The sequence below is a fragment of the Cydia splendana genome, chromosome 3, assembly GCF_910591565.1.
Source record: "Cydia splendana chromosome 3, ilCydSple1.2, whole genome shotgun sequence".
Classification (NCBI taxonomy): Eukaryota; Metazoa; Arthropoda; class Insecta; order Lepidoptera; family Tortricidae; genus Cydia; species Cydia splendana.
In genome coordinates, this window is record NC_085962.1 from 14,975,110 (window position 1) to 15,119,288 (window position 144,179).

The 144,179-nt window shown below is 37.6% G+C and overlaps 2 protein-coding genes and 1 pseudogene across 2 annotated transcripts; all 3 read right to left on the reverse strand.

Annotated features, from left to right (window-relative positions):
* Nucleotides 1–24,852: 24,852 nt before the first annotated feature.
* Nucleotides 24,853–25,991, reverse strand: LOC134806870 (uncharacterized; annotated as a pseudogene).
* A 1,489-nt stretch (nt 25,992–27,480) lies between these two features.
* LOC134806671 (uncharacterized) lies at nt 27,481–113,221 on the reverse strand. Its single transcript, XM_063779999.1, has 3 exons — nt 113,212–113,221; nt 28,057–29,913; nt 27,481–27,484 (listed from the first exon to the last, which is right to left on the reverse strand). Exons 2-3 carry the CDS (start codon nt 29,544–29,546, stop codon nt 27,481–27,483), a joined length of 1,494 nt encoding a protein of 497 aa, XP_063636069.1. The 5' UTR covers nt 29,547–29,913; nt 113,212–113,221.
* Nucleotides 113,222–134,628: 21,407 nt separating this feature from the next.
* LOC134806281 (uncharacterized) lies at nt 134,629–137,464 on the reverse strand. Its single transcript, XM_063779503.1, has 3 exons — nt 136,665–137,464; nt 135,623–135,853; nt 134,629–135,185 (listed from the first exon to the last, which is right to left on the reverse strand). The coding sequence occupies exons 1-3, from the start codon at nt 137,424–137,426 to the stop codon at nt 135,009–135,011; spliced, it is 1,170 nt and encodes a 389-aa protein (XP_063635573.1). The 5' UTR covers nt 137,427–137,464; the 3' UTR covers nt 134,629–135,008.
* Between the last annotated feature and the right edge of the window lie 6,715 nt (nt 137,465–144,179).

Sequence of the window (144,179 nt, forward strand, 5' to 3'; positions counted from 1 at the left end):
TCATTTAAATTACATTCTAACATAATAATAAGTTAATCTTAAGCCTCACAGGCAGTAACAATTTACCTTAAATTAACCTAGATAAACCGTGGTTACGCGCGGTACCCTAAAAATTCATTTCTTTATTTACATGTACGGAATATTTAAACGTTCATTAATGTTTAACTTTCTTCCCGCGATCGCTCGGCTCGCTGGAACATAACTCATAAATATGTAAAAGTCCGCTGAAACGCCGGCTATGCAAAATTTCCGCTCTGCGTTTATAAACAGGTCAATTCCAATTTTACATTTTATGGATTCAAATCTGATTCCAATTAGGTAATCAGAGTATTGTTTACGGGTTAGGTACCAATTTTTGTTTTTAGAGACAACATGCATGTATAATAAACAAACATAAGCTCTTCGAAACAACATAGAGGTTAAATTATTGAATGACGATATTAAATTATTACCGTGAGATTATTTGTAATTTTTAGAACTAAATGATTTAGTAATAATTTTATTGTTTTCATAAGTTTGACCACCTTAATAATTAACAGCTATGAACCCTGCAAATTACAACATATTAATTAAATATGTACCTACTGCATGCTAATGTACATAATAATCTTAATATATGCAGTAATTTTACTTTTATATTTAGATCTTTTAACTTTTATTATTCATCTAATTGAACTTTAAAAATAAGTCATGCATGTTATACCTAAAATTATTATTACCTATTTATTAAATATTTAGTATATTTTTTGTTAAAGATAATGTCCTTTCTTTATTTTTAATCTATTGGAAGTTTGTTGTGAATCTATAAAGATTACATATGGCACATTAGATATGGACTAAATACAACTCTAGCAGAGCCAGGCAGACCCGCTAGGCGGGTTCTCTGATAGTATATAGGCACTGTTCGCTACATACAGTCTTTCCCGTGCTGTCGGTTACGTTCGTAGCGCGTAGCCTCACACTGGCAGTGAATGTGTTAATTTTGAAAACTAAATGGAAATTTTATTTCTAGGGTGTAGACTAGTAAGATAAATGTACTCGTATTTATTCTGTAGGTGTAGATAATTAATGTGAAAAATTTGTCACCTACTCTTCATTCAAAATAACCCTACGGGTTATACGAGTATAGCTCATTTCCAGTCTAGGGTACCTACAATACCTATTTATGTCACACAATAGCCATATTTTATTTTAGATATAGGTACGTGCCAGCAGACACTATAGAATTTGAATTTATCTACTGTGTAATGTAGTTTGTGATTTGTGTCTAAAATTCTAAAATACCTATTTGAATCAAAGTCATATTTTGTTCAATCTAGCCTCAACTTTTTAAGCCTTTAACTAATTATTAATTCAAGCGTCGTTTCACATCAAATTACGTATATAAAACTTTTCCGTCGCGTACCGAAATAAAAACACCCTTTCCGCTTGACCACCCGAGCGCTCATAACTTGACTCGTCCAATAATATCGTCATATTTTTTCTAACATTGCGAAATTGGAATAAAAGGAAGGGAAAGTTCCGCATCGAAATTGCTAGGGTCGTGGGCTGCCCATAAATAATACACGCAATCTGTGACTGCGCTATGTATGGACGTCCATACGTGCAGACGGATTGACTATAAGGTGCTGGTTGCAAACGATTTGAAAAGTCGCAACCATACGGCAAAATCCTCATTAGAGTCATGGGAACACTTTGCCTAGTAGTTTATTTTTATCTCGTTTGAATTGAAAAGTAATAGCGCGCGTCTGTGCCAATGGCAAAAGATTCGAGGCACTTGGCCAGAATGATCGCTTTGAAAGAGTAGATAGAAAATTTGACTGTCATTTACTGACAGCCACAAGCTATAAACGTTGCACACCTTCAATCGATTTTACAACTCTCCTGACCTGGACTTCCACCGATGAACAGCTGCCAGACGTCGGGATGATCCCGCCTGATCCTGATCCTAGTCGGTAGTGACCCTGCCTATGAAGCAGGAGATCCCAGGTTCAAATCCTGGTAATGGCATTTATTTTGTGTGTATATCACAAACTAGACTAGCTAGACTAGCTCGATCTGTGTAAACTTGTACTATAATATTATTTTATTTAGTATAGCATACTCGCCTAGCGGCTCCCTTGCAGCTTACCTATATATGTAGTGTAGAACCCACCAAGTAGTATAAAGAGATTAAAGATTTTTTGCGTTGAGTTCTTGGTTGTAATACTCGTATACTTTTTATTTCGATTGTTTAGAGCAGGTAATAAGTATGGCCCGTCAATTATCGTAAATAGGTAGAAGTTGGAGCGGTGACGGCGCGTCCCGCCTCTTCCCTGTCTGTGGCAAATGAGACGGTCCCTGACGCGCCCCAAGCGTCTCTCAATATCCTTGTGTATGGTGTAAGCCAGTAACGTATATAGAAGTTTAAAAAAACAAAGCTTTCGTCCACTAACTTGACCGTTTTAATTAGATACAGAAGCAATGACTGTCGCTAGACCCATTGAAGTTACCTTTACATACATTTTGTTACCACTATATTCCGCATTTTGATACTAATTTTTTTTTATACATTATTAAATAGGTGTCTAAACGATTGATATCAGTTAGATTAAAATTGCTTCTTTAATTTTTTTTCCGATTTCAAAATAGAGCACAGGGTATGTAAGTATGTTAGGTTTTTTTATGTATGTTTCCCCATTTTTCAAATACAGGAAACATTGCATTTTTTTAAGATACTTAAGAAACTCGAAACGTAATTAATTCTGTTTTAGTTAATATATGTATTATTAATTAATTACCTATTGCTATTTTTTGCAGCACAATGTTCATGAAAAGTTACAATAACCAATACTAAAATCTACTCGAACGAAGTCGTGGGCAACAGGTAGTGTGTAATAAAATTGAGTCAGTGTAGGAACTGTCATTTTCAGCTGGCCAGACTTTTTTCTTCATAAATCGCTCACTGTTCATTACTTGCACGGTTTTAAGTTTAGGGTGGCCGTAATGGCAGGGATTTTCACCTCTTTAAATAATCATCGATTGGCATACAAAGCCCATTTTACAATAAAGTCAATTGCAGTCTTTAGATTGCGTTCTTTATGCGCCGTCGTCGCCTTTAACGGATATTAGACGTAAATGTAGCACTAGCCCGTTACTATACCTACTATATATACCTCTCACGTAGAGTGATGGTCCCTATTACAGTTTATTTTCATATGAATTAGCTGTCACGTAAAATGACTGTAGACACGATTTAGAACTTTAGCAGATTAATTGATTTAAAAACGTAATTTTTTGTACTTAGTAAAAATACGGTAAATAGTTATTTGTACAACAAGAGATCAAAGTTTGATATTTCTTCGAGTGCTTATTTTGAGTCCCGTGCAAGCGAAAGATTCTATAATAGATTCACGAGCGTAGCGAGTGAATCTAATTTAGAATCTTGAGCGTAGTAAGGGATTCAAAAGCGCACGAGATGTAAATAACTTTGATCTCGTGTAGTACACAAAATTTTTCACCCTAAGCAGTGAGAACATACCTAGAGGGACAGAGATAATAGAACCCAAGTATATCGAACTCGTATTAGACCCCGCATGTTGAAATGACATTTGACTATAAAGGTCACTTGAATGTCATTTTGCTCACTGAGTGAGTCAAAATGACTCAGTGAGCAAAATCGTATTTTGCTCACTGTTTTTAAGAAGCAAAGTACCCTTGTTCGAGCTGCTGAGGTGAAAAATATATTATTTAAATTATTCTTCAAATTAAGCGCAACCAAGGAAGAATTGAAGTAATTATCATATGGACCATCATTCGGCATGAGAGATATAGGTAAGTTTGTATTATTAAGTACTTATGTGATTAGTATCATAATATTTTAGCAGGTATATGGAAATATTAATGCGATCACGATTAGTAATTTGGAAACTTTCCAGTAATTCTATGAGTAGTACCATTTTATTTTATTTCTTACGGAATAAATAATAAATAAAACGAAGCAGTTCTTAAACACAAAAAATAATGATCCACTTGTTACGATAAAATCAACAAAAATGTACCTACCTAATTCATAAGTTCATAACTCGAGGAAATATGTAAGCTGAGCATACATATGTAAGCGGCTCGTATGCAGATTTTTATGAAATCATTTACTTACGGCTCGATTCGGGAAATGAATTAGAGACTCACTAGATATGAAATAGTAAAGATATGTGACGTACCACTGCAAAAGGTACCTTATGGCGGCTGACGCCGCGATTCGGGAAATGAATTAGAGATTCACTAGATATGAAATAGTGAAGATATTTGACGTTCCACTGAAAAAGGTACCTTATGGCGGCCGGCGCTTACGTCGCATAGCGCCGCAATAATATTGGAGCGGCGTTAATAATAGTGTAAGTGCCAACCGCCATAAGCTACCTTTACCCGTGGGACGTCACATATCTTTACTATATCGTATCTAGTTAATCTCTAATTCATTTCCCGAATCGCGCCGTTAGGCCCGTTTTATTAATGCCGTTGTAATATAAGGTCTTGGGCGGTAAGATAAACATACGGCTCGATTCGGGAAATGAATTAGAGATTAACTAGATACGATATAGTAAAGGTATGTGACGTTCCACGGCAAAAGGTACCTTATGGCGCCGCAATAATATATATTTGCGGCGCTATGCGACGTAAGCGCCAGCCGCCATAAGGTACCTTTTGCCGTGAAACGTCACATATCTTTACTATTTCATATCTAGTGAATCTCTAATTCGTTTCCCGAATCGCGCCGATATTTTATTTTGCTCGGGGCAAGAGAAACAGTATGAGGATTAACTATGAGTGTTTATCTTGCCGCAATGTTTCTCTTACCACATCTAACCTTAATTAAAACTATCGATGTTTTCCTGTCATTTACTAGAACGAGAAAATTCAATGTAAGTTATACCATATAACCGCAATTTTCCGTATTAGGAACTTTTGTCTTTAGAAAGTTTTGCCAATATGAGCGTTCCTTTTCGATTAAGTGCCACAGTTTATTTGTATTGAGTTTGGAATGTTTGACAACGCTTGGAACTTTCTGTTAGATTATAATGAAATTTGTTGTGAACTCAGAATATATTTTTCCTGCAGTATTAGGGTTATCCACAACACAGTTATTATAATAAAAAGAAAAGTATTTTCTTTTAATTGCTACATAATTATAGACTATGCGCTAGCCCTGCAGGCGTATTATGGATGGTTTTATCCACATGATAAAATAATGTTTTTAACACCAGGCTGCGTAGCAAACATGCCAATCGCTTACGCTCCGTAGCGATCGAAACGCAACTGTCACTGTCGCACTAATATGGAAGAGTGATAGAGAGACACAAAGCGATTCGATGGCGAAGCGATAGCGATTGTCACATTGGCTAGGCCGGCTGGATAGAAAGTGACGGAAACCATTTTATCACGCTGCCACGTAGACAAGAACGACCATCATATCCGTGCTGCAAAAGGATCAACTATTTCAAGAGCAAGTTCAAGAATTCCTGAGAGTTCGTTTTGTTACGAGTTTCGTTACATAAACACTTCTTAGAGGCCAACACGAACAAACACTGACTACGGAATGATATTTAAATGTTGTCATTTAGTTGTCGTGCGTCTCGTTCGCGCCAATATATGTACGGACAAATACGAGTGAAATGCAAGATTACTAAATGACATCACTCTGATGTCAATGTACCTACGTTAGAATGGGCCTGAATGTTAGTCCGGAAAGTTTTAGTAGTAGTAGTAGTAATCAATTTATTGCACACTACACAGGTTTACATAATATTTACAGAAATAAAGGTACATAGGCGAACTTATCCCTGTAAGGGATCTCTTCCAGCTAACCAGCAGCAGCAGTTTTATATAAATATTCTGAGTTTTTTTACTACACGCTTAGGTATTTAATATTTAATTCTATACATTTTATTTGTATGGTAATATATATAAGACCACCTGTTATTTACCTCTTGTTTTTTATTTTTGTCTTTAGTCGTCTTTGGGGTTCCGTTGGCAATAAACTATTAAATTAAATGATAGGTAGGTAGGTAATAGATTGCTATTCCTCTTTGTACAATTTTTTTTTGTTATTATATTATTTATCATCTAAGAATCTAACTTAACACATTAAAGTGAAAGATTAAATAACACCTACTTCGTTTTCATTGACATTATGTCTGTAATTGTAATAACATTTTGTTTGTAATTGCATACTACCTACTATAAAAACATAAAATTCAGGAGATGAAAGCCCTTTCGTTAAAGCGAACAAAGTTACCAACAATAATATGCGATATTTGTCCAAAATTACCATAATTCTAACGTTCGTGAGAACGTTCACGTGGACAAATAGACAGGCATACGGCAACTTGTATTCTAAATTACCAAAACGTTCGTAGAAACTATGGAAAAATTAGAATTTGTATGAAACTAACGAATAAATCAAAAAATGGCATTTTGATTCTGAAGAAACTAACAGATTTTATTTTTGTGGTTATAGTGTGAAATAATAAAATACACTTTTAACATTGGTATAGACGGTACGTATTTAGGTATAGTCGAATACCCTATGATTTTACCCCTTTGGTTGAAGTATCTGCCCCTAGACCCTATGTTTAGAAAAATACCACTTAGTAAAAAAATAAAGACTTGCCGCGTACCAAGACTTTTTATTACTTGTAAACTTTGAATGACAGATTGAAAAATAAAAACCGGCCAAGTGCGAGTCGGACTCACGCACGAAGGGTTCCGTACCATTACGCAAAAAACGGCAAACAATCACGTTTGTTGTATGGGAGCCCCACTTAAATATTTATTTTCTGTTTTTAGTATTTGTTGTTGTGTTGTTGTTGCAACAGAAATACATCATCTGTGAAAATTTCAACCGTCTATCTATCACGGTTCATGAGATACAGACTGGTGAGAGACAGACAGACGGACAGAGGAGTCTCAGTAATAGGGTCCCGTTTTTACCCTTCGGGTACGGAACCCTAACGAAACCTAAACTTGTCGAGTCCCATAATGAACGGACGAAAACATCTTGAATTTGTAGGTAGGTACGTAAATGTTTTAATTACTTCCATCCTTATTGTCTTATAACTTCGCGCACTGCCTGGTCTAATTAAGAAGGATTTTAATTAAGCCTTTTCATACTCGCCGCTTAAAAGCCTTCGCATGCGTGTTAGGAGAGTAGGTACATACGCCTACTTGATCTTTTAAGAAATATAAGGTTCTCAAGCCGTTTTCTGTGAATTAGCTTAATTAATACCCTTTATGTCTATTATATCCATTAACTGTGTTCTTTTAAATACAATCTATAAAAATCGCGATAGATAATATCATTATTAGCCATAATGTGATATGTAGTGTTTAGTTTTTTAAGTTTAGTTTTAAAACATATTTTTATATAATATGTATGCTAGTTTTAAGGTATTTATGTGTAGGCTATTAGTTGCCTGAAATAAAGATTTTCATTCATTCATTCATTCATTATTGTATGCCGTTTCCTAATTTAATGACAATAAAAGCCAAGTCAAGAAAATACAAAAATTTTATAGTTGATGTACCGGTATCAATAAGTAGGTACCTTTGACCTAATTACGTACATAGACATAGTGTAGGTACATTAAATGTTTTCGAAAATAAGTTCTGGTTACTGTAGGTACCTGTAATAATGATATACCGGGTATGGAATAAAAAAAAATTGGTTCAATGACAGTAGGTATACGAGTTACGATAGTAGGAGGCCAATTAATTCGAACGTACAAATAATCAGAATGATATACATGTACAGACTAGCAGGAGCGAAATACGCGATAACTAAATGACATCGTTTGAAAGTTATTTTGATGTCAGTGTACGTTCGAATTGGCCTTTATGCTCACAGTACTCCCGGTAATTCAGTAGCTGGTAAATAACGAGCTATATCTCGGCTCTGACACGTTGACGTGGGTCAAAAGGAATTATAAATCATCTCAGTGCGCTTCTGGACAGTGTTTAATGTTATATTCATTGGGGTAATGTATGGTGCTCATAATGCTAAGAGTCTAAAGTAGGTCGCATTTACATGCCATATATTTCGAGTCTTTTGTGGGAGAGTTCGGCTCGATTTGCCTCGCAAAATGAGCTACGTATATATTCATGTTATTTGGCCGCGGTTGAAATGTGAGGGAAAATTGAACGGCAATAAACCTTTTGTTCCGTAATGGAACACAAGTAACTTGGGATTTTGCTCAAATTGATAACACGGCGGTTGTGGTTACCAAAATAGCTAAACGACGAGGCATGTTGTTACTTTGCTTCGATTTTAATGACAGAGGATTAGCAGTCAAAGGACGGCTCGTACGTAATGGATAGAAAAATTGCAAAATTACAGGCCAGGGAGCATTTATGCTGTGACTGTAATTGAAAAAGTGTTTTCAACGATATCGCAGAGCATGTGCAAGACTACCCACGCAACGATTTACGGGTCGACGATCCCTTCAGAAGCGAATTGTGTGTCAGTTGATTAAAAACATTGCGGCTGAGTGGAGTCTCCTGCCTGTCACTGTGGTGCCGAGGAACAGAGTATCCGACATATTTTCCAAGAGTGCCCATCTACTCGGTATACTGGAGGCCCCCCGGAAGACCTGATAAAACTGAACGACGAAGCTATCAAGTGGATTAATTCTCTGGAGTTAGATTTATGATTTCTCTGTATCTGTAAATATAATATGATGCCATACGATTAAATAAAATAAAAACAAAAGGTTTAGTCAAGTCATAATATGAGTAAAATTTCTTCTGGACTGTGCTTTATTAGATTCCTCATCCAATTTGATAAATTCTTTATTATAGGATATTAAAATCCGTTCTGGTACGACTTAATTACAAATTCTTCAGAATAATAATATATTTGTAACAATTCATTTTATGATAATTGGATGGATTCCAGAGAATTAGCTTATTATAATCTTAATTTTTTCTTCCGCCTCTAATTACGTCTTTGTCCCTCGCGAACTTCTTTTGTTTGAAGGTAAGCCTGGAATAATAACAAAAGAGCGTAGACAAGGGAAGCGAAAACAATGATGTCTACTAACTATGAAACGAAGCTGGGCTGCCGACGCCGGGTTATAAGGGTGTAAGTATGAGTGCAATTCCTAGGTTTCACCATCTTCTACTTTCAATGGGAACGGGGATTTTTCATTCGCATCATCAAGCCCGACGGGCATCTTTGTGTTATTGATTGAACAGTAAATATCTAAAGAGCTGGTAAAATGAAGAACTGAAAGTTTCAACAGGTTGGTTTGAGAGTTTACGTACTGAAAACTAGAACAAAAACTTTATTATTGTTTAGTTTCCTTTTAGAGCATCTCTTATTGAGTATTGATTGTGTTTAGATTGTATGTTATATTAAATATGTAGAGTCAAATGGCTTAAATTTTGGCCGACATACATTACAGCCTATACAAGTAGTCTATATAATGTAAAATAATAATTTGTAAAAATGCTCATGTGAGCTTTTTACCAAAAAGCTATTGCTTTCCAGGTTTACTTAGGTATTACGTTTCCGAATAGCAACATATTTAATAGTTTAAAACAAGTAGTCCGGAAGCCCAAGAGGGGATTTTTGTAGTTACTCGAGCGCGTCAAATTGATATATATATATGAATGATATCTTGCTACCCTGTGGAGTTTACCTTAACCACTTTTAGCCGTCTATGTTGAGCAGTTGGTTGGTGGGGGGTTAGTAGGGGGTTCAAAAAATCGTTAATCAAATTGTGGATTTCATCATTTTAGTCCAAATTAATGCTATAGTTGTGATATTACAAAATCTGACAATTATTTGTACGCATTTCCTTAATCTGACGGTAACAACGTGAAAATCGGTCGTCGAACTTGTGATCGTTAGATTAAGGAAATGCGTACAAATAATTTTCAGATTAAGTTATAAATAAATTATAGCATAGCATTAGCAGGACCAAAACGACCGAATCCACAATCTACTTATCGATTTTTTTTACCCTGCACCAACCCGAAATTAAAAAAATCTGTAGACGCTTTCCTGCTCGCTAAAAATAAACTTTATATAACCTTTTATTTTCCTATCATCTAATCTTTCGATTCCAATAGGTCTCTACAACACTCGAGTAACTACACATTTAGCATCGCCGCCTCCCCGACTATAGTTCGTTTTTTTTTAGCATTAGAAAAAAGGTAAACAATCTTGATGTATCTTTTAATTGAAAAACACGTTTTAAAAATAAGTCACGGCAAATATGTAACAATTATGAATCTAATACGATCATTTACATTCTTCTGCTTTCATAAGTAAGTTACTGATTTTTAAAAAGCGTTTTTCAATTAAAAGACATGTCAAGATCGCTTACCTTCTTTCTAATGCAAAAAAAAAGAACTATAAAGACAAATATGAGAATTATTTACTTATATGAATACCCCCAGTATAATTTTAGAGATAGTTTTTCATTTGTCAGACATAATGCTCGATTAACACTCCATAACGGTCAGGCGGAAGTGTGGACGCCATGTTGGCTGCGAGATAGCGGAAATATATCGCCGGAAGTCGGCGGCCATTATTCAGGAAAGGAAGTTTTCCGTTGCCACTTCATAAGTGCTCTTATTATTTGAAGATGTGTTTGGATAAAATTTGGTTTATTTATTCGATTTATGTATAACAATAAATAATTAAAAACTTGAAAATTGAAATTGTTAACAAATATTGTTGGAGTTTCTCTGAAGGATAGGATTCGTAACGAATACATCCGACAGAGAACCAAAGTTATCGACATAGCTCTAAGAATTAGCAAGCTGAAGTGGCAGTGGGCTGGCCATATCGCACGAAGAACCGACAACCGCTGGAGTAAACGTGTTCTTGAGTGGAGACTGCGACTTGGCAAACGTAGTGTAGGACGCCCTCCGACCAGGTGGGATGACGATCTGCGAAAGACTGCAGGCAGATGCTGGATGCGGCAAGCTGAGGACAGGGCGCTATGGCGCTCTTTAGGGGAGGGCTATGTCCAGCAGTGGACTACTATAGCCTGATGATGATGATGATGATGATGAACAAATATTACGTCATATATATACGTCAAATATTACAGCTAGATACGACATGGATTAGATGTCAGTGTCAAAAGTGATGTTTTTGTCTTAAGAAAGGGCAGATGAGCGGTTCGCCAAAACTTCTGTGACCTTGTACTATGATACTGCCGAAGGGCTGTCTGCGCCGGTCATGAAATTGGTAATTTTGGGCACTTTCCTTTGTAACCAGCGGGCTCAGCACGGTTCCATTTTTATCGACTATCACTATGCGCGTCCCTTTCGCACTTACATACTTGTTAGAACGTGACAGGCATGGTGACAAGGGATAAAAACGCGACCGTGCTAAGCCGCCTGGTAAGGATAAAACTATCATCGGCGGTAAAGTATAGTTTGCTTTTTTATTCACTCAATATATTTTTCTCTGTGCACCTATGGTTGGTAGAGAATTCTATTTGGCATCTTAATTCCGCCATTTATATATTGTTGTATATATTTTGTGCAATAATGTTTAAGTAAATAAATAAACGATAGTTTTAGCCTCACCGAGTTCAAAGACCGTACGTAGGTGGTTAAAGCCTGACCATTAATATATGATCATGCGCCATGTTGCGGAATTTCATTGGAACTAATTTCTTACACTGGCAATAATTTTAATGATAGGTTGTCACTGTTGTCAGTGTCATTGTGGCGGTTTACTTGAATAATACTTAAGTGTTGAATATTAAATAATAAATGACAAAAAATGGCCAAAACTATACATAATCAAGAGCGAAACATTGTAAATAATGTAAATAATAAACTGCTGGAAAAGAACCGTTCGGGAAATTAAACTATTTCGCTATGAAACATTTCCAAATTAACATCACAGGTAAACAAATCAAAATGTCATTATAGTCTGGTTATTACGACTTGGTTATTGTAGTGTTATGTTATATATAAGCGAGGAAATACTTAAGTACAGTAACAAAGATGTGTTTGAAAAATATTTACTATGGGCAAAGATATACATAACATAGATTTTCATTTTTAGTTTTAATCTTGTGTCGATAGATGGCAATAAATTTACAGTGACTACAAAATTTACTATGACAATAACTCTCTATACACTCTATTCTCTTTGCTATGGGCTTTGGAGACGATCAATTTTATTCATTGACAATGTAGCAGACCCTATGTAAGGTAATTTTGACCTATGTGTGACGCGTAAGAAAATACATGAATTTTATACGGTAAAAACCGACAATAAAAAAATGTGAACACCGAATATTTGGATACTGATTATGATTAGAGTGAGTAAAAGTATGTAAGTCAAAATAACGAGTTGCCAATCCACATTGTTCAGACTATACTGAACTGTTGCCATATAAATGAGAATAATAGCGCCCTCTTGACAATGATCATATATTACTGGTCATATAGACATACCTACCTACTGGTCAAAGTAAGTAGAAATACTTATTATAACAATGCATGGTAGGTATTAAAGTGTCATTCTATGGAACTTTGCTAACTATGTAAACAAACCGCCATATTGAAATTGTCTCTGAATGATGAATTTATTAGTGACTTTTGTTTATATAGTTAGCAAGTTCCATAGAATTACACTTTAGTAAAAGTAGCTGTTACGTAAATGCTTACAAAACATCAATGTTAACAAAATTTTATAAGTTTGTTCAAAACCGAGTTCAATACATACATAATATGCTATTTGTTGCTGATACTTATCACGTTATTTTACATAATTTTAAACACTAGGTAATCTATCTAGATACCTATTCCACTCACAATTTGTTCTCTATTTACCAAGTTATCGATAAAAAGTGGAAATCTTACAACGACTCCCACGAGACGAGTCAAGCTAATGACGTGCCCCCGTCGCCACGTGGCGGACGCGTGGCGCAACCTAGAACACTTACACACTTAGGTATGTACAGGCTGGATACTATAACTAAAGTGTCATTCTATGGAACTTGCTAACTATGTAAACAAAAGTCACTAGTAAATTCATCAGTCAGAGACCATTTCAATATGGCGGTTTGTTTACATAGTTAGCAAGTTCCATAGAATGACACTTTAGGAACGTTCATTTTATTTTTAAGAGCAATGCAAAATATACGAGTAATTCTCCGTAGAATAATGAATTCCGTGCTACGTCCATTACTGGGTCTCAAATTATCTCCATTCCAAATTTCGTATAAATCGGTTCACCTGTTTGCGTGAGAAGTTACTTAACAGACAGGCAAGCAAAGAAACCGTTAGGTACTTTCGCATTTATAATATTAGTTGGGGTACCTAGTACCTACTTTTTTTCTCTGTTCCAGCGGTGACGATTAGCAAGAAGCGAATGAAGTCAATTGTAAAAATAACTATGTGTGCACACAGATTGTCCCATAGCTGTTATATCGGCAAATTAAAATTAAATTGTTTTAGAATTAATTGCTTATTTTATTTCTTAGTTGTTAGGTATATATTTATTATTAATTGTATAATTTTTGACATTATATTTCTGTGATTTTGACCTGTGTAATTATGAATTAATAAATATATAATTAAAAACTATGTTTCATATATTGGAGCAAGTTGTATGAACCGATATTTATACATTTGACTGTACCAATGTGAGGGTATTTGTTTTCTCTAAGAACCGCTTGCCAACTATATGTTTCTTTGGTGTATGATATGTATTTAAGTTTATAACTTAGATCTACACTTACGTTTCTTGCGCGAGAAAATGATCGACCGCCTGTAGCTAAAATCTTTAATCGTCGGCTTAAATCTTAACCTGAAGTCATGAAATAACGGCAAATAACAAGAATGTTTACTTCTAGTAGGTATGAATATTTTTTTCTTTAAACAGGTATTTACACCCCGTATATAAAATAGTGGTAGCTATAAGTTAGATGCAATTGCAAAGGCTTTAAGAGCCGGCTTGTCAAATTGCTGTTCCCCTAATGGCAAATGTTGGTACGATAAAATAAATTTACATAAAGATAACTGTAGTTTGCTCTGCGATGTCGTGCTTTTTTTCTAACGTATTTGTTTTATGTGTCGACACAATATTTTGAATTGTACAATTATTTTAGTCATGGGAATTGTTTTTTTTTCTAAATGACTGTAAATGGGTGTTACAATCAAAATTTTATGCATCAGTAAAATAACTGTTTTTTAATAACTAGATTAATTTACAATAAATTCAAATACCTCTATAAGATGACTCACGCAAGACCGGTCCAGATCCGGGCCGGGGCTTCTGACACTTCGTTTCCTATGACGGGTGATCGGTGATCACTGATCCCCGGACGGATCCTTAAATCTTCCAGTAAATAATAATAAACTAGACACGTAGAAGGCAAGGAAATTATGAGATCTCATAAATCAAGAATTCACAAAGTTATATCAATACTCAATCACTTCACCTTTTTAGATTCTTTACACTGCAACATACTATAAGTCATCTTGCTTTTTAATCCTAAGTACTTTAAAAAAGGCATAACCATTCAAATAATAGTCATAATGCGTAAGATGCATAGGTACTCATAAGTTTTTATATTACCTGCAAAGACAGAAAATGTTCCCAACTCAATTTACGTCTGAAAATATGGCGAGTTAGCAAATCGTCAGCACACCTGCGTGTGAATAACGCTTTTCCATTTCCCTGTAATATCTGTAATAAATCGGGCCAAACTTGTGAACACATTCATACTTTTCTTATATTATTATCATTTGAGAAAGATTTTGCATATATCATAATGTATTCGCTTCGGTATAGGAAACTTTTGTAAACTATACTCGTTTACATAGGTTATGAATACAATTAATTTTGTAACTCGAAATGTTAAGAGCGCTTTCACAAGAAAAGTCGAAATAATGCAAAATTGATATATTATTCGATGAAATTCAGGTGTTTACGCTCATTATTAGAAACAATGAGTACTTTTTCCAGTAAAAACGTCTCCTTATCTTTAGGAATATCGTTCTACAAAACTATAATGTTACTCGTGAAAATGTTTTGATAATTTAACTAAATTTTTATTCGTTACTTGAAAATCAGACATAAACTTGCGCATTGAAATTATTTAAATGTGAATTTGTGCATCCGTGATTTAAAATTCAACATGGCGGAGGTAACCAGTGCTGATTAAAATAACTTTGTACCCAGTGATATGAGTTTATTCACAGTAAATAATTAAAATAGTTGTGTTAAGCATGTATGAGCTGACCGCTCGTTCCATGTGCGCTTGATTAAAAGCTGCGCCGTTGGAATTCATTGTAAGCACTGAATGAAGCGAATACAATTGTTTTTATTTGAATTCTGCCAAATATTTCGTTATTACACAGTTTGTTAAGGCCTTGTTCTATGAACACGATACCGAATATGCTCTTAAACGGATCACCACTATTTTTGTTACATATTGTATATCATAGACGAGACAACACAAAAAAAAAGAATAGGTATTCTCTACTTTTTCTAAAGTCAGTTAAATATAAAAGGTTTACGAAACACATTCAACGAAGTGTTTACTGCATTATTATTTCGTCCGCATAACTGTAGCACATTAATCACGAGATTTCAAGCACGTTTTTTACACAATATCAAAGGGTGCTATTCAATAGAACCCTTCCAAATATTGGTTTTTGCTCTACCGGCTAGTAAGAGCGAAACCATGTTTTTACATTTATAGCCAGCCTACGCGCGTCGGTGATATCTCACGTATAGAAGGCTTTCACTATGACGTTTTATAGTGCAACGTCATTAAGCCCCGGCACATAAAGTGAGGGAATGACAAAACATGAATTAATTTCAGATATGTCGCACGGTACGGTGCACACCCTTCTGCGATACACACGGCTTTTAAACTAGCTGAATATTGAATCTTTTTCTTTTTCAACCTAGCGTTTTCCCGGCTTAGCGCCAGGGTCCGCTTTCCTGCTCAATCTTCTCCACTTTGCCCGGTCTTCGGCATCCTCAGGTGTGAGATTGTTCTCTTCCATTTCCGCTGTCACAACGTCCAGCCAGCGCTGTAGCTGAATATTGAATAATATTGAATATTTGTAAACATTTTCGATCTATTCTACAATCATGGCCACACAATGTTAATTGACTTTAATCATTAATTTGAGATTTTCTTATATATTGTGTCATTAAAAAAATCATATGAAATTTTGTAAAGTGTAAGTACTTACTTGTAATTTTAAGTAAGTAAATATTTCACGCAAAAAGTGAAAAAGAAAAACCAATCGTCATACCTATTAATGAAAATATTATTTTCTAGTTTGTCAATCGGTCCAGCAATGTGTTTAGCTTAAATGTAGGCGCGATAACAACACCACGAGGAAATTCGCCCAATTATGTCTGCGTCTACAGCTTTTTAGCTTATTTATCAATCAATCTCTGGATCTAGGGTCGATAACGCCTGCTGCGACATGGTTGTGACTAGTTAATAGAGCTTTTAATTTATTAGGTATTACTAAGTTAATTAGTACATCATTTTTACCGTAAGTGCCATCTCATGAATTTATAGTCTTACAACATAAATGACATGATAACAAAAATATTTATAACAGCTAAGTTTTTATTTTAGTCTTTAAAGTAAGTAAAATATTTCTCCCCAAATTTTTGTCGTGTTTTTTTTCCATGCCGATGATAAAAGGTATAGGACAACATTAAGAAGAATAAAACCATATTCTCTTGTTAATAGGCAATATGCGAAGCCCAAATTGCTTTCCTAACGTTGTTTCCTCTGCAGTTAACCCTATTATCACCTAGTTCTAGTACGGGAACATTGACAACGGTTACGTTTTTCTTACACTAGACGCTCGAATTTTACTGGCTCCTATTATTCTCTACTTTATTAACTATACCTATTTACCTATATCTTCTATACATATAATAAAGCTGAAGAGGGTCGAAAGTCTGTACATGGAAGATATTCGAAAAAAAGTTGGCTGGGGATACTTAGAATCGATAACAGAACACGTTCCAACAGTTTTTAGAATTTTTGTCTGTTTGTCTGTTTATCTGTTTGTCTGTTTATTTGAACGCGCATCACGTGAAAACGGCTGAACGGGTTTTGATGAAAACTTTACTAACCTGTCGAGAACATCCCCGGCCAGGTTATAGGCTATACAAATTCAACTCCTAAAAGGGGGGGTAGCCACAGCACTCCATTGACTTAAGTTTGCCCCTGAATCTTATGGCGCTACTTAGGAAGGAGGGGCAAACTTTTTTCAAATATGTGCTACCACTATAGAGTACCCTGGTAAACTAACCGATGGCGCTGAATTTAATACGTGTTGACATGAATAAGCCACCGAGGAAGGATTTTGCCAAATTAACTCTAAGTTTAGAAGAGAGGGTACGGATATCAACAAATTTAATTGAATAATTATGTTGATTTAATAATACAACAAAATTAAAAGACAGTAAATTAATTGCCCCTCATTGCACAGTGCCATCTTTTGGGGAACTGAGTAAACATTAAGTAATCAAGAAAACTAAAAATGAGTTTACATAGTTACGTAATGGTAAAACAAACACACTTATCAACACGCGTATAATTGCATAATTATTTAAAATTATTAATTTTCTCCTTCATGAATTATACCTAATCGTAATTATATCGCATCCATATCAAATCCATATTCATACGTATACAGCACTTAGTTAATTATGGCCACGAAGGTGGGTACTTTGAAAAAAAAACATTGACCTCTGTCATTTGCAGTGCCGGATTAACCCTTTTAAGCAAAATAAACACTTGATTAGGGCACCGCGTCTAGGGGGCACCAAAACCGTAGGCAAAAAAACGCGCAGGCTGCATCAGCATTGCAGTCGTCGTGGAGCAGGTACCTACATGAAATTTTTATACTTTATACGTGTACAAGTACCCATCTAATAACGAAGGGTCGTAGGGATCATGTAAGAGAGTACGTAAGAACATCTCTAACGTAGGCTTTCGATTTGACCTTACGCGGAGGCCCTTAAAGTCATGGAAAAATATCTTGCTTTCGGGCTTGCGGCCAGCCGATTTTTTAATAGGTTATTTAATAGCGAATTTTGCTCTCTTGCACGCCAGATTTGTCGGCCAAGCCGAGTTGCTCCTTAGCCGCGATCCTGAGACCTAACTGTCAAAGTGTTATAAGGGGCCCCGTGAAAGCCGAAAACTAAAAGCATCCTATCAAGTAGCGCTTTCGAGTGAAGCCGAAGACCGAGCAGTAGAAGAGTCGTGATTACGTGCATAGATTCGATTTCAAGCCACTCTTTTGCAGTTCGGCGTTAGGTCTTATGCGAGGCCTTCTGCCTTACGGCAAAGTTGATCTTCTGCCTTAATTACACTTGGGCGTGGATCCTTTCCTCTTTCGCAGCTGGGCCTTCTGCCTTGGTCACACTTTGCCAATTCAATTCACTTGGTCAATTCCAAGCTCTGCTTTCTTGCATCTTTTCACCTCTCTTGCATCAAACAACCTCGCTGAGACCCTTAAATATCGAGTCCTATGTGAAGCTAGGCTGATATAAAACTGTCCCATACCTTCTCTGTATGAAATCCTGGATTCGCGCCTGGTTGGGACGAAAAGTAAAAATGTACAACTGTCTATCAAATTGTGTTTTTTATATCGAAAAATTTTCGCGCTCGCTTCGCTCGCGTTTTCAATAACTTTCTAAGATATGATAAAGGTGACATTCGGGTGGCGACTGCAGCAGCATTATTCTGTTGGAACGTTACTGCTGCAGCACTGTAAATTTTTGTGATAAAATGATGTGACTGATTTCCATAATAAAAGTAAAAATGTACAACTGTCTTTTAAATTGTGTTTTTTATATCGAAAAATTTTCGCGCTCGCTTCGCTCGCGTTTTCAATAACTATAACCTAATGTGACTGTTTTCCATACTAAAAGTAAAAATGTACAACTGTCTATCAAATTGCGTTTTTTATATCGAAATATGTTCGCGGTCGCTTCGCTCGCGTTTTCAATAACTTGCTAAGATATAGCAAAGGTGACATTCGGGTGGTGACTGCAGCAGCATTATTCTGTTGCAACGTTACTGCTGCAGCACTGTCAATTTTCGTGATAAAATGATGTGACTGATTTCCATAATAGAAGTAAAAATGTACAACTGTCTATCAAATAGTGTTTTTTATATCGGAACATTTTCGCGCTCGCTACGCTCGCGTTTTCAATAACTTTCTAATATATGATAAAGGTGACATTCGGGTGGCGACTGCAGCAGCATTAATATTCTGTTGCAACGATACTGCTGCAGCACTGTCAATTTTTGTGATAAAATGATGTGACTGACTTCCATAATAAAAGTAAAAATGTACAACTGTCTTTTAAATTGTGTTTTTTATATCGAAAAATATTCACGCTCGCTTTGCTCGCGTTTTCAATAACTATAAACTAATGTGACTGATTTCCATACTAAAAGTAAAAATGTACAACTGTCTAACAAATTGCGTTTTTTATATCCAAATATTTTCGCGCTCGCTTCGCTCGCGTTTTCAATAACATTCTAATATATGATAAATGTGACATTCGGGTAGCGACTGCGGCAGCATTAGGTACTCTGTAGCGACGTTACTGCTGCGGCACTGTCAATTTTCGTGATAAATTCATGTGACTGATTTCCATTCTCAGCTGTAATGCGGCAATGATCGTCAGTCAATTTACCAAACAAATTCAATGTAATCTTGATGACCCTAGGGAGAGGGAGCACCATGGTCTAGAAATGCTTAGGGCATCAAAATATCTTAATCCGGCACTGGTCGTTTGCGGAGTCAAACGATTTGGGACTCGCATTTTATACGCATTTCCATGCCTTCCCGAAAAAAATCGAATCATTCGCGAAAGTCTCGCAACTCATTGAGGTTACAATCCTCCTCCTCAGGAGTCTGAAGAAGACCACGGTGAGTGGCGCTCTAGCCAGGCAGGCCGCTTCGCCTTCGCTCGCGCGCGTATACCTTACTGTATCGTCCGATATAGACCTACTACTCTGTCGTTTAAATCACGTGTAAAATTTTAATAAGGGCGAAAAAACCTATTGATTTTGGAGTGTAGTTTTATTTAGTGGTACCTAACTGTAAAATATTTTATCTGGACTACAGTCCTCTAGCATATCCATCTGTCAACTTTACTTCAAGTTCCGCCTCCAGAGAAGAGGATTAGAAATTAGCCGCTAACTGACACATACCGAATTCCACGCGGGCGGAGCCGCGGGCACAGCTAGTACTTATATATCATCGTCTACTAAGTTACCCCTAACATAATCTTTATAGTGTTGCTAACTGTAATGCAACATGCGGTAGATTGACTGTAGATTTTGAATGATTCACGGTTAGTTTCACTAGACTTATATCTACACAACTTTGACACCCACCCGCTATCATCAGTTACCCGTGAACAAGATGCATGTAACTGCGTCAAAATATCGGGAGATCGAAAACAATAAAAAAGGTAATCACGGTTCATATCCCGGTCGATATAAAAGTCTAGTCACTGAAGATTTACCTAATAGCAGTTATAATTTAACATATAGTTATATTTACCTAATTGATATTAGGTAAATCTTCAGTCAATCTACCTCAACTAAAATAAATATCCTAACTATGCATATGTTCCGGCAATATAAATACCGATTTACTTTGTTTCGAGCGCATTGGCTGGGTGAGTTATTTTCCATAAGATTTCCCAGCAGAATATTCCAAGTGCTTATGTTCAATATTAAATTCCATGCAACGTTAATATTTCTCTAGTCGCGCTTGTAAACCTCTTCACTTCATTTTTATTTGTCTAGGGGCTATTCATAAATTACGTCATTTCAAATTAGGGGGGGGGAGGGGGGGTCTGGACATCGGATGACGGTAGCATGAAGTAGGAGGAAATGGGGCCATTTGAAGCATGATTTTTGGATGATTATAGGGGGGGGGGGGGTCAAAAATCGTCAAAAATCGATGACGTAATTTATGGACAGCCCCCTAGCTTTTTTGTTATTTACTAGTTATTTTCATTACGTACAAAGAACGTGGCTTGGCATAGTTATATTTAAGAAGGAATTTCAAAAGCGCATACTTTAAAGAGCTTCTATTACTCCAAGTCAGTAGTAAGCACAATATAGTAAGAAATCCTGAATTTGTAGAGTAAATTTACAAAAAATATTTTTTATTCAACGATTTTATGTAAAAATGTAAATGAGTTAAGTCATAGAAATTATTATATAGTAATAAATCTACTTAATAACTATCTATTTATTTACCTACTACGTATTAACTAACTAATATGATAGAACTGCCATTATCACCTGTTATGTAAGTACATTATTTATTTTAATGGGATAGGAGGTACTCCCCCGTGGCAAAAACGAATAAATATTTTCCATTTATTTCAGTGCAAAGCTTATTTCCAATATTATCAGGGTAATTCATGGTACTTAAAAACGATTAATATTTTACAGTACCTAAGTCAATATTATACTAACATTCTTAAACGGTTGGTTTTTGGTGAACACTAAAACACAGAGTTTTCTCGCCCCATTTCAAATTATATAAATAACTCGTTTATGTAAAATAGAGATTTTGATAATATGTATGTCATTTGCATAGCCATATCTGTTGGCTCCCCCTGCGTATTGCACTCCGTTTACATATGGAGAGGTATCATAATCTAAAAGAGACAACTGCGAAAGGAGAACAGTTGGTCTGAGGAATGAAGGAGGCATTTATGTTTCCAATATCTTCCAGTATTTTCAGCATTTCCAGTATATCGATTGTGACCAATATCTTCCAGTATTTTCTTTGCCACTATAAGGATTTTGAAGATAATCTTTATAAATACTTAGTGCCAGTTGCACCATCCGCATTTGACAGACTGATCAACGTCACCCGGCGCACCGCGGCAATTTAAACTGTCATTCAATAGAACTTGCTAACTGTGTAAACAAACCGCCATACTAAAATTGACACTGAATGTCAATTTACTGGTAACTTTTGTTTACATAGTTAGCAAGTTCTATTGAATGACACTTTACTATGAAACTTTCCATACAATAAAATTTATCGAACTCTTTAACGATAACAAGCAGTTTGGTGCAACCAACCCTTATACTGTAAATGTTAACCAACTGGTTATGGTTGGAAAGCATGAATCTACGTATTACCTACCACAGTCTATACAGTCGTTTGACGAGGGGAGACCAGGGAGGGGGGGGTCGATTCTTTGTAATTGTCTCAACAATCAATGGGCTCAACTAGAAAAAGAAATTTAAGTAGTTGCAGGGTCTTTAAGAGTTAATGAAATTCTAACGAAGACATTAGATAATTAAATTAAATAATTGACATTTGGGAATCTAGGTTCTAAAATGATATGAAATTGTAGTTTAAATTTGGCACAAAAGCAGGAGTAGTCAATCGCCCAATCAAACTTTCTCTTTGGTATCTGGATAATTATAAAACCAAATATTAGCCACCACTCGCAACACGTCCGAAAATGGACTCATGATAAAATTACAGGAGATTTTCTGAATTAACTGAATATATACACCTTACAATAAAAAGCTAAAATTTCAAATAAATACCTACCGTGGCTTTTTCTCTTGCAGCATCAGTTTCAAGCTGCGGTTGCCGGTGGTATAACGACGACCCGCCGCCATACCGTCTACTTAAACGGCATTTATATTCATATCACCCTGTATTTACATTTCATCCCAAAGTAATGTTCCGGGGAAAAGGTTGAGATCCGTTTCTAAGAGCTCAGTTTTTTTTTCGAAATTAAAATCTCCGTAGATTTGATAAGCCATTTATATTTACATGCGTTATTAAATATATTCAGGCTACGTATATTTACCGTTATTAGGCAGAGAAAAGATTTTTTATGGTGGTGAAAAAAATATCATACAAAACCATAATCACAAAGTAAAGTGAAATTTGTTATTTGCTAGAAACTCAGTAATATTTTTACATTGATTGTTATGGAAGAACGATACTGAGCCCTAATTGGGAATTTCTCAATTATTAATTATTACTTTAAATATAGTAAGTAAGTATGTTAGTCGATAGAGAGTAGAAGAACATTATCAGCTTCGTAACCAAAACCAATTTCCGAATCGATTTAATATGAAACAAAGTTGATATATTGGTTACCCGATTAAATAAGAGTAGTGAAGTATCTACCTAGACAAAGCTTCATAGGAACACTATTCAGGAGAGATATATGCGCTGCTGCTTATTTGAACAACGGTTTGTTTTACAAAACTACAGAACACTTAAACCCAAAATAGGTTTCTTACTCCCACAGTTGTATGCAAAGAAAGCCATTTCAGCTAGGACATACTCGTTGGGATAGCCATCACACTAGCTGGTACCCGGCATCTTCCATACGCTCTAAATTAATATCACAACTTTCCATTCTTACCACAATACCTCCCCTGTATCCTTATTCTTCCACACACGCACTCGAGGGGCGGCCGGGGTGAATATGCATATTGTCTGCGAGTCATAAGAGCTCTCGACGGAGGCAACAATGGGCCAGTGTAATTTGAAGTTTTATAGCCTCGCTTTATGCACCTGGCGACGACGAGTGATAGGAATATGAATCGAAAATTAAACTTCCAGATTTAATACCGTAAATATTTTCATATTTTTCACCAGATCACATTTTGCACCTGTAATGAAAGGTTGGACCAAGTAAGTCTTAAGAAACATGTTCGTCTTTTATTATGTAAGGGACATAATTGTTATTAATTTTCACTAATATAGATAAATACTTAATCTGTCAAATCAAACTAAAACGTGTAGAATGCATGGAACTTTAATAACATAAAAAAATGTTTAATAAGTTATTTTAAAAGTATCTTAATTACGTATACATTTCTTTTTCTAACATATACAATAAACAATTTTTACAGGCTTGAAATTTCGCCAAACTGCAGAACAGTTTGTTGGCGAATATAAACACTCGTTTCTTAACCTAACACTTACATAAATTATTACATAACATATAATACTACACTAAAACTAATTATAATTGTGTCTAACCTAACCTAACCTGACCTAAAAATATTAAAATAACGTAGGTAGGTAAACTATCTCTAGTCATTAGGAGTTAACGGGAGCGTATTTTTGCGGGTGCATCCGATTACACGTTCATTAAAGCTTTTTTCTACTAGTCGACCGTAATTCATGAATTAAGATTTCTTATACCAAACTGCAATTGGGTATTTTTAATGTATGGGCTCCCAACTCAACTATAATATTCATTTCGATACAGTTTAGTCAACTATAATGAAATTGACCAATCACAGCTCGCCGCGATCAAGAGGACGAAAAAAAACCATAGCTCAAATTAATTGTTTTAGGTTGTATAGTAGAAACAATTGGTTCATAAGTCAGAAACGCGCATGTGACACCCTTAATATAGCAACATCCATAGACTACGAAAACCACTTAGGCCCAGTTGCACCAACCACATTTGACAGACTGATCAACGTAAGCCGACGCGCCCAGGCGCTTTACTATGAAACATTCCATACATAAAAATTTAGCGAACTCTTTAACGATACGAACAGTTTGGTGCAACCGACCCTTAGTGTTGCTTGTTAGTCTCCATAGGCTACGGTGGCCAAAATCGAGAAAACAACTGTTTAAAAATTGAATTTAGCGCGGCGCAAGTACCAGGGCCTCATGAGTTACGAGAAGGTGTCGTTGACCAACCCGCCGTAGGGCGCGGGGCGCGGCGGCCGGGTCGCGTACCAGTATGAAGGTATCACGGCAGCTCGCGAAATTTAGCTGTAGGTATACTTTTGGTTTGGTTTGTTTTTTTTTTTTTTTTTATGTTATAGTCAGCAAGCGAGCAGACGAGCCGCCTGATGGGAAGCGGTCATCGTCGCCCATGGACATAAGCAACATCACAGGAGCCACTTAAGCGTTGCCGACCCTTGAGAACCCTAAATACCCGCTTCTTGAAGAATCCCATGTCGTAGCGCAAAGGAAATACCTCAGAAGGCAAGTCATTCCACATTCTGCACGTTCTGGGAAGAAACGAGCGAGATGCCCGCTTATTCTTGGTGTGCCATGTATCTAAGAAGTGGGGATGAACTTTGCTCCTTTGGCGGGAGGTGCGGTGATAGAAACGAGACGATGGCACCAAATCAAAAAGTTCTTCCGAGCACTCCCCATTGTACAGACGCGAGACGGTAGAACATGCAAAGAGAGCCAACGTCTCTCCGAAGGCTAAGAGGTTCTAAGCCGTCAGTAAGTTCGGGATCGCCGACAATACGAACTGCCCGCCGTTGGATGGAGTCAAGAGGAAGGAGCTGGTATTGTGGAGCGCCAGACCAGAGATGAGAACAGTATTCCATATGAGGTCGAACCTGCGCTTTATATAACAAAAGCCGGTGACTAGGTGTGAAGTACTGTTTGGCTCTGTTAAGCACCCCAAGCTTTTTGGAGGCCAGTTTGGCTTTATGTTCCAAATGACTCCGAAACTGGACTTCGTTCGTAATATCGACACCAAGTATCCCGATACTTTTAGCCATGGTAAGGGGAATGCCCTGAAACTTTGGCGCCGTGACAAATGGGGCTTTTTTAGCGGAAAACGCACAGACTTGTGTCTTACTGGGGTTGAACTGGACGAGGTTACGTCTACCCCACTCGGAGACCTGTTCAAGGGACGTCTCGATCTCAGACACAAGTCGCATCCTACACTCCGACACCTGCTCAGGGGGGGCGTTTACACGACCTGTATAACAGCTATCGCCAGTGCTGTCATCTGCATAGCAATGAATATTGTTAGTCAATAACATATCATTGATATGCAGAAGGAACAGGGTAGGCGATAGTACAGATCCTTGGGGTACGCCAGCGTTTATGGGCTTATAGTCCGAGCATATTCCGTCAGTGACGACTGCAATGCTACGCCCACACAGGAAGCTGGAAACCCATGTGCACAACCCCTTAGGAAGCCCGTATGAGGGAAGTTTTTAGAGAAGTGCCTTATGCCAAACCCTATCGAAGGCCTTTGCGATATCCAGGCTAACAGCCAGTGCCTCTCCCTTACTCTCTATGGCGGTGGCCCATCGGTGAGTGAGGTAAACAAGAAGGTCTCCAGCGCCTCGACCACGGCGAAACCCGTATTGCCGGTCGCTAATTAGCTGGTGGTCTTCGAGGTACTTAAGGAGCTGGTTGTTTACCACACGCTCCATCACCTTAGAGAGCAGGGAGGTGATCGCAATAGGCCGGTAGTTGGAAGGGTCGGTACGGTCACCCTTTTTGGGTATAGGGTGAACCCAGGCAATCTTTTTTTTTTTTTTTTTTTTTAATTTATTTAGAACACAAACAGTCACATAATGCAAATGGATTTTTAGTACAATGTAGTGTACTTAACATACTTAAGAAACAGACCTGGAGGTTCATTAATGAGTAGGTAATACATAATGTTAACATACATAATAACCGCAGAAAGAAAAAGAAATTTGAAATTATGAGCCATACCTACTATTACTACATACTACTATAAATTATATTTACCAGTCTTCCAAACAAAATCAGTATTGTGTGAAATTATATAGAGGGTAGGTAAGTTGAAGATTGGTAAATAGGTTTAACATCAATATCTATTTTAGTATTATCGGATAAGTAGTCATCAATTTATTTTACTATTTGGTAGGTAGGACAATCGGAAAGTTACATTTATACATTTTGTTATTTAAAACGATGTTTAATACTTAAAACTAAAACAATTTACGTTTAAGTTCAATTTTGAGACTAAACAAGGAAGAGTGAAAAGGATCAATATCATGTAAATGCTTATTAACATAACTAGGGACTCGTCTGAAAAAAGTGTGCCGAGAGTAATTCTTACGAGCAAAGCTGATGTGAAATAGAGATCTGGAACGTAGGGGGAGGTGCGGACAACTGAAAGTGACTAATTCAAAGAGATTCGGACATTTAATTATTCCATTAAGAATTTTGAATAAGAACATTACATCTAAATAGTGTCTTCGGTTATAAAGGGAAGGAACACAAAAATGCTTCGCTGCTAACGAAGTACGTTCGAAATAATTGCCCGTTCTGTAACAGAGAGATTTTAGAAAAATATTTTGGATCCTTTCCAGGCGATCAATATGAACTTGATACTGAGGTGTCCACACAACACAACCAAATTCAAGTATACTCCTAACAAAGGAATAGAACAATAGTTTATAAGTATTGGGGCGCCTGAAGGGCTGTCCGATCCTGAGAATCATCCCTAACTTCTTATAAGCTCGCTTACATATATTATCAATATGTAAACTAAAATTTAATTGTGAGTCTAAAGTAACACCTAAGTCCCTAATGGAAGATACCCGGGCTATATTTTTCCCAGCTAAGGTTTAATTGAAAATTAACGGATCATTTTTACGATTAAAGCTGATTATGAAACATTTTTCATTATTCAAGAAAAGATGATTATCTGAACAATAGCGGGAAAAGTTATCCAAATCATGCTGTAATGCACGGCAATCTGCTTCCGATGACACAGCTTTGTAGATTTTTGTGTCATCTGCATAGACGAGGTGCTCAGAGTTTCGAAAACAGGTTGCCATGTCATTGACATATAAGATAAATAGTAAGGGACCAAGATGCGATCCTTGGGGTACTCCGGAAGGTATAGGAAGAAAGCAAGAAGTATAACCCTTCAAGGCAACCGCCTGACTGCGATTGGACAGGTAAGACTTTATCCATCTAAGGAGGTCGCCGTGTATACCGAGCTCAAAGAGTTTCTTGATTAAGTTATTATGGTTAATTTTGTCAAAACATTTCGAAAAATCAGTATACACGACGTCCACCTGACAGCCAGAAGAAATCCTATTGATAATAAAATCGGTAAAGGTCAGCAGATTTGTATCCACGCTACGACCTTGACAAAAACCGTGTTGGCTAGGGGCAATGTGCTGAGAGAAAGCAGAAGCAATCTTCCAGGAAGACGGGAATTTCCCTGAGCGGTATGAGAGCGAGAATAGTCGCGTCAGAACCGGAGCTAACTCTGGGGCGCACGTTTTTAATACAACAGCAGGAATACCGTCTGGCCCACTGGACTTCTTGACGTCGAGGGCAAAGAGAGCACGCCTTACTGCGCTTTGAGTAAAGCGGACCTCGGGCATACGAGTAGAGTACTCGCATTGCGGAATAGTGGGAGGTGTATTGCCCCCGTCGTCCAGTGTAGAATTCGACGCAAATAGAGAGCAAAGTAGGTCTGCTTTCTCTTTTGCGGAATGAGCCAGTGAGTCATCGGGTTTGTGCAAGGATGGTAAGGAGACCCTGCAAAAGTTCCCCTGAACAGCTTTGGCGAGAGACCAGAAAGTTCGGGACCCAGAGGGCTGACTGACTAGTATCTCACCAATTCTGCGGGTATGTTCAAACTTGGCTGCAACAATTCGCTTCTTACAAGACCTAGTAGCAGCATTAAGTCGCTTCTTCAATTCGGAACAGTTACGATCATTGACCTGACGCGCAGCAGCCCAGGCTTGGTAAGCTTCTTCCTTTGATTTACGGGCTTCAGCGCACGCTCGACCAAACCAGGGCTGAGAACGATTGCCAACACGAACTAATGTGCTAGGAACGAAGCATTCCATACCTAGCAGGATCGTGTCAGCTACGAATTTCGCACAGTTGTCAAGATCATCCGAGGAGAAGCAGAGCTGCCCCCAAGGGTAGGACGCATAAAACTCCCGCAGTCCATCCCAATCTGCTGATCCATAGTGCCAGACACGGCGCAACCCAGAAGGTCGAGATTGCCCTGTCCGCTCCGTGGTAACAACAGAACGCACCAGGCAATGGTCTGACGAACCCAAGGGTGCAAGACGGGATACCTGGTGGCGTTCTGGATGCGAGGTCAGCAGTAGGTCTAAGAGAGCAGGGGTATGACCTTCGATGTCCGGAATTCTAGTGGGACCATCGACTATTTGCGAGAGATCATACGCTGCAGCAAAGCTGTGTACAGCTCTCCCGGCGTAGTCAGTGCGCAATGATCCCAACCACTCGCTGTGGTGCGCGTTGAAGTCACCAAGGATCACTAACTCCGCCGAGGGAAGCCGCTCGAGAACTTCGCTGAGTCCCACTTGGATACGCTCCAGCAGGCGATTGGTTTCCGAGTCTCCGCTGTGAGACCTGTATAAGCACACATAGATACGGACGTGGCCACCGTAATCTACGCGCGCCCAAATAAGTGACAGATCTCTATCTTCAAGACTGCCCAAACGACGACAGCAGATATCATCCCGGACAAATATGCACACTCCAGCCCGTGACACGAACTTGTGTTCGAGGCTGTATCCAGGGTACATAAGGTAAGAGATGTCGGCCGGGGTAGATATCTGTGTCTCCGTCAAGAAAAGCAAGGCCGGCTTGTCTGTCTCAAGGTGGTGGTGGACGGAATTGAGGTTGGAGTGGAGTCCTCTGATGTTACAAAAATCCACAGTGAGTGTGGAAAACGAAGCCGCTGTATTACGGTTTTTCTTGTTTCGTTTATTCATATTTGGAATGAGCGGGTAATAAAGGGAAAAAAGTGGATCAACCAAAATACCCACAGTCACAAGGTCACAGGCAAGGCCAATCCTCACCTAGACGCAACAGGTAGAGTGATTCCCTGGCACGGGGGACGGAAGGGCCCCCGGTCCGACCCGTGGCCAGGCGCTACGTTCCACTCCGGTTTCCCATTCCGGCGCAGCGACCAACACACAGGCTTTTTTCACTGGCGGCAGGACAGCCTCCCCAGCAGGGACGGCCGGGGTTCGGGTCCTCTACGAACCAGCGGGCGGCCAGCGGACAACCGTTTCACCGGGTCTCCCTGGCCCCCGTGCCAAGGAAGCACGCCTGAAGCAGCAGTGCGAGGTAACAGGCCTCAGCAGACCAAGGACTGCCGGAACTTTAGTTGATCGGATAAGGGGGGCTGGATTTCGCGCACTCAACCGGAACACATCAACAGGGAAGGATGCTTTGCGGCCAACTACAACGCGAAGGTGGTTGCTATCCAGACGAACCCTTTGGACTGAAATGATCGTCCTCTTTAGGACTCTACCACCGGTGATTTGAAATTACGTGGGACCACTGACAAACCCCACTACCCTAAGGAATTGTGTTGACCATTTAGCACTACCCGGGGGTCACGTGTAGGGTATCTAGAGTCAAGAAGCACAAGTGCTTCGCCTACGGACGCGGTCAACAATAACCCCCAAAATTTGTTGTTTGTATGATTCTACTAGTTTAAAGTATTATTTTTGTTGACTAGTAGAAAAAGTATTGTATACAATAGTGATATAATCAAGCTTTTCAATCTCGTACCTTACTTAGGCAACTCAGCAAGCTTCGTTGCCTAAACACGGTACTCGACTGAAAAACTCTCTATTATATCACGATTGTATAAAATACTATTAAAATACGAGTAGGTACATCTAAAAAAATGTAACGGTTCCTTACTGGAAGTATGAACCTTTTTATTTTAATTAGAAGATTATGGAACCAAAACTTTAATTTAACAGAAATCCTTAGGGTACTTCGGAGACTTCAGCAAAAGTCGTGTAGCCTCTAATTTAAAATGGGGAGGCCTGCGTTTGGCTGTGAGGTGTTGGTAGGTATATAGGCGGATGATGGTAAATAAATATAAACACATTGAATACATAATTATGTAGCCACCCTCTAAGAGGAAAGCTAAGTATTTTTTATATGAATAAGATGCCTGATGAATACAAAATACTAGGACTTGGATTTGATAAACAAAGAATCGTTATTGTGGCTAGTTGTATGTTTCGTAAACAATTGTGCATTTCCAGCTAGTTAAATAACAAAGTTTCAAAACAGGTTTAAAATTCCAACGCTTCATTTTTATCTGTTAGGAAGTTGAAATTCACAGAACAGAAACTAAGCGAGGCCAATGGGTGCACTAGATATGTATCAGCTTGTCTGGGGAAATGGTGCTGCATTTTCGTGACCCCGCACAGCCGTGTTCGCGGCTTTGGTAGAGCTCCAAACACACGGATGAATTTCGCACGCTGACACGAACGAGAATGGGATTAATTACGTATAGATCACTGCTCTGGCTAACACGAAACAGTTGTTTTGAAAGGTTATTGGTATAGTCAGTAGCACAAGTGGCTAAGCAGGTGAGGTGGTTAAAATGAGCCGCACACGCTTTTACTTTCTTGTGGTAGGGGAGCCCAAGAGGGGATTTTGGGATTTATTCGAGCGTGGCAGATTAACATAAAAGGGGATAACTTGCATCCTGTTGGATACCTCCTCCATATATGAGTTCTCGAAAACATGATCGAGCCAGGATAGTAGCCTATCAGAATAGTAAAATAAATCGTAAATTTTCGAGCGCAACAGATTAAGGTATAGTAGAATGTAAGATGTTTTTTAAAAGTTCGAATAGACCTCAAGCCTGATTCAAACTTACAAATTCATGTCAATATGATTCACGCGCTCATGTGTCTGCCCCGTACTAATTTATCGGTGTCAGCGATCATTGCGAGTATTAAACTAACAAATCAACAAAAGTTTTATAAAGCTCAAATGCTGCTACACAGGTCCGGCTGTTCGTAGCGGCAAGTCTTTGCTACGGGTTACGGCGTAGTGGTTCTTGACGATGAAAATATTTGATTCTGTAAATGTCAATATAACATTCATCTAGCGGTTACTATATCACCATAAAAACATCTTACTTTTTTCTTTAAATAATATAGGTAATAATATTTCAATGAATTTCGTTTTCCAACCATTCGACGTAGTTATTTGAAGTATATTTTAATTTCTACATAATTATTTTTCATACAAGTCTCTCGAAAGTTCAAAAACGTAATTCATGTAGCAATTATGACCATGCTACTAGCCCTCCGGCCTCCGGTGTTGCAGGTAACTATGGGCGAAGGTAGTTAATTGCTTACCATCAGCCGATTCATCTGCTCGTTTATCCCCTATATCAGGGGTCTCCAAACCCCGGCCCGCGGGCCACATCCGGCCCGCGATGCGTTCCAATGCGGCCCGCCGACACCCAAAGCGAGTGCCCGCGGGAGCCAGGCTCCAGGGGTTCAGCCCTAACAGTAGCAACAGACACCCCCCGGAGCCGACGGTGGCCTGCGCGAAAGTTTCTGAGGCGCAATATGGCAGGTAAAAAAGTTTGGAGACCCCTGCCCTATATCATAATTTTTTTTTATCATAATAAGATTATTCTCCTTGAATGTCCTTGATGCTTTCGTAGAATATCCGTAAAGACCAAGCGCTAACTCAGTCAAACCCGCAGCATTCGGCCGTATCACCACAAACTAAAATTGATTACGTGGCGAATTAATTGCAAAGGCTTCTAGCACACAACGTGACATGATTACCTTAATCCCGGAGACTCGTTAACGAATAAAACATTTACAAGGGCCGGGACAGGCCGCCCCATGAATATTAATAACTTTCTCCGTTCTACCTGAAAGTTTATTTCATTAGCGTATACCTGACGATACGAAACGATATGAAACGATATTGTCAGAGATTTTGGTAATAAAGGATGAGGTTTTAATGAATGGTATTTGAAATATGTCCAGGGTTTCTGAGGGAAATCGACGAGATGTTTCATCTGTACAAATTTAGCTGATCGCTAAGACATTGTATTATTTAAACCGTTTTATACATAAACGCATCTGGTTATTTGATGTTTATACCTACAGTCAAACCTGCTATATTGGCTAACACTGTATAGTTGTAGATAGCATAAAGTATATTAAGTAAAACTTCGTTTTTTTTTTTTCAATATTAACTATAACGATTACCTACCAGAAATCCGAGTTGCACCATATTTTAGAACTCATATGCAACACAATCTAATTTTTAACTAGATAAGTATATGTAGTATATACATATATGTTCCAAACACACACAAAGCATTTTTTGCAAGTGCATTTTCTTTGATTTTATTTAACAACCAATTAAAAAATTTCATTGAAATAACAAATTAAAGTAAAATAAACACTTATAAAATTTGTAAATTGCGCTGCGCGCGTAGCATAGCAAACAACGCGCGGCTGAAGTTTCATTATAGTTAATAAGCAGTAATTAGGATTGTAGCGAGCGTGTTGGGAGTAACAATATAGAGGCTGTATTCGAGACGCGAAAAGTAACATGGCTATCGAGAATTTTGATTTTTACTTTCTACTGACATACTGGAAGGAGAGGGGGAGGCCTTTGCCCAGCAGTGGGATACAGTGGGCTCTGTATAATAATAATATAATAACTGACATATAAATAAAAAGGGGAAATATAACCCCGTTTATCGGTTTGCTATTGGAAATGTAAGCAGAAAGTTAATCGAAATTCTCGATAGCCATGTTACTTTTCTCATCTGTTTTATATGTACTCGTACTTATACCTAAACTAAAATCTATTCGCATCCTTTGCTTCTACAATATGTAAGGAAACGTACTACGCGCGAAAGTAACTATATACCTACCTACGTTTGAAATTGGGGCCCTGGCCCTATAATTCTAACGTTTTCAGAGCGCAGTCAATTGTTGGCCAGTATTCATTAACTCAGCCTCGAGATCCGTAACAAGTATGCGTGCCAGGAATTCACATTTATTTTATACATACTCTATTGCCTGCTCTCGGTAAGCGAGTCGAATAACTGCCTGCACGCCGAAGTAATTAACAGGATGCCGATTAGAGGTATTTTAAAACGCCGTCTCCGATGTTACTATTTTTGGAAGCACAGGGCAGGCTTTTTCAAAATATTTTAGGACAGCTCGTGACATTGCCGATTTGTGAATTTCATTGATGGTATAGGATAGGATAATATTCAGATATTAACACTGGATGAATGAGCCTTTGTCTAATTTGAGATTATACTCAGACTCCATTCAGCGATTACCTGCAGTGCATTGTCAGCGTCTGTAGGCTTAAATTTTCATTTTGTTTATTGGATAATTCGCATCAGGGGCCGCGTGAATTTCAGAGATAGAAGGGATTGTCTATGCAACACTGAACACTTAAGCCGCGTTGTCACTACCCCAACCTTTTCCTTGAAAATAGACGACAGACTAAAATTTTACTTAACACAGTTAGCTTCCAGACATTCAGTATCTGAAGAAACTGGTCCTTAATATTTTATCCAAACTTTAATGTATTTCCAGAAATGTTAAAGTGATTTATGTATGAATACTATTCAGTCATCCATATACTTAGTCATCCATGGAAGTCTTTTATTGAAGAACTGATTCACATTTGACTGTCGTTTAGATCCGGATAATATTTATTTATTATTTAAAAGCGGATTTAATGAAAATATTTGTTGTAGCTAAATAAAATTATAAATTATATTTTAAATAAAATGTCACTGTTTTAGGGTTCTGTATCAAAAGGGTAAGAAGGAATCCTTCTTAATACGATGTTTATAGTCGGCGCTGTGTATTTAAGAAACAATATTTGACAGTTATGAATTATTATAAATTATAAGTATATGAAGCTAATGCTTTCAGCTAAACCGTAGGTGTTAGATTCATATTTAGGCCTACAAGGCCTTTATAGTAAAGTAGGTGCTAACTATTTTACTAGCCCGGCTCGGGTCTATAAGATTATGTTAAGGTTGTCGTGGACTTTTAGAATTAAGAGGATAGGGGAAATTCCGGGATCTGGAGCCGATACTGCGGTGCGGTGCTAAAAGACATTTATACTCGCAGATGACTACTTACCCCGTTCGTCCGTAGTGCGCGCTTCATGTTATATTGTGGTGGAGCGATATGTATTTAACTTTGTAGAATTCTTCTTATTGAATACTTAATATGCGGTAAAACTGATACGATGCGGCAATTTTCAACACTGAAGTCTGTTTGTCAGTATGTCAATATGTCAGCGTCATATCTAGGTGGCCAGCAGTCACCGTAGAGTTTTTATTTTAAAAAAGGTCGAATGGGAATTTTGGCGCAGTAGCGCCACCATGCTCCCGGCCTTGAAATGCGGAGAATTTCAAAAATGAAATTATGTGATGCGGCAAATGAATTATTAATACCTTTAAACGAGCAATTCTTGTTTATTCGGGGATATCGGAAACGGCTCTAACGATTTCGATGAAATTTGGTATATGGGGGTTTTCGGGGGCGAAAAATTGATCTAGCTAGGTCTTATCTCTGCGAAAACGCGCATTTTTGAGTTTTTATATATTTTCCGAGCAAAGCTCGGTCTCCCAGATATTTATAATTTAACTGACACAAATAGGAAGAGGAAGGAACAGATTATTGCGGAGGCAGCGGATATAGTTTTACACTAGGGCGTTTAAATAGCCCACCAGCGGTTTTAACAGTAGCGATCCGAACTACACCATCTAGTCCAGAATGTATGGCAGTAATAATGCCTAGCGGCCAATGTAAGGGCGATATGTCATCATCCTGGACTAGATGGTGTAGTTCGGGTCGCTACTCTTAAAACCGCTGGTGGGCTATGGGCTACTCCGTTTAATCTGCTAAGTAAAGTTGAAATGCAATATATTGAAATACAATATGTAAAGAATGTATATTAGTTATTAGTAGTTTGGCAGCAGCTTACTTTTGATGCTTTAAAAAAAGTACATATATCTAAAAAGTCTAATAATGATGTGAGGAGAAGATGAAACAACCACTAAGTCAGAAGTGTTAAAATATTTATTTACGTGCGAATAGGTAATTCGCAACAAGTGGCGAATTTTAAAACACGACCAAAGTGGAGGATTTCCTATTTTTGATACTTGTATCGTACAGTCGACGTCAAAGATGTTTACATTTTTCGCCCTATTACAAAGGAATAATGTACAAAAGTGTAAACATATCTTTGACGTCGACTGTACAACGTTTTACAGTAGGTACATTTGAATTTTCGACGTAGTTACGTAATGTGCTTATTATAGCACCTGGTGGTTATGTAGCACCAGATGTACTGTAAATATAATTATATATTACCTCATCTACTGTTTCCTGCATCAGGATAAGCGCCTGGCCATCTGTCACAGCCGAGCAGACCCGTAGTAATTCAACGCCTTCATCATCCCTCGGGACGCTGAGCCGAATCCTCGTTCAAGCCTCTTTTGATTCACAGTTTCATTTAAACTGGAAGTAATAAATAAAACGCATTTAATAGCTCAGATGCTTACGCGTCAGTGCCTTCAGACTTCAAACAAGAAAGGGAGACTGACCGGAAAACTTGGCTAGGTGACTTACATTACAACCATTAACCAACCAATAAAACTCGCGTTATCCCGGTATTTTGCCACGACTCATGAAAGCCTGGGGTCCGCTTGACAACTAATCCCAAGAATTGACGTAGGCACTAGTTTTTACGAAAGCGACTGCCATCTGACCTTCTAACCCAGAGGGGAAACTAGGTCTTAATGGGATTAATCCTGTTTCCTCACTATGTTTTCCTTCACCGAAAAGCGACTGGTCAAATCAAATGACATTTCGTACATAAGTTCCGAAAAACTCATTGGTACGAGCCGGGGTTTGAACCCGCGACCTCCGGATTGCAAGTCACACGCTCTTACCGTTAGGCCACCAGCGCTTCCTGGCATCCTGACATAACGAAATCATAACGGATTACAATGTTTACGGCGGCAAAGTAGCATATTTTACTATACCGAGCTACTACTACTTTGGCTAGTAATCAAAACAATATATGTAGGTAAATAAACAGCCAATAAAGGAAATAAAACCAATTTGACTACTTGGTCAACACCCTAACTAATTTTCATAGCACTTTGCCGGGTGTGTTAGACTCATTCATAATTTTCTGGCCGACAGCCAAATACCGTCCAACAGGCTGCTTAATAACTAATAACTTTCGACGGGTACCCCGACCCGATCCGTTGTATTGTATGTATGTATGTGTTTATTGTATAAAACACAAATTTATGGCACAGGATAGGCAGTACAAAGTAAAAAGTGAAGCAAAGAAAAGAGTAGTAAGTGGAAAGTATTATGACTGGTACCAGTCAGAACGCCTATTACGTATTTTATCATCTACGGTGAAACGAAAATTATTTACAGTGAAACGAGTTTATATTACCACAGTTGGTTAGAGTATTAATCAACTGTACGTCATTCGAAGCCTAATACTTAAGTAAAATGAGAGTGGCAACACTGTAATCCGTGACTATTTTGGTTAAAGTGTCGTATTTCAGTACTGGTTACGCCATTTGTTTTCATTTAAAACCCCACCATGGATGGCAGCCATGATGGATATCATTATTTTTAAATATGTCAGTACAGTATCAGTCAATAACTAAACATCTGACAAAAAAAATATATGTGAAATGTTTGGTAGATACGAATTTCCAATTTTCTGAAAGAACAGGCTATATATTTTGTAGCAATATCTTTCGCTTTTACAAATAAAACAATATCATATCTACTACATGTAGGTAATCGAAGTGCCAGGTTGCCGAAACCGTGTTTGCATGTGGCTCTCAAGTGTAATCTCGAACGTGGAGTTTTATGTTTATTTTCTCTTCCAATTTCGACGGAGTGCCTGCCAAGGTGTTGTCTGACGGCTTACGAACTGCCACGGGACGCAGGTGCCGCAAACATTTTGGCTAGGTGCGGCACCTAGTAGTAGATTTATTATTATGATATTTTTTGCCAACCGCGACACCTTAAGAGAATAATCGACGACCGCTTCCCTATACTGACGTAGCGAAGTCCCCATTTTGGACATTGTAGAAAATGTTTTTTAATTATTACTAGCGACCCGCCCCGTCTTCGCACGGGTTAATAAATACACCAAAACCTTCCTCAAGAATCACTCTATTGATACGTGAAAACCGCATAAAAATCCGTTCAGTAGTTTTTAAGTTTATCGCGAACATACAAAGACACAAGTAGACAGACGCGGCGGGGGACTTTGTTTTATAAGGTGTAGTGATTATAGGAACTTATCAAAATTTGTATGGATTTGATTTACGGTCCTAACTCTTATAACAATCAGTAAATCAAAAAAAAATATAATTCAGTGACATTTTGAGCCCTTTAAAACGTTCGAGGTCAACGGGTAGACAGAAAAAAATTATAGGTATTCTCTGTCAAAATAATATTCTGCAAAATTACCCACCAGCTCATCTTGTAAATTTCATTCAACGCTACTTATTGCTTGACATGTGAATATGCCTAGAATTTTTAATGTCCGGTAATTGGTATAGTGCGTAGTTCGGCGTATTCAGTCTCCGTGTATTTCAAAATCTATCTTTTTAGTTTCGCAGGTCTTCCACGCCAATGTTTGTTGTAAAACTTTGTTTTGAAAATCTTTGAAGTTTGGCGAAGCCATTTCTTTTTCGCCCGAGATGATAAACACTGGTCATATTGTAATTGTTGTTTCTAATACTTTATATACAGTCCGCAGTGGTTTAATGGAAGTAGGTCGAGTTAGATTCTGAACTCTGTGTGCCACTAAAACGACCATATATGTATAAGATGTGAGTAACCTTAATCTAATAACCTTAATTAAAGGAATAGAGACACAGAGTTAGGGAGCGGCCTTCCGATGATCGCACGGGTGCAAAGATTGGGAATCGTCATCAAAAGTTGTACAGTCAAGTGTAAAAATATGGGTGCACACATCTAACTCTTATATCGGCGAATGAAGAACTACAGGACATATTTTTGAGAAGTTGTATGCAACCATTTCTATACTTGACTGTACCTAAAGCGGCAAGTGGGGTTTGGGCAGTTTTGCGCCGAAGTACGGTTACTTAAAAAAATTAATTAAAATGAATTATCCTTTATTTTTAGGCAACTGGTTCATAAATATATACCTTACAAACTAACATACATATAATAATAAAAATCTTAAAAGCTACATACAAATAATTTCGGCGACACAGTTTTCTGTTGCGACGCCTATTCCGGTGTAGGGTAGAGATCGGCAGATTCCTGCGGAAGCGCCGAAATACCACATCCTTCTGCCAGAAGTCCGCGATCGCGATGGTTCCCAGCAGCGGCCCCGACACGCGCACCATATACGAGTTAAATAAGGGAGGCAGTGTTTTACACATTACCTATATATAAATACTAGATCCTTATCCTGAGCTCAATCTACATAGTTCCTGATAACAATATTCTTGTTTATAAAACTAAGATTACTCTGAGATACAATATATCGGTCATGTGATATGGATATGCAGACCACGCCATTAATATTGTGCATATAAATCCTTTCACTATTATAATATTATATGAATACCTCAAAATATCCATTCTCTGGAGCCTTTAGCCATTGAAATTGAGTCCCTATTTTCATTATCATAAGATGCAAGTGTATTGGATTGAAAAAGGTAGCCCGGGTCAGAAAGCCGATTACAGGTCGCCTTAGGAACGGAGAGCTTTCACTTGTAATCCAGAAATGTGAGTGGCTTATGAAGGATACTTAAGTTATTATAACAGGATTCGTCGATAGTAGAGGGTGGTGTTGGGATTAAAAGTATATTTTAGTATTGGTTATTCATATGAAGACCCATAACGTTATATCGATGTGTAAAATTTTTTAGCTTTATTGTATTCTCCTAATTGACTTAAGCAGCTTGTTAAATACCTATACTAAGTGGACGATCGCGCGCGACCGTTTTTCCATACAAACACATTTAGCCCCTATTTTTCACTCTGGATATTACTATTATTGAAAATACTTTTACACCGTTTAGTGTTATTAACCACAGCTATTTATTCCTGTTTATGCCTGTTTGACTTTTTCCGATATTAAAAGCCCAGCTCAGTCACTTTTTCTTTTTCTTTGCAAATAAATACTTACTTAAAAACGGAAAGCTAAAGATAACTAGTTATCTATGTACATAGGTAATTTAGTAGTAGAGTTTGAAAACCTAACTGATCATCTTCTTTATTTGGATTAACATTTGAATTTTACTGATAATATTTATATTTGTGTAAAGCATAATAATACGATCTAAGGCATTAAAGTCTCTTAAAAATCCAAAATCTCGGTTTTAATTAATATTTAAAAGCGAGATTTCCACAACATAATTACGCCTCAAGGCATGGAAATGTCTTATGCATTATCATGTCTCACACGCTTGCTGATTACATTGCATGTTAACATACTGCAGCTGTTGTACAGTCGCTTCCAGATATATCGGAGCGGCCAAGGTGCTCACAACTATCAGAACACGCCTCTATTGTCAAGGCGTTAGATTGCGTGTTCAGATATTTGTGAGCACCTTATCCGCTACGATATATCTGATGGCGACTGTACCTGACTTAAATCGACACAAGCTACTAAGCACTTTACTTTAGACACACGTGATATACAAGACGGTCTTAACTTAAGCTGCCTATTCATCTACAAGGCATTTGGGTATAGGGTGTGCCTAATTAAGCTACACGTGATTTGATTCTGGGTGTAATTTAAAGGCGTATTTATTTAACACTAGCTTTGCTTACGACATGGTCCGCGTAGATCGAGAGTAATTTCAACCCAATTTTTACCGCTTTCGAGACTGAATTAAAAAAAACTGGAGCTCTACATTTCAAGATGTACATGTTTCTAATTTCAAAGTCATCGTTTAAGGCTGCACGTTGTCTCTGAGTATCTAAGAAACGGAACTGTTTTATATACTCTTTGTACTAATATGGTAAAAGAGAAAGAGTTGCTACAATAAACCCACCACGTGTATCTCCAATCTCACAATAATTTAAATAAAGATTTTAATGTAGAAGGAAATTCGATGTAAAACCCTCTTAAGATGTCTGTAGGTATTAAGATAGTTAACAACACACGAATCCCCTTGTTTGTGGAACTCTCCACGCATTATCTGGAATGCCGACTACCCTCGTGTGTGCGTGTTTTTGTTCTCTTGTGCGGTAACTCGTAGTTTAATCATGTTCTATTTGACAGTTGATTAATGTTGCCTAGGTAACTAGCGGATGATATTATATGAATGTGTGTATTTAGAATCCCACCAAAAACATAAATGTGAAAACGGGACCCAAGTTCAATATTATAATATTAACGTTATCGTGGCTGTCCACTTAGCTAACAAAAGATTTGAGAATGGTTCGTGTAATATTACACTTGGTTGCTGCGTCACCAGTTCATTTTTTTAACTTTGCTGGACACGCTACCGCGTGTCTCGGTCTATATATATTCTTGCCAGACGTTGCTTAACCTTGAATATTAATGACAACATTTAATCTACCTACTTGTAAAGATGCTTAATTGCTTAATACCAACGAAACGCATGATGACCACCCAAAATTAGTAATAGAAAAAAAAGACAAATATTTTTTTCGTTTGTTTTTATAATGGCCTTGGGAAGCTGAAATCAAAATTACAAATATTGTTTAAAACCCGGGATAAAGTGCCAGCATACACAATTAACCGCCTATTCCACTTATCCCTACCGCGATATCCCCCCCAGTGGGGATACGTGGAATATTTTTCCATCTATTTCTACTAGTAGGGATACTTTTCCATCTATCCCTACTAATTGATGCCAAATGGATTTTTTTCCGCATATCCCTACCATTTTCCCCCTGGTATGGATAAATGGATTTTTATCCACCCGTACCTACTGTTTTCCCCCCTGGGGGGGGACAGGTGGAATTATTTCTATGTATACTCATTGGTTTCCCCCCCGGTGGGGATAGGTGGATTTTTTTTCACTTATCCCTACAACCTCGCTATTTGGTAGGGATCCATGGAAACTTTTCCAATCATCTTAACCCGATTGTATTTTGGTAGGGATACATGGAAACTTTTCCAATCATCTTAACCTGATTGTATTTTGGTAGGGATACATGGAAACTTTTCCAATCATCTTAACCTGATTGTATTTTGGTAGGGATACATGGAAACTTTTCCAATCATCTTAACCCGATTGTATTTTGGTAGGGATACATGGAAACTTTTCCAATCATCTTAACCTGATTGTATTTTGGTAGGGATACATGGAAACTTTTCCAATCATCTTAACCTGATTGTATTTTGGTAGGGATACATGGAAACTTTTCCAATCATCTTAACCTGATTGTATTTTGGTAGGGATACATGGAAACTTTTCCAATTATCTTTACCTGATTCTTATTTTGGTTGAAATACATGGAAACTTTCCAATCATCTTTACCTGATTGTATTTTGGTAGGGATACATGGAAACTTTTCCAATCATCTTAACCTGATTGTATTTTGGTAGGGATACATGGAAACTTTTCCAATTATCTTTACCTGATTCTTATTTTGGTTGAAATACATGGAAACTTTCCAATCATCTTTACCTGATTCTTATTTTAGTTGAAATACATGGAAACTTTTCTAATCATCTTTACCTGATTGTATTTTGGTAGGGATACATGGAAGTTTTAGCTCAGATCACTTTAAATTTATCAATGTGTATTCTTCCCTATTTCAATTTCATTCAGGCATAAATTTGAATGCTCTGAGACCGATCTCGGAGCATCACGGAGGATTGTTACTCCGCGGCATCGAGGAGCACGTTAATCCTTCTGGGTGATCTGCGCTGCGTTCCGGCGGTTTGCGCAGGCCTTAAACAGCTAATAGGTAGCAGGGCGAGTGGATTAAATTCTATATATATCCCTACTAGACGACTAGGTAGCAGGGACGGGACGACTGGAAAAAAATCCATAATATCCCTACTAAACGACAAGGTAGCAGGGACGAGTGGAAGAAATTCCATATATCCCTACCAAACAGCAAGGTAGCAGGGATAGGTAACAAAAAATCCACCTGTCCCCACCTGGGGAGGAAAAAAGAGGTTAATATGGAAAAAAAGTTATCTATCCCCACCAGGGGGGAAATCAATAGGTACACGTGGAAAAAAATCCACCGATTTCTACCAGGAGGGCCCATCCATCTGGCCCTATCATTCAAAAATAGGGGGGATAGATGGACGACTTGATTCCATGTATCCCTACCAGTAGAAATAGATAGAAAAATATTCCACATAACCCCACTGGGGGGGATATCGCGGTAGGGATAGGTGGAATAGGCGCAATTAACATAGTTATAAACCTTGAAAACACGTTGAAACATTTAAAAATCCCGCACATGTATAAACCAGGGCTCATCATGCCGTCCCCCTTGAGTCGTTACGCGGACGCGCGTATCTCGGGAAGTTTACGAATGGGCAATAGTACCCGGTTCATTGCACCCGGGAGCCCACTGTCCCTGCATAGATCTCGCTAAAAACTGCGTTATCTCTGTTTTGTTTGTTATCATGGAACTTTGATATTACGGTTTTTTAGCAATTCAGTACTTAGGTGCTGCCGTGAATCATTCGGAGCGATTCGGGATATGAATTAGAGATTCACTAGATATGAAATAGTAACGATATGTGACGTTCCACTGCAAAAGGTACCATTGCCCCGGCTGAATATTGGAGCGGCGTTAATAATAGCGTAATCGCCAGGCGCCATAATGTACCTTTTGCCGTGGAACGTCACATATCTTTACTATTTCATATCTAGTGAATCTCTAATTCATTTCCCGAATCGCGCCAATTGTCGGTCCTTACCTAATGAATCTAATGATGATTCCAGTACATAAAAAACCGGGCAAGTGCGAGTCGGACTCGCGCACGAAGGGTTCCGTACCATAATGCAAAAAAAAAAAAACCGGGCAAGTGCGAGTCGGACTCGCGCACGAAGGGTTCCGTACCATAATGCAAAAAAAAAAACAAAAAAAAAAAGCAAAAAAAAACGGTCACCCATCCAAGTACTGACCACTCCCGACGTTGCTTAACTTTGGTCAAAAATCACGTTTGTTGTATGGGAGCCCCATTTAAATCTTTATTTTATTCTGTTTTTAGTATTTGTTGTTATAGCGGCAACAGAAATACATCATCTGTGAAAATTTCAACTGTCTAGCTATCACGGTTCGTGAGATACAGCCTGGTGACAGACGGACGGACGGACGGACGGACGGACGGACGGACGGACAGCGAAGTCTTAGTAATAGGGTCCCGTTTTACCCTTTGGGTACGGAACCCTAAAAACGAAAAAAAAAAGCAAAAAAAAAACGGTCACCCATCCAAGTACTGACCACTCCCGACGTTGCTTAACTTTGGTCAAAAATCACGTTTGTTGTATGGGAGCCCCATTTAAATCTTTATTTTATTCTGTTTTTAGTATTTGTTGTTATAGCGGCAACAGAAATACATCATCTGTGAAAATTTCAACTGTCTAGCTATCACGGTTCGTGAGATACAGCCTGGTGACAGACGGACGGACGGACGGACGGACGGACGGACAGCGAAGTCTTAGTAATAGGGTCCCGTTTTACCCTTTGGGTACGGAACCCTAAAAACAGTTAACCATATTAATGTATAAACTAGTTATTTGTTTATAATTAATAATTTAGGAGATAGCAGCAAAATGCGAGGTTTAAATTAGGGTTAATTAAAACCGATAGATTAATCAATGGACATTATAACCAGTTTATCGCGTATTTATTACGCTCGGAAATAAGTACTCACGTAAATTGTGGATAAGCATAGATTGTACGAATTATTAAGTAGGTAATACTTGAGCTTTTTATAGAACTAGCCAATTGCACATTTTACCAAGTTACCCAGAACAAATTACTTATTTTATATTTTATTTGAAGTTTTAGTTTAGTTTTTATTTTACATCGTAATGTTATTTAAAATATTATATATTAAAAATTATATTGTATATTAAAAAACGATATTGTTGGTCTTGGTTGTAACTGTGAAACTATGAGTGGAATAAATGACATGCGCAATTATTAAATAAGTATTTTGGTTTCCGTTTTCGGGTGATGTAATAGTTATTCTAAAGCCATCTAGATAAAAAAAAACAAGCCAGCGAAGCTCTCTTTCTACAATCCCCTATTCAGAACGTCACGCGCCCATTTAGTCACGTGGCGGCTAAATATTCGCCACGACTCGCGTCCCACGTCCCGCGCTATACGCGGCACGATGTGAAGCGATGTAAATTCCGCGCTGAAACATTTACACCACGTAGTAGACCCCGACTGGGGCTTTGCCGTGATGCGTTCGGAATCGATGATGGAAGGCTTTGGTTTTGTCGGTGGAACTATGTAAAAATTGCGTTACATATGTATGTCAAAGCCGAGCCGTACCAATGTAGAAAAGTTGATGATAGTCAAATGTGAGTCTAAAAGAGCACTGTGTTGTGTTAATATTTTCCCATTTTTTACAATTGAAAAGGGATTTAAAAAATAATAATAATACCTAAGTGCATTAAGTTTTATTCAGGTACACTTGCTCTGCAAATTTCACGTCATTTACAAAAACCGAGATTGATAAAAGTACGTTAAGTAAAAAGACGAAAAACGAACATTCAAATAAACAGGTGCCTATTCTGCGAGCATTCTCTAATCTCGTTCGATTTATTTGCACGACATTCACGACAGTCGGATAATCGCAATGATGTTGACAAATCGAGCGACGGTACTCCCGCCTTTTTGGTGTTCGATCTTTTCACAGAGAATCAAGCGATACAATAACTCACTCGATAACAAAATGTGGGTTGCGCCTGTGGTAAATTAGTAGCAAATTCTAACAATAAATAACATTTAAAATAAGCGTCAGTATTCAGAGTAAATACATAATGATATGGTAAACCATTGTGGGCTTTTTTTAGAATTTTTAATTAGATACGTTTTAGGGGTCATTTTTTTGTAAAAATTGTTTACAAGAAAAGAAAACCGACTTCAAAAAGGATGAAATATTTTTATCCTATTTAAGTATTGCGTTACCAACAGATATATTTAAAGTCGGTGCCAAGGCACATATTAACAATACCTGTCAATAATATCTGCTTTATGTCTAAAAATCACAATACATCTTCTACTAATATTATAAACGTGAATGTGAAGTGTGAGAAGAAAGATTTTGACTGATAAAATATAATACAAACTTTAAAAAAAATGTAACGATGATTTGAATGCATATTTTGTACTAATCAAAACGTAATATAATTAGTTGATAATTTAGATTGGAACTTCATTTATTACTTGTTTAACGAACGCGGCTGGATAGTGAACAAAATCAAAAATCTGTGTCACATGAATAAAATAGTTACGATTATTTATATGTATTACCCCGAACAAGCCGGTTTCCGAAAAGGCTATAGTACCATAGACCACATCCATACGCTGCGGCAAGTTATACAGAAGACCGAAGAGTATAACTTGCCATTATGCTTAGCGTTTGTGGACTATGAGAAAGCCTTCGATTCGGTGGAAACATGGGCGGTGCTTGAGTCTCTTCAGCGATGCCATGTTGACTATCGGTACATCGAAGTGTTGAAGTGTTTGTATAGTAACGCCACCATGTCGGTCCGAGTACAGGAGCAGAGCACGAAGCCGATTCCATTGCAAAGAGGCGTAAGGCAGGGAGATGTTATCTCTCCGAAACTGTTTACTGCCGTAATGGAAGACGCCTTCAAGCTCCTGGAATGGCAAGGACTTGGCATCAACATCAACGGCGAATACATCACTCACCTTCGGTTTGCCGACGATATCGTAGTCATGGCAAAGTCGATGGAGGAACTCAGCATGATGCTCGATGACCTCAACCGAGTTTCACAACGGGTGGGCTTGAGAATGAACATGGACAAGACGAAACTTATGTCAAATGCCAATGTTGTGCCCATCCCAGTCTCTGTTGGGAACTCGGTACTCGAAGTTGTAGACTCGTACATCTACCTAGGACAAGTAGTCCAATTAGGTAGGTCCAACTTCGAGAAAGAGGTCAACCGCCGAATCCAACTCGGTTCGGGAAACTACGTAATGTCTTTTCGTCCGACATACCTCAGTGCCTCAAGACGAAAGTCTTGAATCAATGTGTGTTACCAGTGATGACTTACGGCTCCGAAACGTGGTCTTTCACTATCGGCCTCATCTCAAAACTCAAAGTCGCTCAACGAGCTATGGAGAGGGCTATGCTCGGAGTTTCTCTGCGTCATCGAATCAGAAATGAGGAGATCCGTAGACGAACTAAAGTCACCGACATAGCCCACCGGATTAGCAAGCTGAAGTGGCAATGGGCAGGCCATATTGCACGCAGAGAAGATGGCCAATGGGGTCGAAAAGTGCTCGAGTGGAGACCACGGACTAGCAAGCGCAGCGTAGGACGTCCACCCACAAGATGGACAGACGACCTTGTTAAGGCCGCCGGAAGTCGCTGGATGCGGGTCGCTTCCAACCGGTACGAATGGAGGTCCAAGGGGGAGGCCTATGTTCAGCAGTGGACGTCTTACGGCTGAGATGATGATGATGATGATATGTATTAAACCTTCTTTATTAGAGCATAATTTCAGCACCAGCATTTAGTTTCTCTGACAAGTCTGTACTTCAGCTAATACCCTACAGGTAGATTTGGTAGCACTTTTGTCTGTCCAGTTCACATGAACTATATGTATGTATATATCAAAATAAAAACCCAGCTTTTGCGTTATGTATAATTTAAGGATGTTAAAGTATTTAAAAAAATAGGGATCAATATCACGTTGAATAGGGAGCATATTTTTTGACGTGTTTTTTATCACCCTTTCTGAATATTACACAGAAATATGCAAAACTGAGACAGAAAATTACGTTAAATTATACTGTAAGTTATTCACTAAGCTTTTAAACCATAATATATGAATTGTAAGGTATGTACCTACAACTTTTTTATCTGTAAAAACCTTTGTGACAGAACTTATTATCCCATTTAAGTACATAGTCAGGTCATATTATATTTTATCCTTTTTGAAGACGGATTTCTTTTTTTGTAAAACATTCCTATTCACAAACGTTTTAGGAACAGAACGTGCGGCACCGCTAAATCGATACTTAGAAACCCTAAAACATGATAATATAAAAACGCCAGTATGAATATTTGTCAACATAAATCGCTATACTTATTTCATATTGTGATTCAAAACGAAACAGTACGAGTAAACAAGATCGCAACTCAATGCGCTTGGTTATTCGCGGTGCGGCGCAAACATCGCATTTCCATTAGACCACGGCAAGGAACCAAGTTTTTCTTTACCCATTCTGATTCTCAACAATCTCATCAAATCACGGCTGCGGAAGGTACCAAGGGAGCTGATTGAATTGAATCCCCTACCTGACGCCATATTTCTTTCCCGGTTTCCCCAAATTGAACTTTTACCAACACTTTAATGTACTTTAATCTGATTGAAGTTACGACTCGGATAAATCGTTGGGAGTCCGGCACATTTGAATTTTTGCTCAACTCCTGAAAAATGTCAGGATTATTTATCGGGTGACTAATGCAAGCACTTAAGAGTGGCTTCATTAGCGTCCGTACAAAAATAAGTCATTTATTACCTTTTCAAAAACTTTTTTCTTTGCATTAATTCAACCTTTTTACATTTATCACCCGTTAGTCCCAGTGTTATCCAATAAAAGGTGTAAATTTGTTTTCTTTTACGAACACTTCTCAATCTGTTATGATTCTGAAAACAAACTCATCATAAATCATAACAATGAAGGTAAATCGATAGTTTTTGTAACCCTCTCACGGCGCGGCTAACTTCTCATAAGAAATGCATGCTCCACTTTATTTATTTACATGGGGTTAGTCCGATAAATCCGGGACTTCCTATCGCATGGGGACTTTATTGGAAGTTTATGTTCAGTACACACCCAGTGGATCAATAAAGGATAGACGTAAAGTTGCATCGAGTCTATGAAGCATTGATTGTTATTTGATTGTCGTGCAGGTCGCAAGGCTGTTATTACGGCGCTAAAATAATTTGTATTCGCTGCATGCACTTGGAATGTTTATTTGTAAACAATAGCTGATAAATTGAAAACAGTGGCCGCAATTAAATTGAATAATTGCATAATTTGAATAAATATACCTTGTTAAGAAATTTACTAAGTAGAGTCTGTGCGGAAAAAGAAAAGTCGTGAAATGTATGGGATCCAATACATTCTACAACTCTTCTCTTTCCGCACAGACTCTACATTAAACTGAAAATATGCTATATATATATGAACCATAATAAGGAGCTGGTATTAAGATCAAGCCTACTTATCTCAAGTAACGCCAACAATAAAAACTACAACAGAAAACCTGCAAAACTCTAAATGTAGAATTTTATAAAACGGTAATTGCAACAATGTACGAAAAGAAACTAAAGTAAACCTCGTGAAAATGAAACCAATCGACTAATCGCAAATAGCGGCAAACGGCACAAATTACACCTGCCAGTAATCGCGGCACCACCGCACTAATGTGACATCTCATTAAACAATTGGTGCAACAATTTACGGCGAGCAATTAACGGCGCGGCGCAGGAGACGCGTGCAATTTGTCACGGACGCGACCCGCGGCGCGCACCCCGTCGGTCCGCTCACACTGCATAATTATAGGTAGGGCGCAAATAGGTACTTGGGCGCCGTATACACATATATTTTAAAATTTGTATGTATACCTATGTTTATTCTGTTATGATACGACCTTGAAGCGATCCGTAGTGCATCTAGCGTGCACCAAAAAGTGGGAGCGAACAAGCTGCCTTGTGACATTATTTTCGGTGTAAAAGCGAGCCATCTTATCGTTTTATTAAATTCCGTAACTGAATGTTTAATAATCTAAAAATATATTATATACCTACTTAATAATCTTCTACATTCGTACCTTGTATACTTAAGGTATAAAAAGGCCCCTTCAACTAATGTAGTCATCAACAGTTTTTTTATCACTTATCAGCACTCATTTGATATTGAATATATTGCTTAGCGTTGGTAACATTCATTGCAGTGTACCGTTACCTCGTAGCACTGCTACGCAGCAAAATGGAAATATAGCGAGGTCGAATTTTATGCTCGTCGCACACTACACCACATGTTAAAGGACTGGTAAACGTTAAGTTTAGCCAGTAATAGTAACAGAATTTGGTTGACAGGACAGATTGCTTTTGTCTGATTTGACGACTTTGACACTGACATATTCGCTGGTAATTTATTTATATTAGGTCCTACTCTTAGAGCATTTAGAAAGGAGATGTCATCGCTGTCATTTTCTTTACGAAACTGCCGATTTTTGCGGGGGAGGGGACGTCAAATGTATTGTACGTAACGTACAAATAGCCATGTCAGTCCATACAAAAGTTTGCACAATTGTGCAAGTTTTTCGGCAGAGGGGTAAGCTCTTAATGGCCACTCCAGTTATTAAATGCTCTAAGGTCCTACTCATGCTCATGTCAGTACATAAAAATATGTTATTTATCTGGACTATATCTCTTATCTTTCATAAAGATCAGTAAACATAAGGTACTAAACTTATCGCGGAACAAAGTATCATGAACTATAAAACTTCGAAATGTACCTACGGACGTGCCACTTGCTGGCAAATAAATGTGTTTCAAGTTGAATGTAAGAACGCTCGTTTGTTCGATAGCAAAGTCACCGTTTATTTTAAATCTTAATTAGATTTTGAACAATTTTTATTCTAGCAAACTGCTATATTATTAATCTTCTTACCGTACATACTACACCAAAAGAGCGAGCTGCAACTTTTCCAAGCGCAAAAAGAGGATTTATGTGTTCATGCGACGGATTTACTTCGTACCCGTGCACATGGCTAGATTACCTACATAGGACTCCCTATGTGGGATTATACAAATTATAGCATGAAAATTTTAAATAAAGTGAATTCCGGCAGAGAGCCGGTTTAGACTAGCGTAATTTACAACGTGCAAAGGATCGTTTCGACATATATGAGCTTGACTTCCATGCTCTTTAGAGGGCGTCATTTTGCGGTTCACGCTAATAGGATAATTCACCAGTAACTGGCCACCGGCCAATAACTGGCCAGCCTTCAATAACTAGCCACCTTATACTAAAATTAATTCTGTTTATAGGTGAATATAATTCATTTTTAGTTTAGGGTGGCCAGTTACTAAGAGGTGGCCAGTTACTGGCGAATTACCCTATGTCTACCAAAAGCAAAATGACGCATCTACTTGGGGACATTTATAGATACTTTGCTCTTAAATCGCTTTTAGATTTCCCAAAAATCTAGTTATTCAATGTAGAACTTTTTACATCACGTGAAAGAAAATTTTACACACGAGTTAGATTCAAAGTACGATAAATCCACATTCCTTTTTAAGTATCATTGGAATCCTTTATTTTGCACCTACTCAATATTCTTCACTAAACCTCACGTTCAAACTTAAAATGAAAGGCATCTTAGCTCTGGGGACCACTAAATCAGACCCCGCTGCCATGTCGTGTGGTCACCATCTGAGACCAAGTTCACTTAGTTGTTGTTCTTGTCACGCCGTCGGCTCGTTACGCAGGGTATCCCAAATGTACCAAATGGTGGAGACATTAGTCCTGCAAGATGAGGTACGGCTTTACTGAAATATTGTTCGTCGCAAGCGGTTTGATGTGTGCGGGTTTCGTTTGTTTAACAGTGTTCGTGTGTTTGTTTAGGGAAGGAAATAAACTGTACACTCTAATTGTTACAAAATATTGCTAAGATATCTGACGTCAGTAGAAAGAAGGACGTATTTAACATGAAGTTGAAACCGAAAATATAAATATTGAAACGCCAAAACTAAAACTTCTGCTGTAATCAGATAAAATGACGTAAAAACATTGTGTAAAAAGTGTTAGAAAGTTATTTGCTATACATACATGTAATAAAGCATAAAATATTTCAGAATTCAAGCTTAAAATTATTAATTTAATCATAATCATAATCATAATATCTTTATTGCGTTCATGTTGGTACAAATAAATACAGGTGGAAACTTACAAAATTATGGCGCAACATGAGACCCTGTTAGGGTATTGCAAAACTATAACTAAAAACTTACACATAAAAAATCTATACAATAATAAATAATACAATTATTTTTGAAATTTATATAGGTCAAAATACTCTTGTATGGAATAAAAACAGTTCTCAATTAAATATTTTTTCAAATTGTTAACAAATTTACCATATTTTTCCTCTTTGGTTATCTCTTTAGGTAGGTTATTGTAAACTCGTATGGTTGTCATGTGAGGGCTCTTACTACTCATTTGCAAGTTACTACTTGGTAGCGCTAATCTGTCTTTATGACGCAGGTTCATGTGATAGGTGCAATGATCTTTGGCCTTAGAATATAGGGTTGGGTGCTTTCGGATGAATTTACAGGCTTCTAAAATATATAAAGATGGTAGAGTCAATATACCGAATTTCTTGAAGAACGGTCTGCAACTATCGGGGGTTCTTATATTGGCGAGGATCCTGACGCATTCCTTTTGTAGAACAAACAGGTCTGAAACCTCGGTGCTGTTACCCCATAGAATAATCCCATACAGGAGCCAAGATTGTGTGAACGCGTAAAAAGCACTCATGGCCGTCTTTAAATCTGTTGCTTTTTTTATGTTTCTAAGAGCATAGGTGAAACTAGAGAGTTTTAAAGCAACTTTTTCTACATGCGCTTTCCAATTAATGTTTTCATCAACAGTTATACCCAGCAGACTACAATTGTTTATTTGTTCAAATTGGAAATTTAAATATTTGTAATTTAATTCTAGTGGTTCTCGCTGATAAGGTCGAAAATGAATTAAATTTGTTTTTGTTAAGTTTAATTCAAGGTTATGATCGCCAAGCCAATTTATTATGATATCGAGCGTAGTATTTAATTGGGAAACTGCGGCATTTTTATCCTGGCTAGATAATACAATGGAGATATCATCTGCGTACATAAAACACTTAATATTATTTGTATTCAATATTTTTGGTAGGTCGTTCACGTAAATCAAAAATAAAATGCACCCCAATACGCATTTAGTTTCGCCTTTTTATCTTAGAAAAAAAAATTGAATAATACTCATCTCTCTTTTTCATTCATTCATTCAATACTAGCTAGATAATACCTACAAAGTAGAATAAGCAGTAAATTACTAATAATGGCCATTTACGTCTTTTCTACTTGGTTATTATGGCAGATGCCTCCGTTTGCGTAAAGGATGACTAACGCTAGACCGGGCCGTGCCCGGGGGTGCCCGGGCCGAGGCTTTCGACATGACATTTTCTATGACGGCTGATCGGTGATCAGGTGGTGCTTTCCATAGAAAACAAAGCTCCGGAAGCTCCGACCCGGCCACGGCCCGGTCTAACGTGAGTCATCCTTGAATTGGAATGTCTACGTCAAGTGTGGAGCTCTCGTACATTGCAACTGTAAAGTGGGTGCAAACTAAGAGTGGACGGATAGCTAGCCCTTTGATGGTTGTGAATGTCGTTAAATTCCGTTCAGGAAATAAACATCTGAAATTTCTTGCATTCTGAAAAAAGCCTTTTTACAAAGTGACTCTCTTATTGAAATATCCGCTCCCGGAACAACCCCCTCTCATTAATCGTACTTTTATCCGCTTTTAATCCCTTATAGCTTATAGGATTATTTTTAAACACCATCAGTTTATTACTGTTTTGTGTTTTGTTTCGACGAAAGTTGTCATACATGACGTTTCTTCTTTCTTCAGTCTTTCACAAAAAATGTTTAATTTCAGATAAGTATAATAATATACAATTTCATCTTCTTTCAACCCCTCTAATAAAAGAATTTGCAAAAACCTTGAAATCTCTTTTAATTTATTTATTTATTCGAACTAAATTCCTCTGTAAAAGGTTTCAATTCACTCCTTTATAAAAAAATCCTGATGCATTTTGAATGTCCTGGATGCATACAACAAACAACAAAATAACTAAATACTCGTTCTAGATGTTTTGCTGGCTAGGTGTGAAATAATGCAGCGTTGCATTTTGGCACAATAATTATGGAGGCTGTACGAAAAGCGACCGCTGGCTGTTTGTCATGGACAACAGACGTTGCTGTTTTGATTTGATTTCCGCGAAATAAATCACGAGTTAAGTACAGGTCGAGTCACAAAGCTGGCACGAATGGAATGAACGAAACGGAATATATCTGTCATTGCGTGACTGACACAAGTGTCGGTATACAGACAGAGTCACAATTTTATTGGCTAACCTGATACATACATCATACATCTATGTATGTATCAGGTTAGCCAATAAAATTGCTTTCCATTCATTCATTCCATTCGTGCCAGCTTTCGTAAACGTGAAAGCCTGCAACTCCAGACGTGTTACATGGTTATGTTTTATACCTAAACTAAACTTATTGAAGAATGGTCATATCTTACAAAGTCTCATGCACCTTGTCACCTTTAAAATAAATACTGGTATCAGTTTTAACGTAATTATTTAAATTATTATTTTATTTTGTAAGATATGATCATTCTTCAATAAGTTTAGTCTTCATATAACCAATGTATCGCCTCTGGGGTTGCAGGCGCCCATAGGCTACGGTGACTGCTTACATGAGGCGGGCCGTAAGCTTGTTTGCCACCAACGTGATTTAAAAAAATCTATTTCGATCGAGCTGGTTCTAGTTATTTGGTACGTAGTCCTAAACAGCATATCGACTGCTCACGCTCCGCGGCTCTATCCATCCGGAAATAATTCGATTGACTATCCAATTTCCAAGACCGCACCATGTCAGTCCTAGCTGAGCTAACAGTACACAGTCTGCATTAGCCCATAATTTTCACAAGCATTTAGAGCTTGAGTTCAGAAAAAGTTGGTTTATCACTGCATATTAGGACCAACTAAACTGTCCCCGGTCTCAAGGGGTTGTCGGCTGAAACTTTCACCCTTCTGGGCTCCCCTATTTTTAGGGATGCTGTCCCGGATGCGTTTGAGGTGCGAAGGCAACTTCTTCTTTCTGCTAGAGACAGATTGAGGAAGTTGTCGGCGCACGTTGCCCTTGTCCTGCTTCGGCTCTGCTTCGCTGTCCCCAAGCTCACATACTTTTTGCGCACCGTGCCGGCTTGGCTTCATCCTGACGAGTTGGATTCTTTTGACAGCGTGTTAAAGGAGACTGTGGAGTTCTTAATTAACGTCTCCCTCAATCCTGACCATTGGGACCTGGCCTCTTTGCCAATTCGGAGTGGCGGACTGGGTATCCGGCGCGCGCGAGACGTGAGTCTTCCTGCCTTCCTGGCATCGGCGAGTGGGGTTGTGGAACTGGTTACTCAAATTTTGGGTTCAGATGGTAATAGGGTAGCCATACCGTACTCTGCCGATGCGTTGGAGGCCTGGATGGCTCTCAATCCGGGTAATTCAGTGCCTGAGAGGCTGGAATCTCAACGGTCGTGGGACGATGTTGGGGTGAAGCGGGTGTTTGAGGGCCTGTTGGAGCGGTCTTCGGGAGTGGATCGAGCAAGACTTCTTGCAGGGTCGAGGCCGGAGTCGGGGGCGTGGTTGCATGCGCTTCCGTCCCCGCATATAGGCACCCTCCTCGACAACGATTCGTTGCGGGTGGCTGTTGCTCTTCGCTTGGGCTGCGATGTGTGCGTACCTCATTTATGCATTTGCGGCACCATGGTGGAGAGCAACGGTCACCACGCTTTGAGTTGTTGCCGATGTGCGGGAAGGTTCCCACGCCATCATGCTCTAAACGATATTATTCGCAGAGCGCTCGTCTCGGCTAATGTCCCTTGCGTGCTTGAGCCCCCGGGCCTTAGCCGGTCTGATGGCAAAAGGCCGGATGGCATGACTTTAGTGCCTTGGCAGAAAGGGAAGTGCTTGCTGTGGGACGCTACATGCGTCAGCACTTTTGCTGCTTCGCACATAAGTCGCACAGTAGGTATAGCAGGGGCAGCTGCCGAGATAGCCGCTCTTAGAAAGCGGGAAAAGTATGCGTGCTTGGGTGGTTATTTGTTTGTTCCGCTCGCGGTGGAGACCGCTGGGTGTTGGTGCTTGGAGGCACTGTCCTTCTTTAGGGAGCTCGGGAGTCGCTTGCGCGAGAGGGGTCTTGATCCCCGCTCCGGATCATTCCTGGTCCAGAGGTTATCTATTGCGATTCAGCGCGGAAACGCAGCGAGCATGGTGGGGACTTTTGCGCCTGGAGTGACTCCAGGTGGGTTATTTGATTAGTTTGGTTTTTTGTGTTTTTTTTTTTTTTAATGATTGTTGGTGTTTTTGTATTTTATGCCTATTTGTGTGGAATGTGTATTTATAGTTTTGTTGTGTATTAGTTTTATGATAAGTGATGGAGGTTAGATTAAGTACCTAATATTGTTTTAGTTATTGTATTTTTTGGACTAGTTGTAGATATATGTACCTATTTATACTAAACTGTATATCACAAGTTAACTATAAGATACACAAATATTAACGTTATTAATAATTATGTTGTCTGCGCAAGTCCTATATTTAAATAAAATAAAATAACTCATAATAAATGTCACTTTGTCACTTTTGACACTGATAAATCTAATCCATATCGTTTCTAGATCTATTAATTGACGTAAGTATCTTTAAGTTCGAATCGGGCAGACTGTCAATTTACTAAGTGAAATGAGTGACGTTTGTGGCCCTAGTGCTGCGGCAATTAGAACGTTCAATCCGTCACCTATTTCTCAAGGAAATTGACATTGACAGCGCCCACGTCAAGGCCGCCGCAGTAATATCGCAACAGTAATGCAGTGAATTATAAAGGATTCTTGTTTTTCAAGGGCAGGTAAGAAAGAGTAAGTACTTTTAGATCCAAACTGTGGACTGTGTCCGCACGCAAACGGTGCATTACACCGGAAACACTCCGATTGTTGCGGCGCCTCCGTAATGGGCTTAATTCTGTGGCTTTCGGCTTTTAGCTATTGTTTACCTGCGTGCTCCAAGCCGATGTGGGCTATAAATCTGCATGTTTCATGCTTTTTACGCATGTTGTATGATCCTAGTGGACGTGCAAAAAGCCAGTTTCAGTGGGAAACGGATGAAAAAGTACTTGCGTTGCTGCCTATGGGTAATAAATCTCATTTTGAATGAGTTTGCACATTTTTATTGGTAAGTGCGTGCTATAAAATCTGTTAAGTAGTTTACAAATTCAACTCATAAATTCCTTAACAACAACCGAGTTGACAGTATCATCCTACTGTAATTAACCTTAAAACAGTTTTTTCCAGAATTTACATACCTACATCGCCAGTTTAACGCTGCCCATGGTCTAATAAAACATGGTCTTCTATTCCCAGAGTGACACAGGCCTACGTCACAATAACATGGCCGCTATATATAGCGCTATCGCATATTATCATATAGCGCTGTCGCATGATCACGTAGGCTTGTGTCAGTTAGGGGACCTAGAAAAGACGGGAATAGAGTACCAGGCGGAGTATATTATTATACCATGACGCTGCCAACAAATCTTGGAGAAAATTTCCACTCTTTACGACGCCACGGCACGCATCTTGTAAAGTTAAATTGAAACTTGTACGGAAACCACACTATGATTTATGTGTGTTCGTATGTTTGGATGCTCTGACGCTGCGTACAAACTAGAGCTACTAGACGGGTATCCATATAAATGCGGCGCTCGCACATTAATAGTTACGATTTTCTGCTAACAGATTTGTTAGTGCACACGTAAGTGGCTAGTCTAATATCTATGAAAATACAAGTTAAAAATAAAAATATTATTACCTACAAACCACCCGTTCTTGTTACTACAAAAACTTTAATATTAATAATTAAGTAAATAAATTATGTGACACCTGAGATGATAGTAGATCAGTTTCATTGTACTTAGAATAGAGGCCTCATTCCAACAATTAATCTTCTTGCACAAAATCGTACTGAATGAAAATGGATTGGATATATATTGAAACAGAAGAATAACTGATCAAAAACTGTATGAAGCTCTTAATTTGTACCTACAAAACGAATTTTACTCTTAATAAATGCGGTTACCTATTCGTATATTATCTGGAGCCCATTGATTACCAGTTCGCCGGACGATATCAGCGTGTCAGTTAAATACAAAATTTAACAGCTCCGAACAGCTAGCTGACAGGCTGATATCGTCCGGCGAACTGGTAATCTGTGGGCCCATTAACGTCGAATGTGTTAGTTAGTAGTATAGTGGAGATACTATATTTCAAATAATTATGTAGGTATACTGAAAATATTGTACACGATACGTGTACGCTCACACTGTAAACCTATGCGATGTTAGCGCCCCTGGGAGACCCCGGTCACATATTCAGTGAACGAATAAACCTGCCTGAATTATGTCGAGCAGAGAGCAATTAAGCGAAACGCGGAAGAAGGGACATGATCTCTGAAATTACAGTGTAAATATTGTGTGTTGTAAGAATTTCATTTAACGAGCACTTACCGTGCTGGTCATTAACATTAAGTTTACGTATCCCAAAGTTGCACGTATTTTATAATGACGTTAAAAAATAAATATTACCTGGGTACCTAAAAGTAAAGGAAATCCCTAAATATGTAAAGAGAAAGTGGCATGAAGGAGCTAGCTTTTAAAAAAGCCACTTTTTGCATTACTTCGGTATTTTCAGATCGATTTTGTACGAATATTTATTGATTCTAGCAAAAAATAAATCCCAACAAAAACATAAATGTGAAATGAGAGCCAAGTTCAATAGGTATTAGGAATATATTATGTCGTTGTTGACTTTCCGACAAAAAAATGGAGATCTATATAGGTAGAATTTGACTTGCTATATAAAAATATTAAAATATTTTTTCTTGATTTCATAGAGTTCAACTGAATATGTAGGCAACATACAACACCAATAGAATAACGCATATAAACAGATTATAAAGGGTTAACTACCGCGAGTTTGCCTTCATCTGACCTTTACAGTGACTGCCTTAGTGAAACGGACAAAAAGGGTCTTATCACAGTCACAGACGGATTGTAAATTATTTAGGCAAGGGAACTACTCGGTCAAAGGTGAGCGATAAGTTAGCCGTAGATAGGAACGGTTAATCCGTGGAACAAAGACGGACCCATGTCCTGAGGCAGTCATGGGCCTTTTGGGCGTACCTATTCTTAAATCGTGCGATAAACATGAGACAGTGACAGTAATAACATTACTCTACATTCTCTACAACGTCGTTTGTAAATTTTACTTATGTTTGACTAACTTATTTATGAATATAACATGCGTTTTTTAACATTTAACATACTTATATTATCAAAAAATAATTAGTAAAATAATAATAGTAATATATATAATTCATGAGGATAATCATAAAGAACAGTAAACTAACTCAACGAGACAAGAAAGAACAGCATAGAAATTTCAAATCTGTTCTTAATTGGATGTTTAAGTACGTTTCGCTCAATACTGTCCACTAATGCATTTGCAAGAGTAAGATGCATTGAGATTCATATGAAACCACAAAACAAAAACACATTAAAAAAGTTTAAATGTAAAGTAACAGCAACTGTGGCTGGTTAGTGGTTACTCAAAATAAAGTAACAACATGAAAACAAAGAAGTAAAATTAAATGTAAAAAAATAGTACCGATCACCGGCAAACCATATTCAGAGTGTAAAATATCTGCTCATAACTTTCCATTGTATTAAAAGAGATAATATATGTTAAGAAAGATATGAGTACCTAGTACATCAAAAATATTCTAATTATCTAAATATCTATCAGTTTCGAAATAGCCACTGCCGTTTATCCTGTCCGTGACGTGGCGTCTGCGCTTGAAGCGATATTATGTCTCAAAAGGCCTTCTGCCTCACTGATTGCAAAACGTTTCTTTTCTACGCATCCGCAAATGATCAAACAACTTAAATCTGATGTGCATCTTTTAAATGTCCGTTACCTACAAGAGTTTCTGATGAAATATCTAAAGATGACATTCCGAATTCAATTGCTGCATTACTGCTGAGACATCAACGCTGTATACCGTAGTGATTATGGCGTTTGTTCAATCCATCACTCATTTGAACTATCAAGGAAATTGACGAATACGACGCTACCTCGACCCCACCACCATTGCAACAGTAATGCGGCTTCAGTTGACATCCGAATGTCACTTCAAAGCTCACAAATAATAACAATTTTATATGAAGTATACAATATACGTATGTAAAATCCAGTTGCTGAGGTTTCATTTAATAAACACTAATGACTATAAAATATCCTTTAAGTCCTTTTAACTGCCGATGTAATCAACTTTCGCACATTAATGCCCCAATTTCCATTTTAAAGATGCAAAATAACTAATTTCGGCCACAAATTCCTCTTGTTTCAACGTTCTATACAAAGACATTAAAGTTATATTTGTATTTTAACTTTCACACTTGGCGGTTGTAGTTTAATGCGCTCTTTGAGGACTTAGTGCACTTCGGTCTTTGTCCAGAATCTTAGCACGATACTAAAACTTGTCCGGAACTTTGACGGAAATCCCCCGGAATATTTTATCCGGGCGCTGCGCCAAGTCGAAATTATTTATCAGTGCAATTTTTCGATGCATAAAATATAAAGGTAGAATTCATATTTAAAGTGTAAAACGTGCCAATGTTGTAGTTTTATTTTGTAATTTTTGTTTGCGCTGTTTTGTCTACTACTTAGACATTAACAATGAATGATGTATAACTTTTTCTAAATCGAGCTTTTGCTTGTGATAGACCTGACAATAACATAGTATTTTTAGCCTATTAAAGTAACATAAGAGGTGGTACACGTCAAGTGATATGATTTTTAACGTGTAATATGTCTAGGATGCTTAAAAACATAATTATGAGCTACGGAAAAACAACAAATAGTAACACCAGAATCAGACAGAAAATAAATTAAACTTTGCTAGAAACTGTGTATTTGTAAGACCTACAGAACCTGATCCAAGTAGGACTCGCACGAAGTAGATAGTAGTGTTATATTTAGATTTACTTTTCCAATCAATAATCAAAAGCACCCGCTTTTATTTACACACTTAATTGCACAAAATATAACTTTTTATCCTGAAAGTACCATTTTATCGGGATTAAAGCAGGACTATTCCTATAATACTGCCGTCATGTTTTGTTCAAACCCATTACAATATTGCTTTCTTGATCGACACGCCTTCAAGGGATGCACGGATTTGCTTGGATTTTATCTTTCATTTAAAGGGGGCAAGAATAATGCAGTCTATAGGTAGTTATCTCACTTCTTTGAACGGGAAACATCCATAAAATGTACGTATTGTTAGTTAGAAATAGGTATAGTATAATTCTGATGTGATGAGAAAACGTAAGAGTAGGGGAGATTCAACGGAGATACTGACGAGTGGATACATTCATTCACAAAATTAGTTTTGGCTTTTATTTTCAATTCTAATTAATATTGATGGCGATATTGAATATGCTGAAAATGAACTTATAGTGCTCGCCAGTGTCTCCCAGTACCTAATGGTTGCTATGTGGTGGATTCAGAATCACTCTCGAAATTTCCTTTTTCGGACAGGTAACATTACGAAAATCATTATTTTATGTATGAGGTAAAGTAGGTACTAATTAGCGAGGTCAAACTTTACCAACTAACTAAACGGTGACCCAACAACAAGAAACTTCTTTCGGGGCAAATAAGAACCCTCGTCCGGAACCATGGCTAAGCCTAATTAATCTGAAAATCCTCTTTATTTTTCTACACGTTTATTGCCTGCAGCTAATCTGTTACTCAAACCAGTATATTTATTTATCCTTATCCTTCCACTCCATTTTATTCCAATTTATTCCTTTAATTCGTCTTTGATTGCGGTATCACTTTTGCTTAAACATTTATTGAGGAGCTTTGATGTATTTTGTGAAAAATGTTTTTGATTTGATTGAATCATAATATTTTTTAATTATATATCGCTCCTTGAGAAACATAACGTCATTATCCAAAAAATGGGGTTTTTGAGTTAATAACGCCATCTAGCTCGTATGATCGTAACGCACGCAATACGAAGACACGTATCGCCCTAGCTCTATTAGAACCGCCAGAGGGCGCTAATGTCGTTATGGCGAATAGAGGGAATAGGTGCCTGTCTCATAGGAACAATGCCATTAAAGGGAAGTAAATTGTATTTTTTTGCTTAGTGACGGTTTTCTATGAGATTCAATGGTAAGTACGTCAATTTACATAAGAAATAGTGTATCTATACGTACTATGTCACTTTAAACTTATAATATGGTATCAAAATCAAAACCCAATTTAAAGCAATATCGTACTTTTCCCTTTAAGGACACTTGTATTTTTGAATTTAATAGAATAGAATAACGTTTTGAAATAAGTAAAGTGACATTATACCTATAATGACGGTTTTGCTTAAAACTTAAAGCCATAATGCTGACTAAAAATAAAAACGTACTGTTCTTTTACTTTAAGTGACATTGTGATTTTAAGAAGCTGACAGAAGTTTTAGCAGGTCGATCGTCATTATCTGTGTAGTGTCAATATGCTAGCTTAGTTTACCATAGCGACAGTTGGCATGCTTAAGTGAAAAATGTCGTTTTAAGCTTAAAGCCAGTACAACTGGTACAGAACGCTTATAACGGTGTGGTTAATGAATGTCACTCGTTGTTTAATGTCACTGTGTTGTATTTTTTCTATAAGGTTCATAATAGAGTTGTATTATGGGTACCTACTAGACGATTATTTATAATTAGATAGATATAGCCACATTACGAGCCCTATTGATCTAACTGTGGAACTAGGTTGTATGTGTAAGATTCCCATATTTATTAATTATAATATAATATTATTTATGTGTTGTGTGATACTTTTTCATTCATCAAAATTAGCAAGTTATTTTTGTGATGTCTGTTATGTTCCAATTTTATTTCTGACAAGGTGACACAAAACACACATTAATTATTATTATCACTAGGTAGGTACTTACCTATTAATTACCCATAAAACTATTGTTCTCTTACAGTAGAAAATGTCTCAATGTGTCTTGAATGACAAAAAAGTTTAAAGCTATTTTAATAAAGTTAATACTACTGTTTTAGTTGAAACTGTTAATAAAGTTAATACTTATGATGATGAAGAATTCGTACCTCCTTCAGAAGAGCTAGTTCTAATAACGTAATGTGTCGCTTGTGAGTTTTTTGTTGTTTTTCCGGGTTGGTTTAATTTTGCTACTGGCTGTTTCTAAAGTATTTATAATGTTGTTATTTTGAATTTGAACTTCTGAATGTGTATTTGTGGTATCTCTTCTTGTAAGGTGTCAAAATTACTTCGTAATTCTAAGTTAAACTGATCGTGGTTACAAATAAGAGTGTGTTTCTGTTTAGGTGTTTTGCCTATTTATGAATTAATTGCTTGCGGTGGATTTAAGTCTTAAACTTTATTTTTGCTCTCACGGGTCTGTGATCGGAACTAAATTTAAACCTATTGATGTACCTAATACCTACATAAATAAATATCTAATTAAACTTTTGTCAGATGAAAATATTATTATATAAGTAGTCAATTTCGTGTGTGATATTCCGCCAGGCGAAGTCCAGGTCCAGCGACTTAGAAGTTTTTTTGAGAAAGAAGGAATTACTTATCTACGTTCATGTTTCGACCAAAGGCAAATGGAATAGACCTAGAACTACGGTCGTTTCTGCTGCCAAGGCCATATGTGGTCCAACTATGTATGTGTGCTTGATCTGACTTCACCAAGGACAATGGTCCATGTTTTCTGCTTTTCATCAGTAGATTTATTTAGAGGGTCATAATCTCGTAATACTCTTCAATCTTATCATCGCAATGTGTAGATGTTGATGCGTAGGCTTTGATTGCGGTTAAGGTAGGATATAGCTTTGGGATTTGGGATATGCTTAACGTCAACACAGCCACCTTGTCGGAGTAATTTGATAATCCGACAATGTTGTCCTGCCACTTCTTTTTGACGACAAATCGTGTGGGTATCTTCCGCCGGGTAGTTTCAAAGTAGCGCCAATAACAGAAAATCTAACGGAAAAACGTCTGAGGTGGTACGGTCATGTACAGAAGCGCCCTGTAGACTACATGGTTAAGGTAGCGCTCGATATTTCAACGACGAAGCGAGGACGTCGAAGACCACCTGCCACCTGGCTGACGATGGTTCAGCGAAGCCTGAAAGACCTCAATATAGACGCCGACGTTGCACTCAATCGTGCAGAATGGAGGAAAAGAACAGGGAAGGCCGACCCCAAGTAAATGAGAACAAGGCCTAGCAGGATGATGATGACGTGGGTATCTTCCGCCCGGGGATTCTTAGCACCACTTTTACAGGGTACTTAGCGCCGTAACGAGGAGTCGTACATGTCAAATGAGATTGGGCCATAAGCCCACCATGCTGGTTCAGTGCGGGTTGGTGGATCGCCAGAGGCTTGTTTGGTATTCCACAGGGTGACCACGTGCAGGAGAGGCTGGTCTGGGGTCCGTTACATGACATTCGGGCCCCTTACATCGCATCCCCCAATTATTATCCTCCCAATTTTTGATCGTAAAAATATAGCCAAACAAAACAAGCTAAGAATACTCTAGTTTTAAAGAAAAACTAGTCTTATTTGCTAATTTTTTAAGACTGAAAGCCGCTTACTTTAGTAAATATTAATTAACATCCATGTAAAATGATTCTATTTGCGCTTTTTCTTTGAAATAAACGTTAAGTTATATCAAATAACTGGATATAGTGTCACTGTTCCATAAATTGAATCAATATTGCGAAGTCGTCATGTGACATTAAGCAAAACTAAACGGAATAGTGACATTACAATTTTCTTTTAATTGAATTATCTTAGAAATTAAACAAAAAAAACACAGTTTACTCAAATGACTCACAAGATTAGTTTAAAATCTAACAAAATATAGCAAAAAACTCTTTCTTTTATCTCTAGTACGGCAGTTTTAGACGTTTGAAGATTTCGAAAATTTTAAAGCTCTGTACCCAAAAAACACGTTTTTCGCTTAATGACACTGTGTTTCTCAAGGAGCGATATAATAACAGTCAATTTATCAAGGACATTGCTTACCGTTTCTTGTAACAATGTAATGTTTTTTTATTAATTAATTAACACTGAAAACTGTTTTACGACTCGCGACAGCCCCATCAGATTGTTTTTGTTTTACCGTACATTTTCTTATCAATTGTGTTCAAAAAATGAACCGCTTTTTTTTACGGTTAGTTTGCTTCATTCGTCCGTCACGAGGTCAACTAGACCTTCTTTCCTAATAGTCTGTCCCGCCGTGTAGTTGCAATGTAACATCTCATTACCAGTGTTTCGTTCCCGGGCAAATAGGGGTTAATTTCATTAGCAGGGACCAACGAAACGTGTGATAACTTTAGTGATGTTATGTGAAAGGGCGCCCTAGGGAGCGGCATACGTTCCCAATTCTGTTTATTTGCGAGTTTTGGTTTCAATTTAAAATAAAGGCTGAAGAGTTTTTGAGAAAGGCTTGATAATAATATTAAGTCATGTAGGCCGTTGTTTAAACAGTATGGAATCCTGACAGTTCCGAGCTTATACATCTTAGAGATATGTAAATTCGTTAAATGTAATTTAGAATTATTTGATCAGAAATGTAACATTGGAAAGCGCACAGTCACACATAAAGCTTTAGTAGTCGCAAAATGTAAATTAGAAGTGAGTAAGAAAAATTGCTTCTACATGGCTGTTCGTATTTATAATGCACTTCCTATGTCATGGACAGAGTTGCCAAACAACAAATTTTTCTCCAAGTTAAGATCCTTTCTCCCAACTGAATGTTTTTACAATATCAATGATTTTTTTCTCAAGATAGAACAATTCTAACGCTTGACATGTGAATGATACCTATCTTATGAATATTGACCTTAATAACAATGTAAATTATAATAATATTTAATTGACATAGTAATTAATAATATAGCTAGTAGGTAATAAACAATAATGTTGCTTTATAATATTATGATTGTAGGGTTGAATAGTTTTTTTTTTAATATTATATGTATTTTGTACCTTAGACATTTTTTAGTTTAATCTTAAGGTTATTTGAACTGTACTATATGTATTTTAGGAATAAGGACATTGTATACCGTCACAGATCATATCATATAATACTAGTACAGATACCCAATCCCATACTAAAAAAGCGCACCGTCCTAAGTATCTTATACTTGTAGCTAATTTTTTAGTTCACAGTGACAAACTAGATGGCGCATGGAGCTAACAAAACTCTTACAACAAACATGAGTTGAAATAGCGTCGAAACACCTCTCTTGCGACATCTGTTGTAGCTTTCACGCACTAAACCTACATATCACATTCATTTTAAGGTTCATTGTTACTAGATGGCGTTTCAGACATCGGCGACAAAATTAAAATCTATTTACATACTTTAAGTCAATTTACGATTATGAAATCAATTTGACATTTTTGTTTTTTTGGTTACATTTTTTGTATTGTAAATAGAAGTTTGATTGGGTACTTTAGTAAGGGGTCAAAGTTTCCTTACAAATCACAGGTCATGTTCTTATCGCTTACCTTGCTTCGGCACGACGAGCGTTCGAGTAAACCAGCATAACTGTGACTTTGAGATACACAATAATGCATAATCAAAGCTCAAAGAGCGACTCTTATGCTGGATTGAAGTTATCTAGTAGGTACCTACGCATCACGTTAGGGCAAAAAGAACAAGGCATTGCGGTACGATCAGTTTTAATAAATAATTCTGGGCGCTAAGCGTTGCATTGGTTGCCGTGCACATGGCCTTGAGAGGCCCAAGGTTGCGCCGATACAAACTATTTGAAACGTTCGTTAAATAAAATCGTAAGTAAAAAGTATGCGCATATTAAATTAAAAAATTATATTGGTACCTAGATATATAATTATAACGCGGTATTGTCTTAGATTTATTATCAAATAGAAAAGACCATGACCATTTTGTGTCAAAAAGGAAAGGCCAACACTTACAACAAATACCTAAATACCTATGGCAGTGTCTCCTTAGACAGTTTACACACTCTTGCGGTTTCAGTATGTGGGTATAGTGTCATAAGCGCTTAATACCTAATCCCAATTTCAAGTGAAATAATCAGTTATCAGGCAAGTCGGTGCCACACGGGGTTAATGACCTCAATCATTCTGCTGATACGGATATGCAGTGGGCATTCCGGGATTCGTGTTATATTTTATATTAGGTACTTCCTACTACAATGTTTCTGATTTTATTAAATTAATGAAATATTTTTATATTACAGTACCCATAATAAATATATTAATGAACGTGGGTGAAGGTTCTAAAATAAACACTAAGCAAATAAATTTAAAATCACAACATGCGAACGTAATGGTCCGAGGAATATAAATAAACATATTTTCTAATAGAAATGGGTTAACCACGAATTCCTTATCATTAAACTCGAAAAGGATACACGACTCAAACAATAGAAAATCTCACAGTGACCTTCGACAAGCCAGGTAGTCGGGTAAATGGTTATTTATCACTTTAGATAAATATATTTTGAACAACACTATACTTATTTAAACTTTCACAATTTATTCATGTACCGTAAAACGGGGTGAAAAGACACGATTTTCAACTTCAAGGACGATTTTCGCCAATAATCCAAATGAGAAAAGTAATAATTTTGATATCATTTTTTGAGTCTTTGTTAGTTCTTCAATTTTGCATTTGTGAAAAAAATGTTTACCAACCTAATTCAGAGAAAATCAAAGAAAACTACCTGTTTTCTCCATATCCTTAAAACGGGGTCGATAGACACAAGAAAGGGGTGAATACAAATATTAAGTTTTAGTTGTCATAGGCATCGAATTTGGTCATTATTATGTGGATACTCTATTGGCAAATGGTATATATATCTGTTAAACAGCTATTTGACAGAAAATTATTTTCTCGTGTCTTTTAACCCCCAAGGCGTGTCTTTACACCCCTTTGTTGTATCTAATCACCCCCTATGGCGTAACTGTTCACCCCATATGCGTGTCCACTGACCCCTTTATCACGTAAATTTGCTTGTTATTGGTTTTTTGCAAAAAAATGCTTTATTATAGAGAAAATTAGTGATATTATTTATTATTTAGGTACTAGGTACAGATACTATATTACCAGGTTAGCTAACTTTTACTTAGTTAATGTCAAAACATTTACCGCTAGAACAAAGTTCAGACAGGCTTCATTTCTTACCTCGGCGAGACCTTACTTTAGAGTCAAAAAAATCTAACTTTTAGGCAGTTTGATTAAGTTCTTTTGGTATCAATGTAGAGAATAAATAGTCAACTATATACGCATTCCAAAAAATCTAATTTTAGAGATGTATGTTTTTAAATATAACAACTTGAAAGAAAAAGTTCAAAATTTCTCTATTCACCCCGCGATTTCTGTTGACCCCGTTTTACGGTATTTAAGTTTTAAGATTTACTTACCTCCGAAGTCCGAAGAGGACGGCGTTGACGGCGGCGATGGGGCAACGCCGTCCTCGAAACGTCGGAGGTAAATCTTGAATGACTTATAATTTATACGGAAAATTGAAACAATACGGTTAAAGTGTATCAATGATTTAGGAAAGTTAGGTAAGGTAGGTACCTATTTAATTTGTTATGATATCAAACATCAGAGGGACTACCATAACGAGCGAAATTTAAAGAAATTTCGATGTCGATGATAGGGCCTCCCGAATCAGAAATTAGGTTAGTTTAATTTGTATACCTACCTACTTATTATATGTTTAGTAAGAGGACGTTCAAAAAAGTAACCTTGACCTTCTTGAGGGGTCGATTTTTTAGGGTTCCGTACCCAAAGGGTAAAACGGGACCCTATTACTAAGACTTCGCTGTCCGTCCGTCCGTCCGTCCGTCCGTCCGTCCGTCCGTCCGTCCGTCCGTCTGTCACCAGGCTGTATCTCACGAACCGTGATAGCTAGACAGTTGAAATTTTCACAGATGATGTATTTCTGTTGCTGCTATAACAACAAATACTAAAAACAGAATAAAATAAAGATTTAAATGGGGCTCCCATACAACAAACGTGATTTTTGACCAAAGTTAAGCAACGTCGGGAGTGGTCAGTATTTGGATGGGTGACCGTTTTTTTTTTGCTTTTTTTTTGTTTTTTTTTTGCATTATGGTACCAAAGATGGTACGGAACCCTTCGTGCGCGAGTCCGACCCGCACTTGCCCGGTTTTTTTATATTGAAAATTAAAAATCAAAATAGGTTTACTACGCCGTAGCCTGTAGCGCGGAAAAATATGTTTATGGCAAAAAATGCTTCCTAAGTATATGTTTTTTTTACTCTTTAATTATTTGTTTACTTTTCCTATTTTACACAACTTTTTGTTGGCGCCTTTTTTGTAACTTTACGGGATCAAATTTTTCTTCCATGAATGTGTTCTGGTATTCGTAGATATAATTTATATTTACAGGTGTAATAGTCATCTGATGCTTTAGATTGGGTTTAATTAGCAATAAATGATGATTTCTGATGCATTACATGTTTTATTTTTATTAAAACCCACATTTTTCTTCTAAATAGTATGTCGAGGGATTGGCATTGTATCAAATATGATACATATGATTTTCCGAAACTGGAAAATATTGGATTTTTTCTTTATTTTTGAATAGTCTAGTATGCTCAATAGGTGACCAAAACTAAAAAAAAATACATATTTAAGATATTTTGATCCCTGCAAAGATAAAGGTTAACGATCTGTCTGGCCTAGTGGGTAGTGAGTAGTGACGCTGCCTATGAAGCCGAAGGTCCTGGGTTCGAATCCCGGTAAGGGCATTTATTTGTATAATAAGCACAGATATTTGTTCCTGAGTCATGTATGTTTTCTATGTATTTAAGTATTTGTATATTATATGTATCGTTGTCTGAGTAGGTACCCACAAAACAAGCTTTCTTGAGCTTACCGTGGGACTTAGTCAATTTGTGTAAGAATGTCCCTATAATATTTATTTATTAAAAATTTACTTCATGTTAAAAATTTGCATTTTCGTACAAAAGGCAATAACACAATTTATTTCATAGTATTTTAAAATTCAAAAACACTATACTCCTATTTGCTCTAAAAACAAATATTTACAGGCATATAACGTGCTTAATAATTTTCCGAATGAATATACAACGTATGTACCTACTTAATAGTTAGTTAATGTTTTAAATTTGACGTATGTCGCAGGTATCAATAAAGCCTAAGATACAATTGTTTAACTTAGGTAAGTAGGGACAAAGGTATTTGGTAGAATGCGATAACAATATTTATATCTCATTCTGTAGTATAGCTGTGTCCCTATTTACGTAAGTAAAACTTACAAGTGTATCATAAGCCTAAGGATCGGTCTTTCGCGGTGCACCACTAACCGACTCCAGTTTCATTTCAAACCGTGCATGCTGTTCCTGTCGCCCCTATTAGAAAGAAGTCTGGTTAGAATAGGAGGGCACATGACGGCACCACAGAATAACTAATAGTACTACCGTACAGAAAATTCACTCGTTCACAAAAGTCACATTTAGGTATAAAATTATACCTATACTCGCCGCCTGCAAGCAAAATTGAAACTTATATACCTACGTAACCGCGCACGAACCGTGAATCTTCCTTGCGCGTCGCAGTTTTATGACCGAGCTGTGAGCGTCGGCACAGGGTTGAAACTTGACAAGTTTTTGTACCTATACCTACCGATTTATTATTTTTAAGATTAATATGTACGAATACTACGAATTACAAACGTTGATTCTGTAAACATATTTTTTTTATCCGGAGAGAGTATGTCTGATTCTTACGGAAGTAGGTAGGTAGGTATGCGTACTTGCCCCCGGACATGATCAAAACTTTGGTGGTGCCTATTATCAAGTGCAAGTCGGGAGATGTATCGGATAAGTCTAACTACAGACCTATCTCCTTGGCCACGATAATAGCAAAGGTACTTGATAGTGTGCTCAACTCGCATTTAAAAAGGTATGTGAAGCTCCATGATGCTCAGTTCGGTTTCGTACCGGGGCTATCTACGGAAGCTGCCATTCTTAGTTTGAAGCACACTGTCAGGTATTACACCGACCGGGATACGCCAATTTATGCTTGTTTTATGGATCTTTCGAAAGCTTTCGACACGATTTCGTATGACATACTTTGGCGTAAACTGGAAGGAATAGGGCTACCGCCGGAGTTAATTTCACTATTTAAGTACTGGTACTTACACCAGGAAAATCGAGTGAGATGGGCAGGAGAGCTGTCGGACCCATGTGGGATGGACTGCGGAGTAAGGCAAGGGGGGTTGAGCTCGCCTTTACTCTTCAGTTTATACATGAATGCACTGATTGAGGAGCTCAGTAGCACTCAAGTCGGCTGTTTTGTTGACGGTGTCTGCGTCAATAACCTAAGTTACGCAGATGACATGGTGCTGCTGGCCCCCTCAGTCAGTGCATTGCGTCAGCTAATCAAGGTGTGTGAGGCGTACGCGACAGCGCATGGTTTGACTTACAATGTAAGTAAAACAAAGATCATGGTCTTTAAGGCGGGAAGTAAATGTCCTTTCTTTATACCACCTATCATCCTTAATAGTGTTCCACTCGAAAGAGTGACACAGTTCAAATATTTGGGACATTTGCTGACCGAAGACTTGAAGGATGATTTAGATATGGAGAGGGAGCGCAGGGCATTGTCAGTTAGAGCGAACATGCTAGCCCGCAGATTTGCTCGGTGTACAGATGAAGTCAAAATCACTCTATTTAATTATTGTACATCATTGTACACGTCAAGTCTGTGGGTTAGATATACTCAGCGAGCTTACAATGCCTTGCGCATTCAATACAATAATGCGTTTAGGATGCTGTTGAGACTGCCGCGTTTCTGCAGCGCATCGTCCATGTTCGTCGAGGCGCGCACAGACGGTTTCAATGCCGTGTGGCGCAAGAAAACGGCCTCACTGCTTGACAGAGTGCGCGGGAGTACCAACAGCATTCTAAACATGATAGCTAATAAGCTAGATTGTCCTCTGTTATGGGCAATGGGTCAGCGGACAAAGTCACTTTTGTTTATAAATTATTAAATATTTTATTAGGTTACTATTGTTACTAACATAAATTATAAGCAATAACTAACAAATGTATGGACCATATGTTGTCTTTAATAAAGAAATTTGAATTTAATTTAATTTAATTTAATTTAATTTAATTTAATTTAATTTAATTTAATTTAATTTAATTTAATTTAATTTAATTTAATTTAATTTAATTTAATTTAATTTAATTTAATTTAATTTAATTTAATTTAATTTAATTTAATTTAATTTAATTTAATTTAATTTAATTTAATTTAATTTAATTTAATTTAATTTAATTTAATTTAATTTAATTTAATTTAATTTAATTTAATTTAATTTAATTTAATTTAATTTAATTTAATTTAATTTAATTTAATTTAATTTAATTTAATTTAATTTAATTTAATTTAATTTAATTTAATTTAATTTAATTTAATTTAATTTAATTTAATTTAATTTAATTTAATTTAATTTAATTTAATTTAATTTAATTTAATTTAATTTAATTTAATTTAATTTAATTTAATTTAATTTAATTTAATTTAATTTAATTTAATTTAATTTAATTTAATTTAATTTAATTTATGCCACAGCCGTATTCCTTTGAAAATATGTTGGTCAGTTCCTAATATTGTTTTGGGCAACCAATAATCATTTTAAATTGGTCTAAAGCGCTTTAGTTTTATGCAAACAAAACGAATTAGTTATCGAATCGAATTTGATTAAGTACTTAGTATTTATGTTATGTTTTAAAGTTTAAATTCACCTTTCAATATCGTCCGGAATTTAATAAAATGTTATTTCTACTTCCTTCTTCTTCAGACATCCGTAAACAGTACAATAACAACAATATCTTTTATACGGATTAGATCGAGATATAGGTTTCGAAGCCATTGTGTATTTTCAATTTTGCGCGAGCGCCACATCGTGCGAGCCGAGCGGCAGCCCACTGCCATACGCCGGCCCGCGCGGCGCGCCGGCCAAATGTACCTAAACTGCGTAGTGACACCCCCCTGACGGCACGCATGACTGGCGTTCTCGCCTATGTATGTACCTAGTTGTATAGTAGTTTACTTACGCACACAGACGCACCTTATAAATCTGAGTGTGCAGTTTTGGTCGCTGTGCAGACGCGGCCTTGAGAGGCTGCGCAAGGTTGCGCAGGCGGCGATACGAACAATTTGAAATCGAAAATAAGTACATATTAAATTAAATATAAATACAAACCTATAGACATAATACGCCGTATTGTCAGTTCAATACTATTACCACTAAAGGACTAATACTATAATCATATAATCGAGTGATATTGATCACTCGTAATATTCGTATCACTTAAGATTCTTAATTTCGCTCATCTATTTCATAAATAGCATGTCATCGTTTTGAGAACCGGTCTGGTATAGTAGGTAACCCTGCCTATGAAGCCGATGGTCCGGGTTCAAATCCTGTAAGGGCATCTATTTGTGTGACGAGCACAAATATTTGTTCCTAATTTTTGGGTGTTACGTACGTATATGTATTTTAGTATTTATAAAAACATATTTATATATTAAATACTGAGGTCTTATTGCTGTACTGTGGGATTTGACTTGGTCAATTTGTTAAATGGTGTTCTATCTAAGATATATCATTTTCAACAGACTATCGAGTAACAAAATCATGCGCCATAAATGTGCTCAAAATTAATAAATCGGCCCGTACTCCCCGTCGCGTCGTAGTCATGAGTGCAGTAAGTAATTGTCGGAATCCGTCCGTCAAAAAAGTTCGTCTGAATACCAGCGGGCCCAGCGGTAGGCAGGCCCCGCGACCCGCGAACACCGAATATTGCATGGGCATCTTTCTATTTTACTCATCGTAATTAGAGTGGCATCAGTCCTACCAAGCTATTTTATTAGTGTTATTTAAACGTCAAACTTCTATTAAATTATGAATTAAAAAAAACTCTTGCACAGTCTGTGCTATCAAAATCACAGATTAATTAATAGTTACTACGTAACAGATACTTCATTCCCAAAGAAAAGCGAAAATACCTACGCTATAATAGCCTACAAAACCTTAATAATAATACCTGCTGCTCAGGACAAGAAGAAATGTACCATAAGGACGCGCACAAAGAGTCGAGACTGTGTTGCCCGCCGTGCGAGTCACGTGCTAACGCGTCATCGTAAGAATGCGCTAGGGTTGTAGGCATCTACCTATGATGATTATTGTAATAAAACGAATGTTGCGGATCAACCATATTTTTTATTAGTCAATCAAATATGTTTTATTTTTATATAATGATTTATAATATTTTCCGTTCTCGGAATTCTCTGTTATTAAATTTTATAGTTGTAAATATCCTAAATCGCGTAAATAATTTTAATAAGCAACATGTTGGCGCGTCGGTTTGCTCACTGTTCTGACCAAGCCAAAATTACTCTGTTCAAGGCATACTGTCAGGCGTTCTACACTAGTCAGCTGTGGTACCATTTCACGAAACGATCGTTCAACAGACTCCGAGTACAGTACAACAACGCGTTTCGTGCAATGTTACATCTACCGTGGCGGTGTAGTGCGTCTGGTATGTTCGCTGAGAACAGAGTAGATGACTTTTACGCTATAATGCGTAAAAGGCACTGGTCGTTTGTCGGGAGTGTGAGCGAATCGACGAACAGCATTGTAAATGTAGTATACACAACTTGCTACGTACTGTGTGAGCGAGATTTCCGCTGCACCTATTTAATTTAATTAGTACCTACTTTTTAAGTTATAGCTTTAATTTATAAATAATATTTAGCATGTAATTATTATTGTAATGTAATGGGTTCATACCTAAATAAATAACATTTTTATTTATTTATTTATTTATTTAATAAATACTCAGGAGCAAAGCAACGGAAAATCAACGGTTTTTTAAATTTGTAATACGGTGCTACCAGGCCGGTTAATTATTACGTCGTCAAAATTATTTAAAAATACTTTTTCTAACCCTTCAATATAATTATTAAACGTTTCAGGTGGGACCTTTAGCCCGCCATAAAAAGATGAATCTTTATTATAGGCTTTTTCCTTTGTTTTTTGACTTTTACACCCATTTACTGCACAATAATTACGTGGTTTCGGCATTTCGAAGCGTAAGCGCGGGAAACGTGCGGTGCGAGCGTTCAGGCGGGCGTTCGGCGGCCCTCTGTCGGTTGTATCGTCGACGATACGACGAGCGGTAGGCATATAGAGCATGGCCTTCAGCGTGTGACGGAGGCCTGATCAAAATCCCTGTCAATTTAGCTTGGTCTAACTCTCGAAGTCTTACAAACTTCGATTTTCGCGGTTAAAGCCGATCGTTGTTTACAACTTAAGGAAATTAATAAACTAGTGGCGCTGTGAGCAACGTGGTTTCCGTTAGGCCCTCTGTAGACCTCGAGAGCATATAATTTGGAAAAACTAAATTAACAAAAAATTAAATAAAATATTGTATGCTTTGCACTCGCTTGATCAATCAACAATACAAAATTTACGGTTGGGAATGTCTTTAGGCATTAAGTCCGCCATTTGTACTTTATTTCTGCAATAAAGATTTAAAAAATAAATAAAAATAAAATAATATAAAATTTAAGTGTAAAAAATTACAAAAAGTTCACACACTTTACTGGGGATCTAAATAGGTACCTCTATGCATCAAAGCAATTGTTTGCCAACTGCGCCAATATAGCACTTAGCTAAAGTTACGAAATTTGGCTACTTATTCTCGAGTACTACATATCTACTTATCTAAATACCACCTACACGCGTTACTAATTTTTACATTTTTGCCAAACACTGTAAATATCTCTCAAAAAGAAAAAAAAAACTCTTATTATATTGATACGACTATTTGTTTCCGCCATTATGAAAAAAAATTCAATAATCGAATCGAAAAAGAACTATTTTATTCTAGATTTTGGTCACAAAATTTGATAAGAATCAGTTGAGAATTGAACCGAGGAGAACGTCCGAACATACGAAATTTGGCCCGAGTTAAAACGGAGACCTTAGCAAACGCTTCGGTCAATAAAGGAGTAAAATGCGCGTTTGACTTGGACACCAAGCGAAATAAAAACTTGCATTATGTTTAAAAACAAAGCATTCATGTGTTTTGAAAGACATCGCCCTGTGATGTGTTTATTAATTTGTATTTTAACGTCAGGCAGGCCTACTTTAAAATAAGTAGGTACTCATTTAAATTAGGTATGTTTATTCACCGATCCATTTTTTTGACATTTAATACTAAGTACTTAAATTCCGAAATTTATAACTCAAATGTAATTATTCTAATCTAAATCAAACTTCACATCATGTCTTAAAACGAAAATCAAAACGTAGGAAAAGAAACCCACACTCGTTTCGTTTTGGAATGATTAGGTACTAGAATCGTAGGTCTTACTAGAATCGTGGTGGCTCCATCTAGTGACATTATTCAATATTACTTCGACAGCTCGACATAATTGTCCTGCGCTGTTGCTCATAACGTAGCCAGTCGCAATATAATTGTGGTTTCAAATTTTGTAAATTATTGCATTGAATTCGTGTTGTTATTAATGTTTGTATTTCATTTATAATGATTTTAATTTATGACACTTTAAATATCTCTTAATCCATCTTAATATATAGTATAAAAATTTCATAATGGCTGATTGTGACATTTAGCGCCATCTATGATATCGATTTGAGAATAATTATAACGCCTTCGGGATGGGAGGGCATGATACCGTAAACCGGTTGATTGTGACACTCTCTAATCAAATAATATTGTAACATCTGTATACTGACATTGCACAATCTGACAATAAATGATTACTTACTTACTTACTTACTAAACTTAATAGGTACCTAATGTAGTTACTTTCTAGGCGTGAATGTGCTTTTGCAGAATATTCACAGTCAATTGGCCTTTAATTATTGAACTTAAACTATAATAAACCATTTCTAAATGAACGCCTTCAAATAATCGACACATACATATTTAGTTAGATGTTCAATTTATTATTTAATATTCGGCCTTTTTGTATTGTACTATTTTTGTCTTCTTTCGATTGCATTGTTTTGGCCAAGCCGCCACAATCATAACCAAACATTTTAACTGAGATTATCTTAAAGCCACAGCATTTACCTCTGAAGTTCATGTGTTACATAACGTGAATGAATATGTATTGCGCCGTGTTTGCAATGAAAACTCAAACCTCCTGGTACCTACAACCTGATACTCACATTATTACCATAGCTGATTGGACAGGGGCATTGTCTGAAAATTCTCGCAATAACGACCCGACGGCGTGTTGATTCCAGTTCCAAAACTCCAGTAAAACTTTACCTCATTATAATATAACAATAATTATCAAAATCAAAGATGATTCCCGACTCGACTCATAATTTGAAAGAATCTGCTGTTTTCTTTAATAAGAGAAAAAAATGTAAAATATAAGTTAAATCCGGACAGAGTACTGCGACGTAACACGTCAATATCAGGCATGTCAATGTTACCGTAAAACCCCGTTTTAAGTGAAAACACGTTTTCCCTAGTTAAAAATAGTTTTTCTTATCACATAGGGATAAGTTCGCCTTTGTACTTACTACACATTTGTTTTATCTGATGTAACCATTATTCCTTTGTTTTCGTACAATAAAGTGTTTACTCAACTTACACATTGGTGAAAACGCGTTGTCACTACGGTAAAACTAGTTTTATTAAAGTGCCTTGGTGAAAACTAGTTTTTATTTGGATTTTTCAGTCAAAACTAGTTTTAGGAAAGTACCTTGGTAAAAACTTGTTTTGACTAATTGTCCAAATATTTTATTTCAATGAAAATTAGTTTTGACTATAGGGGTTTTCAAAGTAGGTATGTACTGTTTAACGAAATACATTTTTTTGTTCTTGAATATTTCATTATTAAAACATCTCATAGCTCTTCTTAAGCATTGTAATGTTAAAATCGCTTAAAATTCTGAAACATTCAGCCTTGTCGTATCTTTGTGTATGTTTGGTGACGTTCGATCGTTCCAACGTCTGCTGTATAGATAGGTAATGCTAAAACTCCGCAACAGTGCGAAAAGGTCTTAATGAACGTCGGGCTATAATAATGGTATTATGTTCCATATTATTTATAACATTTTAACGGCTTATTGGTAACGCAGTGCATTCAATTACCTACCTTAAATAATAGTTTTACTTTAATGTGTTAATTTTCGAATTAACCAGACGCCACAACCCGACTAGCAGCTCAGTGCACAAAATAATTGTTGCGCTGGGACCAATTTCACTATAAAACAGTACCAAACCCTATGGACCGCGCAAATTAAAATACCCAATGAAACTCTGACAGATTTTAACACGCCTCCCTAATTGGCTCTTTCGAATCTCGTAGCGTAACCGCTTGATTCCGATTCCTAAAGTAATATTTTTAATTTGAAAGAGTAATCAAGAACTTCAGTAAGTTTAAAAATTAGTAACCGGATCACGTTTGCGACCCTTAATTAAAAAGTTAATGAGATCGGGACCTGACCTCCATTGCGGCTATCAATATTGGTCACTAAATTACAATATAATATGCCGTCCAAAGTTTTTGAAGATAAGTGGGGTTACCTTGTTAGCGAGGACGAAAATCAATTAATTTTGCTGAACACTTTTGAGAGCAACCAGGTGAAGGATACTGGATAAGCGTATGTTAGGTTGTATATGGCTTTCGTCGAATTTTCACGTTCACAACCTTTTGAACTCAGGTGTTTCATTTAGGTATTCTTTTAAGCCCCTTTTAGTAGTTGTTTTTCATTAACGAATATTTCGAAATTTAATCGGATGAAATTAGATTTCAATGGATCCCTAACAAAGATTTTACCCCACGTTCAAATTTCAAGTAAACCAAATGGCACTTCATAGCTGGCGAACTAAATTAGCCTCAGTGCCTAAATATTTCCAGCGATTTCTCCTTTATTAGCGGAAATAGCGGCGTCTGCATTTCTAAATTATTCCAATACGGTATAAGCTGAAAATATGCCCAGATCGGGGCTACATGAATATCGAGAAGGCATTACCTACCCGTGCGCTAATAGCCAATATCTGACGCCAAAATTGCCTTCCTAACGATATTTCTGCTGCAAGTAATAAAACCCTAATCCTGTTACGAACCTGAAAATGCGTTGGTGTGGACCTGATACAAGCCGACGTGGGATTAAAAACTTATTTGTCTAACGTTTTTATATGATAGATATTAAAATTCCCTCCTGTTAAAATCCTTTTACAGAAACAGACCGCGGAATATATGTGACTTTACAACAGAGAAGGGTCCTTATGCTTCATCTGAAATAAGAATTTTTTTATCTAAATTTCTAATGGAATTTCAGATGGAAACGTCCTTATTGCACTTGAAGCATAAGGACCCTTCTGTAATGGAAAGCCACATATGAGCCGTTGTCTAGAATTACGGATTTTAGCTTTATGTACCTATAACCATGCTTTTTGGATAATAATATTATAAAAGCGTATCAAAATATACAAAAAACATATACCTAACTACCATTCGGTATCCTATTAAATTTATTTTTAACCACACGGAAAATTTGGCTACATTCAGTGTAGCCATTAAAGCGTAATCAAACGGTATTGCTTTCCTAACGATGTTTCCATGATAAACAAAAGCCTTAATTTTATTAGTTGTGTCGGCACAGGCTTAACACGATATATTCACCACGCAGCTGACCATAGCGTCTAATTATATAACATTTTTTTATTGTAAATGATGATGAGCATGCAGTTCTCCAAGAAATACATTATTATCACGAAGTTACGAAATACATTTATGATATTGAAATGGCAACACAGTTACAAAAAGGCTTTAAAAGATCGTTAAGTGTACATAATTAGTACAGTAAGCAGAAGTTGCTAAGCGGGCAAGGTGTTCAAAATTACCTTGACACGCTCTTATTCTCTTAACAATAAAGTCGCGTCAACATCATTTTGAACACCTCGCTCGCTTAGCAACTTCTGCTGCTGACACTGACTGTACAACATAATACAAAAACCTTTCTTCATACAAATTTCTAACCGTAGCAACCTTTAGGGCCACCCCACATCTGGCATCTTTCGGGCGTCGGCGTCGGTCAGCGCTATAGAAAATGACGTCGCTGCGCAGTTGCGTCGACGTTGCGTCGACGTTGCGTCGAGCAGGGCCATAGAGTTGTAGACGCCGACGAGACGCCGACGCTCGAAAGACGCTAGATGTGGGGTGGCCCTTAGATACCTGCCTACTCAGTAAAATTACATTGATATCTGGGCCCCGGCAAGTAGTAAACTAGTGGCTCTGTGAGCTGTAGACCTCGCGAGCAGAGCTTGAAATAACATGGTGCTAAGAGCTTTAAATACACCGTGTTTTTTTTGATTTCCGTTAATTTCAAGGGTGCATTCCTGAGCTTAAATCAAGTAACTTTCTCAAAGACACCGATGTTCTAATTAAGTCCATTTCGGAGATAATCCATAATTTATTTTTTTACTATAAGGCCTCTACTAGCGTGTACACTTGCCTTAGGGCCGGCTTACATATTGATTAGTGTTTAGAATGAGTTCATACATTTGCTACTAAACTTAAGTACAATCTCGGTCGATTGATGTACGAAATGACATTGATATGTCACAGATTTCAATTGTTTGGTTGAGTTAAATGTAATGCCCGTGTTACAACAACGCTATATGCTACATTTAATTACTTTTTAAACAAAAAAAAAACAAAAAAGAAAACAAAAAAAATTTTTTTTTTGAAAATTAACTATGCCATTTAGTTCTTATAAACGTACTTAACTATACCCCGAAGTTAACGGAATTCAATAAAAACACGGTGTATAGTAAATTAAAGAAAAACAATACGAAATTTATGTGTAAAAAAATACAAAAAGTTATAATATCCCAGCATACAATTACTGGGGATCGAACCCAGACCCTCTGTGCAAACAGAAAAAGCGAACGTTTACAAACTGAGCCAAATAGTTCTTAGATGGGTTGACGAAATTTAGCTACTCCTTCTCAAATTAAAATTAGTTAAAATTAAATATCTAAATACCGCCTAAACCAGCGATAATTTTTTTCTGCATTTTTTGCTATTAACTCTGTAAACATGTTTCAAAAAGAAAAAAGTCTTATGATATCGATACGACTATTTGTTTAGGCGCCAGGTATCACGACTCCGCCATTTTTAAAAATTTCAAAAAACCGGATTGACAAAAAAATTTTATTTAGTCATAAAATTCGGTCACAAAATTTCACGAGAATCGGTTAAGAATTGCGACCTGTAGAGGAGAACATCCGGACATACGAAAGCAAAATGCCCGAGTCAAAACGTAGACCTTCGCTTCGCTTCGGTCAATAAATAAATAAATAAATAAATATTAGGCGACATCTTACACAGATCAACCTAACCCCAAACTAAGCAAAGCTTGTACTATGGGTGCTAGGCGACGATATACATACTTATATAGATAAATACATACTTATATACATAGAAAACACCCATGACTCAGGAACAAATATTAGTGTTCATCACACAAATAAATGCCCTTACTGGGATATTAGTATGGATAAAGCTCAAGAGCTCGATAGCGATTGTTTTGAAACTGTTATGCATTTGCTTAGTCAGTTGCTACAAGTAACATTTCTGAACTGAAAATTACTCTTGACAGCTGACAAATTAAATCCATCAGGATAAGAATAAATAATTAAAATCAGTATCGGGCTCCTGTAAGACTCATATGTTCCACTGTAATGTTTGTTTCTGTATATTTCACGAGATAGATAGGTAATCGTGACTACGTTAAAAAAACTCGTATCTTGTTCTGTCAATAAAAATAAAAATGTGGTAACTATGTATGGTATGCATACAGAGAAACTGCGTTCCGTAAAACGGGGTCAACAGAAATCGCGGGGTGAATAGATAAATTTTGAACTTTTTCTTTCAAGTTGTTATATTTAAAAACGTACATCTCTAAAATTAGATTTTTTGGAATGCGTATATAGTAGACTATTTATTCTCTACATTGATACCAAAAGAACTTAATCAAACTGCCTAAAAGTTAGATTTTTTTTACTCTAAAGTAAGGTCTCGCCGAGATAAGAAATGAAGCCTGTCTGAACTTTGTTCTAATAGCGGTAAATGTTTTAACATTAACTAGGTAAAAGTTATCTAACATGGTAATATAGTATCTGTAGTACCTAAATAATAAATAATATCACTAATTTTCTCTATAAAGAAGCATTTTTTTGCAAAAAACTATTAACAAGCAATTTTACGTGATAAAGGGGTCAGTGGACACGCATATGGGGTGAATAGTTACGCCATAGGGGGTGATTAGATACAACAAAAAGGTGTGTAAAGACACGCCTTGGGGGTTAAAAGACACGAAAAAAAAAATGGTGTGAAATAGCTGTTTAACAGATATATATACCATTTGCCAATAGAGTATCAGCATAATAACGACCAAATTCGATGCCTATGACAACTAAAACTTAATATTTCTATTCACCCCTTTCTTGTGTCTATCGACCCCGTTTTAAGGATATGGAGAAAACAGGTAGTTTTTGTTTGATTTTCTCTGAATTGGGTAGGTAAAAATTTATTTCACAAACATGCAAAATTGAAGAACTAACCAAAACTCAAAAAATGATATCAAAATTTTTACTTTTATCATTTGGATTATTGGCGAAAATCGTCCTTGAAGTTGAAAATCGTGTCTTTTTACCTCGTTTTACGGTTTTAACTTTGAGTAGCAGTGCGAGATACGAGATTTTTTCAAAGTAGTGACGTATAATGTTAACTTATCATCATTAGTTGGTTTTGTGACTGTCCAATTCCAAAGAGCTTTACGAACAGTAGGTAAAACGTGATAATATTAAATATTTATGCACACTAACCCACGCATATTCTATGTCTTGCTTGTTACAACAACTACAAGTTAGAAGTAAGTATGTCAAAAAAAGAAAGCTTTCGATAATAAATCTTTAGTGTTTTTTTACTGATATAACTTACATTTTATTCGTTACACACAAGACAACGTAAGCTTTACGCCAAAAATATAACATGAAATACAAAATTAGGTGGAGAAAATTGGGAGTCAAGGAAAATGATGTATGAACCGCCGTAAAAATATTTTTCGAACGCTGACCCAGTTATAAAACTGTTTTGATAAATGACCACTAACTCTTTTTAATTTCGTTACTCTGTAAATGTGAAATGTATTTTTTGTTACTAGATAATAATATTATGTAGGATTTTGGTAAGGTAAGGTAAGGAATGTAGGAATACTAACACAGACACAAAGTAAGAAATTACGAAGATTTTCGTATGGGCACGGTGCCGATTAATTTTATTACATACCTATTAAGGGTAATTCTCCAGTAACTGGCCGGACTTAGTAACTGGCCGCCCTAAACTAAAAATGAATGCTGTTCACCTATAAACATAATTCATTTTAGTATAAGGCGGCTAGTTATTGAAGGCTGGCCAGTTATTGATACCTTATACTAAAATGAACTCTGTTTATAGGTGAATAGAATTCATTTGGTGGCCAATTACTAAAACCGGCCAGTTACTGGCGAATTACCTTTTCACGCCACTGTTCGGAAATGTGGCAATAGATGGTCTAAAACCAAGCTGGAAAGTAGGCAATAGCTACAGCACCTGAACCACCACTACTACAATGTTTCATTGTTATCATCATCTGTCATTGGAGACGGTTCGCTACAGCAATGAGTATCATTTAAAACAGCGGTCGGCAACCTTTTAGCAGCCAAGGGCCACATAGTAGTTAACGGAGGTGACGCGGGCCGTACTTTGTTAATATTTATGACTTTATGAGACATTGTCGTTTGTCACTATTACATACAAAATAGCCAAGGCGCCTCTCGGGTCGCAAGTGACAGATTCGCGAGCCGCATGCGGCCCGCGGGCCGCAGGTTGCCGACCGCTGATTTAAAACATAAAATCAATAAAAAATCTTCTTTGGCGCAACTTTTTCCTTCAAAAAAAAATTTGGTTATTTATAGGACCAATTTCTTGTTTAAAAAAAAGAAATGTCAAAACCATTCAGTTAATTTTTTTTTACTATTATCCATTCAGTTCACGCTTAAGGCGTTTTTTACTTTTGTAGCTTGGTGTTTTTTTTAGCAAAAACGCTTCTAAGTTTAGAGTCGGTTTGAAGCAAATAACAGAAAAACGCCTCTTAAAAGTGATAAAAAAAGTAAAAAAGGCGGGATCTGAAAATACTTACTGAATTGGATAGTGTAAATTGTGTTTGACTAAAAAATACAAGAAACACGTATCTACGCTCGCTATAAAAATGAGTTCTTCTAGTGAAGAAAATGATATTCTTACGCTGACGCCTACCGAAATTCAAGAGACAGCACAGGCAGTGGCTAGTAATTTGCTACCAGAGAAATCGCGGGCTAGTACTTATAGTTATGCAAATGTTTTCTTATTTCCTCGCAGTAGTCGTGAAAAACACTATGTAATGCCTCGGCCGGAAACGCTAAAGATGGACTCGTATTATTTGAGGGCCTCCACTAACGTGTCGGCCCTCAAACGCACTCGTCCATCTTTTAGCGGTTTTCCGTCCTCTCCTACAATGTACTATTGTATTTTAATATTTTTTTATAATTGTAATTTTTTCACAGTTCTTGGCAGCGAAAGTTCAATACTTGGTTTCGCTGGTTACCCTCCAGGTACGCACTCCTTGAAAGAATTCTGCTAATAGTGTTATAAAACGACAATAGTTCCCGCAATATCATGCAAAAAATTAGTAAAATGGTTCTTAGAATTGTGTTAACCCTATAAATAAGTATTTACAACTTTATATATAACTTAAGCTCTGCGTGTGTTATATTAAATTAACTTAAATGATTATCACATCTTTTGCGTTAAATGTGATAATCATTTAAGGCATCTAAAAAATAATTGTTTGTTTTTACTAATAGCTCATTAATATACCTCGATTAGTGTCCCTTTTTAACGGGATGGAACTTATGAAATCCTAGTAAATTCAGGAAACTACCTTTTATCGTGACAGTAAAATTTACGGCTCTCTAAAAATTTTGTTTACTAATAGCTCATATCGAGGTCTATTAGTGAGCTAATCGAGGTATATTATAGTGTCCCTTTTTAACGGGATGGATATTATGAAATCCTAATAGGTACAGGAAACTACCTTTTATCGTGACAGTAAAATTTACGGCTCTCTAAAAACTTTAAAGCCACTTTATTACCGGCTCCGTCCGTAGTCAGTTGGCAGACATTTTTCATAAAGATAACGTCATCGTTTCACACTTAAATCTAACGTCGTGTTCATAATTTTAGAGTTACCACCGGATTTGAGCACCCAAAACTTTCTCAATTTATATTCATATTTTAGCAAACCACGACTCAACTCATGTTTACATCAAACTTGAAATTAAGGGCAAACATTATTTTTAAGGATAACTCACGCCAGACCGAGCCGGGGCCGGGCCGGAGCTTCCGGCGCTTCGTTTTCTATGGAAAGCACCACGTGATCACGAACAGCCGTTATAGAAAATGACATGTCGGACGCCTCGGCCCGGGCCGAGGTCTAGCGTGAGTCATCCTTAAGTTCCCATTTCGTATCTTTAAAAGATCAGACCATCGGCACTTAAATAATAGTATTTAGCAGATGACTGCGCTAAGGCTAAAGCTCTGGTTTCCTAGGATAGCGGTGCCGTCATATCTATAGCTGCCGTCTCTATACAAACTACTACTCATCCTAATTTAGCCGTATTATTTTGTATGGACATGGATCTCCATATCCAGATCCGTCATATAGCAGCCAGATGGCTGCTATATGACGGCACCGCTATCCTAGGAGAACCGAGCTTAAGCGTATGCTGAGACGCAGGCTTGTGTTGTTGATAAATACTAGAGAATGTATGAAGCACGGAACATGGAACATTTTCGCGATTTCGGGGTTTGTCCCATAGTAAAAGTTGCTCAGTATAATCCCAAAACCTCCCTGGCAACGGGAATGCAGTTATTTTTTAGCCACCCTGTATATTTAATAACTTATGGTTAATGCTATTTATTAGCCCTAGAATATCTTAAAATAGACAAGCCTTCACTAATTACCGATAGTAGTAGCTCGGTTCTAGAGAAAATTACCATCTATTTCTCACAAGCACCAGCTTGAGAATTGCAGTAAGCGAGCCAATCTGCATTGATTCCGCAAGTTTTATTTGCATTTAACTAGATAAAGGCGGATTGGATAGTGCTACCAACATTTGGAACTCGTTATTTGCTTTGATATTAGGTATACTGCTAAGTTGTAACAAGGTAGGTTAGGTAGGTTGTAATACTGTGGCATAGTCAAAAATACTGACTATAAGTACTTACTTATACTAAAACTAGGTTATGTATATTGTTTTAGCACAACTGCTCGGACACATACCTACTTACCTACACGAAAACCGGTGAGAATTATAAAGTAGAACCCATCATACAAACATACGCATCCCCCGAAGCGAATGACAACAACAATGAATGGAAGAAATATGTTTCTCGAAAACGCAGGAGCATAAGGAAAAATAATATAGTGGTAGGTACGGGCTCCAATCATGCCAAAATTAAAGGGGTGGAACAACTAAAATACGTACAAGCCTGGTCGTTTAGACCTGAGACGACACGTGAAGACGTATTGAGTTTTCTAAGAGAACAGGTGAGCTCTGACGAATATTATGTTGAAAAAAGAGTTATAAAAACAGAAAGACATGCTTCATTTTTAATTGGCATCCCCGAAAATATTTATAACACCTTCAACTCGCCTACTGCGTGGCCCGCTCGCGTACGATTCACAGAGTGGTTTCAAAGCGGCCCCCGCGCTGCGCGGGGTCACTAACGACGTCATCACTCCGGCGCAAAGCTACCGACCGCCGCTACCGGCGCCCAGTCATAGCGATAGCAATGCACCCGCACTAAATGCAATTCGACAACCCAATGCACCGCGCAAACTAGTTGTATGTCATCAAAACATTCGCGCACTTGACAACAAGACTCAGAAGATAGAAATACTGCTGCGTAATGAACTAAAATGCGATGTGCTTGCAATTACAGAACATTGGTTAACTGTCGACAAATTAAAATGTGTCTGTATAGATGACTTTAGATTAATTTCAAGTTTCTGCCGCTCGAGTTACGAACACGGCGGCTCTTGTATATATGTACGTAAAGACGTTAAAGCTGTTGAAAATGTTTACATAACTGCATTGGCTGAGGAAAGATATTGTGAAATATCTGCAGTTGATTTAATAGATTTTAAAATTACTATTGTGTGTATTTACAGGTCTAATTGTGGAATTAGTAGTAACGATTTTATCTGGTACCTAGAACGCCTGCTCGATAAAATAAGTACTGTCGATCGAGACTGTATAATATTAGGCGATACTAACATAGACGATACAGAAACCAATGTGAAACCAGAATTAAAAAAATTGTATGATTTACTTGCGACTCATGACTTTAGGAATGTGGTAAACTTTCCGACTAGGGTGACAGCCACCACATCCACCAGCCTAGACCATGTCTACTGGAATGGCGATCGCTCGGTGCTGCGCGCGGCGCCCGTCGTCACGCACCTGAGCGACCACCTCGCCGTGCGCGCCGAGCTGCTGCGCCCGCGCGCGCCTCCCGCCCCCCGCACCCGCCGCGCAAGAGTAATCTCGGCGCGATCGTACCTCGAATTTAAAGTTGCGATCCAAAGCGTAGATTGGGATGAAATTTTACACCGTAACAATGTATCCGTAAGCCGACAAATAATGTCCGTAATTAATGTTCTCAAAAATAAATTTGAAATTTGCTTCCCTTTTAAAACTATTAATTACAGAAAATCTGATTCATGGGTAACGAATGATATTTACAACCTTAAAACATTAATGTTCGAAATTATTGACTTAGCAAACCGTATACCCGACAATGTACACGTAACTAATCTTATAGCTAGTATGAGTTTGAAATATAACAGTCTCCTTAATTCAAGAAAGGCCATGTTTTACGGGAATAAAATTGTTAACAGCGCGAACACAACCAAAACTATGTGGGCGGTAATCAACAGAGAAAAAGGTAAGCTACCCCATGACCCAATGGATTTTACCGACATAATTTTGGACTCAAACGGACTAAATTTTAAAACAAAAAAAGGGGCAGCAGACGCCATGAACAATAGACTCGCGAGTGCAGCCGCTGCATGTGGAGTGCCACCCGCGGACGTACCACGAGCGTGTATTCTGCTTCGCGCCGCCCGCCCGCCCTCGGATCGATGCATTAGACTGAAACCATTTACACCGGACGAAGTATACCGCATTATAACCTGTAGTTTAGCTAAAAAACCAACACGGGATATTTATGACCTCTCTGTGACGCTGATCAACTCCGCTGCAGCTGAACTGACTCCAATACTTACCGTCATCTACAATAGATGCCTCCACGAAGGCGTTTTTCCCGACCCACTAAAGGAAAGCCGCATCTCTCCGCTTTACAAGGGTAAGGGAAGGAGGGACGACCTCGACGGCTACAGACCGGTCGCGATCATTCCCGTAATGGCAAAAATCTTTGAACACGGTCTAAGCACGAGGTTAACAGACTTTTTAAAATCCACTGAAGCTCTGTCTGATAAGCAATTCGCATATCGGAAAGGGCGTTCGACTACCACATTAACGCGAGCTGTGTTTCGGCAAATAATGGAGGCACGCGAGCGCAAGAGCCAGGTCGCTGTACTGTGTTGCGACTTGTCGAAAGCATTCGACGTCGCAGATCATGAAGTCCTGATCAACAAGTTGCAGCACTACGGCTTTGAGGGCTCTGCACTTGCAATAATGGCTGACCTATTACGCAACCGTTCGCAAGTTGTAGTCGCTGGGAGTGGTCAAGTGCGATCAGACGCAGTCACCACGAATATGGGCGTAGCACAGGGTTCGTCCGTATCCAATATCCTCTTTACGCTACTGCTAAACGACCTTCCGAACGCCATCGATACCGGACAAACCTTCATGTACGCTGATGATGTGGCTGTGGTGGTGGACGCCTCGACCTATGATGAGCTTGAACACAAATTAAATTTAACCGCCGCATCACTGTCAAAGTGGTTTATGGCTAACGGACTTATCTTGAACACCAAAAAAACTCAGTTCATCCACTTCGACCTCTCTAGCCGTCAAACGAGACCGCTGTCAGTATTGGCTAACGGTAAGCTCATCGACCAAGTCATGAATACCACGTTTCTTGGGTTCGAGTTGAATAGCAATCTAACATGGAGCTGTCACATAGACAGAGTATGCAGTAAACTAGCTACGGCATGTTTTGCGCTTAAACGACTGGCAAGACTACTTCCGACGGAAATGGTTCGAACGTGTTATTTTGCGTCCATACATTCGCACCTTCAGTATGGAGTCGACCTGTGGGCGGGAGCCGCTGATTGGGAGAGGGTCTTTCGCCTACAAAAACGGGCAGTAAGAGCTATAGTGCGAATCCCTCAAACCGAAACTGCCAAGCCACACTTTAAGTCACTTGGCATTTTGACGATACCATCTCTCTCTATTTTTCATATGGCAGTAGCTACACGGGAAGAAATAGACGCAACGCCTAACTGTAACGTAGCCCCGCGCAGGTATGACACATGCAGCGCGCGCGCTGGAAAGTTACCTTGCGTGTCACACCGACTCGCAAAGTCAGGAAAACTCACACACGTCATGGGTCGCAAGATCTATAACCACCTCCCGGGTGAAATTATCGCTACACATAGTTTAGCAACATTTAAAACTAAACTTAAGAAATGGCTTATAGAGCAGGCGTTCTATGATCATAAAGAATTATTCTTTAGCAATAAGAGTGAATTCCTAGTCTTAAACTAGTAAATAACTAAATTTACAATTGTATATGATTGACATGTAAGTTATTTATTACCAATAAAATGATTATGATTATGATTATGATTATTACGTACTACATACATAATAAGTACCTACTCGTAACTAGTCTAATCTCTAATAAATTATTGAATAGCTGGAAGAAAAATAAAAATGTTTTCCTTATATGTAGAAATATTTCCTATATTTCTCCGACATCGACAACCTCATTCTTGACTTTCATGAGCCTCTCTCAATAATAGGAATCAATCGATAAAAGTGATTCAATTCATTATCCGAATCACACCAGAACGAAGCCAATTCAATAAGAAGAGGTCATAAGAAAAAAATCTCATTTCGCGGCGATCCCTTAACCAATCAAATATTTTCGTAGCCGAGATGTTATCTTTTAATATCTCGTCTTTGCTCACGATAACCTTGGGAGTATTTTTGCCGAGGAATGAATTGTTTTTTATATGAAGTGGTCAACATATTATGTACTAACTTATCTATAAAATAAAACGAAATTAAAACTAATAATTAATACTAAATAAAATTAAAACATATATAAGAAATTGGGCCCATTTGGCATGGTGCCGAGGACGCTGGCATCATTTCCCCGCTGTATTGCTATGCTAATACGTTGTGCGAGCTGCCAGCTCTTCGGTCACCAGTGAAGTCGATTAGTCTTTTTTATAGCTCTTTAAAAAGTTGTATAGCTTTAGGACCCCACGGGTATAGGTACATAGATATAAAATATCGCTTTATGTCCAAATGCACATGGGAGGCAAGCCTAAAACAAGCAATCTAATGAAGAGGGCCAGAAGTTTTTAGGTTTTATTTGATTTTACAAACGGATTTAATTCCCTTATGATCGAACTTCAATATACCTAATACGAAAATAATGTGACACTTTGTACGTAATAATTATTTATAAAAAAAAGACTCCCCAATAACTCTCTTTACCCTACCCCCTAACCTAAAGCGAGTAATCACTACAAACGAGAGAATACACACAAAACAAAACTAATGTGGATACTTGCAAATTATAATTATATTTCCATTAGCAGAAATTTATCAAAGTGGCCATGTGTGTCAAAACAAGCCGAAATTCTCCTATTCATATTCATAGTTTTACCAGACGCCATATTAAAATAGCTTTTCTGCACAATCTTTCCAATATCATGTCAGGTTATACAGCGTGTTCTGTTTAGCGCCGCATTAACGCGGCGCTTTTTTCTTCCCCTGAAACTGACGGATGCCCGCGGCAATTAGTGTCCGGAAATTACACAAGAAAACACCCGCAATCCATCACCTGCCCAGAAAAAATAAAGCACAAATCTGCCGCAGTCGTGCACGGCTTATACAAAACGTCATTCAGGCGGTGGCCGAGATGACGATGCTGAATTTCCTTGGCTTATTTTACGAGGAACCGGCAACGTTTTACTGTTGATGTACAAAATACTGAGACAATGATGTACGTTTGAACATAGATTTTTTTATCGGACATTTTTTCTTCAAATCTTTAAAAACTGTTTTTTAAAACGCATGTTTGGTGCAAAAAAATATCCTAAACCTACCTGGCGTAATTAATACTAACATTTCACAGTAAATGGCTCCCGTAAAATTGGTCTTAAGTATGATTGGAAATTACGAATGAAAATAACAATGTGTTCAATCCCCCGCATGTATGTAAAATTTATAAAATCCAATCACGTTAACACAAAAACTCACAAACACCCATCCACCACACTCCAAGCTGACTCCTACTAAAGCGCCATAAGCTCCCAACGGCACATTTTACCAATCAAAACTGGATCAAACTGTTAATTTTCGGGCGTTAAGGAGATATACGGTGCGTAAAAAATAATACCAGACAATTGATCCCATTAAAGCGTTCGTTAACAGGTAAGGACGACGGGTTCAGGAAATCACGTGTAAAATCTCCATTAGGACGGCTCACCGATTGATCGCGGATGAGCTGCCATCTATCGGGCACGGAACATGGCCGGAACTCATGACCTGAATCCCGAATAGCCTAAAAGGTTTTTAGGGTATGGCGCAAGGGAAAATATGGAACAGAGACTCACTTTATCTTGTTAGTTACTTTGTGATTAAACTGCTATGCTAACTAAAATACCTAATTACCTACTAAATTAATTCTAACGAACTAAAATAAATGGTACCTATAACAGTAAACTTACCTACAAAGGGAGCACCCCGTCCAACAGGCGCACCAACGGCAAAAAAAAAAACTTTAGTTCTAATTTCAAAGCACTTTTATTTTATACCCAAGTGTTGTTTTCATTCAACGTTTACTTACTGCACTATGAGAAAAAGTGAAATCCATTACCCGCTGCTTGTTCGTCGTTAAAGTTCAAGAGAAAATTACTTCTTTGTGAGGGTAAATATTTTTTTTTAATCTGGAGTTTTTCCATTAACCTGTCTAACCACTTAAACTTAAATGTTTCACTGTTTAATTCACCCTAATATTAAAAGATCAAAGAGTTAAGGTGTTACTAAAACTAAAAAATCGTTTAAAATCATTTTCTCTCGGCACGGATCAAAATACTAGTAGGAACCTAACCTGACTAAACCCGGTATAATACCAAACAGAATTACGGGCTCAAAATGGCCAATTAGACAATTCAGGTAACTAATAGAGATAATTTATTTTAAGGTTATGACAATGCTAGTTGGTTATTTAATCCTGACAAAGAAAGGGCGGCCTATTCATACTTCACATGCAGATTTGACCCTTTCTTACAAGGAACTAAAATGTTGATTGAGCTGGAAACGTCTTTACAATTTGGCAAAGTTTTAAAGTGTTATGATACGAACTTGTGCTGTTTCCTGGTGGTGTGAAAAATATCACCTGATACTTATATAACAACAGGCGTATTAGGTATGGATGGCTTTATCCACATGATAAAGACAGTGTCAGGTTTAATACTACATAATAGAAAGGGATAGAAAATGTCACTATCACGATGTCGCGTAGACAAATAAGGGAAATCATATTCGTTGGTGCTTAGCCAAGGTGGCAATCGTTTGCGTTACGATAACGAAATGCTTTGTGTCTCTCTATCGCTCTTCCATATTAGTGCGACAGTAGGTAACAGTTGCGTTTCGTTCGCTACGGAGCGTAAAATGATTGGCATGTTGGCTACGCACCCAGGTTACTTACAATGTTCATTTTAGAACAATTATAATTGTGAATAATTATTACCCACATTTTCATAACCAGTAACTGTAGTATTTTTAGTTTTGTTTCATTAGAAAGTTAACCTTTGTTTACACAAGTGGTATGGCATTTCGCATAAATTCCACTATGTATATCCGTGATTTCATCATGTCTTTCAAATTTCGTGTCCATTATATTAAACTAATTCAGATGTCCAGAACAGCCAAAGAAGTTTATGATTTAGTGAATTATTTGACTATGACATCTATTTAAGTTAATAGTTTTGTCACAGTGATGCTAGCGAGTCTGTTATCTCTGTTGAATGAATCAAAATATATACCAGAATGTCGCTTAACAAAATACAAACTTCATTTAGTAATGTAGTAGGTTTGCCTTTAAAAAAATGTATTGGTATTGATTTTCTACACTAGAAAGGTGGACCCTGCGGTAGCTTAGTTGGTTAAAGCGACTGCTGGACCATACAGAGTCTCAGGTCGTTCGTTTGAATCATGCAAAGGACTATATGTTTTAATGTAATAAAAAAAAAACATATTAGCAGACTAATCTTGCTTTGTATCAAATAATCGTCTTAATGCAATCGGTTAATATCTAGTTAGTGGTAGTAGTAGTATTTTAACTATAGCAACTATGAGATAAAATAGGAAAATTACTCCGATATTATAGCGACACAAAAGTCGTTAACAACAATCCATCACATAATCGAATTTCAAGTACATTAAGCTTTTATAAACGATTAATTTTAAAACATAATTGACCTTTAGTGCTCTCTGAACATTCCCGTAAGTGCCCCAGGCTCATCCGCTGAGTGAGCATAGCGCTGATCAAAACCCGGTACACTTAGGATATTAAACTTTTTTGTTATGATCTTATTAATGAAAATTTTCAGTATCTTAACCTTATTGTTCATAATACTTGGGAGCGTTGGATGACAACAGTCTACCTATCTTAGAGATACCTACTCTCGTTGCGGAGACCTTTTGGGGAATCAATTTTATCCAACAGTAGTCAGTGTCAGCAGGTCTCTTTATTATCTGATAATATGAAGCCGAATGAGGCAAAACATGGTAGGTACATACATTTTTCACGACTGACAAATATAGTGAAACGAACTCAACTGAAGTTATTACAGGTATACTTGCGGCGACTTATGAGACTTAAACGTACCTACTTCAATTTTTTGTATCAAGCAGAATCAGACGTTTCTGCTCTGCGTTTAATAGCATCGTTCGCGTCTGCGTCATTAAGCTTAGAAACAAATTAAAAGTTTATAAATTCACTGTTTTGGGTGGGACTTGAACCCACGACCACTGGAACGCTAGCCCAGTGCGCTGCCATCTAAGCTACCAAGACCTTACCCAATATAGCGAATATTTCCACCATATATGAGTCCTAGTATAGGGAGGCTCTAGAGACATCTAAGAGTGTTACACTTCTTTCTTTATTTCCATTTAATTTGTTTCTAAGCTAAGTTTTTTTTATTGAGAAGGTAGTATTAATTTGTTGTTAATCTAAGTTTTTTTTAATCCAAAAAAAGTAGATGTGCAAGACTGCACAGCCTTTTTTATAATTTTATCTTTTTTTATACCTATATTTTGTTTATGGTTTTTGCTACTATTTGGCTATTTAAAATTACTGACAGATTACATTTTGTTTTCTCCAAAACCAGTGCCTTTTAATTATTACAGTCGTTTATAAAAGTAGTGGTCTAAAAACGCCATTTACTACATGTTCGATACCATTTCTTGATTCAACACAGCCGAACATGTCAATCGTGAACATTTCACCGTCGCACATCAAAAGGTTTATTTTACAGTGGCATATTTTTTGTACGCCACGTAATTGAATTGGCAAAGTTTCCGATAGCGAAAATATTTATTGTGGTAGCGAAAATAAATAGTTTGTGCGCTGCCGCTTTATTTTGGAAACGAAACTCGATTTATGGAACTTGTTTTTATAGAAGGTTAATTTATTATAAGGGTAATCCAACCAGTTTAAATGGATTTAGATAATTGTTATGTTGCTTTTGAATTTATTTAGCTAATACGAGTATAAACGTTTAATTACCTAACGGCCCGATTTGAACTATGCTTTTTTTTTCAACCAAGAACGTCACTTTTGACACTGACAGATCAGTCTCGTATCGCTATGACATCTTATAAACATTGTACGAATCGGGTCGTAAGTCTTTTAAGTGAAAATGACTAAACCTTTGCGAATTTCATGTCTACATGTCCGTGTACGGAACAATGATGTCTAGGAAATTTGGGACGCGTGTGCGGAGCCGAGGCCAACATGTAGAGACCCTTTCGACAATTGACAACTTATTGTTATAAATATACCTAAAATCACGATTATTTTTTGTCATCTTCACTTATAAATTATACGTACAATTGTACAGGTGTCAATCACAATTAAAAAATCAACGATGATCAACTCTGGTCAACGTGAGACTCGAATTTATAAATTTATAATGTGGTCCTTATGTCCCACAATGAAAAAGGAAAAATATTGTAACATTTAATCTTCAGTTGTTTAATAAACCAGAGAAACAATTTTAATAACGAGCATTGGTTCTTTAGGGTTGTGGTCTTCTATTCGATGAAGTATGTCAATGTTAAACATCTCATTAATTCGCTAATACCTCGCGTTTCGAATCTACAAACTTCCGTAATCTCGCTCTATTCTTAGTTTTCTCATCAACTGAGAAACACCACGCGCTAACTCCTCCATTAGGTTGGAACAAAACAGACATTTGGAGCTTTAGGTAATGGTCTCGGCGCAAGTGTTTAAAGAAACATTAGGGCAACGGGTAAGTTTGGTCATTAGAGGATACCTTTCGGCGAGTCCGCGAAAAACGGCCGGAGTGAGGATTTTTCTTTCTTGTGCGGGAAATAAATGGATCTCTGGTCTGTTTGTTTGTTATTCTTGTAATTGCTTGTACATGTACATTTATTACAACAGAAAAACTTGGCGCGTTAAGATGACAAAGATTAAGGTCGAACAACAACTTTTGTTTAGATACCTACCTATTTTCATGGTAATTTTTATATCTTCAGTTGTACGAATGTACGTTTGACAAACATAACTTCTTACCGAGTCTTTATATGTGACACCATGTGACGGTGCAAATATAATATTGACAATGTTGTTTGTCCTAGTTTAACAGTAACGAATTATTTGGGAAACATATTAGTGCTTTTATAGTTTTTGTTCGGGTTTATAGTCCGTATTAAATACAACATTTTAAAGCAAGTAAAATCCAAGTACAAATGTGTATTGCTCTAACAGAAGCCGCGGGTTCACTAAATGACAAAAACAAAAACTTTTCGCAGTTTGGGAGCTCGTTCGCCAGTTTGAATACTTTTTTTAAGTGTCATCGTTATAATGTTTCAAGTTTTTTAAGCGGCTTAGGCGATTCGGGTTTTAACGCAAAAAAAACGGTACGAGTGTACTTAAAAATTTGAAGCAGTTATTCATAAAATCGGTATGTTAGATAATTAAAATATTAGCAGCTCACCCTCATTAGTGCAATGCAATCAGAGTCGTCTTTGCAATGCAGCCTTAACAAATTGTCAAAACAGAATCAGTCACCAAATGTCAATGTACTAAAACTGCGAGAGTAAAACCGTAGTAGGTATTAACTTTATTGATTTATAAGTACCATGTAAGAAAGCCGTAATATTTTTGAAGACTACTTTGGTCATAAGAATATTTTTATCCAAGTTCAAATTCCCGTTTCCTTGTGACGCGTCGTGATCCTCCGGGATCTTTTACTTTCCACGAGCGATTTATCAATCTGTCGGACAGCTCATTTTGGCAAACAATAACTTTTCGCACCTTCGCTCATTTTCAGATCTTCTTTGTTCAGTCCACAAAAGGGAAATGGCGTGTAATATTTTTATGGCTGGTTTTATTAACGCTGTAACGGTGATGCGAGGCATGAAAGTAATATTGAACAATTGAGCGCTTAAAGGTCCTGTCATGTGGTTATAAAGCGACGACATAAATAACAGAAGCTAAGTAAAGAATTTTAGTCAGTTTGGGTCACCAGTCAATATAATCTGACTTATCAAAATCGATACATGAGTTTACTGTCTACCTATACTTCATCATTTGGGCGGAGGCGGGTCCATATGCGAGGAATAATTTGCGGCCGGTCGCTGCTTGCGATGGGTCTGTCTCTATGGTAGCTACCTGTCCGGTAGTTGGCATGGTGAATGGTCTCGGGGGGAGCACAAGTTGCGGAGATCCTCGAGGCAAAACTGGTTGTGCTCCTTCCCGAGGTTACTGCCTGTTAACTGCCTGGTTCTACCGTAGAAACAGGCAGAACGGAAACAACCAGTTGAACTATCTCAGGGTGAGTTTTGCAACGGATCGAACGCCGGGCTCGGAAGTCGATGATGTCATCCGTATGACTTCATCTATAACGGGGCCAGGTAAGTGAACCAGTGCAAAGAACACCCTTCACGCAATCCCAACCCATCCCTATCCCTCAGATGGATCTGTATTTGTGTGCCAACATCGAAAAGCCACTGTAGGTTCGTCTCCTTTGACGGAGGCGAGCATGCAGGGGCGGGAAGATTGGTGGCCGCAAATAACGATCCATATCCCACGTAATCAGCCGTAAGCGATGATGTGGCATGTCGCAGCGGGCTTTTCATCCACAAAGAAGGATGATTAGCGGTAGAATGCCACCCGCGTGTTTGTGCCGTGCGCGGGGACCCGTACGGGTGGAGAAGGAGATCCTGGGAGCGGGCGCGAAGCGGGGGTTTGTTGTCGTTATCCCCGTTAGAAGAAGTTCCTTTGGCTCTAGATTCATCTCACACGGGAGGTCTAGACCTAGCCAGTCAAGATCAATCGGCTGTTGTGTCCACTCAGATGGCCGCATGGCGAGTGTCCTGGGGTGTAGGGGTCTGTAATCGGCGGAGCACGACTCCCATGTCGGCTGTGGAGCTGACTAGGGTTTTGGCACCGTGCGGATTCATGGGCAACGCACTTTGGGACGCTATATCAGCTTGGTATCCCTGATGCGTCAAAGCATCCCAAATGTGAGGCTCCGAGGAGGGTGGGGAGCCAAGCTGCTGAAAATTTCACTGGTGGTTTATGGACAACATAATACCAAAAACGACGGAAGGAGGAAAAGCCGGACCCGTACGGGATGAGGCAAAGGCGCATAGCGCAAAGGTTGCTGCACCAGCACTTAGTGGGCCTGTCCCTGACAGGAACGCGAGAGTAGGTAGCGGTAAGGTTTGGCGGTCCGCGAGGACGGAGGACGCGCACGGCGCGAAAGGCAGAGGCCATGGTGGAGCAGGCCACTCCAAAGGTACCACTCGCGCCGAGCAAGTTCCCCCAGGGGGACCGACTAGCGCAGGTGCCGGAGGAGTAGGCAGCGGAACGATGGCCTACTGCAAGAGGCAAACGGGAGCACCGCTTCCAAATCCTGCTGGCGTTGCTCCGGGCGCCCTCGACAGCGCGGCCATGCCTAAGGGCGTGGACGTGCAGTCGGGTGGAGGAGCCGCTAAATCCAGGAGGCAGAAGAGGCGTGCGAAGGCGCGACTTAGAACGGACGCGGAATCGGTGGCCGGACCCTCCACAAGTGGAGCGGGAAGGCCACAGAATAAGAGGCCACTGGGGGCCAGTGGCGACTCATCTCTGCTCGCTGGTGACTCCAAGAGAGCGAAGGTAGGGGGATCGTTCGCGGAAGTCACGGCGAGCGAGAAGATGGCCATCGTCCCAGTGGCCTTTCCTGCCGAGAAAGTGGTGCAGGAGCATATGCCGGCCATCGTAGGAGCTCTGCTACGATCTCTTGACGAGGCCGAAGAACCAATGCCCGACATCACACTCGGCAATCTCGTGGGGGGCGCGCTCAACGTCACCTGCAAGGGGAGGGAATCCGCGGCATGGCTCAGCACGGTAATCGGAGGTGGAGAGATTGCCGGGCTGCGCCTGAAGGTCGTGAGTGCCAAAGATCTGCCGAAACCGGTCAAGATGGCCTGGAGAACGGTGGTCGATGGCACTCAGGACATGGCGAGAGCCCTCAGGGTGCTGCAGAGGAGGAACCCTAGGCTGCGCACGAGCGAGTGGAAGGTAGTCGACACCGTGGGGTCGGGGCCGAGCACCAGGCGAATCGTACTGATGGACCGGGTGTCGGCCGCCGTCATCAAGGAGGCCGACTACGTTCTGCACACAGGGCTCGACACCAGCCACTTCAAGCTTCTGGAGGAAGCGCGGGAGCAGGGGCCTGGGGGGGCTGAGGTCGAGCCGTGTAGGGAGGGGGGAGAGGGGGGGGAGGTAGCCCAGAAGGCTACGGTCGCTGTGGCGACAGGGGGGGCCCCGGAACGGGAGGCGCCACCAACCGGTGACGCACCTGTGGAGGTGGCGGAGGATCAGTCGGAGGAGGCCGGGGGCATGGTGCAGCTAGGAGAGGACCATGCTGGACCGCGCATGTCTCGAGCATCGTCACCGATTTCATCGATGGCGGGCTCAGAGGATCTGCGTGGTCTGGCGGAACTCTACCTGGAGGGTACCATGTCACCCATGTCCTTCGACGACACGGTCCAGGAGGTGGCTGCTGATCTCAGCACCACCAAACAATAAACGCCGCAATGGAGGGCTTAAGGTGCGTACAGATTAATCTCCAGCACAATAAAGCAGCCACTGCCCTTCTGGCTAAGCTGTTAAAAAGCGATAAATTCGATATTGCTCTTATTCAAGAACCATACATTTACAAAGGCGAGATAAGAGGCTTAAACGGTACTGGCGGGACATTGTTATATGTTTGTCCTGAGAGTACTATGAGGACATGTATCTATGTTAAAAATGGCATTGACGCTCTGCTTCTACATGCTTTCTGTTCCAGGGATCTGACTACGGTCAAGATCCAAAACAAGGGGGGGGGTAAGGCACTAATCATCTCATCAGCCTACCTTCCCTACGAGGCAGCGGATCCAATCACTGGGCAACTGAGGGATCTCGCTGCTTACGGCAGCCAGGCGAACACCGACCTGATCATCGGCTGCGATGCAAATGCTCACCACGTCATCTGGGGGAGCTCGGATGTCAACAGAAGAGGAGAGAAGGTACTGGATTTTCTGGTAAGCTCTACTTTACAACTATTAAATAAAGGCAATGAACCGACATTCGTCAATGCAAGGCGGGGGGAGGTTATTGATATAACGCTAGCGTCCAACAACGCGAGTAATAAGATTAGCTCATGGCATGTCTCTGGGGAGATTTCTTTATCGGACCACAGATATATATGCTTCAGGTATAAGACTAAAATCCAATTAGAAATTATACGCAAACGGAATCCCAGGAACACCGACTGGTTAGCGTTCAAAAGCGACCTGGAGGTGGAACTGGGAGACCCTAAAGGCAAGTTAAACTCTATTATTGACATAGAACTTGAAACAGACAGAATAGCACAAGCTGTCTATACAGCTTGGACAAACAACTGCCCGGAAAAGAAAATCCTGGCGAAGAAGGTGCCCTGGTGGAACCCGGAGATTGCAAAACTCCGGAAGGAAACCAGGGCTGTCTTCAATGATGCTAAAAGGACCAACGACTTCGAGCATTACGCGCGAAAACTCACGGAATACAGCAAAGCTGTGAGGAAAGCAAAAAGGAAAGCATGGATGAACCATTGCGATCAAATCAGGTCCATACCGGAAGGCATGAGACTTACAAAGGCACTAGCTGCAACGAAGTCAGTTCCACTCACTTCCATTAGAAGAAATGACGGAAGAATGACTGAAACGGGGCTAGAAACCCTCAAAGTTATGTGTGACACACACTTCCCAGGCTCGATAATACATCAGAGCGTAACGGACGATGGAACCGGTGCAATGGAACAATCCATCAGCACGACCAGATACAACTGGGACACGTCTAAAAAGGTAGTAGATCACGATAAGATACAATGGGCACTATCCACATTTCAACCATACAAAGCCCCGGGGCCAGATGGAATCTACCCCATACTACTACAAGAGGGCGCCAATGTACTAATACCGCACTTAGGTAGACTGTACAGAGCGTGCATAGCCTTCGGACACGTACCGCGTGTGTGGAGGATGGTAAAGGTAACGTATTTGCCTAAACCGGGCAAAGCAGATTACACAGAAGCCAAATCATACAGGCCGATAACCCAAGTAGCATTGCAAGCTGTATATAAGCTGTATTTAAGATTATTTGTATACTATAAGCTGTACAGTTAGGCTGTACAAAGGCTGTATAAGCGCTTATACAGCCCTTATAAGTTAAAAAAGGGCCCAAATTATACAGCCTTTCGCGTTATTAGAGCTGTAGAGTAGCTGTATAAGCAATACATAAGCTGCATTACAGCTATATTTCGGTGTAACAGGAAACCTTAACACTGCAGATAATCTCTTATAAGTACGATATAAGAATATAAGTTTTAAATGAATTTTAAAAAAGAATTACAAGAGAATAATAATCATTTAAGAAACTAAAATGTCTTAATCTTGTTCATTCGTAATATAGTAATGGCGACAATATAGTGGATGGTAAAAGTAAAAGTAAATATTAGTCCTGTAGACTTGAGTGGAATATTATATCATTGGTAAGTGCCGATTATTATTTATTGTGAACCTGTGTATCTTTTCTGGCAAAATATTCACGCGCCTGCAAAATAACAAAGAGAAACCATAAGGAAAATATCAAAAATCGGTAAAGTTAGTGTTTGTTTTTAAGGTTAGAATATCAAAAATATTTATAATATTAATTCTAAGGCTAAAGTCAATTTATTTTAGCTGGTAATCATAACACGGCGTTAGTCTGCTAAATATTTGCAAGTATTTCTTTAATTATATTTACAAATACGTCTTTTTTTTTGTTGTAAAATGGCGACAATTGTTAAACAGCCTACAGGATAGTTGGAGAGCATTATAATCTTAGTAGCTGTGCTGTGTAATAAATGGAGTGTCTTTTACAGCTTTTGTAGTTAAAACAGCTTTATAATAGAATATTTGTATTCATTTGGCTGTATTTCGGTTCTCCGTACATAAGTTATAATTCTCTTTAGAGATCCGTATAATAAATAAAAAACACGTAAGTACTGTAACTGTCATATATTCCTTTAGTTTTATAATACACTTATTTTCAAAAATTATTATACTACTATACTTATACGAGTGTAAAATTACGCCAAAAGATTGTTATAAGCGACTCTGTCAGTAATACAGAAAAAGCTGTACAATAGCTGCCATTTATTCGTTTAGTTTTATAATACCCTTACAGACAGAAGTTATACAACTACTATTCTTATAGGAGAGTAAAATTACGCCATAAGAAATAGCTTTAAAACGGAGTTGACAGATACATTTGTACAGCTACAAGTGCCAAGTGATACTACAATACAGCCTGTATACAGCTTTTACGATAAAATTAGCTTGTTGTATTTCACAACACTTAAAGTTTTAAAACGGAGTTGACAGATACTTTTGTACAGCTAAAAGTGCCAAGTGTTACTACAATACAGCCTGTATACAGCTTTTACGATAGAATTAGCTTGTAGTGTCTCACAACACTTTTAGTTTTATAGTAGATTTTTTATATTCTGATAAAGCACCCCATGCTTCCGCAGAACCCTTTATAATGATTTTATACAGCTTGAGCTGTATAATGTTTGTAAAATACCTTTTATACAGCTTAAATCTTTTCTGACACTCTTATACGTCCCTTAAATCACTCTAAGTTCTAAATTGGCTGGTATATTGAGGTTGCCGACACTTCCATGCTACTTGGGAAGTCTGTCATCGTTTTTCCTCAAAACACTGGAGAAACTGGTAGACAGACACATAAGGGATGGTCCTCTTAAGAGGCATCCGCTGCACCAATTGCAGTGTGCGTATCAGCCGGGTAAATCGACTGAAACGGCACTACACCTGGTGACAACCAGAGCGGAACAGGCGATAGAGAACAAAGAACTATGTCTGGCCACTTTTATAGACGTGGAGGGGGCATTTGACCGCACCACGTATCAGGCAATCAATATTGCAGCATCTAAACACGGCATAGAACCAACAATCTGTAGATGGATTGGTACTATGCTAAATAGCCGACTAATAAAATCCTCCCTTATGGGAGATGAAATATTAGCTACGGCCACGAAGGGTTGTCCACAGGGTGGGGTTCTCTCACCAACTCTCTGGAGTCTGGTAGTTAACTCACTGTTGGAAGAACTAAACAAAGGCCCAATACATACGGTAGGGTACGCAGATGATTTAGTGATTCTTGTAAACGGGAAATTCCCGGGAACAGTATCGGAAATCATGAATAAAGCACTGAAGCAAGTGGAGAGATGGTGCAACTGTCATCAACTCTCCATAAACCCAGGCAAAACAGTGGTAATACCGTTTACCAGGAAAAAGACCCTTAATGGCATGAAGCAGCTGAAGCTTTATGGAAGGGTACTGGAAATGTCCAATGAAGTGAAATATCTAGGCGTTACACTAGATAAAGAGCTGAACTGGAGAAAGCATGTCGAACTAACAACCACCAAGGCACTTAGAGTGTTTGGAATGTGTAGATCGGCTTATGGCAAAACGTGGGGTCTAAACCCAAAGGTACTAAGATGGATCTATACCATGATGGTAAGACCAATCATCTTGTACGGATGCCTGGCATGGTGGCCAAGGACACTAAAGAGCACATGCAGGGATGCCCTTATGAAAATACAAAGAACGGCATGCATGGCTATTACTGGCGCGTTTAGAACGACGCCAACAGCGGCGATGGAGGTACTGCTAGACCTCTCGCCGCTACACCTAGTGATACAATCTGAGGCCCGGAAATCGCTACACAGGTTGACCCTAACAGGCCTCTGGAGCGATAGCAAGCCAAAGACCAAACACACAAACATGGAATGTGACAATTTCATGAAAAGGATTACGAACATGGGCTGCGATAAGATGCAACCCAAGTTTGTGTTCCATAAGAATTTTAACGTTAAAATTCCAACAAGGGCTGAGTGGACCGAAGGTCTTGAAGCACCAATCTCTGATGAAAACGACATCATATGGTACACAGATGGGTCTAAGACAGAATCTGGTACGGGGGCAGGCATTTATGCAAATGACTTTAGTAGTAGTATAAGCATGGGCAATTACGCCACTGTCTTCCAAGCCGAGACATTCGCTATAATTGCCTGTGTGCATGAGAATATAGTTAGGCGAACCCAAGGGAAGAATATCTATATACTCAGCGACAGTCAGGCCGCTCTCAAAGCGCTCGAAGCTCCCAGAGTGGACTCTAGACTGGTATATAATGGCGTCCAAGCCCTGAACCAGCTTGGAAGGCAAAACAGAGTGCAACTGGTATGGATCCCAGGGCACGAGGGATTCATAGGCAATGAAAATGCAGATGAACTCGCCAGAGCCGGATCTGTAAGTAACCTTATAGGTCCGGAACCATTCGTGGGGCTCTCACAGGGAACCATCACAACGGCTATTAAAGACCATACCAAGACCAAACACCAGGAAGAATGGGATAGTCTGACGGGTCTAAAGCATGCAAAGCTCTTTATGCAAGGAATAGACTCCGGCTGGAGCAAAAAGCTTTGGAAACTTAGCAAAAGACAGCTCCAAATCATAACGGGGGTGTTTACTGGCCATTACGGGGTCAAAGGATTTCTGGCCAAGATGGGACACTCTGACAACACCGATTGTCGTATGTGTGGCGAAGAGGAAGAGACAGTAAGACACTTAATGTGTGAATGTCACGCCCTCGCCAGACAAAGAATGAAGGACTTTGGAGCAGGATACCTGGAACCAAAGGACTTTAAAACGCTACCCATGAGCTCCATCATCCGACACATGGATATGGTGGGAAAAGCTCTTGAGTAGTTGACGGATCTCTTCTAGGGGGTAACTGCACAAAAGATCCCTATGGGTCGAAGTGTATCCGCAAGGGCCCCCGAAAACAATAAGATAAGATAAGATAAGATACTTCATTATAGTCCGACAAGAAAGAGTAGAAATCAAATAAATTGGAACAAAAAGTGAACCACAGTGGACACACCAGTTCATCCACTACCATTATTTGCGAGATTTTTATGAACATTGTTTATTATATAAAAATATTACAGTATTAATTGAGTTTGGGTTTCGAAGGAAATAATACGGTTAATTACTTGTACATTTTAATAATAATAATAATAAAGAAGAACAGACAAAGTTTACCACAAATAAAAATAAGTTTACAACATAAACAATAAATCAATCTGTAAAGCGATCGGGCGGACGTGTGGGATGGAGGCCCTTTTACAGCACCGATCGGTTGTTCTGATTGAGGCTGCTTAGAAGGCATGCATATCCTTTCCTCCAACGCTCTTTTGGACTATATGTATCTTCGCTGAACTCTATAATGATATTCTTCTCTCGCGCGAACAACAGAGCCCGGACGTTGTACGATCGGACCCGGATACGTTGTAGAACGAGTGAACCACAGCCTCCTTGCCGCCGCCCGCGGTGCTCCAGTGCCGCAATCGCACCGCTCATCTCACCAATATCATCACAGCCACACGATGAGCCTTGCCGAACCGCAGCCCGCTCGCCGCCGGTTCCGGTTTGGTGCGTCGTCCCGCACCGCATATATTCTGTAGTATCCTTGCACGACGATTCATGCCCTGCGCCGGGTCTTCATACGACGAGTCGCACCGGGCCGCAGCCTCCACGCCGCGCCGCCGGCGCCGGAACCCCGGAGGGGAACTCCGGTACCCCTCGTCGCGCTGTCCGCGCCACTCACTCGCATGCTGCAGCTACACTACCGATACCGCTGCTACCGCCGCCGCCGCCCGACGTACCTCTGCGTCTAGTCAACTGAGAGAATGAGCCAAGTCAACCGTGTTCTAATCTTCGGGACATACGCCGGTGTACATAAAAATACACATTGTATTTCTGACTGTAATTGAATTGCCAGATTTATTCGACGCATATTTTGAGGTTACTTGAAAATAGCCGTCATAATATGTCAAAATAAAACGTTACATCTCAAACAGCACCCTCATTTCCGTTCACTGCACCCATATGAATTCATTTCTACACTTGTAAAAGGTGCCTTGTCGGGTATACAGGGTGACCTAAGCCATTGGACAAACCCTGAAATCCCACGTAGGGTTACTTCTCAGAAATGCTCTAATTAATAAGATTCTGACTTTTGACTCTTGTCAAAAGTCAGAATCTTATTAATGTCATAAATAAAAAAGATAATCAAAACGGTCGAAGAAGGTTTCATACTATTTATTACCTCAGGAGCTACTTACACATACAGGTTGCTCCAAAGTAAAAAAAATCGTAATTTGTTAATTTCTTCGTAACCGCTACACCGATTGTTATGATACTTTGTATACTGGTTCTAAATACCCTAATGCATATGTACATTTCGGCTTTGTCCAATGCCTAGAGACACCCTGTATAAAGGATGTACTCATAAAATTATAATTATAATTAAATGTGTTGTAGCTAAATGAAAAACTAACATTTCCCTTTTGCTATTATTTACTCAAGGTACCTATTTACATAAATAGTAAATACACAATCAAATAAAAACATGGACTTACCAAGAAACATTACATACCTAAATAGAAACGTAGTTAGGTCCTAGATCTACTTATCTAGATCTAGTAATCATACTAAGCTTTTACGACCGAAAAACGAACATAAAAATTCAGACAAAAAACACGTTAACACAAATTCAATAGAAAAGAAAGCAAGTATGTAGACAACAAAGAAGTAACATTAAATCTCAATGGATCCGATCGGTGTTTGCAAACGAAAAAAACACAAAGAAAGAATCCAATTAAACAAATTGATAGATCGCAGAACGTGGAGGTCTGGGGTGCTAAGATATAACGTTATAACTTAGTGTGAGTCTCTATGGTAAAAATCTGAGATTGGCCGCATTCTTTCTCTCTTTGTGATGGCAGATCTTCGACTATCAACCCACAGTCTTAAAACACAAAAGGGTTTCTGCCTTTAAGTACTTACATGCATTTGTGGACGCTTTTTGTGAATGATTTTTTAAGCCACTTCTTTTTTAATTTGCTTAGTTAAATTAAATACGTAGAAGATACTTGAAGTTAAAAATAAATAAAAATACATAAAACAAGTGCGAGTCAGACTCGCGTATGAAGGGTTCCGTACCATTACGCAAAAAACGGCAAAAAAATAAAGTTTGTTGTATGGGAGCCCCACTTAAATATTTATTATATTCTGTTTTTAGTATTTGTTGTTATAGCGGCAACAGAAATACATCATCTGTGAAAATTTCAACTGCCTAGCTATCACGGTTCATGAGATACAGCCTGGTGACAGGCAGACGGACAGACGGACAGCGGAGTCTTAGTAATAGGGTCCCGCTTTTACCCTATAGGTACGGAACCCTAAAAGACATGGCAAAAATCGAAATACATTATTGAGTCCAATCAAAAGAAATTAAATTTATGGTCACATGACTCAACAAAATAAAATATCAATTCCTTCAGTTTTATACACTCCGTAAAATTATATAATTTTCGGAGTGCTTCTAAAACCCACGTACTAGTACACAACAAGATTGCTACGCAAAAAAGGAAACTACAACGAAGGCAGGATTGAAAAATACACATCAGAAGCACTACCACCAGTTTTAACATTGACATATTCACTCACGTTTTAGTAACTTACTTTCTATGCATCTCGCTCGTACTCGCATATTAGTGCAAGCGAGATGTATAGAAAGTAATTTACGTAAACGCGAGTTAATCTGTCAATGTCAAAACTGGTGGTAGCCGTATAGAACATGTGTCGCGTAATATCACCAAATTACACGGACGCGGCGATACGTGATCTCGACGAGATGAAAGAAACTGAGAAAACGTCGACTATTAGTAGGACGCATGAGTCAGCTGCTGGCTTCCTGAGCTTTATTTTCCGTGATAACACCCTATTCACGTATGTTTATTTACGTTGTTACAAATCACATGAAACAAACTTAACATTTTATCTAGAAATTGGCAGCAAATTAAAATTAAAAGTACTTACTTAATTAAAAAAAATTGCATGCTAGATTTATATTAAGAAGGGAATACTCACGAGTTAAAAAATGCTTGGTCGAAACCAGTTACGTACGAAGCCAGTTAGGTAGAAGCTGGTAGAAGTAAAAGAAAGGCTTGATCAAAACTAGGTTACGAAACTCCGGTTTCGTAAGCGGCCGAAAAATAAGTGTTGTTTTACTACGGACTCCTATTTATTTTACAAATGTTAATGGATCGTAAAAAATTAACGAACATCAATCTTACTCTAAAGAAAACTTAGTTCACGGGGTCAAATGGTTTTCCGCGAAATGCTGTTGCCGGAATTTTTAACATTCTTTCCTTCGACACGCTAGGAATGTCAAAAAACTTTTCCAAAGTGGGCAAACTCCGTCCAGGCAAACGGTTTGAACGAGGAAAAAAAGAAAAGATTTCGTTTTGACAAAATATTATAATAAAGGTCGTCCGTGTCGCATCAGTAAATTGTCTCTTCGCTCATTCCTTCTTAAACAACCACCCGCGTGCAAAAATATTAGGGTCATATATTGCCGAAATGTGTCTTCAGACAGATGTGCTGAGCCCAGGCGTGATGGAGAAATGGGCAATACCTTGCGATAAACGCAGCCGGCGCGCAAGACCAATAGACGTATTTTAAAACTGCAAAACATTAAGTATTTGCAAAGAAAAAGGGAACAATTTTTTGTATGTCAAATACCTACCTAAGTCGTACCTATTGCCTATAGATGTACCTATCAGTATGTACATTAGCATTATGTAGGTTAGCTGGAAGAGATCCCTTATAGGGATAAGTTCGCCTTTGTACTTCCATTACTGTAATGTATTTTTGTAAACCTGTGTTGTGTACAATAAAGTGATTGTTACTACTACTACTGTATTGTACTTTACAAAACGAAATCTATATTGATTTATCCTTCGAGTTATGATGCATTAGAAGTTATTTCAACGAATTAAGGATGACTCACGCTAGACCGGGCCGTGCCCGGGCCGAGGCGTCCGACATATGTCATTTTTGGCAACCGGGTTTTTTTAAGTAAGTTTTCAGAACCTTTACGGAATTTTCATAAAATTAGGCTTCAAAATAATTATTGCCTCTCGGCACGGCAAGGCCGTCATGTCTCTAAAAACGGGATATGTTATCCTGGCGCCGTCGGGTGAAACCAGATGACAGGTAAAGATCATGTTCGCCTTTGTGTATACGTAGGTATGTACTCGTTACCAATGTTGTTGTCTCCGGATTATTATTAACGTGTTATCCTTCCTTTCATAAAATAATATTTATTTTGTTTAGTCTGTCTGAAAATATAAAAACCATTTTAGAATTTCACTGTGTTAACTGTTGATTTTGAGTTTATATTTGGCATTTATCAAACATTATGCGTATAAACAACGAGAGATTCGGCGATATACGACATTCAGTAGGCATGAAAAACCTACCTACGAAAAATGTTACTTAGAAACCGCTAACAGTGAACTACATAAGTATAAGTACACAATAAACATCGGATATACTAAAGATGCTGCGGTTGTGGCTTTACTTCGCGTGTACCCTGGTTGCATGACGAATACTAACGGTGCAGGCAAAAATCAATTCTAAAGGAACTATGTAAAAGGACTACGTATACTTTCTCTAAGATTACGCAACATTTGTAACGAGCGCATCGTGTGGCTAAGTGTGCGTGACGCGCTGTATTACCTCAAATGAACCGGTAGTGTACCCACGATTCACAGAAAGAAAAATAAAATTATAGAATTTGAAAAGATGGCAAATAGTGATTGAAATTGATTTACATTTTTATATTTTTTATGAGGCATTTTTCTTTTCGTACTTACTTTATATATTAATAAAATATCTCGCATTGATTATATCATTCGCGCTGCATCTCACTCCTATTTATATAATATGTGAGATGCGCTGTGATTGACATCAAATGGAGTTCAATTTGTAAAAAATAGATATGAGTGCGATTCGAACTGTACAAATTATAATTGGGTATCAAACAAAACAATATAAATAAATAAATATTTGAAGACAATCTTATACGGATCAACTTAGCCCCAAACTAAGCAAAGTTTGTACTATGGGTACTAGGCGACGATGTCGTACTTAGATACATAAAATAAGTAACACTCATAACTCAGTAACAAATATTCGCGATAAGCACACTAATAAATTCCCGTACCGAGATTCGAACCCGGGACCTCCTGCTTCGTAGGCAGGGTCACTACCGACTAAGCTAGAAGGTATTTAATATTATACATAAGAACCGTTTTCTTTTGCGGTGACATGCGGTGACTTTTATTCATAGTGCTCATTTGCAGTTTGCAGTTGCTTGTATAAATATACAAGCCTACTTTTAATTATTCTTCTTTTCCTCTTGAGCCTTAATCAAAACTTTCAATCCTCACCCCGTCTAACGAACTAACCCTATTTGTTTCTTTAACGCAAACCACATCACTCTGTCTTTTCGGAAGTGAACCCAGAAAACGTGGTGTTACAAGTTTATAGCCGGCGGCGTGACGTGCCGTGAAACTCGAGAGCTTTGCTAGTTAATTAACCACACAACTTTCTGTACGAGATAAAACATCATCCTGTACTGCCCAACTTGGGCCAAGTACAAACATTATTCAAGATATTTATATACGGATGTAAGCGTTAAATATTTTGCTATTAGTGCGTTTTTATTTTAAAAATACGGTATAGATTTGATCTTTGTTAGTTCTGTCTGGCGAAATGTACGAAAATGAATTCAGCTGTTTTTGCGTAAAGAACGACCATACATTCAAACATCCAAAATAAATTATCCAAACAAGCTAAACTTTCACATTCATATAATAAGCTTTTGCCCGCGACTTCGTCTGCGTGGAATTAGTAATTATGGGTAGGTACCATAATTTATAAACAAATCTGCTTTTTATTACATCCTTCTTTTCACCCAAGTTTGGCTTCGCAAGTCATATCAGAGCGTTCCATGTTCCTAATTAAAAACATTTGGTGGAGTCGCCATCGTCGGACACGGCGAGGAGGACTATATGTTTCTGCTACGCCGTAGCTCGTAGCAGCTACTTCAACTTCTTTTAAAATAATGTATCCCATCAAATTTATGAAATTTCACCAATGTAAAAAATGTGCCCGTAGAGCGTGACGTTGTTCGGTAGTTTTTTTTCCTAGAAGTAAAGTGATAACTTTAAAAATAACCACGACGGATAGCCGGGTGTGGATTCAATAATTGTTAAAAGCGTTTCACACGAATTTTTTATTACCTAGGTGCACACTTCGATGACTTCTTGGTCTCACTATTAAATCACATCACTAAATTTCCCAGGCTGAAAATCAAAATAACTAAGTAAACGTAGGTAATTCTCGTAAACCTGTAGCCGCTACCTGCACTCGCAATAATTTCATGCCGCCACGCTATTTCAAATTCCCTGCTCTAATGCACTTCACAATGCTACTGACCGTGTCAGCTGACCGCGGATTCCCAAGCCTAATTACGTCGAACAATTTATGGCGCAAGTGAAACCACGGTTTTGCAATTACAACTAAGTGTTCTGGATAGTTAATGAACATCTTTTTTGCAGTTATTAGCGCATAAAATTACTGTAAGAACTTGTTAAAAGTTGAATGAGTGTGTAGGTTAATAAATAGGTAAATATATGTATTATCAGCCGGGCTAGCACATGATTGGCGCGACAGTATCTTGCAGCAATATAGACTACCCGTCCCTCTTTTATTAACATAGGTAGTTAGAAAAAGACGGGTAGTCTATCTCGCCGCGAGATACTGTCGCGCCAATCATGTGCCAAGCCTAAAGGGACATAGTAAGTTGTAGTCGTGGAAAGTAAAGGATGACTCACGTTAGACCGGGCCATCGTTTTCTATGACTGAATACTATCTTAAGTAATACTATACCATTTACGGCCATATTTAGTACCTATAACAGTAATCGCCTTACTGTTTCTTAGTGTTCGAACCGAAAGCTCAAAGAGCAGCTACAGGAGCGAGCGGCGACGCGACGGAACGTCGACTCGACAATCACGCGGCTCGTTGGCTTCAGCTTAATTAAATGCACTGGAGTAGCTTCCAGTATTACAGCATAAACTATGATATGTGATTATGTTATTACTTAGGTGTTAGGCCTATAGCTTTACAGATTTGCTCGAGAGATTTAGTCGACGTTAAAGTTAAAGATTTGCATGCATGCGACTTGTGTAACTGGTCTGGTCAGTTAATATAGGTAGATAATATAAGTAGGTTTAAAGGGTTTACCACTGCCTCAAAAACGTTAAAACCTACTTAGCAGAAGTTTACCATCTACATTTGCAAAAAACTATAAAACTTTTTTATTTTTAGTAATATAATAAAAGTATCCAATAAAAGGTACCGTCGCTTGTTTTTAGATATTTTCAATTTAGTAAATCACTGCTCGGAAATGTCAGCGATAAAGCAATTAAAATATTTAGTATGCCACTGTAAAATCTGTTGTAAGCCCTTAATCGGTTAATAAAATAAATCGTCCTCCCGGCGGCAATTGCAACCGCGCGGTACAGAATGTCAATTTTAATTTCATACCATAACGATCAACAATATGTTTGCGAGGTTGCAAGGAAAAGCCCTAACGATTCGTATACAGAGTGTAAATCCAATACGGGCAAATATTTTAAACGGTGGTTAGCATAGGACCTAAATAGTATTGAGATAGATTTTGCTTAGAATTTTTTTTCCTAGCCTATTTTGGTGTCCCACTGCTGGGCAAAGGCCTTAGAAATACAATGAAAATTTTAACAATATAAAAATTATTAGGCCCGCAATGTAATAACAACACGCTTGTTGGCAGTTACTATTAAAAAGCTCGTATCTCGTAATGTCATGTCATCTTATGACTCTTAATGTTTGCAGTACATTGCTGTTCGGTAAATTTTCAAAAATTAAACGGGATCATATTATTATTACTTAACTTAAAAAAAACAACGGGTTGCACTCCGGGAGTGCCGACAGAAGTGAAAACTCAATGACTAGTCCAAAATGTCGGCAGCACTATGTATAATTGACCCATCCTCCTTTCTATTGAAAAACTTAGTTCCGAAATTGCTGGTTTGTGAAAGCTGAAAGTAAGTTTGTTTAAAATTCGAAATTCAAATTTGTAGCGTTAATTGTTTAAAATTCGAATAGAAATTGTAAAGTTACCTTGCAGACCTCGCATCTAAATATATTTGGTCATGATATTTTGAGTTTTATTCACCAGTACTAGATCACCTAGTCAAGATGTAGCTTTATTGAATTATATTTGAGTGATATAAAGTTAAAATGTTACTGTGAGGTCCTTGTATTTCAACCCGTACAAGATTAGAACCTTTTATGTCATTGAGTTTTTCTTTATTGATTTAAATGCCATTTAAATGAGTGGCCATCTAAACGTTACGGTCACGTGATCGCGTTACGTTGTCTCGAGTTTATAATTTTTTCCCCACCTCAAAAAGTGCCCAGCGCCGCTAAAGAAGTTTTCACTTCAAAAAATAATGATAAGACGGGGAACACCCAAATATTCCGAAATATGTTTTTCCGACTTTCATAATCTCGATTTTCATAATCACGATTTTTTATACGTCCGAAATATCCAAATCACGACTTTGAAAACCCCGAAAGAAGAAAATCACGACTGCGCTATTTCCGAATACTTAAAATCCGATTGTCATATGAACGAAAGCTTAAAGTTCAGATTTTTAAAAAATCCGATTTTTTTTTTCCGAATTTGTCTATTCCGAAAAATCATTGACCGATCGGAAATAAAATAATTCGGAATTCAGAAATTCGATCTTTTGTAAACTCGGAATAATGAAATTCGTGATTTTCAAAAGGGAAGTAATTAAAGGGTCAGCCGTTTTTAAAATTGATCTGCAAAAACAAAATGCATTTAAATCATTTGGACATGCTAGAACTGCTACCTTTACAGAAACCAACTGCTACTAGAAAAGTGGGTTAGGATAGAACTGCAACCTTCACAGAAGCCAACTGCTACTAGAAAAGTGGCTTAGGTTAGAACTGCGACCTTTACGGAAACCAACTGCTACTAGAAAAGTGGGTTAAGTTAGGTTAGAACTGCGACCTTCACAGAAACCAACTCCTATTAGAAAAATGGGTTAGGTTAGGTTAGAACTGCGACCTTCACAGAAACCAACTGCTACCAGAAAATTGGGTTAGGTTAGAACTGCGTCCTTTACAGAAACCAACTGCTACTAGAAAAGTGGGTTAGGTTAGGTTAGAACTGCGACCTTCACAGAAGCCAACTGCTACTAAAAAAGTAGGTTAGGTTAGAACTGCGACCTTTACAGAAACCAACTGCTACTAGCGAAGTGGGTTAGGTTAGGTTAGAACTGCGACCTTCACAGAAACCAACTGCTGCCAGAAAAGTGGGTTAGGTTAGGTTAGAACTGCGACCTTTACAGAAACCAACTGCTACTAGAAAACTGGGTTAGGTTAGGTTAGAACTGTGACCTTCACAAAAGCCAACTGCTACTAGAAAAGTAGGTTAGGTTAGGCGAGAACTGCGACCTTTACAGAAACCAACTGCTACTAGAAAAGTGGGTTAGGTTAGAACTGCGACCTTCACAGAAACCAACTGCTACTAGAAAAGTGGGTTAGGTTAGGTTAGAACTGCGACCTTTACAGAAACCAACTGCTACTAGAAAAGTAGGTGTAGGTTAGGTTAGTACTGCGACCCTCCCTCCCTAGAAACTTACTACTTACAGAAAAGTAGGTATAGGTTAGGTTAGAACTGCGACCCCTTCAGTAAATAACTGTTTTTAAAAAAGTAGGTTTAGGTTACGTTAGAACTGCTACCCCCCGTAGAAACGTAGGTACCTTTATTTATTAACAACAAATTCGGAATATCGTTATTCGGAATTTAAAAAATAGGAATCAAGTCAAATCGGAATTCAAAATTTCGGAATTATGACAATTCGGAATTCGTGATATCAAAAATCGTAAATGTTAAATTCGGTGTTTCTCCCTATCGGAATTGTTATATTCGGAATTATGTGGTTCGGAATTTAAATAATCGTCGGTTTTACTATTCGGAAATATAAAACTTCGTTATTTTCATCGTTCGGTAATTACGACAATCGGAATTTTGATGGGTCGAGCATTCAAAAATCGGAATAATAAAATTCGATATTTTAAAATTCGGCATAAAATATTTCGGAATTATGTAGTGTACCCGATAAGACGGATAAATTCTATAGGTATCTAGTTTAATTTATTGCCCGTATTGGATTTACACACTGTATAGAATTATATAGCGATAATTTAGTAATGTGCTGGTGTAGTATTCGTAAAACACCATCGTGGGTATACTAAAGTCGTTTTATTCATTTTAATTCGTTTAATGATATTTATGAAAAGGCTTGTTTGTAACAAGGTGATTTGGGTTACCCTTTACTGAAAATATCACCAGTTACCGTAAAATAAAAAAAATGGACGTAGGTAAATAAACGTGGGTATAAGAAAAAATACATATTTAGTAGTAGTAGTAAACTCTTTATTGTACAAAAACAACATATTAAAAATAACATAAAATTTGTAAGAAGTACTAAGTCGAACTTATCCCTTTGAGGGATCTCTTCCAGCCCTTCTCCTCCTTTCTCTTTCTTTTTTCTTTTTTTTCATATTTATGCGGATATTGCCTAAATAGTCTCCTAACAGCCATATCTTTTACACTATAATTCTTTTTAGGTATCGCCATAATATGTCTATTACTCGTATATCAATACTGCCTTGGAATATAATAAAAATAAAGCAGGGTAGTGTTTAAGGCTCAAGATAGCGGGACATTAATTTTACGTACGCAATTATATTTATGAACCCTCTCTGAATAATCTATTTTAATGACATAATGTTTCCCTTGTGTGGGAACTAGACAATTAATTTATACAAATACAGAACCCGTAGACAACATGCCAATCGTTATCGCTCCGTAGCGAACGAAACGCAACTGTCACTGTCACGCTAATATGGAAAAGCGATAGAGAGACAATAAGCGATTCGATGGCAAAGCGCAAGCGATTGTCACCTTGGTTAGGCCGCCAGTTTATAAAAGACTTATCGATTCTATGTACATATATAGGTTATAACATGTGACGCAATTTCACAGGTTATGTTAATTTTAAAGAAACGCTTTTTTCGTAACTATAAGGTATACGTACTGGTGCTCGACGCGGTCCCAGTACATGTCATCTTGAAACTTAAGTCATTGTCAATAGATGTCACAGCAAGGTGTCATCTATTGGGCATTAGCATATCGAGCACTCGTACGTTTACCTTATACTCCAGTAAAGATACGGTTACGTTAAACATTAATTAGTAATAGGCAAGTTTTTTTTATTCCTGTTCTTTAGATCATTTTAAGATACTTTATTTTCGAATCCAACAAACTTTCTGTCCGGAAGTAGGTAAAAAAAATAGTTTAAAAAAAGAGCCGTTCTTGTTTGTTAAAAATAGTAATAGTATTTTTAGTTCGTAAACGTGACGAAAATAATATTTATAATGAGTCGACAATGGAATCAGTCAAAATATTAACACGGAAAATAACTAATTCAATAAATGGCGGGGCCTCACGGATATACGTCGTAACTTGATATAAAAAAAAAGTAATAATTAGGTCTTTGATTGAATTACCTTAAAACTACCTCATTAAGCTATTTATCCGAGAATCCGACATCAATATTATTTGTATCACTTGTATATATATTTACGCCTTAAACATGCTAGAAAAAATGGTTATAGATATAATTTCTTGCAGACTTTGTTCTGATAACGTTCAGAGTGATATTCAATGCATAATCACACAAAAATATGGTCAATGTAATAAATATGTGCATTTTAACAAATTCGCTAAATGAAACTACCAAATTTGAACTCTTTGCGCTAATGCTAAGGATTACATTTGCTTGCGGCGCGCGGGGACAGTTTCAATGCGGGCGGTGGCGGGAGTTCGTGCCAAGGACGCGTGGATAGTATGTAGGTAAGTATGTACTTACCTACAAGTTGCTACAAGTGACAGGCTAATTCGAACGTGCGCGGGCGTCTCGCTCACACCAAATATTTGTGCGGCCAAGTCTGAGCAAAATGAACGCGCGCGTGAATGATAGCTGATTAAAAATAACTGATATCATTTCCAATATTATTTTAATATTGGTTGATGTTCAAATTATATTCGTAATTATATACATCAATTATGACCCACTACTAAAATAAAAATTGCGCATGACTATCTATCGTTCTTATTTAATTTCAGAATGGCATAGTGTGGAGTGGTATTATACAAGGAATACTTATTATCGTAGTCATTTGACAGTTTTGGTGACACTTTCACATTCTGTCACAGCGAAGTGTGTAGGCCCACTCTTTAATTTGATATTAACGTCTATCCAACAACTTTGTCAGTAGAAAAAGGCGCGAAATTCAAATTTTCTATGAGACAATAACCCTTCGCACCTAAGCGTCTGTAGACTTTTTTTTTCAACAAACGTATTATATTGACTATTTCGTGCTCTTTCTATTCATAGTTTACGTTCCTAAGTTCCATAATAAGTATAACATAGTATAATAAGAGCCGACGTCAAATATATGTTTACACTTTTGCACCTTACTCCTTTGCAATAAGGCCAAAAGTACGGCTTTAAAATGACAGCATTTTACACAAAAATAAAACGCTAATTAAATAACTTACCATATTCGGAACCTAAGAATAAATAATATTGAGAGTGGCAACACTGTCGTAGGGGGCTATTCATAAATTTAAGTTATTTCAAATTTGGGGGGGGGGGGGCGGGTCTGGACATCGGATGATGGTAGCATGACGCAGGAGGAAACGGTGTCATTCGAAGCATGATTTTTGGATGATTTTAGGGGGGGACAAAAATCGTCAAAAATAGATGACGTCATGTATGGACAGCCCCTAGGTCGTATTGTCTTTTTCTATCATATACGTCCCTCTCTCCCCCACACTCCTACCACACAGGCAGGTTGCTTTGTCAGTTATACAAGACAAATTTTCAAGTCATTGTCTCAAAATTATACATATTTGCACCATGCAGGATTAAAACTTTAGGTTCCGAATAGAGATGCACCGGATATTCGGTTACTATCCGGTATCCTATCTCGCCCTTATTTTAATATCCGGCCGGATACCGGATAGTAACTATGCTTGATATCGGAATATAATCGTACTCGATTATTATTTTAAAACAATTTAAACGTTCCATTCACTAGCTCGCGCACTAATTTCGTACCTAGTGATAGACCTATATAAGTCCGCGCGAAAGTTCATTACGAAACAGGCCAAAACTTCCACAATGCGCACCTGAAAAACCAGAATGTAGGTATATTTCCGCCGGCCGAATATTCGGCGGCTGAATACCGAATATTCGGCCTATGGTCAGGCCGTACATCCGGTATCCTGTATGCGGCCAAACAACTATCCGTTGCATCTGTAGTTCCGAATATGATAAGTTATTAAATTAGCGTTTTATTTTTGTGTAAATGCTGTCATTAAACAGCTGTACCGATATTCAGAACCTAAGAATAATATTGAAACATGTTAGTTATCGCCTGGTGGTGGGAAGACGCCAAACCAATGTGATTATACATATCCTATGATATACTTATTATGTGTATGTAATATAATTATATTATGAGTGTTTAATTAATTATGTAGTACGTACACCCTTTATTGTAACACCTGTGAGGAGAGAGATATTTAGTAAAGTATACAATTTGATAGGTACATTTTGTAAAATTAACATTTATTGTATTTATTTCAAATAACAAATTGCACCTTACAGCTAATGCCAAAGCGGCACAATTTGGAACACATTAACAGCATAAAGCATTTTTAACATTATTTATAACATTACAATATACAGCTAAGACACATGTATTCATTATGGTATGGTACTCTTAGGCATCTCTCTTTCTAATATCCTCTTGCACTTTCACATCACTATTCCGGATCGTTTTTATTTGCTAGATAATTTAACGGACAACTATAGTACATTGTAGGAGAGGACGGAAAACCGCTAAAAGATAGACGAGTGAGTTTGAGGGCCGACACGTTGGTGGAGGCCCTCGAATAATACGACTCCATCTTTAGCGTTTCCGGCCGAGGCATTACATAGTGCTTTTCACGACTACTGCGAGGAAATAAGGAAACATTTGCATAACTATAAGTACTAGCCTGCGATTTCTCTGGTAGCAAATTACTAGCCACTGCCTGTGCTGTCTCTTGAATTTCGGTAGGCGTCAGCGTAAGAATATCATTTTCTTCACTAGAAGAACTCATTTTTATAGCGAGCGTAGATACGTGTTTCTTATATTTTATAGTACTATCCAATTCAGTGAGAATTTTCCGATCCCGCCTTTTTTCTTTTTTATCACATTTAAGAGGCGTTTTTATGTTGTTTGCTTCAAATCGACTCTAAACTTAGAAGCGTTTTTGCTAAAAAACCACAAACAGCTACAAAAGTAAAAAACGCCTTAAGCGTGAATCGAATGAACTGACTGAATGAATGAATAGTTTGACATTTCGTTTTTTTTTTAAACAAGAAAATGGTCCTATAAATAATCTAAATTTATTTTTGAAGAAAAAAGTTGCGCCAAAAAAGACCTTTTATTGATTTTTATGTTTTAAATTATACTCATTGCTGTAGCGAACTGTCACCAATGACAGATGATGATAACAATGAAACATTGTAGTAGTGGTGGTTCAGGTGCTACAGCTATTGCCTACTTTCCAGCTTGGTTTTAGACCATCTATTGCCACATTTCCGAACAGTGGCGTGAAAAACTTAATTATTTATTTCGAACGGCATAAGCCGTTAGAAACTGTTTTTCACCACACCAGCTCGGAAAGGCTTACTTTGCACATCAAAAACTGAGAGCAAAGTTTCATTTTATTTACAAGTGAGGCAAAGGAATCAAATGCAAATTTCGAGTTGTTTTCTTATGTTTGCTGGTAGAATTGACTTTTAAATCATAAATATTTAATAAAATTCATTTGTATTTGATTTTGTATGATATTTTTACATTTAATATTTGCTTCGGGTTGGTGTGGAGAAACATTTTGTGTTTCACTTGGAGAAAATTTTGTTTAACCCTCGTGCTTTGAAACCCTCGCAACGCTCAAGATTCCATGTTTCGAATGTTTTACTTGCTCAAGTATCAATATTAGCATGAGCGGTTAAACAACAACTTTGCCCCCTTGTAAAATAAATAACTATTTCAATATAGTCAGCTAAACTGAGGTACAAATTCAAAAACTCACCAGCAGTTTAGCTTCACGACCTTCCAGATGGAAAAACAGCAAGCCAATGACTTGAAAATTTGCCTTGTATAACTGACAAAGCAACCTGCCTGTGTGGTGGGAGTGTAGGAGCGAGGGACGTATATGCTAGAAAAGGGCAATACGACCTACGACAGTGTTGCCACTCTCAATTAGAGATGCAATGGATAGTTGTTTGGTCGGATACCGGATATTCGGCCTGACCGTCGGCCAAATATTCGGTATCCGACCGCCGAATCTTCGGCCGGCGGAACAATAAAAAAAATAAAAAACATTTATTTCAGACCTTGGTTCATACACTTACACCAAAAAACTAATTAACTACAAACTAAATTTAACAATACCTACATTTCGGTTTTTAGGTGCACATTATGAAGGTTTTAACCTGTTTCGTGGTGAACGTTGGCGCGGACTCATTTCTATGTTCGAAATGAGTAGGTACCTACCCGTGCAAGTGAGTGGATGTTTAAATTGTTTTGAAATAATAAACGAGTAATGTACAATATGACCTTGACTGTTTCTTAAATCCAATTTGTTTACTCTGAAATCAAGCAAAGTTACTATCCGGTATACGGCGGGGTATATTATTCTGAGGTTCCAAATATCGGTACAGTTGTTTAATTGTTGCTTAATTTGGAGATTGACCCCAATTTCATTTCTGATCAAATCGGTCGATTTAATCATCCCGTCTGGACTTCACTTAACAGCCGTAACACATTACCGCGCCGTTCAGGGTCACGGTGCGCCAAACCATAGCCTGATGTCATGTAGGTATGTATAATGTACTTAGTCCAAAATTATGTTATTTACTAATTATATTATTTATATGCATTAAACGTTAATTCTGAACCAATTCGATTTCTATTCTATAGTGAAACGCATTCAGCTTGAGTAGAAAAATCGCGGCAAATTTAAAACATGTATGTATAAGTAAAAAGCATTTAAGGTTTCAATAGCGCTCAGACACCTGACTTTTATCTCGATATCGTAATTTTCTAGCGACAAATCCATTATCTATACAAAACTGTCGCAAAAATGTTATCGCTTGTATATCGTGGTACAGGATAGGATGGAGCCATATACTTTACTACTTGCTTGCAAGTATCGTAATTAAACAGTGCTAAGTAGTTAAATACCCGCAATGTATTTTTATGTGATAAATAATGTATTTATTTAATGTTAATTTAGTATTAATTATAGTATGTATATTGTTTTATCCACAAACATGAATAATTGTAGTTAATTTACCAATAAAACATAATTTATACGGCCACAAATAAAATATTAAATGCTTCTAAACTCTGTTTGGTTATTTCTACATGGAAACGAAGTCATTTCAAATTATAAAAACATTAACTGAACACCTTATTGCCGCCTGCAGTCACCGCTCGCCGCTCAGCTATCCGCTGACGTTAATACCACGGCCTTACGTTTTATGACACTGAGTCGCGTCAGGGGAGCGACACGGTTCGGTGCGCTTGCGTTCAGTCGAGTTTTGGAATATTACTGCAAATTTTTGTTGTTTGTTAGTTTGTTGGTTATTGTTGTTTGTTAATTTGTTGATTATGGTGTCGACTTTTATTGCCCTAGTCGCCAAATGATATTACTAGTGAAATTTTAACCGACACCACACGGTAAAAATAAGTTTAACAATAATTACTTAATTAAAAATCGAATAAAAACGGTATTTCTAATACATAACTTATATTTTTTGCTATTCAATTAAAGAGTACTAACAAAATCCTAACTCAATTAATTAGTGCAAATATTTTAAGGTTTGCGATTCCTGCTCGGCCTTGCGTCGCAAGGTGCCCGGTACCACTGTATTGCAGCAATAACTAGAAATGCTTACTTTGGGGAACATTAGCAACTGTCGTTTTTGATAATTACATTTTAGTGGTGAGGGGTGGTACTTAAATGACCGCTATTGGAACCTTAAATGGTTTAAACTTATAGGCGCGAAGATTTGATTTCCCTAAGAAAATTTTAAATTCGCGTCTTTTTCTGCTATCAAATTGGGTGTGTGTCAGTATAATAGCCCTATATAATTGGCCTATTATTGTATTAAATTTAACGCGCACGCAAAGACGGAAAGCCTGCAATTACGTAAAATTTACTTTCTTATTTACAGCACTCTTGCCCAGATTAAAGCTGATAATTAGTTCGAATCTAGTCTCCCATATTTTTTACGTTCACTGGTACATATGTTTTGACCGAGTAAATAGTAAATATACTAAATACTTTTTTAAATATTCGCGCTCGGGGCGATGGAAGTTTCATCGTTCCGTCGCCCCGCTCCATGCAACGACCAATCGCGTTAGCTCGCTGGCTCGTGCGCGGCAACTTTAAAGCAACGATAACGTTTTTGATGGTTTTTTGTGTTATGAATCATATTTCAAGCCGATTTTTACAGTATTCGACGAAAGAGAACTCATAATGAAAATCCCATATGATATTGATCTATTACCATTTTTAACCAGGCAATTAATGCACAACCCCATAAAACCCACCATACGGTATTATTTAGTGTACGATTAAATTGCAACGCTTGTACTTATTGTAATTTGGAAATAATGAGAGAAAAAATAGCCTATTACCATTTTTGAGGACGGAAATATACTGAATTTAATAATAACCGTAGGTTACTTACTTTAAATGTAGGATACAGAATTATTTTTTGTGTGATTCATGCTTAATGTCATAAAGCAAATATTTCTCTATGAGTATAAATTTAAAAAATGTTATTAATATTTTTTACAAATTTTCTGTGATTTTTTATATTTTTACTTTTTTTTTTAATTACCTAAATGTAATATATTTATTTGGATTATGTGTCGACGTAATCACTAGATTTATTATCTGTCCCATACACCGAAAATTTCAGCTATTACTAATTATTTCCATTCCGCCATACTAGCCGAGCGTACCTTTCTTGGCCTATTAATACTTCCCACAAAGTTGTAATACTTCATTCGAATCTATCAGCCAGCTAACGGTGAAGTAAGTAAATAATAAGTGCTTCATTCAATGCGTTTAGTGTTAGTTAGTAGTTAGAGTAGAATAATTCATATTAACTACAAACAAATGCTTCATTCGTTTGAAAACTTCTCATGCATTAGAAAGTAGAAACCCGACATGCATCACATGCATTAAGTATAATTTTTCATTTTTCTTGTCATCAACTTTTCTTTCTAACATGTTGTTAGTGCTCATGGATGTAAATATTTAAAATAAGCGATGTCTCTCTCATTTTCCTTGAGAAACTGCGTTTGTTTAATCCATCTCTCAATTAAGAATTGACATCACCGTTTTCCCACAGCTGCAATGCTGCTGCAGCGTTTGCCTCACGCTAGACCGGCGGCGGCGGCTATGCCCGGGCCGAGGCGTTCGACATGCCATTTTCTATGAAGGCTGATCGGTGATCACGTGGTGCTTAGAAAACGAAGCGCCGGAAGCTCCGGCCCGGCCCCGGACCGGTCTAGTGTGAGTCATCCGTTATGTCCAAATCGATGTCGATGTCTTTTATAATTAAAAATTTCTACAACAATAATGTTGTCTTTTCTTTAACTAAAACGACTCAAAATTCTCCACACTTATACCAAATAGTGGATGTTTCATCTTCTGAAGCCAGCGTTTCTCTCGTTAAACCAATTTCGCAAAGTCTGATTATGGCAATGTAAATAAATTAAACAGCCTTTACGCCCCATGTCTTGCTTTTCGTTAAACTCGTAACGGCCGTGACGCTACCCCACAGACCACCCAACTACTAGACGGAGCACATGAGTCAATCGTGGTCACCACAAAAATGCTTTCCCGTACAAATTTAGTATGGCAGAGCGACCGCTTACTTCAGTTGCGCCCACAATTAGGACCACTACTAGGGTATTTTAAAAATGTTTTTAATTATTAAGCTTTAGGGGTATTCTTGGGTTATTATAGTATGAAATAGCGTAGAATACAAATCTATTGTACTGCCGGATTCGTAGCATTTTACAGGTAAAATTGTACATTATGTGTAGTGACCTCGTGCTCTTTGTAAACGCTTCATAATGCGGTGTCTGTGTAGTCTGTGCGCTACCCCCACCACTTTCACCCCCCAGCCGCCATAAATCCAAGCGTATTTAATGAGTTTCCTCAGTCGTTAACCGTTCGTCCCCCGGCTGTAATGCACCGCTATCATCACATGACATTATCTGAAATGTCGCTGAAACATGTGTGTCTCCATCCGTAGCAACATATGCAAAGTTTTTACCTAGTTACGTGTACATATAGAATGCATGTAACTGCTACGTCGTTTAACTTATGTTAATAAATTGTGTTTTCCATTTCCAAATATAGTGCCTTTAATTTAATACTTTAATGTACATTGTGATACTTATACAATACATTATTGATTCATAGTGCAAAAACGAATCTCCCATATTACTAACTATGTATAGTATTTGTATTCAACTTAAGACAGTTTGTTTTTAATTTTCGAAACATTAATTAGCTCGATTTTCGTACCGAGTTACGTTTATGTTACTTGTAACAAATTTTCAAAGCGAGCTTTCACCTCATTATTTGATCATAATCAACCCCTCACTTTAAAAGCTTAATTAATAATTCATTATATCCATGCGTTTGTAGAAGAGGGAAGTTTTAATCTGGTTTAAGAATTCTCGGGGTAATTTCAGTTAATTCCAAAAATTTGCCACTAAACGTTTTTTTTTTACATTTTAAGCTGGTAAATTATCTTTTGTATTTACCTTATGGCAATTACTAATATGTAACTAAATAGGTACCGTAGACCGGGGTGACTTTGTAAAATTTGGGGTTACTTGGATAGATTTAAAACGGCCATAGAATTACGATTATTCATTATTTACTGAAAATGTTCCTGTAACTAGTTAGATTACTATATATTCATATTCACCTACTGTAAAAAACTCGCATAAATATATATTATGGCTTAATAACTAGAATTTTAAATTCGCCCCTGAATTTGAAGTCACACCGGTCAATGGTACCTACCTAAGCACTAAGCATAAAGAGATAAATAAAATAAATATTTTCGGGCAAAACTGGTTTCTGCCGATTAAAACCTTTTTAACTATATATGTATTGATAAGTAGAAATAAATACATAGAAGACATCCAACTCAGGAAGTCATAAATAATATAAAAATATAAATATTACTTAATAATATAATACATTTAAACTTTTGTACTTACAAATTCACTTACTACTCGTAAAGAAGAGACTTAAAAAAGTTATACATATATTACATACCTACATATTTATGTAAGTTATTTAGTATAAAACTAATGGCAAAAGAACAACTAAGGAATTAATTAAATGAATTGATCTGCAATGTTACTAACAACAGAAGGCCAGTAAAACCCAGACACTTTAACAAAGGAACTAATTAATGAAGGTCCTTCATTAAATAAAGACAAAAGTCTCGGTCGAAGTTGAAACGTTAAATCTGAAAAATCCAGAGCTGTCTGTGAACTTCAACAAAAATCGAATTAAGTCCACAATCCACTTTGAATTTGAATTGCGTAACAGAGAAGTTTAAAATTGCCATTGTGTACCCAAATTAAACTTTCTTTGCCGCTGCGATTCAAGTTTTCAATGATAACATTTTATATCTGAGCTCTTTCTTGAGGTAAATTGAAAAGTTTGGCCTCTGAGCTACTTACATATATTAATGTAATCTTCATAATCGGTCGATAAATGACGGAGTTCTGAAGTAACAAACATTTAAAAAATACAAAAAAAAACATGCAACCATTAAGAACCACCTCCTGTCCTCCTTCGCTCCTTTTAAAATTTTGGAGTACTATAAAAGCAAAAACATAGCTTTCAGTATAATTTTTGGGAGTAGAGCCAACTTGTTTGTTCACAAATTGGCTTATTCTGTCATTAATGATACAGTTTATGCATTTATAAATAAATAACACTCAATATTCTAATACTCAAATTACTTTTTCGACCAAGATCGCGGCATTTGAGTCATGTTCATATGAAGGTTTCTAGTAGGAATCCCGCGGCGTGGCACCAAGTTTGCCGAACACTGGTCATAATGCATACAGTGCTAATATCAGATGAACTTTATATATTGATTAAAACTAACACGATTTTCACTCATACTTTTGTAAGTAACACGGGACTTAATCGTCTAAAACTTACGTTTATTTATGGCCTGACGTTTAGAACGTGTCAAATAATCGTAAGTTTTATGCGATGGGTAACATTCCATTTCTGACCGCAGCTGCACTGCTAGTACGAACGCGTCGGTGTTATTGTTAATTTCCATAGTGAAATTAATGGTAGTGCTGCTGTCGTTGGAAATGGACTGTCACCTTTAGTCCCGTGTTAGTTATAAAAGTACAGGTGAACTTTGTTCACTCCATGAGCCCAACCCGACACAACAATTAACCGATAGGTAATATTCATACATTGAAACTAGCAGTAAGTATGATTATATATGTAGTGGTATACATTAATACTACTTACTGCTAATATAACTTAATGAAGATGCAAAAAATTACATTTGATTGAATGTATTTACATACATATTGGTCTCATTTTTGTCAAGTCCAGTTGTGATGATGAAATTCATAAGGAATCTCCTCAAAGAGAATCCTGACTCAAGATAAAAAGGTTACGATCGCACTAAGCATGGAGGTAAAGGACTATTTAAAAGATACCATTTACCTTCGAGTAACCAGATAAACATATTTTTATAACTTTTTTTCGTAACATTTCCTGTTCCATTGAATAAAAAATTAAGGAAAATTACAAGAATAATTTCCTTTCGCTCGTAATAAAGGCCAAAGTAAATGAGTTCGTAATTTTCTTCCGACGATAGCCGAGCGAAGATAAAATGTTTTATCCTTCGATGAATGGGATATTTGTTTGTACCATAATTCCAAAGATTTTTTTACATAATTACCGACAATTTTGCCCGGGGCTGGAAACCCGCTGCGCTGTAAAAGATGAAACGAATCAGTTTGCGTGGAAGAGGAACATTATTGATTTTACCCGGTTAGGAATTTGTAATTTATATAAAACGGTAGGTAATTAGATGTTTGAAGAGGTTTACCAGAAAATGGGAAAACATCTTTAATAACGTTTAGTTCCTATCCGTAATGTACATTGGTTGCTTTAAAAATATTAGGATAATTATATAAAGTACTATGAAGTATTTGAACAAATTAAATTATTTTTCAGAAAATATTTTAATTTGTTTTTATCAAGTAGAAACACTACTATATAAATTATAAACTGAAATAAATGTCATATACTAAGAAAAAGTGACCAAGGCCTCCAGTGCCCCAGGCTGGAATCGAACCAGCGTCCTCTGCTATCGCGGCAGGTGCCTGAACCACTCGGCCACCGGGCCACAGCGACATTAGTCAAATTTTCCAAGTATATGCACTTCCTACTGAAGGCTTGTGGCGCCCCCTGGCCATCTCTAAGGTAGAACAGTATGGTTCGAACCTTCTATCTGGATCATTCTCATGATGATACCGAGCTAGCGAGAGAGATGGCGCTGCCAATCAATACTATGAAGTATTTGAACAAATTAAATGATTTTTCAGAAAATATTTTAATTTGTTTTTATCAAGTAGAAACACTACTATATAAATTATAAACTGAAATAAATGTCATATACTAAGAAAAAGTGACCAAGGCCTCCAGTGCCCCAGGCTGGAATCGAACCAGCGTCCTCTGCTATCGCGGCAGGTGCCTGAACCACTCGGCCACCGGGCCACAGCGACATTAGTCAAATTTTCCAAGTATATGCACTTCCTACTGAAGGCTTGTGGCGCCCCCTGGCCATCTCTAAGGTAGAACAGTATGGTTCGAACCTTCTATCTGGATCATTCTCATGATGATACCGAGCTAGCGAGAGAGATGGCGCTGCCAATCAATACTATGAAGTATTTGAACAAATTAAATTATTTTTCAGAAAATATTTTAATTTGTTTTTATCAAGTAGAAACACTACTATATAAATTATAAACTGAAATAAATGTCATATACTAAGAAAAAGTGACCAAGGCCTCCAGTGCCCCAGGCTGGAATCGAACCAGCGTCCTCTGCTATCGCGGCAGGTGCCTGAACCACTCGGCCACCGGGCCACAGCGACATTAGTCAAATTTTCCAAGTATATGCACTTCCTACTGAAGGCTTGTGGCGCCCCCTGGCCATCTCTAAGGTAGAACAGTATGGTTCGAACCTTCTATCTGGATCATTCTCATGATGATACCGAGCTAGCGAGAGAGATGGCGCTGCCAATCAATACTATGAAGTATTTGAACAAATTAAATTATTTTTCAGAAAATATTTTAATTTGTTTTTATCAAGTAGAAACACTACTATATAAATTATAAACTGAAATAAATGTCATATACTAAGAAAAAGTGACCAAGGCCTCCAGTGCCCCAGGCTGGAATCGAACCAGCGTCCTCTGCTATCGCGGCAGGTGCCTGAACCACTCGGCCACCGGGCCACAGCGACATTAGTCAAATTTTCCAAGTATATGCACTTCCTACTGAAGGCTTGTGGCGCCCCCTGGCCATCTCTAAGGTAGAACAGTATGGTTCGAACCTTCTATCTGGATCATTCTCATGATGATACCGAGCTAGCGAGAGAGATGGCGCTGCCAATCAATACTATGAAGTATTTGAACAAATTAAATTATTTTTCAGAAAATATTTTAATTTGTTTTTATCAAGTAGAAACACTACTATATAAATTATAAACTGAAATAAATGTCATATACTAAGAAAAAGTGACCAAGGCCTCCAGTGCCCCAGGCTGGAATCGAACCAGCGTCCTCTGCTATCGCGGCAGGTGCCTGAACCATCATCATGAGAATGATCCAGATAGAAGGTTCGAACCATACTGTTCTACCTTAGAGATGGCCAGGGGGCGCCACAAGCCTTCAGTAGGAAGTGCATATACTTGGAAAATTTGACTAATGTCGCTGTGGCCCGGTGGCCGAGTGGTTCAGGCACCTGCCGCGATAGCAGAGGACGCTGGTTCGATTCCAGCCTGGGGCACTGGAGGCCTTGGTCACTTTTTCTTAGTATATGACATTTATTTCAGTTTATAATTTATATAGTAGTGTTTCTACTTGATAAAAACAAATTAAAATATTTTCTGAAAAATAATTTAATTTGTTCAAATACTTCATAGTATTGATTGGCAGCGCCATCTCTCTCGCTAGCTCGGTATCATCATGAGAATGATCCAGATAGAAGGTTCGAACCATACTGTTCTACCTTAGAGATGGCCAGGGGGCGCCACAAGCCTTCAGTAGGAAGTGCATATACTTGGAAAATTTGACTAATGTCGCTGTGGCCCGGTGGCCGAGTGGTTCAGGCACCTGCCGCGATAGCAGAGGACGCTGGTTCGATTCCAGCCTGGGGCACTGGAGGCCTTGGTCACTTTTTCTTAGTATATGACATTTATTTCAGTTTATTATATAAAGTATTTACAAAAAAGGAGAAACCAAAATTATATCTCTATAGTAACGATCTTCTTTTTGATTCACTTAGTCAGAGGTTGGTCAGAGGTTAACACAATCATTGCCACTAAGTGCTACGGGTTACGCTCGTAGCGCGTAGCACCGTTTCGCCGTATGTGCCGCGTAGTCTCTACGAACAGTGTACCCGACAGTCGGGTTCTTGGCCCTGAATGTGTTAATGGGCACTTGTGTGGAGACATAATGTAATTTTTAAGCTCTAATTATTATAGTATTATTTTATTGCATAATAGCACCAACCAACTAAAAGGAACCCCATATGCATATTGTGATACACGAAATAAAATGTGTACGGGACAGCCCATGGAATGCTTCAAAAATAAATATTGAAATCCGTTTCAGCACCATTTACCGCTAAATGACATAATCGGCCAATAGAATGATGGTTAATGCATTCAACATACCTATCCATTCACCCATTTCATTCGGTCAAAGGCTTTCAATTGAATACCCAGTCAAAGGCCGTTGGCTTGATATAATCACAATTTGAATGAACTGGTGTTGCGATCTATGAGACCCATTGAACGATATAATACCTCGTTAGTGAACCTAATTGAATAGAATCAACAAGTAGAAATTAACCTAATAGTTTCAATAAGACCTGTCAATGAAAAAAGAAGTTCCTAAACTACAAATAACATCATTAATGAAGTTAATTAAACAGTGTTATTCAAGTAGTGTAGTAGTGTAGTATATGGAGCGGTGGTGGCCGAGTGGATATGACGTCCGACTTTCAATCCGGAGGTCGCGGGTTCAAATCCTGGCTCGTACCAATCAGTTTTTCGGAACTTATGTACGAAATATCATTTGATATTTACCACTAGCTTTTCGGTGAAGGAAAACATCGTGAGGAAACCTGCATACATCTGCGAAGAAATTCAAAGGTGTATGTGAAGTCCCCAATCCGCACGTATATAGGCTGAAATGATGATGATGATGATGATGATGATGATGATGATGATGATGATGATGATGATGATGATGATTCAAATAATCGCATTTGTTACGAAAGATTAATTATGTAGGTAGAGTCAGACCGTGAAAAGTCTGCAGCGATTTTGATAGCCCTCGCAGTGTAAGTGTCATTTTAAACGTCAAACTTCTATAAAATTATGACGTATAAATAACACTTGCATTGCGTGGGCTATCAAAATCGCTGCAGACTTTTCTTGGTGTAACTCTACCTTATAAAAAAATGTTTCAATTATATTTCTACAACTTGCAGGAAATTTCGTACCTATATCATTTGATCACCAACTCACAGTAGTGCTAGTAGACCCCCGAGTAAAATTATGTCGTTGAAAAGCTTCCTAATCGAGCCAACTAGCCTTTTGAATTGCAAAATTTGCTTCCTCGAAATGCCTACGACGATCCACCAACACGTCCTAAAGTTAAATTGCACTAATTTGTGCACCTTATTGCCTGGCCACTTCGTTTGAAAGCCATGGCACAGCGTTTTAGTGATGCGGCCCTATCGAGAAATTTGGTTAATTATAAAACTTTGTCGACTACGCTATTGGTATCATTTTACTACTTCTTTATTTTATCTACGTTCTAGTTATAAAAGGTTTGTTGCTAGTTTTACTCATGTCAAACGCATATTCGTGACGATCAACGGATAAAGGTACCTGGCGGCTGGCGCTTACGCTATTATTAACGCCGCTCAAAATACTATTCCGGGGCTATGATTCTGATTTAAAAATTCGCTTAAGTTTTGTTTTTGCTTAGAAAACCTTTGACACGACTTAGAGTGCATCTTACACTCCTCCCAGTGCATTTTACGCGCACCTTACAGTGTGAGCGATGTAATGGTCAAGGTCGAGTGTACAATTTTCACACATAAAAGCACCATTCTGAAGCTGTTTTTGAAGTTGATGTTTAAAACTGAAGGTCGAAGTACCTTGTTCAGAATGCCAATTCGAACGTTGAAAATTATTATTATTTATTCGTTACTCGATTTAGATTGACATTCAAATTGATTGGTTAAGTTCGAGTAGGCCTCCAGGATGAGACAGAATAGATGAATTGACAACTAAACATTTTGATAGTTAATTTTATCTCATATAATAAGAATGGGTTACTAATGGATTACCGAATTTTTTTTGCCAGATTTTCATATCCCAAACAATTTATCCCAAAAATATAAAAGCATATAAATATTATCCAAGAGAACGATATGCAAAAAAATATTTTGACATTTCCATACTTTGGCAACATTTATTTTACCATATTTTAATTACTCGAAATTATTAGTTGCCAAAGAATACAAAAACCATAACAAAACATGACAAATGTAACAGTTATCAAAAAAAGAATTTGCCAATATTTATTTGAACAAATTTTAATTACTCCAAATGAGTACTTACCAAAGAATACAAAAACCAAATCAAAACGTACTTTCTATTTTTTCAAACTTTCTATTTTCTGCTCTGAGGAATACAAGGTGACTAACGAACCTATCTAGGTAAAAATATAGGTAGTCTTGTAGTGTTTTTTTTTCAATGCGGGGGGCTCCGATAACAATCCCTTTTTTAAAGCAAGTGAGACCCGGCAGCCGGTCGACGAAGCCCCGCTTCGCGGGGCTTCTATTTTCTGCTCTGAGGGTCACAAGGTAACTAACGAACCTATCTGGGTAAAAATATAGGTAATACTGTAGTGTTTTTTCAATGCGACCCCGAGCCCTCCTCTTGGTAGATTTCGTGTGGTTTAGACTAACGCAACATATTCAAAAGTATGACTTAATTGATAAAAAAATGGTGGCATATAACAATCCCTTTTTTTAAAACAAGTGAGACCCGGCAACCGGTCGACGAAGCCCCGCTTCGCAGGGCTTCTATTTCTGCTCTGAGGAACACAAGGTAACTAACGAACCTATCTCGGTAAAAATATAGGTAGTCCTGTAGTGTTTGTTTTTCAATGTGGGGGAGCTCCGATAATAATCCCTTTTTTTAAAGAAAGTGAGACCCTTACACCTAACCTAGCCGTAACACATTTTTAATAACATAATGTTTTGGATAGACATTATTTGTCAAGTCGTGGTTTTGCAATACATTTATTTGAACAAACATTTTTTTAAGTAAATATACTAAATATATTTTTGGACAAAATAATTTTGTCCAGTGATTTATTTGACAAAAATAAATTTGAGCGAACATTTATAGTCCAAGTAAAACATTTGGGAAAAAAACAGTTGGTCTTATAAAAGTTGTAAAGTAACAGTTTGAGAAATGATCACTTGTCGGATTTTAAGTTTGTCAAATGTTTATATGGGAAAGATTGAGTTGACAAACGTGCAGTTGGTAAAATTTGGTTGGGAAACGAAATTTGGTCAAAAAAGTTTCGGTAAATTAAAAGGATCCCAATATAACTATTTCGTGTCCATTATGTAGTAGAACAGCAGAAGGGCTGCAGGGTGAAGCAAAAAACTATCGATACTACCTTATCCAAGGTTCACCTTCTCTAACAACCACATAGAAGCGAATGCATTTTTTTCTCCCTCGTTTCAATCGCTATGTTATTTGCTTCGTTTGGCTCGTAAAAGCGCATCTCCTTTGAACTTGCTTGAATTATTTAATCGTTTAATAGAATTACGGTGCCTTCGAACACAGCCCCTATCTATTGCGCAGTTAGCCCCGCTCTCCCCTTAATTGGCTGGCTATGAAAATATTTACCATAAACTAGTCTCCGCCCGCGACTTTGTCCGCGTAAAAGTTGTTAATCTTTCAACCCAATTTTCAACCCCTTGGGGTGGAATTTCAAATAATCATTGCTTAGAGGAGCTCTACAAATATTTGAAGAATGTACACCTAGCTGCGAAATTGCATGGACACTTTGCATTGTTTGCGATGGTCCCTATGACAGTGCCTTGAAGATTATTTTGGTTTGACTTATTAAAAAAAATATGCATAAATCGTCTGCAATAGACGGAAATGCCTGTGATGATTCGATGCGTGTGTAGGTATAATGGAACTTTTTATATTATTTACATATCTAATCCATATTGTACTACCTAGACGTAATATTTGACGTATCTTAAAGTTCGAATCGGGCCGTCAGTCCCGGAACCGGACATTCCCGGTTTTCGTCATACAAATTAAGTCCTCGGACCATTCCTTACTTGTACCTATCAAACGTTTAGAGCGACGAATTAAATGGTTTATACAGACCAGCTACAAGTTGGCCTGCAGATAGATAGCTAGTTATAGGTAAGTATACTGCCACACAAAAGCGATAGAGACATAAAAGCACATTGACGCACCACTAATTGGGAGGAGGGTAGGTGGTAAGGGTTAAATTGGCTGTTTTAGGATGACAATAAATTGATATGGGCCGAGAAATTACCATACGGCACGGACGTATCTCACAATTGCCTTAATTATCGATACTCATGCCCGTAAGGTCGCAAGTGACGATACAGCGTTCTTGTACGTAGGTGGGCATTTTCACTTAATTGAACACCTTTAACGGCCGGTTAGCAATCGTTACAAAACTGACGGTCAATGTCAAATCCTATACATTTTGTCAGGAATGAACGTTACTGAAACACGACTTAAGTCGCGCTTTAAAGTACAAGTTAAATGAAAATGCCCAGGTACATGACAAAAACATTTGGATGTAAAAAAAGTCGCTTAATGGCTATGATTTCCATTTAGCTTACTTTTTTAATACTAAACATGACAATAAAGTTATCAATGTATTGGTAAAAAATTAAGTTACTAAATCAGCTTAAACCTAAAATAGTCCCAGGGGACTATTAAAAAAAAATAATAAAATTGGTAAAATGCGTCAGGAGGCATTGTACCAAGAATGCTGGCAGTATATCCTCGCTGTATCGCAATGCTGATACGTTGTGCGAGGTAAATATATTTGAAAATAATGACTTATGGAAGTTATATTAAATACTCTAATTTTGATAATTTACAAATACAAATACAAATACAAATGCGTTTATATCATTACTTTTTTCATACTTTTTACATTTTTTTTTCTTTTTTAATTTTATTATTAAACATCGAATATTAGGTAGGTCTTCCGTTTTCCTTGGACCATTTTTTTTACAACTTATAATGTAACTTTTCATTCGTATGTACTATTAATATTTACTCCTTATAAAATACCCCATTGTATAAAATCTTTTACTATCCCACTGATTCTCTCCTGCGCCAGTTGGTTGGGCTTGACGTGCATGCTGGATAAATCTCCGTTTATCTTTGGCGCGTCTTCTGGTGCCACTGTCACCATCCCCGCCATCATTAGACCAAACATTACTCCCAGAGGCCTCATCTGAAAAAAAGTGGGATTTTAGAGCCATTCGTCCATCCCTCTTTTGGACTGTTGCAAGATCACATGCCCAGCTGCGAATCGAAGCTAAATAACACTATAAAATAAATAAATATTAAACACTAGGGAAGGAAAATCATCAATACCAGTACCAGCCATTGCATAGATCAGTATGTCATCCGCGTGAAGACAAAAGGTAGACGTAAGAGGAACTTAGAGACTAAGTGATACCCTGGATAAAAATAGTGTGGGAAAGTACTCCGCCAGCAGTAAGATTAAAAATCTGCTTATTATTTTAAATCAAACACTTATTTTGACAATATTTAGTAATAAACAAGGTATACATTTAAATCAGCCAACCGATACCTACTAAAAGATACTCAGTTAAGCAGCGAAGTTTTTGGTTATCATTAGTATAGTTAGTTGAACCTTAGGCTTACTTTAATAACATTAGTGTCAAAACTCTTCCTTGGATAAACATTTTCCACGTCAATGTTAAGGTGTCGCAGCGCAATAGTCAGCTCCGTGAAGTAGCGGTCCAGAAGTCGCTGATAGTGCAGGCGCCGAAACTCCGCGTCGGAACCAGAGAAGATGAAATAAATCAGGTCTATCACTGGGTTTCCCATCCTGATAGTTTGGTAGTCTAGGAGGACTATTTCCAATCGCCCGTTCTGAAAAAGAGTTTTAACTAGTTTGTGACGCTATACACGTTCGTAGATGTTACACAAGGTTTGTTTTTCTAGCTAATCTGTCACAAAATAACAGCGTTTGCTAGGTTGTTTGAGGTACACAGTTAGTCAAAAGCTATGTTAATAATTCACTATAAGTAATCTGTAAATGTTTACAGGTATACTCTTTCGGTATCGTCTTGGGTCGTCCCATTCGTTTTTCGTCAAGTTCTGAAATTAGTCCTATTCTGCTTTCGTCACTCATTCTACATTCGTCACAATCGTCGGTGGCTTTCAATGTAGAATGAGTGACGAAAGCAGAATAGGACTAATTTTTAAGAACTTGACGAAAAACGAATGGGACGACCCAAGACGATGCCACTCTTTCTCTCAATGTTTGTTATCCTAATTTCGATAATTTGACACAGTTTGTCGCCAATAAATCATTGAAGCGTAAATGTGCGCTTTACCAGTATACGCCGCCCGCGCGGTCGCTAGAGACAGCACAGTCGGTGCTCGGTGCTCCTATCGAGGATCCTCAAAACGGATCGGAACAGGTCGAGTTATTAAATACTTTAAATAAATATAATACTCTTTATCGCACACCTCAGTAAAAGATACAACTTTAGGAAAAACTATTAATTAAATATAGAGGCATATCAGGCGGTCTTATCGTTAGAGAGTGATCTCTTCCAGACAACCTTTGGGTAGCAGAAACAGATAATTAGTGTAAACAATACCTACGTGAGTAACCCGTTTAAAATAATCATAGTTATCACATTCATTTCACTTTTAGTAATAAAATAAAACTTACTCGACGTCTGTGCATTAAATTACTTGGCCTAAAGTCTCCATGAATCAGCATTGTCTTATCTTCCATCATCTGTGTTGTCATATTTGTCACTATTTCCTTTGAAGAAAAAAAGTTTTTCAATCGTTGCTTATAATCGTCATTTAATCCCTCACAAGCGTTTTGTAATGCCTGTTGTGTAAATATATCCATTTCTTCTTGGTTCTTGGAAAAATCTACAATAAGATTACTGTATGCATTTTCGAATTCCTCAGGATACTCTTCACGGTACGATAATCCTAGCGCGTGAAATTTAGCCATCTGAGTCACGGCGACAGCTGCATATTCCCAATCAAAAGTCTTCATTCTATCAAATGTTTTGAAACCTCTTTCTTCGAGGTTTTCCAAAACAAGTATTTCCTGGTTAGGGATCAAAACATGCCCGTAATATTTAGATATAATCAGCCTATTTTCGACTGAAACTTGGTGTTTGTTGTATATCCTACCAAAGATGAATGCCATTTCAGAGTAGAACAATGCTTCTATTTTATACACTCTGAACAGAAATTCATTATTTTTCCTTGCATCTTCATTGAGATTTGCAACCTTGGCAAAAATATGAATATCTGGATTCAGCGGTTCGGAAATTGTTCCTATATACAAATCTGCTGTGTAGTTCGCTCCTGCTGATGTTATTGGTTTGATGTCGATTTTGTATGAGATATAATTTTCTCTCTTGGCGATATCATGAAGAATTCTTTGTAGTTGTTGCTCCGTACTTGCCATTGCGGTTTAAGTATTTTAAATTAATAGGAGTATTTACTATGGCTATCAATTGTAAACTAAAACAATAATGTGCTTATGAATCTGTTTTATATAATATCGCAAAGTGTTTGTTGGTATTATCTCGGTTTTGAAAGATAAACACTATCACACGATGCATAATCTGTCTAATCTAGACATAAGTAGTTATCGTATCGTTGTAAAGGGGTTTTCTTATTATTGCGCCATATTACGGCGCTCAACATAACTACAGACATTTGAAGTAGGTAGTAGGTACCTGTACCGCTGTTATATGTTTACATAAATAAATGCAAGATTTAGATTTTGTATTATTGCGAAATACGATTAATAATGAATATTTTCGATTAAATAAGTTGGATCTAAATCCATCTAAATGTTATACAATCACGTTCTCACGTCAACGTAAACTGATTTCTACTACTTATATGATTAAGGGCCAATTCTTGAATAAAGTTAATTCTATTAGGGATTTAGGTGTGATACATGATACTAAGCTTCTGTTTGATGTACATATTGATAGCATTATAAGTAGTGCCTTGAAAACCTTAGGGTTTATACTCCGTAACTCTGCTTATTTTACTCAAGCAAAGACGCTTAAAATTCTGTACTGTTCATTAGTCAGAAGTAAACTTGAATATGCGTCTCAAATTTGGAATCCCTGTTATGCCACTTATGTGATAGGATAGAAAGGATCCAAAAAAAATTTCTGAAACACCTATGCTTTAAGCTGAAGCAGCCCTATGACTCCTCTAACTACCTTGGGATATGCAGGAAGCACCATCTTATTCCACTAAATAAACGACGAGAGATTGCTGATATTGCATATATGCTAAGTATCACCAGTGGGTATATTGATTGCCCTGAACTGCTATTTATATTTACTGTTTGTATTGTTAGCAGTCCATCCTAGACAAGTTATGAGTTCTATAAATTAAGTGTCTTTATTTTTTGATATTTTGTAAATGTATAAAACGTGATAGCATGTGTGAAATTGCGCGCAAAATTTGATATATTGTCTACTTCATTTCTATCTGTGAGTACCTGTAATTGGCTTTGTATTGTTGCCTAAATCTATAGAATGTTTTTGCAGCTGTTGGTACTCCTTACAAGGTAAAATAAAATAAAAAAATAAAAAAAATAAAATACTTACTTGTCAATTATAAAGCGATTGACGAGATAGACATTAGGTACTTAAATGATCTTATTTTTACTTTTATGGTTACAAGACCCCTTAATCCATTATTTTAATTTCAAAAAGTAGATAAAAATAAAGGCATGAATCATGACAGCAATAAAACGCTAAAATTAATTAAGTTAAATTTATATCAAAAAGCAAAACCTAAACACTGCCATTACAAGGGAAGGGCGAGGGAAAATTGGGGCTATTTTGCAATGGCTATAAATTAATTTCGCTGCAGAGCATTGCAGTTAAGCCGCCATACATTTTAATTGGTTCCATTATCGGCTGCTCCGCTAAACGAGCCGATGACAATAGAGACCCTCCGTGACGTAGTGTTTTGACGCCGTAATAGATAATTAATAGACATTGCGTACACTAATGATGCTTCTTTAAAAAAAAATACAAGCATATAAACTCTACCTAATAGTCAATTTATCCCGCAACTTGAACTAATAATAGTCTCCGAAAAAACAGATGTACTTACCTAATTAATATTCTGCGAGTTTCACTTTTTATCTGACTAATTTTTAAACCGTTAAAAAAAATAGGTCCGACAGCAAATTATTTTGTATCACAAAAACACACTACTATTTTTTACAACATGTTTTTTGTTGATTTATATTTAACAGATCAAAGAATGAATTGCAATAGCAATGATATTTTATGCAAAACACTCCCCATTCCAATTTTCAACTGAACAAACCTCTAACATGAATTTGTTTACCCACGTGCTCTTTCAGACGTTGATTTATTCAATATGGTAATTACAGTTGGAATTCGATATAGCTGCAAAGGAATGCGTCCAAAACTGTAATATTAATTTACGCATCGAAAAACAATAACAATGACGTGCAATCCCGTACATTATCGGTGTTTGCATAAATAACAAATGTTTGTATGCAAACGAGATTTAATTTCCGATGTGTCCGACTTTTTGGCTAGTTTTTTCCGCAGTGGAGGGTATCTATTTGAAATTATAAATAGCCGTAGGGTGGCAGTTCTCATACGCAAATGACTACTTAAAATGTAATAAAATATATTTATGTAGTCACCTACAACATTGACGATTCTCGCGTCCTTGTAAGGGGGTTGTCAATTTTCTTTATATGTGTAAAGTTGGTGGTGGTGGAAATACAAGCGAAGCCAACGCACGATGTGGTGAAAATATGAACTGTTGTGTGACGACATATTATTTGGCAGCGCTAGGCCAGCGCCATATTAACGGAGCGAATACCTCTCGCGTCAAATGACAGTCCCTATGACAGTTCCGTCAAGTGTCTTTTAATTCGGATTAATTTAAAAAATAATTTATGAGATATGTTTTTACCGTTTTAAATTACTCAAATTATACGTACATGTCTAAATAAATTAATATGATAAACTTCCAAAAAATGTCTAAAATTTTTTTTACGTGACAGCTAATCCATATAAAAATGAACTGGCACAGGGACCACCATTCGACGCGAGAGGTGTAGACTCTGGTAAAACATAATGACAAACTTAACACGCAATATTATAAAATTAAATCTAAAGTTTAATCCAGAAATAAACATTTATTTTTCCAATGGTTAATTTCCAAACTTTTAAGTAATTTTTTTTAGGTGTGTACATATATGTTATGGACCAAGTGATTAATGAGGGCATTATGTATAATAGGCCAAGAAAGGTACGCTCGGCTAGTATGGCGGAATGGAAATAATTAGTAATAGCTGAAATTTTCGGTGTATGGGACAGATAATAAATCTAGTGATTACGTCGACACATAATCCAAATAAATATATTACAGTTAGGTATTTAAAAAAAAATGTAAAAATATAAAAAATCACAGAAAGTTTGTAAAAAATATTAATAACATTTTTTAAATTTATACTCATAGAGAAATATTTGCTTTATGACATTAAGCATGAATCACACAAAAAATAATTCTGTATCCTACATTTAAAGTAAGTAACCTACGGTTATTATTAAATTCAGTATATTTCCGTCCTCAAAAATGGTAATAGGCTATTTTTTCTCTCATTATTTCCAAATTACAATAAGTACAAGCGTTGCAATTTAATCGTTCACTAAATAATACCGTATGGTAGGTTTTATGGGGTTGTGCATTAATTGCCTGGTTAAAAATGGTAATAGATCAATATCATATGGGATTTTTATTATGAGTTCTCTTTCGTCGAATACTGTTAAAATCGGCTTGAAATATGATTCGTAACACAAAAAACCATCAAAAACGTTATCGTTGCTTTAAAGTTGCCGCGCACGAGCCAGCGAGCTAACGCGATTGGTCGTTGCATGGAGCGGGGCGACGGAACGATGAAACTTCCATCGCCCCGAGCGCGAATATTTAAAAAAGTATTTAGTATATTTACTATTTACTCGGTCAAAACATATGTACCAGTGAACGTAAAAAATATGGGAGACTAGATTTGAACTAATTATCAGCTTTAATCTGGGCAAGAGTGCTGTAAATAAGAAAGTTAATTTTACGTAATTGCAGGCTTTCCGTCTTTGCGTGCGCGTTAAATTTAATACAATAATAGGCCAATTATATAGGGCTATTATACTGACACACACCCAATTTGATAGCAGAAAAAGACGCGAAATTAAAAAATTTCTTAGGGAAATCAAATCTTCGCGCCTATAAGTTTAAACCATTTAGAATTTCAATAGCGGTCATTTAAGTACCACCCCTCACCACTAAAATGTAATTATCAAAAACGACAGTTGCTAATGTTCCCCAAAGTAAGCATTTCTAGTTATTGCTGCAATACAGTGGTACCGGGCACCTTGCGACGCAAGGCCGAGCAGGAATCGCAAACCTTAAAATATTTGCACTAATTAATTGAGTTAGGATTTTGTTAGTACTCTTTAATTGAATAGCAAAAAATATAAGTTATGTATTAGAAATACCGTTTTTATTCGATTTTTAATTAAGTAATTATTGTTAAACTTATTTTTACCGTGTGGTGTCGGTTAAAATTTCACTAGTAACATCATTTGGCGACTAGGGCAATAAAAGTCGACACCATAACCAACAAATTAACAAACAACAATAACCAACAAATTAACAAACAACAAAAATTTGCAGTAATATTCCAAAACTCGACTGAACGCAAGCGCACCGAACCGTGTCGCTCCCCTGACGCGACTCAGTGTCATAAAACGTAAGGCCGTGGTATTAACGACAGCGGATAGCTGAGCGGCGAGCGGTGACTGCAGGCGGCAATAAGGTGTTCAGTTAATGTTTTTATAATTTGAAATTACTTCGTTTCCATGTAGAAATAACCAAACAGCCTTAGAAGCATTTAATATTTTATTTGTGGCCGTATACATTATGTTTTATTGGTAAATTAACTACAATTATTCATATTTGTGGATAAAACAATATACATACTATAATTAATCCTAAATTAACATTAAATAAATACATTATTTATGACATAAAAATACATTGCGCGTATTTAACTACTTAGCACTGTTTAATTACGATACTTGCAAGCAAGTAGTAAAGTATATGGCTCCATCCTATCCTGTACCACGATATAGAAGCGATAACATTTTTGCGACAGTTTTGTATAGATAATGGATTTGTCGCTAGAAAATTACGATATCGAGATAAAAGTCAGGTCTCTGAGCGCTATTGAAACGTTAATAATGCTTTTTACTTATACATGTTTTAAATTTGCCGCGCTTTTTCTAGTCAAGCTGAATGTGTTTCACTATAGAATAGTAATCGAATTGGTTCAGATTTAACGTTTAATGCATATAAATAACATAATTTTGGACTAAGTACATTATACATACCTACATGACATCAGGCTATGGTTTGGCGCACCGTGACCCTGAACGGCGCGGTAATGTGTTACGGCTGTTAAGTGAAGTCCAGACGGGATGATCAAATCGACCGATTTGATCAGAAATGAAATTGGGGTCAATCTCCAAATTAAGCAACAATTAAACAACTGTACCCATATTTGGAACCTCAGAATAATATACCCGGCCGGATACCGGATAGTAACTTTGCTTGATTTCAGAGTAAACAAATTGGATTTAAGAAACAGTCACGGTCCTATTGTACATTACTCGTTTATTATTTCAAAACAATTTAAACATCCACTCACTTGCACGCGTAGGTACCTACTAATTTCGAACATAGAAATGAGTCCGCGCCAACGTTCACCACGAAACAGGTTAAAACCTGCACAATGCGCAACTAAAAACCGAAATGTAGGTATTGTTAAATTTAGTTTGTAGTTAATTAGTTTTTTGGTGTAAGTGTATGAACCAAGGTCTGAAATAAATGATTTTTTATTTTTTTTATTGTTCCGCCGGCCGAAGATTCGGCGGTCGGATACCGAATATTTGGCTGACGGTCAGGCCAAATATCCGGTATCCGACCAAACAACTATCCATTGCATTTCTAATTGAGAGTGGCAACACTATCGTAGGTCGTATTGCCCTTTTCTAGCATAAACGTCCCTCGCTCCTACACTCCCACCACACAGGCAGGTTGCTTTGTCAGTTATACAAGGCAAATTTTCAAGTCATTGGCTTGCTGTTTTTCCATCTGGAAGGTCGTGAAGCTAAACTGCTGGTGAGTTTTTGAATTTGTACCTCAGTTTAGCTGACTATATTGAAATAGTTATTTATTTTACAAGGGGGCAAAGTTGTTGTTTAACCGCTCGTGCTAATATTGATACTGGAGCAAGTAAAACATTCGAAACGGAATCTTGAGCGTTGCGAGGGTTTCAAAGCACGAGGGTTAATCAAAATTTGCCCCAAGTGAAACACAAAATGTTTCACCACACCAACCCAAAGCAAATATTAAATGTAAAAATATCATACAAAATAAAATACAAATGAATTTTATTAAATATTTATGATTTAAAAGTCAATTCTACCAGCAAACATAAGAAAACAACTCAAAATTTGCATTTGATTCCTTTGCCTCACTTGTGAATAAAATGAAACTTTGCTCTCAGTTTTTGAAGTGCAAAGTAAGCCTTTCCGAGCTGGTGTGAAATAAATAATTAAATTTTTCACGCCACTGTTCGGAAATGTGGCAATGGATGGTCTAAAACCAAGCTGGAAAGTAGGCAATAGATGTAGCACCTGAACCACCACTACTACAATGTTTCATTATTATCATCATCTGTCATTGGTGACAGTTCGCTACAGCAATGAGTATAATTTAAAACATAAAAATCAATAAAAGGTATTTTTCGGCGCAACTTTTTCCTTCAAAAATAAATTTAGGTTATTTATAGGACCAATTTCTTGTTAAAAAAAAACGAAATGTCAAACTATTCATTCATTCAGTCAGTTCATTCGATTCACGCTTAAGGTGTTTTTTACTTTTGTAGCTGTTTGTGGTTTTTTAGCAAAATCGCTTCTAAGTTTAGAGTCGGTTTGAAGCAAACAACATAAAAACGCCTCTTAAATGTGATAAAAAAGAAAAAAGGCGGGATCGGAAAATTCTCACTGAATTGGATAGTACTATAAAATATAAGAAACACGTATCTACGCTCGCTATAAAAATGAGTTCTTCTAGTGAA

What these genes read in the sequence shown, in the direction of transcription:
- LOC134806281 (XM_063779503.1), bottom strand. Translation starts at nt 137,426, where the DNA reads ATGGCAAGTACGGAGCAACAACTACAAAGAATTCTTCATGATATCGCC. An exon ending in ATTTAATGCACAGACGTCGA is followed by an intron (nt 135,854 to 136,664) that starts GTAAGTTTTATT and finishes ACTCTTTTTCAG; the next exon opens with AACGGGCGATTGGAAATAGT. An exon ending in TTGACACTAATGTTATTAAA is followed by an intron (nt 135,186 to 135,622) that starts GTAAGCCTAAGG and finishes ACTTTTTTTCAG; the next exon opens with ATGAGGCCTCTGGGAGTAAT.
- LOC134806671 (XM_063779999.1), bottom strand. Translation starts at nt 29,546, where the DNA reads ATGAATAAACGAAACAAGAAAAACCGTAATACAGCGGCTTCGTTTTCC.